Source organism: Panthera onca, chromosome F2 (genome assembly GCF_046562875.1).
Source record: "Panthera onca isolate mPanOnc1 chromosome F2, mPanOnc1 haplotype 2, whole genome shotgun sequence".
NCBI classification, from domain to species: Eukaryota; Metazoa; Chordata; class Mammalia; order Carnivora; family Felidae; genus Panthera; species Panthera onca.
In genome coordinates this window covers 69,818,935-69,963,113 of record NC_138356.1, presented here as the reverse complement: position 1 = coordinate 69,963,113, position 144,179 = coordinate 69,818,935, and the positions used below count along the sequence as shown (strand labels likewise).

The following is a 144,179-nucleotide window of genomic DNA, read 5'->3' as shown; positions in this document are numbered from 1 at the left end:
TCTTGGGTCCCACGCCAGATCTACTAAATCAGTAACTCTGGGGGACGCCTAGAAAATTTTAACAAGTGCTTCAGATTGTTCTGACGCACACCAACATTTGAGAGTTACTAGGGTTCCATTACAAGAGCATGAAGGAGGGCACCTATATATACCTTGGGCTTAGGGTAAAAAGTGAGGACACCAGGAAGACATCCTGGAGGAGGAGACACTGGAAATAGGTATGTAAAAATGATTTAATCCTAAACCCCCGAGGTCAATTTAATAGCAATATAAAAGTAGAGAATTCTTTTTATAAAAAAATTATAAAAGTGACTGTTTAATGGGAATATTGGATTGAGATAATGGGAAGTATAATGGGCATAATGGGAAGCCTTCCCAGCAGACATGACAACTGTGTAGTTTGCCAAGAGAAGAAAGTGAAAAGAGAATTCCTGGCAGAGGGGACTGTGTGAGAGAAAGCCCAGAGGTGAGGGGCCTTTTGTGATTCCATGGACGGGTCAGTAGCTACAGGTTCTAGCAGGCGATGAAGCTGAAAACTTAGGCTGGAACCAAAATGCTCCAAGCTGAGCAGAGGATCTGGTGGGTGGACAGCAAGATGAACACAGAGAGAATTCACTGAATTCTAACATTGTGAGACCAGATGGTGGGATGGCATGTGTCTCTGATATGGAAATGGCAGAGCTTCACCATAACAGGAGGCCATCAAGGTAAGGGGAAGAAAAGGTGACTGTTCTCTTCCTCTTCATTGACTGTCCTGCCTCAGGCACTGGATGCCTCCCTCTGTCTGCCTAGAGGACAGGCTCTTCCAGTCTTCAGGCAGGAACTGCTGGCAGGTTTGATCACAAAGGGCAAGTTGTTTGGGAGACTCAGCAAGACAAAGACATTCCTCTCATTGTGCCCAGGAGGCAAATCTTGCTTGTCACACCAAGCTCCTTTTGCCCTCCTTTCTCTCCTAGGCACATCTTCAACTCCTTCCCCAACAGGAAACTCTACCTGCCCTTTGGTCCCCAGTTGTTGGACTAGAGTGGGATCAAGTGCATTTTCACATAGCCTGCCTTTTGGATTAGAGCATCATTTATGTGGCTTGCTCTTCTGTGGAGTCACAGGGACTGTGTTGTGTCCAGAACAACGAGGTTTGAATAATCAACCATTATATTTGTAGCCTGAGGTACTGGAGATGGCTTACAGCTAGTTTATTCCACAGTGATTTGTCCTTTACACATGGGTTCACAGGGTTGTGTTCCTAGGGAGGTCCGTCCACACTTTGCGTTGCAGGAGCTAAGCCACACACTTTCTCTAAACATTTATTGAAAGAATGACAGACCAAGTGACAATGAATGCTGTGGTAAAAAGAATCTGGACTTTGGAACCAGACAAAACTGTGCTCAATTTCCAGCTCTGTCACTTACTTATGTAGGTCAGATTGGGAAAGTTATTTTGCCTTTCAGAATATCTATTTCCTTATTTGTAAAATGGGGTTCTTATTTGATTTGAAAGATTGAAAGATGTTTCTGAAGACCAAAGGAAATCAGACATATAAATGCACCTAGCATGATGCTTAGGACTTGGTAGCCACCTCCAAAATGGTGAGTTCCCTATAGATCAATAGTTTTCAACCTTGGCTGCCCATTAGAACCATCTGAAAATCTTTTAAATTTACTGACACCTGGATCCCACCCTAGACCAATTGAATCAGAATGTCTGAGAGTGGAACCCTGGCATTTGTATGTTTTATATGCTACCCATGCTGATTTGGATATACAAGAAGACTGAGCATTACTCCTATGGAAAGTGATTGGTAACCCTGGCTGTACATCAGAATCATTTCTGGAGCTTCTAAAAAATTACTAATTCTGTGACCTGCCTCCCAGAGAGCCTGTTTTAGTTACTCTGGAGTAGGGGGTCCAAGCATCGCATTTATTTTAATGCCCTCAAATGATGGGAAGGGAAAAAAAACCAGCTAGGATGGGGAAAAACCCCACCATCTTACCCATTTACCCACTTACGCTGTTGACTCATTTTGTAACTATAAATTAGGAAGAACATTTGCAAATCAGAAGCAATTTCTTCTTCATTTAGGCTCTTACCAGACTATTTTCCCAAATAGTTTATTCACATATATTATACTTAGTTGTTTGTAAATCTAACTTCTATTAAATGTGTGAGCTTCCTGAGAAAAGGGATATGATATTTGTCTCTCAAGGGTCTGGCACAGTGCCTGGATGAGTAGGTGCACATTATTTTTTGTGGAAGATGAGTCTATGCACAGCCTCCTCAAAATAGTATAGTTGGTCTTATCCATATGTATAACTGGGGTTGCAAAAATCTGAGCCTATTAGGGTCCATTTTCTGAAAAGATCAATGAATACATTAGGACCAGTGAATCATTTTTATATGGGTATACACACATTTTTTTCTTCTTCTTAGAGTAAGTGGATCAGATGAATATTTGTTTGTACTTGAAAAAAAGTATAGTCTGGGAGTAGAGCTGACTTAAAATACAGTTTTATTCAATGACTCAAAAAAATCATGACCCAGTCATTCTCTTTCTTACATGTTCTCCAAGTTAAAATCATTCTCAGACAAACATTGCCTCCTCCCCATAGCCAGATGACTGCTGAGCAATCGAATTTAATATTCTTTCAGGTTCAAGTTAAGCCAAATGAGCTAGAGTCTCCCAGAAGTGTAAGCAAAAATCTGGTGATTACTCACTGGCTCTGATTGGGTCAAATATCCAACCCTGAATCTATCTGTAGGACCAGGATAAAGAAACATTGTGATTGGCTCCACTGATGTGGTACCTCACCTAAGGCACAGGGATTGAGACTAATGGGGGCATGGTTTCTTCAAAAACAATCACAGTATGGTTATCTAAAGGACAAATGGATGCTTGGCAACAAACACAAACAAAAATAGATACTCCCTCTAATCAGAATCTGTTCAGTCAATTCACCTAAATATAAATTTTAAATTAAAAATTTAATTTGCCCCAAAGTAAGAAAATGCTTTATCATATTAGTAAATATTCTCATATGTAGTTTGTATACTTATCTCAAAGGGAATTCAATACAAAAATTACTCATTGAACACATGCACATTTTAAAATATTATGCCATTGTGGAATATTGTTGCTGCTGTTTGCGAAGAATAGTATTATTTCCAGATCCTTCCTGATCACTGCCTGGCTTTGAGGGGAGACAGAAACGCTGTGTGATTCTAATTTCAACATAGTAAAGATGCAAGAAATAAATCCACCCACCCATCCATCCACCTATCCATCCATCCACTCATTCATCCATCCTTCCATCCTTCCATCCATCCAACAAATGTTCACATCCACCCATTTAACAAAAACTATGTGTTTTAAATACTCAGCTTTCTGAGATAAATAAGACAAAGTTCCTTCCCCAAAGGAACTCTGAGTCTTGAGGGGAGAGACATTCGTGAATTATCCATAACAGAGCATGATAAATGCTTTGCTTGAGGGATGAGCAAAATGCTGTGAGAGCACAGATCAAATGGAGGACTTGGAAAACAGTGCAATGAAGCAATTTCATTCTCAGGAGAAGAGAAGCTGCATTCACAGGTGTAGATGCTACTTTCTGGAGCTTCTTAAAAATCTTTCCTGTCTGTGGTTGACTTTCACAGCAGGAGCCTTCCCTTATCCCACTTGCATTGACTTGCTTCCTCAATGCCCAGCAACCTATGTGAAGTAGCACAAAAGAAGCGCTTTTAAAAAATAAGAAAGTAACCAGCAATGAGAAATCTGTGCCTCAAACGGATCTCTGGTGAAATCATGTGTTATTATATGTTGTATTCTAGGAGCATACCTGGACCACATGTGCAATAAAACACGTACCAGGGGTAGGGGACCCTTCTTTGGTGGTATAGCACTCATGCTGTGATTTTAGAGTATTAGAAAGGCTAACTCCTCAAATTCCAGTATCAATTCTATACTTTTTCCTTAATGATTTGATGTATTCACGGGTCTGCCTAGAAAAATACAGTGCTTTAAGCTACTCTCAGGCATCAGTCATTTCTACCTTAATGTGGCTAAGAGGACTGGTCAGAGGTGGGATTGGAAAGGGAACAGTATTTGTATTTCATTTAATCTTTATATGGTGGCTTCTAAGTGATGAATCTTTGCTAGTATTTGAAGATGTAAAGATGGATAAGAGGATTCTCAGGAATCCTCATTCTAATAGAGAGATGGCAGTAAATAGTCACAGCAGGATGGTAAATGACAAGCTAGAGGTGACGTAGCATTATCTCACACAGTGTGGGGCTGGCCTTCTGGAAATAACATAGTGACTTGGTGGTCTGCAGGTGTTGGCATCTTTCCAGAATTTTACCAAGGTTGAGCCCATGCTTAGAGCCCAAGATTGTTGCAGTATTTGGTATAGCCTGATATTTGTCTAAAAGAGAGATTTTCAGACTTTTACATGTTTTATTTGGGAAATGTTTTTCTCCGAAATTATCTTAAAAATGACATCATGATGGCAGTAGACACGGCTGAAGATTAGGAAGTTTCTACTAAGGAAGTTAAGAATTAGCAGATATCAGACATCAACACAGAAGAATTTCAAAGAAGATATCCCAGAACCAATTTTCTTGAAAAGCCCCTCTCTTCCCCGTGGAATTTAGAATTACCAGGAGCGGTGCCTCCATTGCTGTCAGCTGAGCATCCAATTCTTGATTTTGGCTCAGGTCATGATCTCAGGGTCATGGGATCAAGCCCTATGTCAGGTTTCACATTGAGTGTGGAACCTGCCTGGGATTCCTTCTCTCTCTCTCTCTCTCTCTCTCTCCCTCTGCTCCTCTCCCCCACTCACAAACTCTCTTTCTCTAAGATAAAAAAAATTGGGGGGCCCTGGGTGACTCAGTCAGTTGAGCTTCCAACTCTTGATTTCAGGTCAGGTCATGATCCCAGGGTTGTGGGATCAAACCCTGCATCGGGCTCCATGCTGAGTGTGGAGCCTACTTGAGATTCTCTCTCTCCCTCTGTCCCCCTCCCCCACTTGCACTCTCCCTCTCTCTCTCTAAAATAAAAAGTAAAATGGAATGACCAGGAGCAAATTAAGAGAGCGGACTCTGTTGAGGGAGAGTTTTCCAGAAAGCCACTGGAAGGCTGGGAGTCCCTCTCCAGGGTAGTAGATGTCTGTTCCTCACTTCAAGCCAAGTATGATGGGGCTTCCCTGAGACCATTCAGGGAACTTGATGTGTGTACCTCAGAGATGTGGATTGATGATGACTGACTCCTTCCATGGGACTTCAGCACAAAGGAGAAGTGACTCCACCCTTCTACACACAGCCAGGGGCAGAGATGCAAAAATGTCTGAGTGTCCTTTGGATCAGATGTGGGCACATGGGAGAGACAGCTGGCCTCAAGTTCTTTCCCACCTACTCATGGGGCTACCTTTGTGTATGTTTGTGGAGTGGGGGCAGGTGTAGAACTCTGTCCATGTGCCTGGATGAACCTAGGTTCTGTAGAACTGACTTTGCCATTGCCAGGTTCAGCTAGGGCATTTAGCCCAATTTAGAGCTGGCCTTCTGAAAAGTGTAGAGTTCACAGGACTTGTCTGTAGGCCCATAGAAAGCAGAGCTATTTTACAACGGTACTAGGTAAGTAAGAACTTTCTGATTTCCCTTACTTTCTCTTTCTTCCCTCTTCCACTCTCATGTAACTCTCATCTGAGTAAGGATCAAAAATAACTGCCAGCCAGTAGAGAAACTGGCAAATGAGAAAATGAGAAGTGACCCTCCTCCAAGGCAGGTTATGGGACTACCACAGGCTCTAGCTTTTGGACAGGACCAAGTAGAAAGGGAGTCTTATCCTTGCCTGTAGATAAGAGTTTTGATTAATGTATTGGGCTGGATACTTTAACTTCTGAATGGAGACTGTCCATTTGAGCTTTATAATAATGATCTGACCGTGGAATGACCTGAATTTTCATTCAGTGGCAGAGGAAGGCTTATTAGCCCCACTGAGTGAGTATAACAGGGCAGTCGGGGCCAAAAAAAAAAACCAAACAAACCTAATTTTATGACTAAACCCTATGAGTTCTGCGTGTTCAGTGTTCTCATTACACATGTGTCCTCATCCATTAAAAGAGGACCCCTAAGAGAGGAACTAAAGCTGCAATGGGAACACCCACCAGAACGCCCATGTGTAATGAACGGTGGGTGGGAATCCATCTGGACTAAATTAGCTGAAGTGTGGGTTTGGGCATTGGAGCAGGAAGTGATTCTGAGAGCTGCCTCATGAGGCAGCTGTCCAGAGGGGGAACTCTTTGGGTTACCCAGTTTATCTCAACTCCATTAAAAGCCAGAGCAGGTCTTTCTTGCCTGAAGGGTTTTCTCTGACAAGAGGAGATTCATAATTCATGCCACTGGCTCTCATCCGGCCTGTCACGCATTGTGTGGGACACTGATTCCCTTTTTCAGAATTTGTGTGTGCAATAACGTGCAGAAAGAGGAGGCTGCTGTCCCTAGGGTAGCCGTTCTCAAATTTGGGGGTCCATCAAAATCATCTGGGGATTTTGTTAAAGAGTCTGACACTTCTGCTTTAGGAAGCCCGGGGTGAGGCCTTGGAATCGGCATTAATGATGAAGCCCAGGTGTTTCTGAACCAGGTGTCCTGATGATCATACTTTGAAAAGCACTGCTCTGGAGTTTATATTCTGAAATTAGGGCACATTGGCCACATCACACCGGATCTGACAGACTCACATGCACACGGGCATCTGTATCACACACTCTGTTCCCTGTCGTGTGATTATTGCCCTCCCTTAATCCTCACAAAACTCTGTGAGATGGGTCTTATCACCCTTCCCATTTTATAGATGAAGAAAATGAGGCACAGCAAGGGTAAGCACTTGCAACCCTTGTCATGCAACTAGTAAGTCACTGAAAAATGGATTGGAACTCAGTAGTCCTCTGCTAGTATTTGAACCCTTAACCACAGTGCAATGTTGCTTCTTGCTTTTTGCAATCCATCTCTTGGTCCTTTTCTGTGGAGGAGTTCCAAGCAAGTCACAGTTGATGATCCTTTCAAATGGCCTCTCTTGTCTCCAACTCTCTGGTGGCCTAGGGTGCAGTGAGGCTCCACCTCCCCAAAAGTCATTGCAGGAAGAGGAAAGGAGATGGAGACAAGCTTTGTTCAGGGCCGTGCACACTCCACAGCCCAGCTGTTGACGTTTCCTCCCCCAAAGAATGAAAAAGTGGCTCTACCAGGCAGAAAGCTTAGTAATGCATCACAGCATACCTGGAATCTGATGAAAAGGGAGGGTCATAACAATGACTTGTAGGCTCTGAAAATACTGAAAGGCTTTCTCAAGACAAAGGGGATCATAGTCAATAATGATGAGTATTGTTATCATTATTGTTTTTATATCTAATTTCTACAGTGAGCAGAAGTCTGCAAGGCTTTTCTTAAAGGGCTAGCTCATAAATATTTTAGGCCTTATGGACTGCATGATCTCTGTTCTAGCCACTCACTTCTGCTGTCGTAATGTGAAAACAACCATAGACTATACATAAAGGAATGCATGTGACTGTAAACTTTATGTACAAAAACAGGTTGTCATAGTTTATTGTCCCTGGTATAGAGCATTAGAGTTTATGGCACATTTTCCAATCACTTACCCTATTGAATCTAGAGGAATAGGATTCCTAGGGAAGTGAATGACCCACTTGAGGTCATCAGCAATGTGGTAACACAAGGATAAACCATGCAGATATGGGATAGCTTTACTGTGGAGAACCTTTAACAAACCAGAATGCCTAATTTTCTTCTTTTGCTAGAAATTTAGAATTTACTGTAGTAAACAGTTATACTACTGTGAATAATTTAAGGCAGGGCCCAGATTTATATATTTTTTCCCGTGTTTGCATCTTCAGAGATTAAACCAGGGATCTCAAACTGGGAATCCAACAGGACCCAGACGGTTAACACTAATGGATGAAATAATGGAATAGTCGGAACAGGGGCAAAGTTAGGGACCCATTTGCAAGAGGCAGCAGCTACCCAAGTTGAGACAAATGTTGCCTTGCGGAAATACTGGCCCAGTGCTGCCAAACACTGGGTTTTTTTCCCAAGAGATGCCAGAAACCTATTTTAATGTGAAATATCCTGATTCTAAATATTGGCCATCTGCTTCCAATTGTTAACAAAAGAATGGTGGAGATCAACTAAGCAAGACCCATAGACCAAGTCTGAGGATAATATTTCTACTTACAAATCATCAGCTTTTGACCTTTGATTTTGCACATAGTAGGTATTCCACAAATGTTGACCAGATGAATCAGATTTCCATTTTACAGATGGGGGTATGAAATTCAGTGATTATAACATGGAGCAGTGCTTTTTCTATTAAAGCAAAATCCAGCTCCTAGGAGCCCCAGCAATCTCTCCTCCTCACCTCTCTCTTTCATTAGAAAGCTATTGACAAATGTTTTCTCAATCAATTACTGTAATCAGTCAGCTGCAACATTTACAGGTCAGGAGAACACATCAACACCTGTCAAGAGGCCAGACAATCATGATTCCCATTTGTCAAATGTGCCGTCTCCCTCATTACATATGCAACTCCATTCGCAAGTGCAGAACTTCACAAATAAAGGGCTGTCACAAGGCCCTTTAAGAAAACAGCCAGGAGAAACGAGTTCATGGTTGAAGTGGACCCAATGAAAACCTCATGGTTATCCCACCACTTAAAACAATGCCCTGTAATGGAATAATTAAAACAGGCATCAGGATATGACAGGAGCGACCAACCTGTCTTTGACACAGAAAGGTAAGAGCCATGATGGGAGGCCTTTATTTTTTCACGATCCTCCTAAATTTGGTGTTCTCCTAACACCTCCCGGGCTGGTGCACACCATTTCCCTGTTTTATGGAGCACTGGTAGAGGAGGAAGGAAGGGGAGAGTGGAGGTCTGCCTGTTCATCTATTTCACATATGAGGAGCCTTCAGTCTGGATTCGTCAATGAGTGACAGAATTTCTGGGGAAACCATATGGTGATTATTAAACATTTATATAATGCCATCTGTATACTCCATGCCTCATGAATCATAAATAAGACAAGAGCCCTTCTCAGCAAGCTGAGGATTTCTGTAAAAACTAAGCAGAGAAAATAGAAGGAGGGCCAGTGAACAACGGCCTGTCAAGTGGTCCTGTTGAAAAGAAGTGATGGGACTCCAGAGGAAACCTCAGAACGCTTGTGGGGGTGGGCAGTGGCTTTGACTTTAGGAGGGCTGGGAAACTGCCCGAAAATCAATAACGGTAACCAAAAGAATAACAGTAGCACTTTTTATTTTATTTTTGCTTATTTTGTATTAATTTATTAATTTTTACTTATTTTGAGAGAGGCAGAGAGAGCACGAGCAGGGGAGGGGCAGAGAGAGGGAGAGAGAGAATCCCAAGCAGGCTCCGTGCTGTCAGTGTAGAGTCCTATGCGGGGCTTGATCCCACGAACCTTGAGATCGTGACCTGAGCCTAAATCAGGAGTCGGGTGCTTCACCAACTGAGCCACCCAGGCGCCCTGCCACTTTTATTTTTTGAACACTTACTATGGGCTGGGTAGGAAGTGGAGTGCTTTACAGCCACAGTTTTAGTTAGTCTTCATGACTATCATATAAGTAGGGATTACCACTTTACCCCGTGGAAGTGAAAACTGAGCTCAAAAAGTTTGCATGATTTACCCAATCCCAAGACCTCATAAGTGGCAGAGGAGGAATCTGGGTCCAGGATAATGAAAATATTGGTAATGATAATTATAAAAATAATATTGATAAGTACTTTTGGTTATGTGCCAGGAATTGTGGTCCTTTGCATATTATTATCTCCTCTAAGCTCCCTGAAAATTCTGTGTAGTAGTGGTCATTCTCTCCATTTGATACCGGGGAAAATTGGGAGGCAGAGGGAATAAGCAACTTGTTGAAGGATGTGAAGTGAACACTTGCTCCAATCTAAGCATTGTGCTCTAATTGTCGGTGAGAAAAGGGGATTTAGGCATGAAATACAACATCCTTTCAGTATAAAAGATCCCAGAGAAGGCAAGAAATTAGCACCAGACCACAAAGTAGGGAGAGATAGGGGCCAAACTGGACCCAGGATCAATGGACTCCTCTCCAAGTGCATTTCCCCCTATTTCTGTGGTTTTCTTACCAGCTTCTATAAGCTGCCTCAAAGCAGAGGCCAAGAGAGTCTGTCATTGAAGCAAATAAACAAAAAAGCACAAGGAACCCAGAATGATGCTTGCATTAAGACTTTGGAAACTGCCTGATTCATAATAGTTGATCTGGGCTTAAAAACCAATAAGGTCTGGGGCGCCTGGGTGGCTCAGTCGGTTAGGCGGCCGACTTCGGCTCAGGTCATGATCTCACGGTCCGTGAGTTCGAGCCCCGCGTCAGGCTCTGTGCTGACAGCTCAGAGCCTGGAGCCTGTTTCGGATTCTGTGTCTCCCTCTCTCTGACCCTCCCCCGTTCATGCTCTGTCTCTCTCTGTCTCAAAAATAAATAAATGTTAAAAAAAAATTAAAAAAAAAAAAAAAAAAAAACCAATAAGGTCACTTTTACAACTGAGCCGATGCAGGTGGCTCTGACAGTCGTCATTGAGATGGTCAAATAACTGGACAGAAAGGAACAATAACTGTTGTTTAAGTAGTAGCAGATACACACAGATCTGGGTCTGGCTCACTCAGTGCATTTTTTTTTTTCTTCCAAGGAAGAAAGCCATCAGTCCTGGAGATTTCCCCACCCAACATGAGGATCTCTAATTTATTACATACATATCTTAGGCTGGATTTTTAGAGCAATATGATTTTTTATTTATAGGGGAATTTAAATACGGCATTTTTCAAAGTGTAAACTTCAGATCTAGCCTATCAGCTAGAGTCATAAATCACAGCCGTTTCATTTCCAAATCATTAGGGAGACTGAAAGCTTAAAGTATTTAATTTATCCAAACCACATGGGGTAGTTTATCATTGTGCATGATGTACCATTTTTTTATTTCAATGCTGACTAGTAAAATTTTGAACAAATCATGCTGAGTTTCGAGGGTGAATGAAGGCAATGCAAATCTTCTAAATCTCCAAGAAGTAGGTAACATGAGAATGCCTAGGAAAATTTGTAGAAATGGAAGTTTATATAATACTTAGGCTATCTCCCTGATGTGACAAGGTAGCTCATATTAGAACCCATTTTGCCTGGAATAAGCTGAAGGTTTTTTTTTTTTTTTTTAAGAAAGAGGAATGTGGTGGTTTGGTAGATATGGATGACAGGACACAAAATGTTCTAGTTCCTTCTTGGTCAGAAAAGACACACTTCCCTCCCAGTTATAAGTCTCTCACTATAAATAACATGGATCCTATAGCACTCACCTTGAAAATTTATCTCGTGTTAAAAAGAAAACGTCTCAGATTCTTTGAGGAGTATTTTTAATTGACTTAGAATTCCATGAAGCTTCCGGTCCAGGACTGGAGCAGTTGGGCTACTTATCTCTTTGTAAGCTTAAGCGGTATGTATTCATTAAGAGAACAAAGATTTAATATGCTCACAATGCCAAAACCTGGGATTTGAGCCCGGATCTATTTGGACTCCAAAGCCCCCAAGGTGAAGCAATCTCAGTGGTACCCAGTGCTTTTCCTTTCAGAGAAAGACAGACCGCTCTAGCGGGAGTAAGCTGATGTGAATGCAATTTGCTTCTTAGCTTAAAATGGGTTAGTGTGTCTCCCAAGTGTAACTCCACATTTCCACATTGTTTTTACTTTTGTATGGAAGCTTTCATTTATATCGGCGCTTCCGTATTCATTGCAGCATTATTCATAATAGCCAAGATATGGAAACAACCCAAGTGTCCCCGACAGAGAGATAGATGAAGAAAACATGGTGTCTACATACAATGGAATATTATTCAGCTTTAAAGTAGAAGCAAAGCCTGTCATCTGGGGTTACACGAATGAACCTGGAAGACATTATGCTATATGAAATAAGCCCGTCGCGAGAGGACAAATACGGCACGATTCCACTTATAGGAGGCATCTATAGCAGTCAAATTCATGGAAGCAGACAATGTAACACTGGTTGCCAGAGACTGGGGAAGATGGAATGGGAAGGTGTCATTCACGGAGTATAAAGTTTCTGTTATGCCAGGTGGACGAGGTCTGGGGTCTGCTGTACAACATAGCGTCTATAGTTACCAATATCATTTTGTGTATGTTAAAATTAGATCTCATGTTAGCATTTTCGCCCCAAGAAGACAAAACACACACACACACACATCAACGACAACAACAAAGGGACGTTAATTGCCTTGATCATGGTGATGGTTATCATGGGTGTCTGCATATATCCTAACTCATCAGATTGTACACACTAAATATGTACAGGTTTTGTATATCAATTATTCCTTAATGCAGGACTGGGGTTACCCATTCCATATTAGTCCAATATGTGTGAAAATGCAAATTTGGTGAGGACTGGATCTGAAGTTATTTCCCAAGTTCATCCTATAGCTTTAGGTGACTCTAGCACCTTTACACGCCCAATTTCTCTACCAATCTCCAACACTTCTTAAATTGTGGAAATTATGAAACATATGAAAAATATGGGCCTCCACTTTCTTATCTGCAAAATGGAGATAGTAATGCCTTCCCGTGTAAATTGATAAGATCAGAGGAGGTGGGGTAATATAAAATATAAGCAATAACAGTAGTACTGATTATTGAGTTTAAAGTTAAGAGCTAACCGTAATCAAGTACTTAGCATGATCTACACGATGTGTATTTTTCATTTTACGTGATCTTCGGTAGAGCCTACACAGAGAGGTAACATTATTCTTATTTTTAAGGCAAGTAAACAGAGACTTAAGGGAGATTGAGAACTTGCCCCACGTCAAGGCATAGTGTACGATAGCATCACATAAAACTTGATGACTTTGCAGGGTAGCCTGAGACAATCTTGAAGAAGAGAAGACTGGAATCTTCACACTCAGGTTTGGGACAGGTTGGGGGATGCTCGTGTGTCTGTGAGATATTTTAAACTTGGCTACATGTTCCCGTACCTCAGATCTGTCACATCTTATTGCAAATGTTTTCAATGGGCCATATACGGCAGCCAACTTTTTTCCCATCTCAAAGAAAGGAGAACACTCATATTTAATAGACATCTTTCATGTGCAAGGCTATGCTAAAAACTTTATCTCATTCCGTCTTCATAACAATGCTACGTAGTAGGTGCTTATATCCACATTTGTAGGTCTAAAGATGGAAGTGCAAAGAAGTTTTTATTTATTTGTACTCTGCTTTGATTTGCAAAGATTCAATAAAACGCATTTACATGCTCATTTCATAAAAAGGGAAATTATAAATATAGCATAAAAAGCCAGAATCATGGAAAATATGGTAGGGGAGAAGATGAAAACCAAAAGGTAAGTCAGGATTAATGTAGATATCATTGCGTGCCCTATTGTTATTTAAATTGAGTTCCAGACAAATCTAGGAGGTTCCTAGAAGCCAGGGCACAAAGGAAACATAATTAGTTACATGATTTGTCTTGTCCTTAAGGAAAAGGAAAAGTACAGTTTAGTATCTCAAGAGCAGCAGAGTTCAAGGTCACAGAGTTAGGAAGAAGTGGAAATACTGGCATTGGAACCAGGGTCTGTCTATCTCCCAGCCCCACACCCTGGCTCCACCAAAGGCTGTCTCCTACTATTTCTGGCTTAGGAAAAGGATGCTTTCAATCTGGTTCCTATCAATACAGCTTTGCCTTCTGCACTCACCTTGCTTCAGTGAAATTAAAGCATTTTGTCATAGGCAAAAGGGAAAGATGTTAAATTTTAATTCCTTGTGTGATGTAAATAATGTGGGCGGGTTTATTAATTTCCCCCTCCAGTTAATTCAGGCATGTGGAAGGATGGGGCTGAAGGGTAGAAAGGGAGAAAGGAGGAGGCACCTCATGGCGGGCAGGTGACTTTATAAACAAAACGGACAGATGTGTAGGGATGATGAGGACAGTGAATGGGACAATGTATGTTAGGGAAGGAAATAAATGAAAATAAGGTGGCAACATCTGCTGTGGCCCAGGCACTACTCCAAGGACAGAGGAAGGCTGCAATTAGAGAAGCCTGGAGAAGTAGATTCCAAATGGGGACTTTGGGGAGGGGCTTGGTACTCTTCCCTCTTGACCTTTGTTAGATTGAGGGCACAGCCCCAACAGAGAATCCTGGCTATCTTATTGCCACTTGATGGCTCAGGACAGGAGGGGCTACATAGCTGGACACATCTGACTCCAGTCCCAGCTTAATCTTCTAGTCTCATGAAAGACCTCCAATCACTCTCCCTCCCGGATCTCAGATTCCTCTCCTGTGGTGTGGACATAGCCATCCTTTGGATTCCCAGAAGGGTCAATCCACTCCTATAAATGAAAAGCTTTGGGAAACTATACATGGTCATGCCAGTATAGTGTAAGGAATTCATAACTGAGTTTTCTCCAGGATTTCTGCTTTCCATGAGAACTCTACACAGCAGAATTCAGCCTTATGACATTCACGCAGAGAGTAATCAAAAAAATAAGACAGAACAAGACAAGCAAGTATTAATTTGAATGAGCTAGCCATTCAATAAATGTGGAGTTGGTGAGCACAGCAGATTGGTTGCTTCTCTCCGGAACCTAGCATTCAAGCGAGGTTGAATTTTGAGCCATTTTACAGACTTCATCCTGCCAGCCATTTTACAGACTTCATCCTTTTATCCCAGTAAATCACCACCGTGAGGTAGGTGTTGGGATTCCCATTCCACAGATTAGCAAAATGAGGCTTGGAGGGTTGACATGACTTTCTGAGGCCAACAAGTGACAGAACCAGGTTCCACCTCAGTCCACACTGTGTCCTTCCAATATCTCTGTACCCTTCAAGACCCAAGAAGTCATTTGGAAATCCAACAAAGCACTGGCCACCAGACTTCCCTACCTAGGGCTTAAGCTCTGGAAGGAGTTAATGTCCAAGTGTACAATGATATAATTATGAGAAAAGAGACTAAATTAGATAGGATTTGAAAAGCCTCCTGTAGGAATGTCCCCCAATATTCTAGGAGGAATAGAGAAGAATATGTAAGACCAAGAATATGAAGTTCACTGGGCCATCTATCTCCCTGGCATGGGGCCACTATTAGGCAGATGGAAGGAAAATACAAATAGCACTTTGACTTTCTAATGGGATTGCTATGTTTCAAACCAGTTTTACATATATTGTCCTATTCACATCCACCTTTCCTCCACACACTCCTCCACTGGCCAATTCCAACCCTTATTGTCTATCACTGGGGCTCCATCCGAGCTCAGTTTTGTAGGTGAGAATGAGTAGGCTTTTGGAAGGCAGATCTGACCATGCCACTCTCCGACCATTCTTTTGATAACTTCTGGTTAACTTCAGGAGAACAAGAGTCCAGATTCTTATGCCGTGCAAAGGCCCCCTTCTCCTTCCTGCCTCAAGCCTGCACTGTCCCATCATGATACACCTGGCCCAGTCCCTACCTTGCTGAGCCACCAGCTTTTGTCATTCTAAGCACTGTTGCTCTTTTGGGCTCTTGCTGTTTCCTTTGCTTCTATCTACCCCCCTCCTTCTCTTTTCCTCATAACATCGTATTCTTCTTTCAAGGAGCAGCCCTGTTGTCGGCCGGTAAGATTCTTCCAGTTAAAATCAGTCCCTGTCCCCTGTGTTTCCATTATGTTTTGTAGACAGTTCTTGCATTTTAACTTATGGTATGGCCAGACTGGCTTACAGGGACTGAGCTTGGCATGTGTCTGTTCAGCTCCTTGCCATCCCTGGGGTCAGGGTCTCTGTGTTTTATCTGTGTGTCTTTAGCGCTTAGCACAGTGTCTGCTCCCTGGAAGAGGCATGGAAGTGTTCATGGAAGTAAATGTGGATTCACTCTCCTGGTAGAAAAATAGAAACCATTCTAGTTATTTTATTTTAAATTAAAAAAAATGTTTAAAGTTTATTTATTTTTGAGAGAAAGAGAGACACACACGGAGTGCGAGCGGGGGAGGAGCAGAGAGCGAGGGAGACACAGAATCTGAAGCAGGCTCCAGGCTCTGAGCTGTCAGCACAGAGTCTGATGCGGGGCTCGAACTCATGAGCTGAGCTGAAGTTAGACTCTCAACCAGCTAAGCCACCAAGGCGCCTCCACTCTGGTTATTTTAACAAACAGAATCTAATATAGCAAATTGTTTAAACAAATGTGAGAGGACCATAAAGGCAAGAAGAAAAAAATAATGGTGAATAACTGCAGGAAGCAGCTTTTAACCCTGAGTATGGAGTAACAAAAAAGGAAAGATTGAGGTAATCAGATTTAGAAAGTTTGGAAGAAGGAGGTAAGGAGAAGGTGCTGCCCAGCTGGTCCAGGTGCTTTGGCGGGGCATGACGAGGCCTCAGTTTCCTTGTCTGAAAATGCGGATGAGTAATCCCTTCCTAATGGGGCTGTCTTGAGGATTAAATGGGAAATCTGTGTAAGAGCGTTTAGCATCATGCCTGGCACGGCCTTCAAGAAAGGAAACTAATATTGCCCAACATTAGGGAGCTGCTAGAGTGGGATGTGTAGGGCTTTGGGACAGGCAAGATCTTATTTCCATCTTTGGTCCTGCCATCTTGCCTGTGGGGTTGGGTTCACATGAAGATTACAGGCAAGTTGTGTAAGAATGAGCAATTAATGGAAAGTTCATTCTTTCAGGTGCTCAGCTGTTCTGCCTTCCTAGCCTCCCCAAAGGCCTGGGATCATCTTGACTTCTTTTTCTTCAGCTCAGTTTTCACAGAGGCCATCAGCAAATCGTGTTGCTCTATCTGTAGAATATGTGCAGGATGGGAGCTCATCGTCTCTGCTGTTGTCTCTGTAATCCCACCTGGATTACTGCAGGTGCCTCCTACCTGGTCCCCTGTCTCCATCCTTGCCCCTTTTTAGCCTAGCCTGCACTCAGCAGACAGAGCTAGCTTGGAGAATGTGAATTTGACCAAGTCACTTCTCTGCATCCTCCCAGGCCTTTGCAATCCCCTCAAAGTAGAAACCTGGGTTCTTCTAGAAGCTTACAAATGCCTATGGGAGCTTCGAACCAGGCCTAGCTGCAGCTTCGCCTGTTACCACCCGCAGCCCTTCTTTACTGCCCTTCTTTGTGTTCACTGAACACCCCCAGAACACCTCAGAACCTTTGCATTTTGTTGTCCTCTCTTCCTGCAAGGCTCATTCCTCTCATACTTGCAAAACTAAGCCCTCCCATCACTTGGGTCTCTGTTCAAGAATTGCCTAGTTGATAAGGCCTTTCCCGACCACCTCATGTGAAATTGCATATGGTTTCCTTCACCACTGCCATGGCCGCTGTGTTGAGCTCTCTGCCCCTGCTTTCTTTTCTCTATGTTGCCTTTACCATGACCTAACCCCTTGAATATATTAAGAATGACTCAGTGGTAGCTTTATTTATTGTCGGAAAAAAAAAAATCCTGGGATCTAATCCTGCATTGTTGTTTTCCTAGCTGTGGGAATGACTAGCTGTGAACACTATGCTTAACCTTTCCCTGGTGGTGGAATGTGGACAGTAATACATGCTTATAATGTTTTGCATATTTTTGTTTTAGTTGCTTGTTTTGTGAGAAGTGAATGGAGTATTGTTTCCAAACAGTCTAAACAGGGTGCCTGTCATACACCACAAGTCAATTAATATTAATTGTCTTCCACTTGATTGAATGAATTCTATTCAATTTGGCTTGACAAGCATTTATTGAGTCATATTTTCAAGTTAAAAATTAACTTAGAGGTTCCCTTTTAAAAAGCGTACATAATAATGAATATGGAATTAGTTGTGTAAATGAGTATTTACTTAGATTAGGAAAAAAATCACAACAGATTTGGCAAATATAATGTTAGAAAAGTCTAAGAGAAATATTTTAGTTAATTTTTAAATACAACCTTACAATAGTTTTTTCTTACTTTTTGGAGGGCTGTCTACCTTTTGATCTCCCTTCTTGATGACAATGATTTCTCCATATCATTTTCATTAAAGGGCATTGGGAACTAACTTAGTCTTTCCTTCAGCAGGGCTGACTGGGATTTGTTGTTTATTTTTGATAGTTGGGATGCATAAAACATATGACCTCACCCACAAGGAGACAAACTATTTGTAGTGCTAAAGATTTGTGCCCTATAAACATTGGAATGCTGATACATCCTATTTTGTGTGATTCCAAGCAGAGAAAAAAAATTGCATAATGCATTTATAATTGTGCCTGCTGCATTATCTGTGTCCTGTCAGGAGACCTGCTCTGCTTTGACTGGGCATCTGGATGATTCTTAGGGATCACCTTGACTCCTGCTGTTGAACCACTCCCACTTTACCAAATAGACGCTGGCCTCTCACTGCCCAGAATGATACTACAAAAGGTTGCCCTGAGGTGTGGCAATGGAGGGATTATTTGAAATATTGTTGTTTGAAAATGTTTAAGATAATCAAAACACCATAATTTGCTCTCTCTAACCTCATCCGTAACACAAAAATCTTTTCAACAAAATTTTAGTTTTAGTGTAGAAATATTTATGAAATGTGTAATACTTTAGCTTTATTGTTTCCTCATGTAATAGTATTAGTAATTCAATACAGAGGAAAAAAATTAAACTCATAAAGCATAGTGATCCCAGGAAGTAGAATACACGCACAGATATACATACCCACCTAGCTATCTATCTAATTTTGTTACAGACATGTATATTGGGGTTATCAATGAAAGACCCTAAAGCATAGAAATATGTTACATTAATATAACATTCCCTGACTCTGGGGGAAGAAAATGGGAGCATGCTTTCAAGGAAAATAGAAATGATTAACAATTTCAACTGTCAGAAAGAAAATTCTACACGTGTTGAAAAAAACTTTAAATGGATGATTGCTATATCATATCACCATAACATTTAAATTCGTTTAAGGACTTTTAAGAATGATATAAATGTTGAGATTTACAAAGTGCAAACATTTACCTCCTTTGCAACTCTGATGAAAAATACAGAATGTGAACCTGAAAATGTCCAAGGGGGAAAATAACTTTTACAATTTTTTTCATTAAGCTATGTTAGTAACTCATTAATAAGATAGTGTGATTGGCAGATTAGTGGCTCCCAAAGATGTCCATGTCCACTCCCCAGAACCTATGAATATGTTCAGTTTAGTGTCAAAGGGGAATTAATGTTGTAAATGGAATTAACATTGCTACTCGGTTGAATGTGCACTGGGAGATTATTTTAGATTATCCAGGTGGGCCCAAAGTAATCACAAGGATGCTCTAAACAGGAAGAGGGAGGCTGAATAAGGAGAAGCATAGAGATGTGATCTGACAAACACTCGACTTGATGTTTCTAGCTTTGAAGATATGGGACCACAAGCCAAGGAATGTGGGTGGCCTCTAGAAGCTGAAAAGGCAAGGAAATAGATTCCCCTTAGAGTCTCCACAGGTGCCACAGCCCTGCTGACACTTTGATGTGAGACTGGTGAGACCCACTTGGTATTCTGACCTCTAGGACTGTAAGAAAATAAATTTGGAAAATCAACAAGGAAGCAGTGGCTTTGAATGACATGTTGGACCACATGGATTTAACAGGTATATTCAGAACATTCCATGCTAATACAGCAGAATGCATATTCTTTTTGAGTGCACACAAGACACTGTCTAGAATAGATGACATATTAGGTCACAAAACAAGTCTCAACAACTTGAAATGCATCTTTTCTAACCATAACACTAAGAAACTGGAAATCAACCACAAGAAAAAAATCTGGAAAGAGCACAAATACATGAAGGCTAAATAATATTATTAAACAAAGAATGGAATGAACGTGTCAACAAAAAAATAAAAAAATTACATGGAAATAAATGAAAACGAAAACACAATGATCCAGAATCTTTGGGATGCAGCAAAAGCTATTCTAAGAGGGAAGTTTATAGCAACAAAGGCCTACTTCAAGAAGCAAGAAAAATCTCAAGTAGATAACCTAAACTTACAGCTAATGGAGCTAGAAAAAGAAGAAGAAGAACAACAACAAAAAACCCAAACCCAGAAAAAGGAAGGGAAGAATAAAGATTAGAGCATAAATCAATAATATAGAAACTAAAAAACACAATAGAATAGATCAATGAAACCAGGAACTGGTTCTTTGAAAAGATCAATAAAATTGATAAATCTCTAGCAAAGCTCATTAAAAACAAAAGAGAGAAGACCCAAATAAAGAAAATTACTAGTGAAAGAGAAATAACAACCCACACTACAGAAATACAAACAATTATAACAGGATATTATGAAAACCAATATGCCAACAAATTGGACAACTTAGAAGAAATGGATAAATTCCTAGAAACAAATAACCTACCAAAACTAAAGCAAGAAGAAATAGAAAATTTGAATAGATCAATCACCAGCAATGAAATTGAAGCAGTAAAACAACAACAACAAAAACAACAACCAACCAACCAACCAAACAAACAAAAAACTCCCAAAACCAAGAAGTCCAGGACTAGATGTCTTCACAGGCAAATTCTACTAAACATTTAAAGAAGAGTTAATACATATTCTTCTCAAACTATTCCAAAAAATACTAGAGGAAGGACAACTTCCAATCTCATTCTATGGAAACAGTATCACCCTGATACCAAAGCCAGATAAAGACACAACAACAAAAGAGAGAATTACAGGCCAATAACTCTCATGAATATAGATGCAAAAATCCTCAACAAAATATTAGCAAACCAAATCCAACAATATGTAAAAAAAAAATCATACACCATGATCAAGTGAGATTTATTCCCAGGATGTAAGGGTGGTTTAGTATTCGCAAAACAATCAAACTGATATGTCACATCAACAAGAGAAAGGATACAAACCACTTGATTTCAATAGATGCAGAAAAAGTGTTTGACAAAGTACAACATCCACTCATGATAAAAACCCTCTGCAAAGTAGGTCTAGAGGGAACATATCTCAACATAAAAAAGGCCTATATGAAAAACCCACACCCAAGATCATACTCAATGGTGAAAAACTGAGAGCTTTTCCCCTAAGGTCAGGAACAAGACAAAGATGTCCACCCTCGCCACTTTTATTCAACAGAGTACTGGAAGTCTGAGCCAGAGAAATTAAATAAAAAGAAATAAAAGGCATCAAAATTGGTAAAGAAGAAGTAAAACTCTTCTTATATGCAGATAACATGATACTATATATGGAATATCCTAAAGATTCTACCAAAAAACTGCTAAGAACTAATAAATAAATTCAGTAAAGTAGTAGCATACAAAAATTGATGTGTAGAAACCTGTTGCATTCCTACACACTAATAATGAAGTACAGAAAGTGAAATTAAGAAAACAATCCCATTTACAATTGCATCAAAAACAATAAAATATCTAGGAATAAACCTAACCAAAGAGGTGAAAAGCCTGTACTCTGAAAACAATAAAGCACTAAGAAACTCAGATGGCACAAAGAAATGGAAAGACATTCCATGCTCATGAGTGGAAAGAACAAATATTGTTAAAATGTCTATACTACCCAAAGAAATCTACAGATTTAATACAATCCCTATCAAAATATCAATAGCACTTTTCACAGAACTAGAACAAACAATCCTAAAATTTGTATGGAACCACAAAAGACCTTGAATAGCCAAAACAACCTTGAAAAAGAAAAACAAAATTGGAGGTATCATAATTCCAGATTTTAATTTATATTACCAAGCAGTAGTAACTAAAACAGTTTGGTACTGGCATAAAAAATAGACACATAGATCAATGGAATAAAACAGAAAACCCAGAAATAAACCCACAATTAGATGATCCATTAATCTTTGACAAAGGAGGAAAGAATATACAATGGGAAAAAGACAGTCTCTTCAACAAATGGTGTTGGGAAAACTGGACAGCCACATGCAAAAGAACAAAACTGGACCACTTTCTTTTACCGTACACAGAAATAAACTCAAAGTAGATTAAAAACCTATGTGTGAGACCTGAAACCATAAAAATCCTAAAAGAGAGCACAGGCAGTAATCTTTCTGACATCAGCTGTAGCAACATCTTTCTAGATATGTCTTCTGAGGCAAGGGAAATAGAAGCAAAAGTAAATAATTAGGACTACATCAGAATAAAAACTTTCTGCACAGTGAAGAAAACAATCAACAAAACTAGAAGGCAACTGCTGAAAGGGAGGAAATATTTGCAAACGATATACCCAATCAAGGGATAGTACCCAAAATATATAAAGAACCGATACAACTCAACACCAAAACAACAAACACTCCAAATAAAAAATGGGTAAGAAGACATGAATAGACATTTGTTCAAAGAAGGCATCCAGATGGCCAAAAGAAACATGAAAAGATGCTCAACACAAGTCATCATTAGGGAAATTCAAATCGAAACTACAATGAGATACCACCATACACCTGTCACAATGACTAAATCAACAACACAAGAAACGAGTGTTGGCAAGTATGTGGAGAAAAAGGAAACTTCTTGCCCAGTTGATGGGAACACAAACTGATGCAGCCACTGTGGAAAACTATATGGAGTTTCCTCAAAAAATTAAAAATAAAACTGCCCTGTGATCTAGGAATTTCACTACTGGGTATGTGCCCCCAAAATACAAAAACACTAATTCAAAGGGATACATGCATCCCTATGTTATTTGCAGCATCATCTACGATAATCAAACTATGGGAGCAGCCCAAGTGTCCACTGAAAGATGAATGGATAAAGATGTGGTATATTTATACAACATAATATAATTCAGACATAAAAAAGAATGAAATCTTGCTATTTGCAATGACATGGATGGAGCTAGAGAATATAATATCATATCATATCATATCATATCATATAATAAATATAATATATAATATAATATAATGAATATAATATAATATAAAGAATATAATATAATGTAAGAATAGGACAGAATAGAATAATATAATGTTAAGTGAATTAAGTCACTCGGAGAAACACAAATACCATATGATGTCAGTCATAATTTAAGAAACAGAACAAATAAGCAAAGGAAAAAAGAAAGAGAGACAAAACCAAGAAACAGACTCTAAACTCCAGAGAATAAACTGATGATTACCAGATTGGGGGTGTATGGAGGGATGGGGGAAATACGGGATGGGGATTAAAGAGTACATTTATGATGAAAAAATAACATTAAATAGAATCAAAGAATTGAAAAAATAAATTTTTGTTATGCCCCTAAATTTACAGTAATTTGCAACTGCAACCCTAGGAAGCCAATATGTATATTAACCAACACAACCTTTGATACCATGTTTTAAAGGAAAAAAATAACACTCTTCAATACTTCTCCAAGTAATTAAAATCCTGAATTTAAAAGGAGCAAAGGAGTACACATTCACGTCAAGTCCATGTATATAGCAGTCAGATTTTTCTAGAATCATGGCCCTCAAACATTAACAGTTACCAGAATCACCCAGAGGACTTGTTAAAACACGGATTGCTAGACTCATCTCCAGAGTTTCTGATTCAGTAGTTATGGGGTGGGGAACAAGACATTGCCTTTCTAACAACCCCCCAGGTGATGCTAGTGCTACTGCTCTGAGGACCACTCTTTGGGAACCGGTGATCCAGAATAAGCCCGAAAGACAGAAGTGAAAGTCATCTTAGGAAGTCAACTGTTAGAAATTTCATACATTAATACTTCTGCCTTGTTCACAAAATGTCTCTTTAACCCTTACTCAGAGCCCTGTCTTAGGAACAGAGCCCTGTTTCCATGTTTCATTTTTAAATGTTTGTTTATTTATTTTGAGAGAATGAGACAGCAGGGGAGGGGGAGAGAGAGAGAGAGAGAGAAAATCCCATGCAGGCTCCACACTGTCAGCACAGAGCCTGACACGGGGCTTGATCCCATGAACCGTGAGATCACGACCCGAGCTGAAATCAAGAGTCAGACACTTAACCAACTGAGCCACCCAGGAACCCTGAACCCCGTTTTTAGACAGGGTTATTTTATTGTAAATTTTAGGAAAATTGGTTATATCAGTTATAAGACTAAATGAATAACAGGGGACATTGGCTTTTGCTAGAGATAGCACATGTATAATAAACATGGAGGAAAACAGGCTCTCTGAGAGTGGGGGAGGGGTGTCAGCAAACAGGACAAGCAGACATATGGAGTTTAAATATTTCAATGCCTGCTTCCATTTAATGAAGGGGCAATTAATCATTAATACTTAATTAGAAGTGCAGCACCAAAGCCACTAGCCACATGCGGCTATTAAGAGTCTGAAATGTGGCTGGTCTGAATTGAGAGGTGCTATACGTATACAACATGCATGGGACTTTGAAGAAATGATAACTTCAGGATATATTAAGATATATTATTAAAATTAACGATACCCGTTTCCCTTTACTTTCTTTAAACGTGGCTTCTAGGCAGTTTAAAATCACCTAAGTGGCTCCTGTTAGATTTCTATGGGGAAAGTGTCATCCATCGTATTACGCGTTTGCAGTATATTTATCCTGTTCTGAGTGATAATGGCAGGACGGGAGGCTGGGGGTTCAAGACTGTTGAGTTCCTTGAGGGCAGAATGACTCATCTGCTTGGTGTACCCCAGAGCCAGGGTCCTTCATGGGGCACGGCCTGAGGGAGATGTTTGTTTTCTATTTGTTGAAAGAAAGAATGAATAAGTGAATGGACAAAAGAGTGAAAGGTTTGCATTCGGTTTAAGAAAGAGGAGAGTGTTTCAGAAACCTTTCTAGCAAAAGTGGATAGGATTTTAGAAGCTGGAGTCTGTAAAGGTTACAATAAGCTTGTTTTCTGAAAAATACATGAAGGAGAGGTGCCTCGTTCTAACAATTCAGGATGGATGATGTGTGACTGTCTTTAGATTTAAAATGCCTCTTTCCCTCCAAACAACACATAAATATTTAAGTAACAATTGTACTGTAACTTAGTAGCTCCTGAATCATTTATTAAATGTACTTGGATTTGACATACTTATCAGCCTTGAATTAAGAAGCCGTAAGATATGAAGCAAAAAGTCGTGGATTAAAACTGAAGATTTGAGGGAGAGTCTCTCGAATCTGCCACTGATTAGTCACAGATGCCCCCACATTATGCATCTCATCTTATACAAAGGGCATCTTAGGCGCAAGCTCCCCAAGGCACATATTGCAATTTTAGGCAGGCAGGATTTTTTTTTGCTCTATGCACGGAAGCCCCAAACGCTCTCGTGTCCAAGTGCACACTGAAAACAAGAATCCAAGGTAGGTAGAGGGAGGGAGAGAAGCTGTGTCCTTTGTTCTGTTCTTGTGAAGAATCCTGCCGCTTCAGCCTGCATTGGTTGTTCAGTGCTCTTTCGGAGTGCGTCTTTCCTTGATACCTCACAGTTAAGACTGGAAGACAACCAGGTGATAGCAAGAATGCATGTGAAATAGTTTAATTTAGTACCGAATGTGTAAACAGAAATGAAATATGAGGAAAGTCGGCACATTTCTTTCATTGGACTTCCAGTGACAAACATCTTGCATGCAATATAAAAAAGGTGAGTTATAGTGTCGGCTGCTGCTGTGTCAATATGGTGGCACGATCCACGTATGGCCATTTAAATTTAAATTAGAATTAACTGAAAAGAAGTAAAACGTAACATTCGGTGGTTTAGTCATAAGCACCGTACTTCAAGCGTCCGTTGGCTACGCGTGGCTAAGGGCTACTGTCCTGAACAACGGGTAGAACGTTTCCATCATCGCAGAAAGTTCCTTTGGACAGTGCTTCCTTGGACAACCATTCTCTTAACTTACCTAAACCTGGTTTTCTTATCTCAGAAGAGGGAAGACTGCTGATCCGTTGGTATTTAGAAGAGATTTCTGTCAGGGTCAAATGTTCATAAAAGTGCAGTGCAGGTGCCATACAAAGGTGGATTATTGTCATTATCTGCATCAGGAGAAGGAGCTCAGAGGAAGGATCGGTTATACTGCACAAATGGCTGGGTATTCTCTCTGTATAAAGCCTAGACCTTTCCGCGGTGCACCTGGTATATTTTGGCTGAACGTAAGTACATGACTGAACTCGACATCTCTTTCGCTCCACCTGACATCCTCTTGGTCCACATTTTCCACTCCACCCACTGCTGCAGTAACCAGCCACCATACAGGTCAACCCTAACAGCATCTGGCCTCAGCTGCACCCTCTAACCCTTGCTTTCTACCTGAATATTTTCTGACATGGCCAATGTGAGGTACCTAAAGGAATCTGCTCAGACATTCTGAGGTATATGCAGCCTGAGAGTATGAGAGAAGCAGCACCTCCTATAACTCTGACCAGTTGGGGATGGGAGCAGGTACCACTCATTTATCCCCGAGGCAGCCAGCATGTAGTGAATTCTCTAAGGTTCCTCAGTGGGACTGAGCCCGGTTGTCCATGTGGGCGATCACCTGGACAGTGCACCCCGGCCAGGCTTTTCTTCAGTCCCTATTTCACCCTTCCCAATCCATCATCTGTTCCTTGGGGTCACTTCTCCAAAATAAACTCCCTAGAAGAGCTTGTCCAGGCTCCGCTTCTCTTGGGGGCACCTAGGTTAAGACCAGGCTTTTGGATGATTTCCTGCTTTTCACCCACAAATTTTCTCCAGGTCATTTGAGATTAGGAATTTGAACAAGTTGCTTTCATATCATCCATGACCTTGAGCCTAAAGACGAAATTAGTCATGTCAATTAGCCTGCCAATTCTTACTACATCTGCAGAGAGAAAATTTGTAGAGATTGGAAAAGGCAGGGATATGCAAGAGTCTTCATGATGACCCAAATCCCTAATGTAATATAAAAGTCAGTATACTTTCAGTAAAGTGATTAATGTGTGCCCAGAACTGTGCCTGGCAATGAGATTTAGTAGGAATAAAGATTTGGGTTTTTTTTACCCCCAAGTTGCTTATAAACAATGTTAAAACTTGGGCTTTGATGTCAGAAGATCTGAGATCCTGGTTGTTCCTTATCTCAAAATCACCTTGGGGGGCGCCTGGGTGGCTCAGTCAGTTAAGCATCCGACTTCAGCTCAGGTCATGATCTCATGGTTTGTGGGTTCGAGCCCTGCTTCGGGCTGTCAGCACAGAGCCTGGAGCCTGCTTCATATTCTGTGGCTCCCTCTCTCTCTGCCCCTTCCCCACTTGTGCTTTGTCTCTGTCCCTCTCTCTCTCAAAAAGCAAAAAACAAAACCAAAAACCCATTAAAAAACATTTAAAAGTTTAAAAAAAACCCCACATTTGTTTCTTTCATATTGCTTCGTAACTACCTATTTAGAAAGTAGACAGTAAGCTCAGTGAGGCTAAGAACTATGTCCTTTTACTCACCCCTTTTCCCTGGCACCCAGGACGGGGCCGGACAGATAAAAGGTACTCAGCAAACATTTGTAGGTTTAACGAATGACTAACAAATAGCATTTATCGATATTTTACTTTGTGTTAGGTCAGGGACTGGCAAACTATAGTCAGTGAGCCAAGTCCATCCTAGGATTTGTTTTTGTAAATCATATTTTATTGGAACACAGCCATATCCATCCATTTCCATGTCTAAGGTTGCTCTCAAGCTATAATGGCAGAGTTGAGTAGCTCTAACAGAGACCAGATAACCCACACAGGCAAACATATTTACGATCTTGCCTTTTTACAGAGAAAGTTGCCAATGCCTGTGTTAGGACATAGGGCGCTAAAAAGCTGCATTTTCCATGTGTGCCATGACATGAAAAAGGTTGGGAAAGTCCATGATAAACTTCTACTGAATAGAAGCCGTTGTTCTAGAATACCACATACCAAGGTAGAGAGAGCTGTCTGTCTCTAGAACTTTAATGTATGCAGCGGGGAGAGCTAAGAGTCTTAAAACAAACAAACAAACAAACTTTTTTTAATGTTTCTTTTTGAGAGAGAGACTGAGACAGAGTTCCAGTGGAGGAGGGGCAGAGAGAGGGAGACACAGAATCGGAAGCAGTTTCCAGGCTCTGAGCCATCAGCACAGAGCCTGAGGTGGGGCTCAGAGAAGAAGGTGGGGCTTGAACCCAGGAACCACAGAATCAGGACCCGAGCTGAAGTTGGAGGACTAACCGACTGAGCCACCCAGGGGCCCCAAGCTAAGAAAGAGCCTTTGGAACAGGTCCTAAATAAAACATGCACCTAAACAAACCTCCTACTTCTCTTGCTGTAGTGTCTTCATAGCCTTAGCTGTGGGTAGGAGAAGTTGCTCTTTATTTCTTCCCCAAATCCCCTGCTTAGAATATCTGAGTTCTAAGATAATACGATGTGATAATCATAGCTAACAATTTACGGAGAGAGGGTGAACTCCGTGTGTCTATTTTGTGTTGCATCTGGACTGAACCCCCAGATCCCAGTACAGTGCTTGGACACGATAAACATCTGCAGAAATTATGGGATTCTCACTATTCTATTCTAATAGGGTTCTCCTAATTCTTTTATGGGATTATAGATGAGGACTGTTTCGGTCAGGAGACATAGTCTTGTTTGCTGCAGATACCGAAGCCACGGTGACTGTCACACAGCCTCCCACTCAGGTTCGCCTGACTCAGCATTGGGTTCCCTGACCTGTCACTAGGTACCTGTGGTCTTCAGCCAGCTTTGTCGCTCACCATTCTGGGGCTTACGTGGCTCAGAGCCGGGAACTAAGCGGATGATTGCTGAACTCGTTTCTTCGTTTTGGAAGGTACTAAAGCTATTGTTTGTAGCCATGAACTGAAGAGACCAGCTTGGTTTGACTGAGGTGGGAAAAAATGCTTTTTTAAAGTAAGAGACGAGCGAAGGCATTTCATGGTGGCTAAGCAGTGCAATCAAATGAGTTTTATTTTATAGAGCTTCAGGCTCCCATGCTACAACTGGGTCAGAAATCACTAGAGTAAGACTCAAAGGTCAAGTTGGCCAGAAAATAAAAAAATCAAATGGACCAAAGGGAAGAGACAAAGCCCCCTCTACTACCCTCTAGTCAGAGCTGGAAAGGGCTTATCTCGGTTGCTTCATCTCACGGCAGCACTTTGCATGGCTTCTCTTTGGTGTTCCCAGTGCAGTAAATCTTAGCTCTCTCTAACCCAATGCTCAGTTTTTTTTTTTTTTCTTTTAAATATTATTATTTTTTTTCTTTTAATTCTAAGACTCTGTTTCTTCCTCTGTTCATTTTGAAGTTCAAAGACATGCTCTTTAAAATCTCCTACAGTCAGGTCACCTTATCTATGACCTGCCGTCTTACCAGTTTTATTATCAAAGCCACGGTGTGGCTTCGGAGCACGTGGTTTATTTTTACTTTTCTGTCCTCATGTGCCCTGGGCTGCACGAGGCATTCGGGAAAAGGTGGCCCCGGGGACATGCAGGGTATTCTCTCTCCTTAATTCCCGCAATTAATTGCTTTTTTATTAATTATTTTATTAATTAATTAATTTATTAATTAATTTTATTAATTAATTGCACTTGGAGCATGATGAGCTGTCGTGGGGATATTGAGCCGAATCTTGATGTTGCTAGGCTTTAGAGGGCTTCATGAATTATGACGGCTTTTCTGACACAACATTACGAGGACTTTTTCTGACACAACTCGTACTCACATTTTGAAAGTGTTTTAACAAAAATTTTTTTGAAGTCTTTTCTTTTCAATGAATATTTTACTTATTTCAAGTGCTAGGGCAGTGCTGATGACAAGGCAGACAGATTATCCTTTTGCCTTCGTGGACATTCTAGAGCAGAGAGAAAGAAAATAGAAAAAACCAAGCAATATGCACATTAATACACAAATAAGCAATTAGTGACACGTGGTATGAAGGGACTAAAGAAGGAGGGTGGGCTGGGGGTTGGGGTAAGATGTTAAAGTTGGGGTCAAGCAAGGTGTCAATGAAGAGGTGACATCTGAGCAGAGACTTGAGTGATAAGAAATAGCCAGGCATGTGAGAAACTGGTTGGTAATGGGGTGAGGGGTGTCCAGGCAGATGTGAGATAGTCAATATGTAAGCTCTGAGGTAGAAAAGAGCTTGGTTCAGTGGAGCCCAGTGTGGTTGGAGTTCAATAAACATGGAGGGTAGTCATTCAAGATGAAGTAAGAGACATTGGTAGGGGCCAGATAATGCTGGACTTTGTCTTCCCTTGTAAAGAATGTAGGCACCAGCTCTATTCTATAAATCACACGAGGTGCCATATAGATCAGTGAAACACATTTGGGGACCAAATCAGTTGCCCTGAAGGTCTGGCCTCCTTGCATATATAAAGTTCCTCCACCACCTAGGATTTCTATCACTCCCAGATGATCTCAGAGTTCCAGGACTTGCCCTTCACATGTCCCATGCTTTCGTCCTTAGGCACAGTCAGGGGCCGAGGCTCCCACCTAATCTTTTATCAATGGACATGACTCTAGGTTTCCCAAATCTGACTCTATCCCTACCTCTCCCTGACCTCCCAAACCTCTGTGTTTTCCTGAAATACATGGTGAGCCATGAACAAATGCCCTAGGTCCCAATTTCTTTCTGAAAGGTCCTGTCACCTCTTTGATCTAAGCAAAGTCTTTTGTCCCCTGGTGAAGCAGCTCCCCCTGCAAGCCTTCCATTGGTGGCGGTTTCATGTCCACACTCCACACAACTTAGGGCCTGAGGGTGGGGGAGTTATTCCCTCTCCCCATGGTGTGTTTTCCTACTTCCAAAATCCCAGTTGCTTTTAAGCATATCAGAAGTACCCAAAAGTACCAGGGTATGGAGTACAGAGGCATGTAAGTACAGAGGAAGTGCCCCCCAAGTGTTGGCTTAATTAAATATTTTATTATTTTATTTTTGGTTTTTAGAGCAGGAGGGGAAATTGGTGGTGAAAGACATAGACTTTGGAATCATAGTGCCCAGGTAGGATTCAAGCTCTGCCATTTTTTACTTGTGAGATGGAGAGCAGGTTAGTTAATGTCCTTGGGACTCCGTTTTTTATTTTTAAAATGGAGATAGGGTAGATGGGAACGCTGAAGTTCTCAGAGTTCAGAGATGGGAACTCTGAATATGCTTGGCATATTATAAGTGCCATATAAATGTCTGTTATTTGTTGTTGTTGTTGTTGTTAATGGATTGATCTGGCTTACATCTTCCTCTCCTCTCTTCTGCCTGATACATCCTTGGCACCCATGAAATTCAGCACCCATGAAATTGGGTCATCTATGACTACAATCATTCAGCCTTTGGTGTCCTTAGCTCTAAGCATTACCTCTTCTACCCCACCTCAGCCACCTACTCACATGTCCATTCCCTAGTCTTCGTTATCTCCAACAATCGCATCTCTCTCAAATCATGATTCATACATCCCACTTGCTTATTATCATCTCCTCTCTTGCTAGCTTATTCACTCCAGCATTTGCCCTCCAGAGACGGACATCATTGACCTTAAATCCAGTTACCTTTCCGCATCTTTGGGCTTTCTGGTACCTGGAAGGGCTTCGATTTGCATTGGTGGACTATTACAAGTCTCCCCAGAGGAATGGGGATTTACTGACAATCCCCCAATCTGATAAGTCCTGGTAGCTTATGTTAAATATATAATCATTACACAAATCAAGTATGTATTAGTCACGCAGGAGACAGCCACCAACCTTACCCTGGGTAAGCAGGGGGAGAGCTTTGTAAAGTGACTCTATGCAAAGGTTGGAGAAATGAACAGGAAAGAATGCAGATCTCAAGGGTTGGCACTAGGAGTGAGCTGTCGTTACTCCCAGGTCTGAAGGTCAAGGGGGAGATCTAAGTAGCGAAGGCTGCTTCCGTTAAGGAACAGAGCCAACGGAGCAGAGAGAAGTGGGTGTGTGTAGGGTGGAGGCTGGGAGTCAACAGCCACAGCTTACTTCCTCTGTCTCTTGACCTCTTGCGACTCACAACCGGAAGCCAGATGGTGGGGAGCTTGCATCCATATTGGCCAGGTTAGCGGGATGAAAAACGTGTGGAGAATAGATCTCAAAGGGAAGGCAGAAAGCACCTTACACATGAACTATACTCTCATTTTTATAAGATGCGTGCTTTAGAAAGTTAGTTTGTGCCAAAGCTCCCACCTGGTGTCTTTATGACTTCTACAGACAGTGAGAGCTCCGGGATGTCATATCTGTCAGCCTGTGACACAGAACTGAATATGTTGGGCTGAGACTGTCCTGGTGTCCTTTTCCCTTGGAGGACGTTCCTGGGAAATGTTGGCAGGCCTGTTTATCATATTCCTGAGAGTTGAAATTGTGTTTCATTTTTCATTTTAGAGAGTTTTGTCTAGTTTATATATATATTCTTTCCTGCCCACTCTTCCTGTCTTTGTCCCATTCCAGGTGTCTATAAAATAAGTTCTTGGGAATTCAAGATTCTAAGGGTTGGGGAGGTGTTGAAGACAAGTTGGTGGGACATAATATATGAATTGCATCACTCATTAAAATGAAATATTAAATCAAGAAATTACAATTCTCATTGACTCTTGTGCTTGGTTCTTACGTGAGTGAATTAAGATCTAGTCAGAATCAACACTTTAAGGGTCCAACTTATTTTCTGTACCTGTAGACTGAGTTAACCCCACCTTAACAATTGAATATTATATTTTTCATGCATGTGTCCCTTTGTTCATTCCTTCCGTGACTATATTTTGATTATCTATTTGTACCAGCTCTCTGCTACATTGGAATGGGGGTAGGGGACAGTGCTAAACCATAAGCAAGGAGAAACATGGTCTCTGTCTTCTGACAGTTGACTAAAAGCCTGGTAAATACTAGATTCTGGATTACTAGTTTGCCTGACAATGCCCAGCTATTGCTGGGACTTACCTCCTGAGAAATATTAACAATAATAATAATAGTTTAATATTTAGTTAGTGTTTTCTCTATGCCCAAAACTCTATGAAGCTATTTTTCATTTTCTTTTAAAAATTCAAAAAATGCATGTATAGAATTTAAAAATTCCTATTATACTATAAGGCTTATAAAACTCAGAGGCCACGATTTTTAAAATCATCTGTTCTACTATTTATCTCATTGCCTAATAACATGTTCATATTATAATTGCTTGATTTTACATTTTGGATATGTGTCTCTGGTTTCCTACTTGGAAGATAAGGAATTAGGTCTCTTCTATACATCTGTACACTAACACAGCCCTTACCCCCCTTGTTCTGCTATATCAATATCCAGTGTTTAAATTTGTATATATGATACATTCCTTCTGGCTGAGCCACATAGTGTGCTATTATATTTTCTCTTTCTCTCTCTTTTCTCCATTTTGGTATGTGTTTCGGGAGATAAAAATTGCCCTACGTTTTCATTTGTTACATGCAACTGTCACAAATGCGTCTACAAACTCTCTTCCAGGTGGTGAAACTCTGCATATTATCGTCAAATGCATGAAGTAATCTGTTGGTTAAGTTTTTTGGGTTTTGTTTTTGTTTTTGTTTTCCCCCTTGTAGGCATCCTCCTGGAGTCCTCTTTCTCCTGCTTCAGTCTCACCTGGATGCTCTCCACACTGGCTGCATCGCAGTGACCTTGGCTTTTGTTTCAGCATCATCTTGGAATTACCTTTTTCTCTGCTAAGTTGGATCTCCCGTTTCCTGGATCCTTTCCCCGTCTGACTCCCCTTACTTTGATGGAGTGTGGCTTCCAACAGCTTTCTGAGTAAAGCTGTCTGGTAGGCAATATTTTGAGACCTTGAATATCTCAAAATATCTTTATCTCCTCGTACACTTGACGGATAATTTAGAGAGCTGTAGTACTGTAGGTTGGAAACCATATTTACTCTGGTGCTGGAGGATATTATTCCACTGCCTTGCAGTCTAGAATGTTGTTCTTTATGCCCCATGTCATTCTAATTCCTCACCCTCTTTAGGTGACCGTTTTATTCTTCCATTGCAGCTAAGTGGACTTTTTCTGTGCTAATATTCTTAAGAGAATTGTCTCACACAGTTTTCATGCCAGCTCGAGGAGGCAGGCACTGTTATTGTCAACGTCTTAAAAGTGAATAAATGAGATACAGCGATGTTAGATAGATTGCTAATATATCTGGAAAATAGGTGAGAGGGCTATGATATAAACCTGGGCCAGTTCTGCCTACATCACCTGCACTCTTCATCATGATGCATGGAGACTCTCCATGAAGTTCAGGTTTAGCACCATGCTTTGTGTAAGGCCATTTCTGTTCAGGCCCACTCTCCTCTGGGTCCAAATCTACTGCTGGGGCAGTGCTTACAGCCCAGTCAATTCCTGGCTCACCCCATTCCCCTCTCCCTACCTCCCTGCTGTTTCAGTCTCTGTTGGGGCCTGGTGTGTGGTGACCATGAAATTCCTAGAAGGTGACTCCATTCAGAATCTGCATTTCCCATCTTTTAGCAACTTCTCTTTTCAAACATCTGATATTTGAAAATTCAGGAGTCTTATATCATTTTCCTTGAGTTGTACTTGTGTTCCATATTTCTGCCACTTTCTGTAGGGGAACCTTATTTATATTCCAGCGATTTGTTGTCTTTTCTTTGGCTATAGATCATACTTTTTCTTAATTTGAAATGCATCTATCTCAAAGTACCTGAGATAAATTTTTAAAAATTCCTGTTCATTTTACTTGTGGCAAATACCCTTTTCTAAGGTCTCCATTTTGTATCTTGAATTAAGAAAGATTCGTATTTAAGTGCATTTGCAAAGGAAGAGTGTCACCATTAGGAAGTGCAAAGATCAGGGGACCTGAAGTCTGTGGGGTCTCATTTTAGTTCTGGATCTACCAGCTACTTGCTGTTGATCTTGGATAATTCATCCAAACTCTCTCAGTCTTTGCTTCCTTATCTCAACAGGGGGTTAATTACTCGTATTCTCCCTGCTGTTCCTGGGTGTCACAAGGACAAATGAAAAAAAATATGTGGGAAAATATCCTGTCATCCTACAGTAATCTTTGTCAAATTTGGGCCATATTCATATTATCATGCGCTATTATTTAGTATTTAGTAAATATTTTTTTTCTTTACATTAACTTACTTTCCAAATTTAAATAAATTTGTTTATAAAGGGAAATTAATGGAAAGGAAATAAAGACAGGGGGAAATTTAGGAAGAATCCTAGAACAGGAACTCTTGTTCATCAGAGAACAAGAGTTGCTCAATGTATATGCTAGAAAAGAACAGATAGGAGTGAGTCTCGGGGTTGGGCATGAGTTTTCCAAGGTGCTGGATCAAAAAATAGGAAGATAGAATTAGTAAAAGAGAGGAAGACGTGAGGTAGTGGGTTGACCCCCTGAGAGATAAATCTAACCTGAAAGGGAGGATTGAGGTAGGGAGAAGTCAAGCCTGAGAAGTGTGGTGTCAGTAGCTTTTGATGAGTGATAGGATAAGACACTGCGATTAGGGAGAGGCTGGGACTGAGCTAGGGGTTTAGAAAAAGGTGTTTTTTGTTTTGTTTTGTTTTGTTTTGTTTTGTTTTGTTTTTGAGGAGGTTGTACAAGGGTCAGGGTTGAGGGATTGGGGGAACTCAAGGAGACATAAGGAAGGTTTGGGAACAGAGGAGTGTTGAGAAAGTTAAGGGAAGGGGTGCTAATGAAAGGTGGTGAGGGCTATTGAGTAGGACTTGAGGGATGGGTGTTGCCATGCTGAGGGTGCAGCTCGGTACTTTACAGTGTTTTGTGTATTTTATATATGTGTGCCTACTATACCCTGGAAAATACTGCTTTGACACCATCTGCAAATATATGGAATTATTTATAACTAGCTCTTTGAACATCTATTGTCTTTACAGTTTTCTTCCATTCTTTCCTGGTAAGTATATCCTGGGATCTAGAACCTCAAAATGGCCCCATGGGCACAGTTGTCCCTGTATTTATATGGTGGCTGGGGAGCAGGTAGAAGGCAGGTCTTGGTAAAATTTTAAACCTGCTAAAGTTCAAACTCGGAACACCTTTTAACATCTGGTAAATGTAAACCCTTCCCCCTTTTTGATTTTCGCTTAGGCCTTTTTCAAAAACTTCAAGTTCTTATTCTTACAACTTTGGCTTATATAGGAAAGGGTCTGGAAAAAAAAATGCAGTGGAAACAGTTACATCACAAACTATTTCAAGACCTGCCCTAAAATGGGGAATCTGGGAGATAGCTCAGTGCTCCATCTTGCTGGATTCCTACACTGAAAAGCCCAGGACAAAAGAGGATTAAGTGTCCTAAGCATTATCTTGGGATTTGGGTTTCATGCCTGGGAGGCCCAAGCCTGCAGGTCTGCCTAAGCACAGAAAGATAGCAACAGCTCTGAGCCTGACCCCTGCATCTTTAGCTAGAGTGGGGTCATTTAAAAGGACATTGGTCATGGGTGATTTTGAGCAGTTGTATCAACAGGGGGAAACAATGAGGAAATGGTTTAAGAAGAGAAAAAATATTCGCTTATGTAACCCTCCCGGTTTTCCTCTTCCTTCCTTCCCTTCCCTTCCTTCTCCCAAGGCTAGGATTTAAATTTCAATTTGTGTTCCTTTGCAGAATCCTGTAAAGGTCTGCTTTTTAATATAAAACTAACCACTGTGCTTTTGCGAATCCATAATTAGTGCTTGGGCCGAGGTGGTAAGATTCTGAAGCTACAGGGGAGGCCAGAAGTCATCTAATTCAGTCCCCTCACTTTGAAAAGAGAAATGTACAGGCCACGGAGGTGAAATGATGTGCCCAGTGTCACCCAAATGGTTAGTAGCGGCATCAGGGCTGGGTTGCAATTCCCTGCCTCCATCTGTTGTAAATCCTCTTGGACAGGCTTTGTGGCAAGCTACCAGAGAAGCTTATTGGAAAGCATTTAAAAACGTTAGACCGTCTGCAGATGTGATTTTAAAGGTTATTTATTTGTTTTACTGCAGATCATGACTTCCCCTCCATCCGTCTTCTTGTTCCAGGGCCAGATTCTGCCCTTTGATGTTCTTTGTGGCATTCAAGTTGCCTTTGGCCTGAATCAGAAGCAGGGTTTGACCCAAAGCTACTGGTGCCTTTGTTTGCTCTCCGAGGACTTCCCCTCCCCCCAGGAGGCTCTGAAAAATCAGTTGTCTTGGAGTTACTTTCTACACAAGATGTGTCCTGCTGTGTCTGTGTCATAGAATCTGTGAGCTGGATGAGACCTGTAAGGTCATCAGTCCAAGCCCCCGACCCAGTTCAGACATGTCTTCCAAAAATTTCCTGGCATATGGTCACGTCATCTTATGGCTGAGAATTAGCTTGGGGACCAAGAAAATATCTTGGTTTCTTTTTGTAGGCAAAGAAGCTGAGATCAGAGAGGTGAAGTGATTCATCTCCACCCGGGTGGAAGAACTGAAATGAATTCTGGCTTCTGACCTGAGTCTGTAGCTTTGTCTACTGTACCATTCTATCCTTGATGAAATGCTTGCAAGAAATGTCCAGTGAATCCTCTGTGCGTTTATTCACTTGTTAATCATCATGAATTTACTAAGCCCTTATTTTACCCAGAACTAGTAGTTCTAGGCAAATTGACAATGGAGTAAGAGGAAAAATCCTCACACTGAAGTCTAATTCCCTAAGACAATCAGTCTTTTGGGAGTTGTGTGAGTTTTCTCATGGTGCTGTAACAAATTATCACAAACTTTGCTGAAGACAGCACGTATTTATTATGTACAGTGCCGGAGATCAGAGATCTCCAACGAGTCTCACTGGGCTAAACTCAAGGTGTTGGCAGAGCTGTGTTCCTCCCGGAGGCTCCGGGGAAGGATGCCTTTCCTTGGCTTTTCTAGCTTTTGGAAGCTGCCTACAGTCATTGGCCCCCGGTGTGATCCCTCCCTCCCTCTTCATTGCCCCATCCTAACTGCCCCCATCATCTCTGACACTCTCTTCCCTTTTTCTTTGCCCGCGTGATGGCATGCAGCCCACGTGGGTAATGCGGGATAACCTCTCCATCTCAAGACCCAACGTTCAATTGCCTCTGCAGCTGCCTTTCGACATGGAAGTTGAGATATTTGGAGGTTCTCGGGTTTAGGACTTAACTACCTTTGGAGGACTGTTACTCTGCCTACCACAGAAGTCGCAGGCAAAGCAGTCCAGAGACGTCACCAACAAATGTGAAGAAAGAAAGATCGCAGAGAACTGATGCTTGAGCCAAGCTGTGAGGGATGTGAGAAGTTCACCAGCCAATGCCGGTAAGTATGGGACATGACGAGTAGAAAGAATAGCATGTTTTAAACCTTCCCGCGTAGGAGAGTGAGCACGTGGCACTGCTGGGGAATGCCGGGTTGCTTAGGATGCCTATTAAAGATTATCGGTCTATTAAAATATCTTTCCTGAACTCTCAACAACTTGCACACATAAGCCAATTAGGATAAAAGATGCAGTGACGTATCCCAACTAACCCCAGGTATATTGTAAAAGCTGTACTTTTTCATAGAGGTTTGAAAGAAGAATATCATGAAAGATAGAGGTTTGCAATTTAAGTCTATTATTGAGGGCCTTGAATAATCAGGGAAGGTCAGGTGGTGGGGACTGGCCAAATAGGTTGTTTGGAGAGAGAGGCCTGAAGGACAAGAAATGGTTACTTTAAAAAGGGGGGAGGGGGTTACAAAAAGCATAATCTTTTTTTTTTTTCAAGGTTTCAACTATGTGATTTCACAGAGGAGACACATTCCCTGTTGCCAACCGAATCCTAGAAACTGCTTGATTTAGATTCATCCAACAGTGATTCTCAAACTCCATCCTGGTAGAACACCTTATCTGAAAAGTCACTTTGAGTGGTCCTTGGCTGTACTTAGTCAATATGGTCTTTTCCCAGTTCACAGAAAAGAGAACAAACAAAAAAAAGATTTTGTTTCCATTTAAAATTTTTCTTCCTTACCTTTTTTTCTTTTAAAGCCTTCCTTGACTTTCCTGTTAGCAGCTACATATCCAAATGAATCGGTGGTAATAAATGGAAAAATGCAGATATGGTGCTAGGTTTTGAGACGTAAAGAACTACAATCTGCATCAAAGAACCCTATTTCTGATTTGCTATGAATAGATGTGCCCACAATTTATCGGGCCCCATAAAGAACATCATGATTCCCGTTAGGCTGTCATCACAATTTGCACGACTGCTACGTTTTTATCAGCAAATAGTTATTGGTACTAATTATGTCCTAGGTTGTTATAAAATCAAGGGATATGGAAATACAGAAACTATTATGAAAGTACAGTTTTAGGCCCTGGATCCAAAGACAAATTAGGCAAGATTAATTCCTTAGGCATCCTTCAATTTACTATCAAGTGATTTATTTGCATCCTTTAGCTCTATAATTTTTAATCCTCAATACTAATTTTGTATAAAGAGAACCAGGAAGAATACATAGCACATGGTATTATTTCGGCCCACGAGAGTGGGAGAAATAATGCAACAAAGTGAAAGGCTTGCGGCTAAGTTGCCTCTGATTACATAGCTACTAACTGGGAGGACTAAACTTGAAGTACCATCAACCTAGGTCCAAAGCCCTTGCTCTTTGCACCCCGCAAAAGCTGCCTCCCTCTAGTCACCGGGAGGTCCAGTGATGGGCTGTGACCGGCAGCTGGGACCTGGGTTATGACTGTCACATATCTTCTGTGGTCCATGCTGGAGCCACTGAGGGTACTAGCAGATGGCCTTTTGTGCAGTTGACTGAGACCCACACAAGCCACACAGTGTATGCTTTTTCCGTGACGCACCCTTGACCCTCTGAGGCAGGCCCTCTTTGCCAGAGCCTGATGCTGGGGCCCCTCCACCCCGCCCCTCCGGTTACCTTGCACTGGGAGGAAGCGAATTTAAGTGGCCCAATCTGGAAAATGTCAACTACAAACTGCTTTTTTTGGAGACAATCATTATGGAACACTGAATACACACTTTTGTGCCAAAGTTATCCCAATAAGGACATTTCGGCATGATAGAATATTTAAGTTTTGTGAAATATTTATCTAGCTAAACTACGGTGTGTGAGGGGGCTGGGGGAAGGGTAGTTCTGGCTCAAGTGCGTGGTTTCAGTGTTTCCGTACTTTCCTCAAGATCGGATATTGTCTACGAAAGAGGTGCTGGATGTTATCCTAATCCCTGCACTTGGCAGCTGTTTAAATGGTCACATTCACCTCAACTACAGGGCGTGAAGGCTGCGAGGTCAGTCGAATTTCTAAACTTAGGGCAAGAGATATACACCGGGACTCCAGTAGGCAAGCTTGGCTGGTAGGAGGGAGGAGAGAGTAGATATGGAGTTTTTCTCACTGAGAACAAAGTCCTTTAAAGTTATACTCGATTGTATTAAAGTTGAGATAACTTTCCATCCTCTCGGCCTGGGTTGCTCCTATAGGCAGTCCTATGTCTGCCCGGTTTGGGTCATCTCAAGTTGATCCGTTCTGTTAATATTTTGATGCAACATCATTTAGGGTATTAAACTGATGTGATTTCCCCTCTGACGGGTTAGGAGACTTCCCTCTTTCATGTTTGCGGATAAGACGCTACTTTTCTGTGACACGAGACAATATTTCCATGTTGTCTATAAAATAATATGTTTTACACAACAGCCAAAACAAACAAACGAACAAAAAGCTGCTGGTGTCTCGAAAAAATAATGGCTAACGTTTATTACGTTTATTATTATTTATAACGTCAGCTATTGTTCTAAATGCTTCACAAATATTTGCTCATTTCTTCATCACTGAAAAAATCTTGGGTGGTAGATGCTATTGGTATCCCCACTTTCCAGTTCAAGGTCGAAGAGTTACGGAAGTTGGTTGGAGATCATAAGCTTTTTAAATTATCCAGAGGAGTCTGGACACAGGCAGACTTCCTCCAGAGCCCGCCCTGACTTATTGAACAAGAACTATGGAAGTTTTAAGAGGCCGGGCATGGCGAATGATAGTTGCCAGTCTGGGCTGGAAAGTGTTTTAGTGGTCACATCCTAGCGAAACCCCCTTATCTGGTAGTTCAAAAGCGTGTATAGTGGAGCCCTAGACGCCTCCTAGTGGTACCGCAGGCCCCCTGTGAATTCTGAGGATACATCACTAGGGTTTTGGCCCATACTGGTTCTCCTTTTATCTGTTACCCATTTTATGCTTCTCCCTATGGCTTAATTTGAATAACGGTTCTCCGGCTTTAAAAGTGGGAAAGCTACTGTCCTACTTATAAAATCTTGGTGTGAGCATCCAGCTGTCTTCTCATACCTTCCCGCAGTGGAGAACTTATTACCTGGTAGGATTGCTTATTCCAATTTCTGATATATCTATATATATTAGAAATACCTTTGCTTTTTAAACCAACCTTTATAGAAGGCTCTATTAAACGTCGATTGGGTTAAATTGGCTGATGGCGCTCACCCCTTCTCTACCTTGACTCGTTTCCCGAGGACTTCTTTTCCCACTTACTGAGAGACGAGTGTCGAACACTCCCACTCTAACTGTGGATTTGTCTATTTCCCTTTTCAGTTCTGTCCTTTTTTATTGCATGTACTTGCGAGCTCTGTGGTTAGGTGCATAAACATTTAGGATTTTTGTGTCTTCTTGGAGAATTGACCCTTTTATCATCGTGTAATGCTTCCTTTTTCCTCTGGTAGTACAGCCCATTCTACAGTCTACTTTTTCTGATATTAATGTAGCTACAGCAACATTTTTAAAATTAGTGTTTGCATGCTATATCTTTTCCATCCTTTCCTTCCATGTCTTTCCATATAAAAGTGTGGAAAACATGAAAGTGGGCCTTGTTTTTGTATCCAGTTTGATAATCTCTGCCTCTTAATTTGCATGTTTAGGTTGTTTATAGGTACTTTAATTATTGGATATGGCATGATTAATATTCACCATCTTGCTAGCCATTTTCTGTTTGTTTCATCTGTCTTTTTTCCTTTTTTCCCCTTACTTTGTTTTTTTTTTTTCTGAAATTACTGAGTATTTTTTTTTTAAATTAATATTTATTTATTTTTGAGACACAGAGCGTGAGTGGGGAAGGGGCAGAGAGAAAGGGAGGCACAGAATCTGAAGCAGACTCCAGGCTTTGAGCTGTCAGCACAGAGCCTGTCCCCGGGCTGGAACTCACAGACCCTGAGATCACGACCTGAGCTCAAGTCAGACACTTACCTGACTGAGCCACCCAGGTGACCCCTGAGTATTTTTTTTTTAATATTTATTTATTTTTGGGAAAGTGCAAGCGAGGCAGGGCAGAGAGAGGGGGACAGAGGATCCAAAGCAGCCTCTGTGCTGACAGGCTGACAGCAGCGAGTGTGATGTGGGGCTTGAACTCCTGAACCACAAGATCATGACCTGAGCTGAAGTCTGACGCTCAACCGACTGAGTCACCCAGATGCCCCACTGAGTACTTTTTTTAATGAGTCTATTTTATCTTTACTGTTGGCTTATTATTTATATATCTTTAAAAAATGTTTGCAGTGGTTACATTAGTGTTTATAACACACATTTAGCGAATCAGCATCTCCCTTCAAATAACATGATGCCGCTTCAAATGTAGTTTAAATACCTGAAACAATAGTCCACTTTCAGATCCTCCCTCCCATCCTTTGTATTTGTGCTATTGTCACGCATTTCACTTTCACACATGCTACACCCACATTGTGCATCACTGCTGTGATGTTCAAACCATCTTTTTGAACATCAAAAATAAGAAAAAGTGAATTTTATATTTATCTTCACTTAAATCATTTCTGGTACTTTTTTTTTTTTCTCTATATAGGCTCAAATTTCTGTCTTGTGTATTTCTTCTGGAAGGAAGAATTGCCCTGAACATTTCTTTAGGTCTGCTAGAAATGAATTATTCCAGTTCTCGTCTGATTAAAAAAAGGTCTTTATTACGCAATAATTTTAAAAAATATTTTCACTGGGGATGGAATTTTAGTGGACATTTTTTTTCTTTCAGTACTTTAAAGATGTTACTCCATTATCTTCTGACTTGCATAGTTTTCTGACAAAAGTCTTGCACTTATTTATAGCATAGGTCTTCTCCTGCTGACGGCCTTCAAGATTTTTTTTCTGTCTTTGGTTTTCATAGTTCGACACGTGTAGGAGTGTATGTATGTATGTTTCGTATTTATTCTGCTTCATGGTCTCTGAGCTTCCTGGATCTATAGTTTTGTACCTTCCCCATCTGTTATCTCTTTAAATATTCTTTATGCTCTAATCTGTCTCTCTTTTCCATCTGAAATCCAATGGCATATGTGTTAAGTCCTTGATATTGTGTTGCAGCTCTTGGACAACCTACTTCTTCCCCTACTCTTTTTTCTTGTTGCCTCTCATATGGTGGAACTTCTATGTATTACCTTCAGGTTCTCTAATTCTTTCTTCAGCCGCGTCAATGTTCATCAAAGGCTTTCTTCGTCTCTGTGCTTTTCATTTCTAGCATTTCCATTGGATTCTTTCTCAAAATCCCCACCCCCTGCTGAAATTATCTGTCTGATCATGCCTCTTATGTATCTTTTCCACTAGAGTCTTCAACATCTTGACCAGCTGTTTTAAATCCCCCAACATTTTCAACATCTGTCTCATTTCTGAGTCTGGCTCCATTAATCACTTTAATTTTATCTGATTTCATGATGGGACATTGTTTTTACCTTGTTTCTTTGTAGGCTTCATAATATTTTTATGTGACAGTAGAGACAGCTATATAATTTTTATGCCTGGAAATGGGTATGCCTTTCACTAAGGCTTTTAGGGAAAGGGGGTATTGGTTTGAGTCAATCAAGTCAGGAATTACACTCTTTTCAACACTTATTTTGCTCTAGTAACCCTCCCTGCATCACAGGCTTCAAGTTCTAGTGTTCTAGTGTGTTGAGTGTAATGGCTGGTTTGCAGGATAGGTTTCCTCAAGATCTGCCCCACTTTCAGCTCTAGGTCTTCTCTCTTCTCTGACACCTTGAGATGATTGTTTCTCATTCTCTTGTTCACTCTTAGCAGTAAACTGCTGCTGGTGGGGAGGAGGCAGAGGGTATTCTCTCTTGTTCTGGTTGAGATTCAGCCTTAGTTATGTACTGTGTCTCTATGAGACTTTTCCATGATCCTGCCCTTTCTTAAGCTGGAAGAGACCTCTTGGTCTGGGCTCAGGATGTATTTTCCAGAGACAGAAGGACTTTTTCTGCTTCTTTTCCCCAGCTCCAGTGAGTCTTCATTAGTGTGCAGGGCCAGCATTGTTTGTTTTTCCTTACCTATAGGTAGGCTTGATATTTTTGTTCTAGGAGAGATAGGGTAGAAGGATCTCATGCCTTTCTCCTGGTGGCTGCAGGCCCACTCTCTGAGACCTATGTCACGAGGGAGAGTCCCTTAGGTTTCACACTCTGCCTCCAATCATTCTTGTAAGCACTCACTGAGGTCTGCTGTCAGGTGTCTGTTGAGAAGAGCCAGTGAGTAGGTGGAAATTCCCATGGTGCCAGAGGCTCTATAATGTCATGTTACCGCAGTGTGGCTTTTAGCAATGTGTTAAAAATTTTAGTTGAATTATTTTTTTATACATGTTTTTTTAATTTATTTTTTTACTTACTTATTTAGAGAGCATGAGTGGGGAAGGAGCAGACAGAGAGGGAGAGACAGAATCCCAAGCAGGCTCCACACTTGGGGCTCAATCTCACAAACCACAAGATCATGACCTGAGCTGAAATCAAGAGTCGGATGTTCAACTGACTGAGCCACCCAGGAGCTCCAGTTAAATTCTTTTTTAACTGCTTTTATGGCTCCTGGTGGCATATGTCCTAGGTAAGTAAGTGCTCATTCCTGGCTCTTCTTGAACACATGTATCTTTTGATTTAGGGTTAGTTGGTGGTCCTGTGACCTCACTACTCCGGTTCAAAAAACTTTGTGAATTTGTAGATTGTTTGGCATTGTCTTTGTAGTACGCATGGCAGTGCCACTCTCTCCCACTGTCTGTCTACTAAGCAGAGACCTAAAGTCTTTGACAACATTCTTTTTGATGGATTCACAGACACTAAATTGGAGTTTTACTTGGGGCTTTCTCTCTGTCATCCACGAAGTCTAATCCAATAAGCACTTTTGGACATCTGGGACTCCCAAATCTTACCTTCAACCAGCTCAAAGTCTACTGGGAGCAATAAATGCACCAACAAGTAATTTTTGAATAGCAAGTAAGTGCTAAGGCAAAAGTAATCTGTGCTAACAAATGAGACGGGCAGATGGGGCACAGCCCAAGTAAGAGACAAAGGAGCTACATTAGTTCTTAAAATAAAAACATTGCCTAGTGCAGAAATATGGGTAGGACCATCTAAGAAGAAGAAGCAGAACAATGTGAGTCATGGAATTAGCATAATTTTTACTTTAACATAATGATATGGAGAGAATCATATTATGTCCTAGTCACAGACTCTCGTGTTAACACTGTTTTAAGGACAATTCAGACTTCTTCTTTTTTTCTGGCATATATATTTTTATATTTGAGTAAAATGAAATAATGTAGTCTATTCTGAAAGATTTGATAACTGATAATGTAATGATGCTGAATAATTCACTTTTCCTATTGTTGAACATTTAGGCTTACTTTCATTTATTTTGCTTTCATAAATGAGACTGTTATAAATACACTTTACATGTAAAGTACCTTTTATATTCTTCTTGGATCATTTCATTGGATATATATTCATATGAGAAGAATTTCTGAATTAAAGATGGCTTTCAACAATTTGATACATGCTACAGGGTTGCTTTTTAAAGTAGTAGTACCAATATTTATTTTCTCATTACCTTATGAAAGTGCCCATCTCATCACATCATCACTTGCATTAAAAAAAAAGTGGCTAATTTGATAGGTACAAAAAATGGCATGCCACTCATTCTTAAAAGTTGGCACTAATTTGAATATGATATTAAAATATTTCTATTAGCCACTTTGCTTCCTCTTTTATGAATTCTGTTTTCATGCCCTTTGTCCATTTATATATTGGAATGTCAGAGTTTTGGCTTCCCCTTTGGAGTTTAGGTTATGGCATCATATTTATTGGCTCTAAATATTGTGAAATCGGCCACTTAGCATTCTATATCAAGAACGATCAGATCTGACTGTTCAAAACTGCCTTTGGAGCTTTTTGAAAAATGCATTCCTGAGCCCTCTCCATGGAAACGTTGATATAGTTGCTCTAGGGCAAGGCTCAAGAATCTGCAGAAAAAATCCAGAGGTTCTGATGTATCAGCCCTGTTCAGGAAGGCCTTCTCTTGTTTTCCATGCGTCAGATGCTCTCCTTGGTTATCCTATTATACCTCCCAGGTTCTGCTCTTCACCTGGTAGTAAGCTGGGTGAAGGCTGCATTCTAGAGGATGAGCCTGGTGAATACTAGAGAATATAGAACATTGGCTTTTCACTTGCATTGGGTTTAAGTCCTCACTTTGGTGCTTTTGCTAAGTTATGGGACCTGGGTCATACTTGGATCATTTTCATTTTATCCTTAAATGGAGAGAATACTATAATCTATGATTACTACTCTACCTCTAAATCAAGGCTACCAGTTAAGGAACTTGGGTCATGTTCTCAGGATAAGGTATTAGGGGTCTAAAAGAGTCGGAGGGAACAGATGGATCTAAGAGACATTAGGAGGAAAGAATTGAAAGGTTACACTTTAATGACACTTATGGAACGCTTAACTGTGGCAGGTACTCCAGGAAGCACGTATGTTATGTTATCCTGTCGGATCTTCACGCTGACTTTGAAATGGGTGCGACACTCACTTTATACACGAGGAAACTGAAATTCAGAAAGGTTAAGTGATTTGCCTAATCTGACATGCCTGGGAGAATGGAGTCATCATTTACTGATATGGGGAAGATTATAGGAAGAGCAGGGTCGGGATGAATGTCAGGAGCTCAGTTTTCCACGTGGGAAGCTTGAGATCTTCATTACACATCAAGTGGAGATATAAAGAAGACACTTGCACGTAGGATTGTGGAGTATGGGGGCTAGAAATATAAAGTCGGAAGGCATCAGCACACAGGTTAAGGCAATGGGAAAGAAGGACTCTAAGCGCGTGGTGAGGACAGATGAGAAAGGGAAGGAGGTCCACGGTCTGAGCCCAGGAACCTAGTGTTAAGAGGTCCGGAAGATGAGGGAGAAACTGGCAAAGGAGATTGTGAAGAAGCGGTGAGTGACAAAGAAGGAAAGTCAGGAGAGGGTGGCATCTTGGTAGGCAAGTGAGAAAAAGAATAAATGGTTGATAAGGATGTGTCAAATGAATGCATGATATGTCTGGGCAGAATTCAAACCCAGATCTCTTTGACCCCAAAGCTTAGGCATTCTTATCCAATAGACCAGGGGTCCACAAACGTTTAAAGGGCCAGATAGTAAATATTTTCGATTTTGTGGCCCAATAGGCAAAATCGAGGCTCTTACATAGGTACTTATATAAACCATTTAAAATGGAGCCATTTAGGGGCGCCTGGGTGGCTCAGTGGTTAAGTGCTGGACTCTTGGTTTCAGCTCAGGTCGTTATCTTATAGTTTGTGAGATCAAGCCCTGTGCCATCAGCTCAGAGCCTGCTTGGGGTTTTCTCTCTCCCCTTTCTCCCCCTGCCCTCAAAATAAATAAATAAAAACTTAAAAAAATTTTAAATAAAATGTAGCCACTTAAAAATATGAAAACCATTCTGAGTTCAAGGGCCTTAAAACAAAACAAAGCAAAAACAGGTTGCTGGCCCACAGCTTGCTGATTTCTGCACTGCACTCTATTATTCCTTTTAATTCCAGAAATATTTATTACTGAAGATAATAATACTCAGGCATCATCACCTTAACCAGCTATCTTGATCTCACATAAAATTCTAAAATAACTCTTCTTGACTCTTCTCAGCAGGTCCATAGTTTACCTTTTATTTTCTTTATGTAAAGGGGGACCTGTACCTAATTCAGCAATTTTACTTCTCCCAAGACACTATTTCTTGTTCCATTTTGCTTAGCTGCATAGTTGGTCAAGAAACAGAGCACGAAAGCAAACACAGAGTTTGCAAGAGTGCATCTGTCATAGACTGTAGCCTCCAAAGTGGGTTTCTGACCTGAGGGCATCATGGAGGGGAAAGGTATTTCCCCCTCTTTTTCTCTCTGAATGTCAAAAGAGAATCTGGAAACCTCAGTGTAGGCACAGATATTTTCCCAAGGGGTGACACAAGGGGCGTCATGGTGAGTCATGACTCCTGCATATGAACTCTGCCCACAGAAGCACTGTTTTTAGGAAGATAAAGTTCAAACTTGGTAACATCGATTTCTGTTTCTCTCAACTTGCTCTCTGCCAAAAATCAGCTCCATGACCTAAAATCATGTACTGTGTTTATCTCCTCTCTCTGTGCTTTCTCTATCTCCCCAACCCCCTAAATCCTACAACCACGCGGACCATTCACAGTGGAGTGTCCTACCTCACGAGCCACTTGTGTTTCCTTAAGGCCACTCTCTACCAAACTGTTCTGTTAGGACAGATTGACTCATTAGGGAGAAAATCACAGCACACATTTCTCATTCACTTCTCAGGACACGCGTATTTACAGATATTTCCAATCAATCAGGAAATGATTGCTACTAGAAATTTTCCTGAAGTCAACCCGCCTTCTTGGCATTACTCCTATATGGAAAAACAGCTTAATTATCATAACCCACCACCTTTGTTGAGCAGCCTCTGAATGCACAGGATGATCAAGGGTGTTAAGGTCCTGGGCTCAGACAGGGCAGCCCCCATCCACTTAGGTCTGGAGTCCATCTGTAGCTATGTTGTATCTATCCTCACCCTGGAATTGGGGATGAGATGCTTCTTCTCCCTGTCTTGTCCTGTTGTTGGCTGGTGGGTATTGCAAGGTCTGGGGGTGATGAATGTCGCACAGAACTTCTTTGCTGGTCAGTCAATACTGTCTTTCAGAACACCCATCTTCTCTTTCTTCCTGGTTCTGGAGTGTTTCATTTGTCCACATTCCCTGCTACCAGTTCAACTGAGATTTGCTATTTGTTCTCAAGCTTTTGTGACTTAACCAAAATGCTTTGTAAACTATTAGTTCTGTAAATTTGTAATTTTCCTTCTTTAGGACCCAGAACAGAGCCTGGCACAAAGGAGTTAGTCAGTGAATGTATCTTCAGTTACACTAAGGAAGGGGCTTATTAATGTTGTCTGGTTGATCGATTGGAAAGGGGCAGGAAGGAGGTGGGAAGACCAATTTAGAGGCCCAAATAGTAGACTGTGAACTCCCGGGGGGCAGGGGATAAATGTTCGCCAACCCAATGAATGATATCAGTGGAGCTTAGCCTGGTGTGGTAGCTGAGGGGGTGAAGCAGGGTAATGTCTCTAAGAAATATGGTGGAGAAGGAAGTGTCAAGCAGGGAGCTGGTCTGACGGAAGATCATCACAGAAGGAGTCAAGATGAAGTCTAGCTTATTTATCTGGATACTGGCAGCTAAACAGTTTGGCAAAGGGAGAGCCATCTGAGAGTCAACAGACATGGGTTCTGGGCTTGTTTCTCTCTCTTCTGTGTTGCTCAGTAAGCTAATTAACCTTCTCGGCCCCAAGTTCCCCACCTGCAAAATAGATCCAACAATACCATAGAGTTGTGAGAATTATTATAATTGTTCTTTTGCATAGTAATGACTCCCCTTGGTGCACAACTTAAGGGCCCACAAATACAGAAATTCCTTGCAAGTAGGCAAACTGAGAGGGAAGGTAATTTTGATGTGAGGGGGGAGGAGCCAGTCCTAGGAAGTTTGAATTCACAAAGTGTGTGCAGGGCTTGCCCCAGTGGGACCTGAGGGCTGGTAACATGTACAAAAGAGTCTTGTCTTCTCGGAACCTGCTTGTAATCTTTGCACAGGCTCATATGTCACTTTAAAGGGTTAACAGGAAACTAGATGTCATCTTGTCAGCCTTCCTGATCTCTTCCAGCTGGAAGTAATCCTGCTCAGCTCTGAGCACCCACAACCCTCCATCTGTACTTTTCTTGTAGCACATTTCTGTCTCTGCCTCCGGCCCTGGATATTAACGCACATGGCTTGTCCCCTCCCTGGACAGTAAGCAACTTGGAGGCAGGAGCCATGGCTTGAGTATTGGTAAATTACACAGAGTTCTGCCAACTTGTCTTGTACTAGTAGAAATTCATTAGTTGCTTATTGATTAGATAGGCAGATGAATGGCCCGATGGATGATGGATGTACCATCAATCTTGTTCAACAATGAATGCTGTGGCCCTCACACAGCACCCGGCCCATGATGAACAATCAACACATTATCTGCTCACAGAATGGACAGAAAGATGCCCTTGATCTTGTTATCACTGATTCTCTAGGGCCAGAAGGCCTGACACTTAGCAGACTCTTAAGAAATAGAGTATCAACTGTGTCCCTGTGTCAGTGTCAACTTGCTTACTTACTGTGTTTCTAAGCTGCAAGAAATCCACTAGCATAGAAAGATATATTAGCAAGTCGGTTTCTCTTAATGCATTCCTCCCCAAAATGGAATAACACTAGGGTTAATCTATGTCATGCTTTTTCCTGAACCTCTAGTCTGTGGTCTGGAGCAGGGGTCAGCAAACTACAGCACCTGGGCCAAACCCCACCCACCTGCTTTTGTGAATAAAGTTTTATTAAAACACAGTCATGATTAGTCACATATTGTCTATGGCTGGTTTTGTGTACAGTGAGAGTTGCAATGGAAATCCCATGGCCTGCAAAGCAGAAAATGTTCACTCTCCTACTCTTTAAAAAAATTTTTTTAACATTTATTCATTTTTGAAAGGCAGAGAGACAGAGCACAAATGGGGGAGGGGCAGAGAGAGAGGGAGACACAGAAACAGAAGCAGGCTCCAGGCTCTGAGCTATCAGCACAGAGCCTGATGCGGGGCTCAAACTCATGGACCGCGAGATCATGACCTGAGCCGAAGTCGGCCACTTAACCGACTGAGCCACCCAGGCGCCGCTCTCCTGCTCTTCATAGAAAAAGCTTTCCAACTACTGTTATAGAAAATTGGCTATTATAACCCAGAAAGTAACACCCTCCATGAATGGCTGTGGGGCCACAAGCTAATAGTAAATGGCTGATATTTTTGAGTCTTAATGGTGAGAGGAAAAGTTCTAATGCACCCTTTTCTTGGGAGCAGTGATAGTTTTCACATGCTCCCCACCCTGTTTTCTTCCCATGGGCACTCTCAATTCTGCCCCACAGATGTTAACCTCTGAACAACTGGCATGTACCTCACATGCAGGTTTTACTTCTAGAAAAAAATTAACTTCAGTCCAAAGCAAATATAATTCTCAGTTGATGCAGAATCCAGAGAAAAGACGTGTGAGATTATAAAATGTGACTTGGCATAAAGTTGGCCTCTTAAAAATAATTAACTTAGAGAAAGCATGGTCCCTGACCCTAAGGAGTTCACGATCTCACGGGAAGACAGGCACGATAGCCCACAATTACAGCCGGAGGTAGACTGACAGTGCAGCTTATAAAGCTTAGGATTCAGGGCCCCTCACACACACAGACCCCTTTTGCAGTCCTAGTGATAGGTTCACATGGTCCATATGTCTTGTAAAATTTGCAATAAGAAGGTATTTGAACCCAAATAAGCTGCGTCCAACTTCGTAATACTAATTTTCTGTTCTTTTCCTGAAAAAGAACCCCCTTGGGGTGCCTGGGTGGCTCAGTCAGTCGGGCGTCCGACTTCGGCTCAGGTCATGGTCTCGCACTTTGTGAGTTCGAGCCCCTTGTCCGGCTCTGTGCTAACAGCTCAGAGCCTGGAGCCTGCTTCGGATTCTTTCTCTCCTCCTCTCTCTGCCCCTCCCATGCTCATGCTCTGTCTCTGTCTCTCAATAATAAATAAACTTAAAAAAAAAGTGTTTGAAAAGAACCCTCTTACACTGCATAAGGCTTCATGTCCCATGACACGTGGATCTTCCCCTGATTCCATTATAGCACAGCACTGTTGTAAGGAAGGTGTGCCCTAAGTACTGGAAGGGGAGCCTCTAAGGGTGACTATGGGAATTCGAGGAAGGTGACATCTGATCTAAGGATGAGGGGGACTTCTCTAGGCAAATAATGACATCAGTGGAGGAAAGGCGTGGGGTGGGCATGGGAATTTGTCCCAGGCCTGGAAAACAGCATGTGCGAGTATTTAGGGGTGACAGAGCTTGCCATGTTTTGGGAAACAAATAATATATCATGGTAAAAGAAGAAATGGTCCAAGAGAAACAGGTGGGAAAGTGAGCTTTTTTCTTAGAAGATGAGATTGGGGAAGTAGTCAGGGGCCAGATCCTGAAAGGCGTGACTGGGGGTTTGGATTGTGGCTCATCAGTGATGAGGGTCTATTACAGAATATTGAGTGGGGAGATGGCTTGATTATTATATCTCATCATTAGAGGACCCCTTCAGACATCCAGGACAATTCCTGGTGACCTTGTCAACAGAAAAGGCCTGAGGATGGTGGTGTGGGGGAGAGAAACGTTTCACAGGAAGATGACTTATTCCTGGTTTTATGACTGTGGACTTTGTAAGGGCCAGGCAACTGGACTCCCTAGATTTTCTCCAAGAGTTTTCCACTTCCTGGGCACCAGGGGGATCTCGCCATTCACAGCTCTTCCTGGGCAAGGCTTCACACGCTGCACTGTTCCTCAGACTGTGGGTTCCCCCTCTCAGCTGCCTTGCAGTCTGACCACAATGCGCAGGGAATAAACACCCTCTCCACCAGTGGGCCCTGCCACCATCCAGAGGGCACACGGGACCCACAGAAAGGAAAAGCGAAGAAGAACTTAGTTAATAATAACAATGCAGATAAAACATGGGCGCAAATAATCTGAAAGAAAAAGAAAGAGTTCCTTTTTTAAAACTAGGCTTTTAAATCTAGAGAAATCTGAAGTGTGATTCATCCATAGCCTCTTCACAGGAGTCTCTGTTTCCAGATTTGCCCCCTGAAGCCGTCAGGAAATGTCAATTCATCCTTGTCTCTCTCCTTGTGAACCCTCCAGTGCACCTTACTCTGTCCACATCTCCAAGCAGCGGTCCCTCGTCTCTGCCCTCACTGCCCCAGCTGCATGCTCCTGCAGGCCCACTTAGTTCACCTCCTTCCCCAGGTTCCTGCCACCTCTCTTGACCTTGCTGATTCTCCCCCTTCAGGGATGAGTTCCATCCTGCCTCCTTTCACGTGGCCCAGGCGTGGCTGCTCCGGGAAGCCTTGGGCCTTGGTGTCCCTGCTCTGTGTTCCCATCACACGCCATGTGGGATTCACTTTGCATTAACCACTGCCATCTCTAGTTTCTGGGTAAGGCATGGTGGTGGCAAGGGCTGGCCTCCTTTTAGGGCATTCACATTGGCCGTTCCCACTGTCTAGAACCCCGCCCTCCTGGCTTCTCCCTCACTAGCCCATTCTTACCCGTGACGTCTCAGTTGCAATAACATATCCTTCGAAGAGCTCTTCCTGAATCTCCAAGCCTAGGCTATGAACCAGACCTAGGCCATCATAGTCCTTCTCAAGGCACTTAATGCAATTTATATTATTTACTCTGTGAGTTTTTATTAACATCTTCCTACCCATTAGACTGACAGCTTCATAAATGCAAGAAAGACATCTGACCTCTTGACCGAGTGACCCCTGGGACGTAGTCACAGTAGGAAATCAGTTTCTGAGGAATGAATGGAGTTCCTTAACTTAAAAAAAAATCAGGGGGCGCCTAGATGGCTCAGTCAGGGAAGCCTCTGACTTGGGCTCAGGTCAGGATCTGGAGGTTCGTGAGTTCGAGCCCCACGCTGGGCTCCACGCTGACAGTGCGGAGCCTGCTTGGGATTCTGTGTCTTCTCTCTCTGCCCCTCCCCTGCTCATGCTCTCTCTCTGTCTCAAAATAAAATAAAATAAAATAAACATTAAAAAAAAATCAGGTTGGGGATGGGTCAGTTTTCTGAGACAAGAAGCAACCTCTCCACCAGTTAGTGATACAGAAGATGTATGTGTGTTATTAAGCTTTTCTCTGAGAATAGGGCTTTGCCCTGTTCAAGAAAAATGATAAACTACCAAGAGACAGTTTTCCAGGTGAAAGTTAATGTATTGGTTTGTGTAATCAAGAGAAAGTCATTTGTCCCCACCTTCCCCCTAGACAACAAACAGAACCCAGCATATTTGTTGAGACCCTGATCGCATCCCTATCACGGCTCTGGAAGCGTGCCATTCTCTAAGCGACAAAATTAGGTTAAAAGATGGGGGTTGGTCACATGGTTGCAGATAATGGCCCTATATTTAGAAGTTTTGTTCCAAATATAATCAGATTCCAAAGGCCTAGGAGGGTTTATTTATTTATGAAAACGAAGACCCAGCCCCTTCTAACATCAGGGCAGTAGCTAGCAGCCCGCGGGCACTGGAGCCGTGTCACTCTGAGAAATGACAACACGGCTTCTTTGACCCAGGAAAGTCGCAGCCTGAGATGCTTATTTTTGAAGCAGCATTTATTCTGCTGGTTTAAAACATGCTCCCCTTAGGAATAACCTTCCGGCTGCCCCAGAAATGCTGATCCGTGGATTGTGTAAAGTCAGCCCTCCTGTGCATCTCTCCTGGGGTCTCCTTCCTCATGGCAGAGGGGCATCCAGTCCCCGCCATCCCCCCCCTTGCTGCTCCCTCTTGCTCTTTTCTGAGAACTAAAAATTCTTCCTGAGAAGACAGGAATGAAATATGCATAGAATGCACTCCCAAGAAGACGGGTCTTTTTCTAAAGCAGAGCCTGATGGAAGCCTAGCGGAGACATTGTAAAAGAAACACAAAGGAAAGAAAAGAAATGTGGCTTTTTGCCCAGCCCCCACTCAAACCTCCTTCCTTCCCAAGTTCATGTTTGCTGAGGCCCCTTTCAGTCCATCCTACTTCCTGGGCTGCTTCAGAAATACAGAGACAGGGGCTTGGCAAGTGTTTCCGTGTTTGCTTTTTAAGCAAGGACAGGTAAGAAGGGACCCATTCACAGGAGCACTGGTTAGCCAGAATTGCAGGTGGTGGCTGAGCGGAAAGAAATGAAACCCTAGAACACTTCAGTCCTCATGATCCTGTTATCTGCCCTTCTAATCAGAACGTGACTCCTGATTGATTTTGAGGAAAGTTCCAATACCTCGGGCTATTTCCATCCTTCCCTTTTCTCACAGAGTCCACTCAAGTGTGTCTGGTCATATGGCTTCTGGTTTACACTGACTCCTAGTTCCTCTTTCTCAGTGAGACCTGTGAGCTTTTGAAGTGATACATGTGTCTGATGAAGAGTTGGAATAGACGGCTTAGCCCTGTTCTGAGAAACTTACATGTGGTAGCCCTGGTGGGGGAGGCGGGGTGGGAGACTCCGTTGAAAGAAAAAGGCATGGCCTTCCTTCATCCTCACTACGTGTATATATCTATTTTCAAAATAGCACAGGGCGAGTCAGAAGGTGTGGGTCCAAGATCTGTACAACTTGGGGATGCTACTTCCCCTATGGCTCAGTTTCCTTATCTGTGAAATGGGATTACCACGTCATTTTACAGGGCTGACACGGGAATCGAGGGAGATGATGGGCTTGGAGGCACTGCGTCTCCTGCAACGCAAGGTATCAGGGTTAAATGCCAAGTGAGTGGTGTCCAACAGGCTCTCACCTTGACCCTTGCTATGTATAGAATTATGTGGAATGCCATGAAAAATGTGAATGCCCAGCATCATCTCCACAGATTGGGGGGCTGTTATGGGGCATTTTTTAAAAAAACCTTCTCAGATGATTTGAATGCGTAGTCAGATCTGAGAACTGCTGGTAAGTAAGAGTTGTAGATGTGGAGAGAAAGGGGAATTTGTGCATTAGGGAGGGTAGAAAGGAAAAGCCTGGAAGCCCATAAATCACAGGGATTTGAGTGGCAGAAAGGTCCTATTCCAGTGGGGAACTGTGAAGGGGAGGGAATGGTCAATTTCTCATGAAGAGTATAGTCCGTGGCTTTGGGAAGGCAACACTTCCTCCAGGCTTTCTGGGGCCCCGAAGTGTCTCTCCGTGGTGGCTTTATAATACCTTATACTTGTCTATGTTACTGCACTGCCATATTGTTTTATAACAATGTATTGTTTTATATCTCTGGATATCTGTCTGTCATACCCAATGGACCATGAGTTCTTTGAGGACACAGATTGTTCTTACTGTCTCTGAATTCTCAGCACTTAGCAAGGTGATGGACACAGACGTGAGCTTAATACATGACAGTTGAGTAAAGGACAGGAATTGGGCATCCGGTAAGGACTCATTTTAGATCTGACTCTGCCAGTAATTTACTGGGATGTCTGTTTTGCCTCTGTGGCTTGCAAGGTCCTCCTGTCCTCTTGTAAGATTCAGCGGCTGTAAGAATTCAAGTATTTGAGTAGCATTGTGTCTAGAATTGAGTTTCTGTGACATACCAACTGCAAATAATTAGAACACTTTAATTCAGGTCAGTGCTTCTCAAACTTTCATGGGCATACTAAGTTACCTGGGGATCATGTTAAAATGCAGATACGAATTCCGTAGATGGGGGGTGGCTGGGATGCTGCATTTCTAACAGCTCCCAGGTGATGTAATGAGGCCAGTCAGTGGACCACTCTTGAATAATACTTACTCCCAGGTAAGGCTGATGCTGCTGGACCATGAACCACACTTGGAGTAGGAAGTCATTAGGCTGGGACGTATGATATCAAAAATGACTTGATGAAAAATTTTCACCCCACACCCTGAAATAATGGATTGAAAATATTTTTTTTTGAGAGGAGTACTCTGTAGGGTAGAAAAATAGGATTTAGGTCAGCCTAACCTGGGTTTTGATCCTATCTCCGTTACTTCCTAAGTTACCCGAAAGCTCCGCCTCAGTGTCTTAACCTGCAAAATGGGATAATAAAATCTGTCTGAAGAAGGAAGAACGATAGGACATGAGGACTTGGTGTCATGATGTAGCTAATGCAATCAGCATTCAGTAGGTTCCGAACACTTGTGGATTCTTTTCTTACTGACTCAGCAACACAAGAGGTAAAGAAGTTTCGGGAATTATAGATTTATTGTTCACTTCACGGCAAGAAAGGAAAGCTGAGCTTTATAGGAAACGCATGACCTTTCACTTCCTTTCTTTTGGGGACACGAAACCCCCAGGTGTGTGTTGGTAGAGAATGAGTGGGATGAAGGAAGGGTGAAAACGAAAAGCATTCAGAGAAGCTGATTCACAACCCCTCAGGGAGAAGTGGCCAGCCTGGGACGCTCTGTGGGGAGCTGCTGAGGTGGTCTGGGGGAAACATGAGGTAACAAAGAGAGAAAAGAGAAAAAGACACAGGGGATCCCCCTACTACTTACCAGCTCCACGACACCGCCTTCTCCCTTCAGCTCTGTTTTCAGTAACGAACCCTCAGCCCTGCGGGACTGATCTTTAGACACATTTTATTTCTATAATTCGGATGAAGGCATCAGGGCAGTGCCACATTCTGGCCTCTTGGGAGATCAGGTGTGAACACAGGTGTTATGTCTGGATGGATCTTGGGCCACAGTCCCTTGTGGCAACCTCCATAATCATTTCTCAGGGTCCTAAATAACGAGCTCCAAAGGTAACCCCGGAGGTGATTTTTCGGGACATTCCATCAGAGTAGAGGTACTTAGCACGATCAATTTTCTACTGTCTTCTCTGTACCCATCTTCTGGCTTCTGGGCACCCGCTGGACTCAGGCTGGCCCTGGACTGTTCAAATGACAGTTTTGGAGGCCTCAATCAACAGGTCCCTGCTCGGGTGTGCACATGCTCCATATTTAGCTGGATTATACTCTACATTAGCTAATCCTACCCAGGAGCTGGGAAAACAATCTGATTGGGAATATAATCCCGTGACCCTCTGCTTGATTTATCACTCCCAGAAGGAATTTTCATTTCAAAAGAAGAGCTTCTGAAATGAAACGAGTCTTTGTTTTTTGTGGGTTACTATGATGACTGCTCATTATACATATCTGGGGAATTGAAAAAAAAAAAAAAACATTTAAATGTATAAGCCTGAGTTTTACGTTCTGAAGATCGATACTGGACCTGAGTACCTCTAGTAAAGAAAGCTTTCTAGGTGATTCTGACGCACGCTTGCAAAGTCCTGGCTCTTGGTGAAGGATTGTGGTTGTGGGATACTGGGAGTTTTCCCTTTGTCTGATCTTGACTTTAAAAATCCAATCGATTATCCATTGCTGTGTAATAAAACACCCCCAAACTGAATAAATTAAACAAAAGCGATGGACTGCTTCTCATGATTCCGTAGATTGCCTGGGATCAGCTGGGTGGTTCTTCCGCTCCACATGCTATCAGCTGGGTCATTTCGTTGGCTGTGTTCAGCTGGCATCCAGGCTGGGCTGGAAGCCTGAGAGGTCTTCATTCATGGGTACAGACCTTGTTCTCTTCCATGCAGCCTCTCTAGACAGCTCGGGTTTTCTCAAGCCATGGTAGTCTCAGGACAATCTAATTTTTTTATATAGTTGCTGGCTTCCAGAAGGAAAGCAGAAACTGCCAATCTTCTCAAAAGCCAGGCCTGGAAGTGGCACAGCACCATTTCTACTGTATGTCACCCACGTTTAAGGGGATAGGACATCGATGCTACATTTTGATGGTTGTGTGACATGTGCATATAGGAAGGCAAGGGATAGATAGTGCAATCTTTGGAGACTACTTACCACATATCTTCCCACCGATTTGCTACAAAATAGGAATTTGAAACCTACCACCCTACCTCTGAGGACTGTCGATCCTTATGCCAAACAAAACAGCACAAAATGTCCATTTGTGCCAGATGAGCATTTGAGACTATTACCCTTAAAGAGAAAACTGCGAGTTATTTTACCAGCAAAAGATGGGTTTATTTGGGAATAGCAGAGAATTTTAGCCCAGGAGAAAAAAGCTAAGGCAGAACCCTACTCGAGTCCCCTGAACAAATCAGAGAAATGCTCTTTCATAGAGGAAAGGGAAGGAATGGAGGGAGGCTGTTCTAAACTAAGAGTCCATTGGAGTCAACTGGGAGCTGGAAGCTTAGTGGCTTCTCTTTGGCTGAATTGTGATGCTCTCTCATTGGCTGGGCTGTTGCCGGCGAGGAGGCAAGGCCTTTTCCTCTGGCTGGGATAGCCCAGTAGTTTCCATATGCAAGGTTTGTGTCTTCCCATTGGGTTTGCAAGTGGTTGCCAGAGGTAGGGCATGAGAGCACCCCCCTGCCAAACCTCCTGAGTCCATTCTGGGGTGGCTTCCCTTCACTGATTTTCACAAGACCATCAGTGGCTTTCCTAAAGGGGTTAGACGACTTAGGGGATCCCCCCACTACTCTAATATTGCTGGAGAAGTGGCTCCTTGATCAACTCTAACTAGAGGAAACTCAGGAGAAACCCTCCACGTTCATTTGGGGCTCCCCCAAAGCACAGGGACGCTTCGTGGGAGGGTGGAACAGTCCAATGGGAAAAATATGGTTTGGAGCCTAACAGAAAGGGGTTAGACTCCTAGATCTGCCAGGTGAGACCTCTGGTGGGTTAACTTTCTGAGCCCCAGTTTTGTCCTCAGAGAGGTACACAATGATCATCTTCTCTCAGGCTTTTTGTGAAAACGCAGGGTGGTGATATACACAGGTACCGACTGAACTGTTTAAAAAATGTGCCTATTGCACCAAGCGAAGTTTTCTTTCTTAAAAGACGTCACTTCGTAAAGGTATGTAAAGTCCCAAGGAAAAGAAAACATTTTGTCAAACACTTATGGGAGAAGGAAAGGAGAGAGAGCAAGCAGCTAAGTGTATATTTAATGAGCAAATCCATATCATTTAAAACGTAGAGGTTCATTTGTTGGGTAAGTCCCTCAAAAGAATTTCTCAGCTATTGATAAGCATTGTGCGTGGTTTTAGTTCATTTTCCAGAACAGTGAGTCTACCTCCCTTGGTGCAGTCAGAGCTGCTGGGAAGTTTAAGGAGGGAGCCTTGGGAAGGCATCCGTGCTCCAAGCCAGGTGGGTTGTAGAGGTGGAATCTGAAGAAACCAGTGGAGAGAAGAAAGGAAGCATGGGTTGCAAAAGATTGGCAAGAGGCCTGGAATTTCACACCTACGTCATCTCTTTTGTGGTAAAGGGGAAATCCCAGGATCCATAGCTACCCCAGATATACCACTGCATCCTTGCTCTATCAGAACAAGACTCTGGAGAACAATGGCTATATTATTTCCCAGAAAACCTTCTGGTCTGGCTCAGAACACCGGTTTTCCAAGCTTCTGTGTAGAATGATGTTATACTCTTCTTTCAAACCTGTAGCCCAGCAGTTACTAGGAAAGAAGAATCCCAATGATCTGGTCTCTAAGGGCTCCTCAACAGAAATCAAGCGACCTTTCTCCATCTCCAAGATTTTATGTTTCCAACTGCGAGACAGAGAACTTACAGAGCAGGAAGGAAGAGAGCTGAAATGGGTTAACGTGTACTGCACGGTGGCCGCTATCCTGGGTACTTCACAGTGTTTCTCTCCTTGTATATTTTCACCACAACTCTGCAGTGTAGGCATCATTGGTCCCATTTTATGGATGAGTAAATTGAGGCTCAGAGAGAGGGTCAATCAGGAAAAGATGAATTCACAGTCCAAAGCATTCAAGCAGAGCCTTCTTATGAAATAGTGAGTTGAGAAATCCAAGATGTCCTAAACCTTTTTGCCTTAAATTAGAAAACCCTCCTAGAAATATAAGCAGGCAAGCTGCCCGTTTCAGAGTGTGACAGAAAAATCTGACAAAAATTCTGGAAATATAGAGACAATTTGAGTGATCCAAATGGGTTTCATTTAATATATGAACGGAGCCTACAAACAGAAGATATTAATCATTTGCTTACATCCAAGGATCAATTGTAAAAACTTAATTGTAGTTAGGTCACAATAAAAAAAAAATCCTTAAAAAATTCCCCCAAAGAGAGGTTTTTAAAATAGAACTGTTTAAATTCCCCCAAATAGAGATTTTTTAAAGTAAATCTGAGAATCAAGGACCAAAAGTTCATATGCATAACAAAGAGAATAACAAAGCAAATAGGTTTGTTTGTTTGTTTGTTAAGTTTAACCAGGAGGAAAGTATAGAATCCTCTCCAAAATAAGCATGGGAGCAAAGAAGAAATAAAAATAGAAATGAAAGCTTATCTAGGAATCATGAAGAGATGATTTCTTGTTATCAAAACCTATTGGATGTAAACCTATAATTAGAGAAATGTGTAATCAAAACTGCTATAATTTTTTTATTATTTAAAAAAAAAAATTTTTTAATGTTTTTATTTATTTTTGAGACAGAGAGAGACAGAGCATGAGCGGGGAAGGGGCAGAGAGAGAGGGAGACACGGAATCTGAAACAAGCTCCAGGCTCTGAGCTGTCAGTACAGAGCCCGACGCGGGGCTCGAACTCACAGACTGTGAGATCGTGACCTGAGCCGAAGTCGGACGCTTAACCAACTGAGCCACCCAGGCGCCCCATTATTTTATTATTGAAAATAAGTGAATGACTCCAATGAAGAATCTAGAAAAAGAGTTGTAAAGGAAATCATGAGAATGTGTGACCTGACACACACAGTCTGTGAAATTCATGATGTAGGAAACAATAGAGTAGAAAAGATAAAAGACCGATTAGCTCTTTTCTTTGAAAAGACCAAAGATTGAGATTAACCGTGGCAAGCCTGCTGAAGGGAAAAAGAAGGTTCGCTTCACTTGCTCCAGGGCACATAGTGGAAAATCTGTAATTAACACCCTGCCTGGGGGAGCCTGGGTGGCTCAGGCGGTTAAGCACTAGACTCCTGATCTCAGCTCAGGTCACAATCTCAAGATTTCATGATTCAAACCTTGCACTGGGCTCTACCCTGGCAGCCAGGAGCTTGCTTGGGGTTCTGTCTCCAACCCTCCTGCGCTCATGAGCATGCACGTGTGTTTGCTCTCTCTCTCTCCCTTTCCCTCTCTCTCTCTCTCAAAATAAATAAACTTCAAAACAAAACAAAACAAAACAAAACAAAACAAACAACAAAAACCCTGCCTGTGTGCATCCAGAGCCCTGTCTAATATATCATCCACGATGAAAAGTTTCAAGAAAAATTGGGCATTAATAAAGTACATTGGAAGATGGTAAATAAAATAAAGGTGTCTTCCAACATTTCCAAGATACACGGGCTATAAGAAGCTCAAAGGATCTTTATTCTTATTCCTTTCCCTTGTATGGTCATGAAGCACTGAGGATTCATGTCTGAACTATGGCTCGTGCTCAGTGCCTTCCCATTTCAGAACATTCTTGTATTCTACCCCTCCAAGTTGAGTATACGAGGTCCAGAGCAAGGTGAGGAAATTGAAGCTACGGGTACGATGACCGGTCCAAGAGAAGAAGCCGGAATTGAACCTCAGGGACTTTCCTGAACTTAATTTATGTATCAGGCACAGGTTCGCATAGATTATATGGGAGGTGGGTTTTTCCACCCCTTTTGCCAGTGACAATTCTAGGGCACAGAGATGTTCAGCAAACTGCCCGAGGCCACACAGCCTGGGCAGTCTGGGGCCAAGTAAGGGGCTCCACACAATAAGGGGCAGGATTTGACCCTGGGCTGCCTGACTCTGGGACTCTGGAGCCCATGCTTGCAATCTCTCCACTGAACCGTTTCCTACTCCCTGCTGAATGACTCCGGCTCTCTTGCTGCTTTCCCCTCCACCTCCCTGCCTCCTGTGATGGGCCCTCGCATTTCCTTGCTGGCCTGGGATCTGTGATAGGGCATTAGGAACTGATTAGGCTGGGAGGGGTGCAGCCGTGTGAAAAGAAAACACACATGTTCCCCTTCCTCAGCCGCATGTTCTTTCCTTCAGCTGATAGGTCTCCTGTTATATAAATGGAATGTTATACAAATGTTTCCGCCATGAGTTTCCTTTCAAAGGATGAATAAAAGAATGAGGCGTTTTGTTTTCCTTTGTTCCCCGGTAGCACCTATGTTAAGAATTTGTGCTTAAAACATGACTCACTAATTCTTGGAGCAAAGCACAAGGAAGTGAACGGATCTAATACTTCAGTGAGATGTAGGCTTGAGGTTGTGTGGGAAAGAACCAACTGGAGTGCTTAGGGGAGGTTTCGTTCAAAAACCCAAAACTCTTCCCTGTCCTACCTCTTCTCCGACGGCTCCCGACATGACTGTCGTGTTCAGGTAGCCCCATTTGCTTTTTTGTATGATTGTTAAATATTCCAGGCAAGTGATATCTAGTTCCTTGGTATGTGGGTGTGTGCTGAATTGTTCGGGTTTGTAATTATTAACTGAATCATTGGTTTGTTGTTCGATAGGCAGTCTGGATTTGGGAATAGTTATTTACAGAACAAAGGCGGGAGGGAGGTGGTTTAAATACAGTGCAGAGTAAATAAGCTTGATGAGTTCCTAATTTTTGTGAACTTAAGTACAATAAGCTTCCAACTAAACCCAATGCATTTTAATCCCCTCAGCCTATGTATATCATGGGCAGAAAATATCCTGTTGGAAGAGCGAGATCTCGTTCTCAGCACACAGACAGACATTCTCAGAACCTGCTTTCTAGAAAGTGACCTATGTGGGCAACCTCCATTCCCACCCCCCACCGGCCCCAGTAATTTGATTGCCTGGAATGTCCTTATTATAATTCATTGTCTCCAGGGAGCTGCACAAATGTCCGTGAGTCAGCTTGCTGGCTACTGGGGATCTAGGAGCAGGCTGCCTGGGTGCCAGGATGTTTTCTTTGGAAGGAGCCCTCTTCCTTGAGTTTCTTTTCTTTGCATGAGACAATGAGGAGCTGGAAGTCACTTTGGGCGTGACTGTTTATCTCTCTTTTATATTGGTTGCTCAATGCCTTGAAAAACCTAAGTCCTGGGGCAAAGAGGCATTTGGGGGAATCAGCTGGAAGGACACTCCAGAGGCCATCTTTTCTGGGGCTGACAAAATTTCTTCTAATAGCCTCTGCTAATCCACCCACCCTATACTGTTTCCTGCCCCAAACTGTGGCATAGACTGAAAATCAGGGTCATGAAGCTTTCCCTTGTTATCAAAATGGTATCACTCCCGGATAATATGAACACCACTTCCTCCAGTCCAGGCTCAACAGTACTACCACCTGTTATTATCAGAATTGCCAGTGCTGCTATGGCCATTGTCACCAAACCTGTACACCGACCCCCCCCCCCCACCCCACTGACAGGACTGCCACCCCACCATCAGCAACACCACCACCGAAATCTATCATCAGAGCTGCACCGGGACCCTATCTACCACCACCAAGGTCCACCCCACTACCACCGTCACTTAATCCGGTTATTTACTGAGCACTTACTGACCGAGTTGTAACAGCCCGAGGAGGCTCCTACGGGGCCCTGGAGATATCAAGAATACCAGGCCATGATTCCTGCCCTGGAGGACGGTAGCTTACGGGAGGAACTTAGAAACTTATGTAAATGGCAATATACAATATGGAGAAGTACATGCCGTAGGAGAGATGTGAATAAGACGCTGGGTTTGCTTAAAGCATAGGGTAGATATTTTAGTAATTCAGGAAGCTCAGTTTAAGATCATTGTTTTTCTGAGAAGCCGGAAACTAGTGATGATTTCACCTCCAAGCAACACAAGAGCCAATCTAGAATAATTAAGACATAATTATTGCACACGGCAAGACGTCTATTGCTGGCTCAGTGGCTCAAGAATATCGGGGCTTTAGGCCACCACTGATGGAATCCTCCTTCCTTTCCATTCATGGCTGCAAAATGGTGATCTGTGGCAACTGAATTCAAAATCAGCAAATAAGGGGAGGCCAGAGTAGAGTGAGACCTCCCCTCTTACACCTATCTAACTCAACAAAGTAGAGAAAATATTTCCCATAGGACTCTAGCAAAGGTCTCTTAATGTCTTTTTGGCTAGAACTGAGTCATATGGCTATCCCTAGCCGCGTGGGAGGCCTGGACTGAAAGTCTAGCCCTTGTAGCCTCTCTAGTTAAGACAGAAGGGAAAACGGAAGAAATGAATTGAAATTGCTGGCTGTTATGAAGCCAAAGTCCAGAGATTTCTCTACAGAGAAATCTGTACTTCTGCCCGAGAAAGCCTTCTTTGATTGTCTAGTTCTCGTGCTCTTCTTATAGTATGCTATTGGTTAACAGATTTTTTTGATTAATCACACCCAAACGATGACAAAAATTATGACCAAAATTTGCCTAATTATTTGTTTCATTTCTGTCTACCCATGAGATTTTAAGATCTAGAATTGGGTCAATGTCTGTCTTGCTCATCATGGTTTTCTCAGCATCGAGCATAGAGTGTGGCATGTCGGAGACAATCCACATTTGTTAAATGAATGTTTATAAGAGCAAATGAGTGAATGAACACAGTCTTTGAGATCTGTGGAGATCAACTGAAGAAAAGATTTCAACAATGATACCTGTTGAGATGGATGTATATATGTATGTATGTATGTATGTATGTGTGTGCATTGTATATTTTAGATTCTGGTATCTTAGTTCTACAATAGTATTCAAAGCATGTTTAGAGTTTTTTGTTTAGTACTCAATCTTTATGCTAACAATTGCTTTTGGGCCTCTCATGGTTTACTTCTGTAGTATGGCACTGAAAATGGGGAGGGGCGGGAATGGAAAAGCCAGTGGTTCAAGGTTTATTTTCTAAACAAGGATTTGAAAAACTACAGAGAATCACACAATATTATTTGTAAGCAAGTATTTCCACCTTGGATGACTTTCCTCTTCCTCTTCTTCTTCCTCCTCCTTCTCTTTCTTCTTTTGGTTGATTGTTTATAATGGTAAGGGCAATAGATAATGCAACCTTGGTCCCTTTTCAAATATGACAACATTATCCTCTATTTTATTTTATTTTTTGAGAGACAGAGACAGAGCATGAGTGGCGGAGGAGCAGAGAGAGACAGGGAGACACAGAATCTGAAGCAGGCTCCAGGCTCTGAGCTGTCAGCACAGAGTCTGACGTGGGCAGGGCTCCAACTCATGAGCCATGAGATCATGACCTGAGCCCAAGTCAAACGCTTAACCTACCGAGCCACCCAGGTGCCCCTATCCTCTATTTCAGAGTGTAAAACTCTGAAATCAATTGCAAATTATAAGCAGCAGGCAGTGTTTGGTTAAAGAGAGAAACTTAGAATAACAGATAGTAATCTTTTCTTTCTTTTTTAGGGGAATTTGAGAGAGAAAAATCATCTTTATTATAAATAGTAATTTTTAAATGTTTATCATGAAGAATAAACAATTCTGATTCTCTTTTACATTTTGTGAAGCAGGCTGTTAGGTGTGGGGTCATTTGGAGGCAGATGGTTTCTCTGTTCAGGGCATGATCAGTTCATAGTCATTCCTGGGCTTCTAACACAATAACCTTGTTTCCTCATTTTACCACCTTTCCAATAATGTTCTATGCCATAATGTTCTATTGCCAGCTCTATACATTCATCAATCACAAGATACATAAGGAGATTACATGCTTGAAATATTTGTTAAACCTGTCTAGCACCACTTACTTTCAATGAAAACTTCTTGTCCATAAACTTTTTAAACTCTCAGGAGGGATTTACTTCTCTGAACTTAGCCTTAATCTGGCCCTTTTGCTCTGTTCAAATTACCTCCAAAACTCACTGTCTTAAAAAGTAGCCATTTGATGGCATCTTAATTTGGTGCATCTGGAATTTAAGAGAGCTCAGCTGTGCACTTCTGCTCTAAGGAGCACCGACTGAGGTCACTCAGTGGTACCAGCTTGTGAATGGGCTGGTCTAGTAGGTCCAATATAGCTTCACTCATACATCTGGTATCTTGGCAGGGATGGCCGGCACAGCTAGAGGCTGGTTGGGCATTTCTTTCTAACTGAATCTTCTCTGCAAGGCTGGCTTAGCCTTTCTGACAGAATGGTGGCTAGGATTTGAAAGACAGTGTTCTAAGAAAAAGCACCCTAAAGAGCATACATCTAATAATAAGCCTAGGCACAAGCTGCAAGGCTCTTTATTACCTTGCCGTGGAAATACCAAACATTCCTTTCCCAGAAGGGCACTTCTGCTGCATCTTATTGGCCAATCAAGTCACTAAGTCCAGCCCATGTTCAAGGCAGACTTTCTCTCTTAATGGAAGACATATCAAAGAATTGGTGGCCATCTTTAATCTACTGTAGAAAGGAATGGCAAGAGCAAAGTCAAGAAATGAGGAAAGAGAGGAGCATTGTTTCTCTTTTCAGAGAATGAGTCATAGAGTCTGGATGAATTATAAGGTACGTGGGAATTAAAGCTGGGAAGGTAGAATGGAAGGCCCAGAAGGCGAGAGTAAGAACTGTATACTTAACAGAGTGGGAAATAGGGAATTAATGAAAGGGTGGAAGAACAAGAGGGACAAGGTCAGAAAAGATGTGAGTGTTGGTTAGGGGAGGTGCTGAGTGAGGGGGATGAGAAATGAACTGGATGTAGGAGTTACTGGGCTAAGCTCACTAAAAGGGAGGCCACTGGAGGAGCCTGCGGGAGAAGTCGCCCAGATCTGAATCAGGTGTTACTGGAGTACCTGGAAAGGAGGGGCTGTATAGGAAAGAGAATTTCCAAGATAGTATTTATATATCATTATCATCTGTAGTGTTCATTATGAGACCCCATTTAAATGACATAAAAAGTATAAGAAGACATACTTCAGATATGTGAGGTGGCAAATGAATTATGGTCCAACTCAGTGTCTTGTAAATAACAGGGAATTTACTGGGACATGCAAAGTCAAAGTCCAAGGGTGGAAACAGCTTCAGGGACGGTTTGATTCCGTTGAATAATACCACTAGGATCATCTTTGTCTCTGATTCCATTGTGTGCTGGCTTTATTTCTTGGTTATTTATTCTAATGATGATAAAATATCTGAAGCCGCTGTGAGCCTCACATCCTTACATTATCAAGTCCCACTGGAGAGAGAGTTCTTCTCTGTCCTAGACACCCTAGCAAAGGTTTCCTTGTATTTCTTTGGCTCTGACTGGGTTATAGGAGTCGTCACCTCCTTCCTCTCTGGCCAGTCCCTCTATCTCACACGTTTTATAGGGGCGAGAATCTGTGGTAGATTGACCAGAACGTCTTCCACTTCTTTCTTATTCTCTTGGAATACTGTCTTTTGGAACCCAGTCCTAGGTTGTAAGGAAGTTCAATCAGCCCATAGGGAGGCCCGTAGGGAGAGGACCCAGGACTCCTAGCCGACAGCCTCAGCCGAGCTCTCAGTCAATACGTAGGGCCAACCTGCATTTTGTGTGAGTGAGCCATCGTGAAAATGGACCCTCTAACCCTAGTAGAGCCACCTCTGCTGATGCCACATGGAACAGAGACAAGTTGACCCCACTAAGCCCTGCCCAAGTTGGAGGTTCATGAGTATAGTAAATGTTGTTCTTTTAAATCATCAGTTTTGGGGTGGTTGTTATGCAGCAGTAGATGATTGGAACAAAGCCCATTGCCATGATATATCTAAGTCACATCCTTCAATCCAGCTTTTTTAGTAATAATGTTGATGTTTTGATTTTCAGATCCAGCTTTGACTCTTTTGTCTTAATCAATTGTTTCTGAACTCAAGGTGGGAAATTCAGCTTGTACGTGTACCACAGATTATTGAAGTAGTGATTGAAGAGACAATTGTGTATTGCCTTTGTAAAAACAGAGTTGGTGTCCTAGGATAATGGCAATTTTCTTTTTAGAGGAGAGATCTCCATAGAGAAAACAAAGGAACTTTAACAAACATTCAGCTGGTAAAAATGGCCATAAAACCTTGAAAGCGTTTTCAGATTCAGTATTCATTTATATATCTGTCTGTCGCATCTGTCCATTCGTCCGTCCATCCATCCATCCATCCACCCATTTCTAGTTCCTCTCTTAATGGGAAATATAACAATCCTGACTAATGAGAGTTCAATGGCACAGGTAAAGAGGAGAAAATTCTCTCATTTGTAGAGTTCTGGGAATTAGTGAATGGTGGCTTCACATTGGTGAAGATCGATAAGAAAGACCAAAGACTTTTCCACAATTCAGAGACAGACGTGAAGAAAATGTTGGGAACAAGAGAATAAAGCCAGATGATCCAATAGCCAGAAAATAAACAAGAGGACAATTAGGTTAGACTGGTACTTGGAAGGGTGTTCTAGGCTAATTCCTTTGTTCATCCAACAATCATTGATTATGTGCCACTGTGTCCCAGCAGCATATTATGAACTGAGGGTTCAATAGTGAATAAGAGACACTAGCTACCTTAATGGAGCTTACATTCAAGGGGAAAAGCAGATAACATACATGTAAATCAACAAAGATCTGTAAGAACATTCAGAGTACTAAGAGCTGGGTGACTGATAAAACAGGACTGAGCAGGCAATATTAATGGGTAATCAGGAAAGATCCGTCTGAGAATACACTTGAACTGGGGTCCAAATGGCAAGTAGAAGCGAGGAAGGTAAAGAATTGGGAGATGAGCATAACAGGCAGTAGCTATAGCAAGTGCCAAGGCCTGGGAAATTACCATCTATGGGCTGGTACCCACAACTAGCTTCACGTGATGGGAGGTTTGTACAAATTCACTGAAAGAGCCGCAGTGGCAGAGGATGCCAGTTCAATCAGTCATTTACTTGTCTGTCCATCCACCCACCCATGCAACCATCCATCAGCATACATTTCGGGTGCCCCCCACATACCAGGAACTGGGCAAGGCCTGGGGACTGCAGAGACGTAAAGATGAGGGGTCTCTGTACTTGAGGGATGCATCATCAGTCCCCACAATCACTCTCTGAGATGAACTGGCATGTGACTGAACACTTACATTATTGCTAAGGAAACTGAAATACAGAATCTAATGACCTGACTTGACATCACCCAAGTGGCTATTGGCAGGGCTTAAGCATTTTGTCTTCCTTTCTTAATCAGGGAAAGTATTGTATCTGACCTATCTTTTTAAAACTCTCTTCCTCAGTGGGGTAACAATTAGAGCTTATCTATTGCTAATGCTTACTTACCATTTCAGGTTTCTTGAATTAGAGTATTTCAAATTAGTGTTATTTTAATTGTACTTATCTCTTGAGACATTCTAGAGGATGAATAGCAAAAGAAATAATGCACATGAAAGCACTCTGTAACCTATAAACTATAATACAGATGTGAGTTGTATATAGTTTTATACTCGAGGATACTGCTTCATGCATTAGTAAGTACTACTTCCTGCTTAGGGATCCCTTCAGAGAAATTCAGAGCAAAATAGACTTCTGGATGGATCCTTTAAGGACATTTTCTATTTTCTTTAAAAAATAAGACTGCGAATTCTGAAAATGCCCAAAATAGGTGCCGAAAAAACATTTGTTGAATGAATTGGTCAGATAAAATACGCAAGAAACACGGATACCGTGTTATGCGTCTCATTCAGTGTGGCTACTTACTGTGGAAGAAGGGCCAATTTGATACAACATTGCCACCCTAAGGAAACTGTATGATTAATTTACACATCTAGAGAGGGTTGCTCTCAGCCACCTTGGGAATGAGAAGCATATGGCTCAGGGAAAGAAGATCGTTCTTTTGAGAGAAGGAAATAAAATGATCTGGGGGCAGATTACCCACGGCTTTCAAAGTATAATTAATTATTTCATTCTATTTTTTTTTTTTTTAACAGTTGATTTTAAAGCCTTATGTTGACATCATGTTTACTTTTGTTCCTCCAGCTGAGCAGTGGATTCTTTAAACTGAAAGCCACAATCACCTGCCTTAACCTAGCAAGTACTCAGTGGTTAGTTAACAGCTTAGGCTTTGGAGCCAGGCTGAATGGGTTCAAAACCAGGCTTTATATCTTAGACTTGGAATAGTTTCTTAACTGTCTGTGCCTAAATTTCTTTTTTAAAATTTATTTATTTATTTATTTTAAGTTTATTTATTGATATTTGAGAGAGAGAGAGAGAGAGAGAGAACCCCAAGCGGGTTCCAGTGCTGTCAGCGCAGAGCCCCAACTCACAGAACTTTGAAATCATGACCTGAGCCCAGATCAAGAGCCGGATGCTTAACCGACTGAGCACTGGGGTGCCTGCCACCCCCCATCCGCCGCTTTTTTAATGGGAATGATACCTAGTGTCGACCTTATAGGCTTGTTGGAAGGACTAGATGAATTTATACATGTAAAGGAATTAGAACAGTTAATAAATGCTTGAGAAGTGTTAGTATGTATCTACTTTTTTGAGTTTCCTGTTGGATTATAAAAGCTGAAAAAGAAGGACTCCATCCTGTTTCATTTATGTATCCCTTAGTGTTAGGATTCCGGGTAAACTTAGTGAGGCACTTGCTTGAGTGCAAAATTTGGTAGAAGGAGGGGAAAAAATCAATATAAAAAACGAAGATAAATAATATTTTAATAAAATGTCCCATGGTAAACATAATATCAAAACTGTAAATAAAGACAACCAGTAACTTGAAGCTAATTAAAAATTATTTAAGATCATCACTTGGCTAAGGGAAATTGTCAAACATGGAAATTCCTCCAATTGAAATGGGATGAATGGGGGCCTGGGCTGCTCAGTCGGTTAAGCATCCACTCTTGATTTCAGCTCAGGTCATGATCTCATGGTTCCTGAGTTCGAGCCCAGCATCGGGCTCCACCCTCACAACACGGAGCCTACTTGGGATTCTTTCTCTCCCCCTCCCACTACCCCTCCTCCACTCAAGCTCAAGCTCTCTCCGTCAAAATAAACAAATCAACTTAAAAAATGAGATAAGAAAGAATTTGATTTTGAAATGTTATTGAAGAGTTTGCTTCCAATAAAATGAGGGAAGAAAAAAAATAAAATGAGGGAAGTAAAATTATAATAAAGTCCATTTGAGATATAAGTAAAATACTTTTAAAATAATTTCATGAGTTTTAATACTCCTGTGTTTTGATTTTTCAACCATTCTAGTGTCCTAGAAAAAATTAGCTATTAAAAACTTATATTCAAATTCATTTGGCCTTAGGCTCCAACATAGCTTGGCCCGGCTCTGATCTTCCTAGCTCTTGGCTCAAGTCCTAGTACATGGAAGGTGTTCAGTTCACAGTCGTGGAGGGATCTGTGTGCTCTACAAGGGACAGACAATAGTGTATCTGCTTTTGGAACCCTCCCCCTGTTTCAGTACCTAATACAGAGACTGGTACCCAGAGGGGTTCAAATCATGTTAGTTAAAGGTTGAATGAAAATAATTAGATTAATCCCAGCTTGATTCAAAATTCAATTCATTTCATGCTATTTCGTATACTGAGATGTTAAGAGTGGATTGCAGAAGTCTGATCTATGGAGTCTTAGTCCTTACCTTGGTAGGAGCCATTCTGACCCCTCCCTTTTTGGAAATACCACAAAGGGCACCACCAAGTCCCCAAGAGACTCACGGGAAGAGCTAGCAAGCAGGAAATCGTATCACACAAATCTCTGTGTCTACTGTTTGCATGCTCACTAGATTGATGGCCTTCAAATGCTTGTGACGATGGTCTTTCTGAGACATAGTTTGTACATCACGATCCGGTATACACTTCCATGTTTTTATACATGATTACAACAGTATCGTTAAACACTTGGTTGAATTATAAAAAATGCATTCTTGATTTAAATTTTATTCTGTATCATTAAAAAAGCATTTGTGATGACCTCAAAAGTGGTTTCATGAACCACTGAAGGCCTAGACTCATAGTTTGAAAAACACTTCAGTGGAGGTTTTGAGAAGGGGATTTTTCCCGTCTTTCTGCTATTGCACCTAGGATGGCCCCTGGCGCAGGGAAGGTGTCCAAGAAGCCATACCGGCTGCAGGCCTTGGTGCCAAGTGCATATGCTTTGGAGGTAGCCGATTGGGTTTTTTGTCACTAACAACCATGTGACAATGGCACCAAGTGACTTCACTTTCACGAGCCTCATTCTCGTTATTTTTAATAAGAATAACAATGACGAAAGCAATAATAGCCAACATTTGTTGAAAGCTTACAATGCGCTAGGTTGTGTATAATGGAGTAATGATTGGAACTTGACATAGACACGTGTTGTGGGGACCAAGTAGGGTCAAGGTATAAAGTACTTGACACATAAGAAGGAAATTAATTATTCTGAGCCCTTTTCCTTCTCTGTGGACCCTCTGTGCCAGGACTTCCTACTGGGAGTTAGAAGTGTGTTGCTTGCTCCTTGGGGTGTTTGGCAACCGTGGAGCTGGAATGAGTCCAGCACTTTGAAGGGCACTGTGAGAGCACACGGCCAGTCACATTCTCAACAACCCATCTTCCAGCCTTCTTCCTGGCCCATTTGCAACCCTTTGGTCTGCTCTGTGGAAGTTGGGTCCAGCTGGCCCTTGTCCACTTTCCAGCCTTTCTGGGAAGGACAGCGGCAACGTTGTGGAGATCTGAGTCCCACAGAACACAGAGCTCATGTCCTCAGGCTACCTGTGGCATTTCTCCCAGGACATTTCATGTTCTCCCCATTGGTGTCACCGACACATGGGACTGGAGAAGAGAGAGGGCTGGGCAAAGTGCCACTACAAATGCAAACCACTGGGGTTGAGTGCATTGTGTGAATCAGTCTGTTCTGATCAGGTTTTCTACAGGAAGAAGCATTTATGCTTGGTTGCAGTAAGGTTCTCAGTTTTCCCAGGTGTGCTGGCCCACCTTGCTCACAACTCAAGAGTGTCTCAGTCTTAGCATCTGGGAAATCACCTCTTGCTCAGGAAAGAACTTGACGGTAATAGCAATGCTTTCTAGATATGCCTATCACCCTATATGTGCACATAATAATTACCATGCACAGAAAATGTACTCTATTCCATTCGTTCAATACAAGCTATTTCAAATCTTCCTAAGAGTATTTTCAACAGTGAATTATCATGCCCAGTGTGCAAATTTTAAAAATCAATATTTAAGAGGAGTTAAGTGATTTCCTTCAAATCATCCAGCTCATAGTGGAGTTTGAATTAGAGCTTATGTCTGTCTGATGCTGAAGCCAACATCGACGGTTCGCAAACCATGTTTTTGTTAATAATCAAAGTTCACTTTACATTTACTGTTTACTACGTGCCTGGCTTTGTTGTAAATACTTCACACGTGTTGCTGGTAATACTGCAACTCTGAGAGAAAGGCATCTTTTTATCCCATTTTCCAGATGAGGACTCTGAGCATAACTACTTGCTGAGATGGTACTCTGCCATCAGTGGTGGATCTGGGATTTGAATCCAGGTCTGTACCCTTGACCACTAATCTATGATGCTTCCTATTGATTTCTTTTGGGTCTGACATGACCTATGAGAGAGAGAGCAAACATCACCCCTTGACAAGTGAAATGTATTCGCCCAATATTATAGATCTGTAAAGTAGAGGAGGGGCTGGATGCTGGGTGTCCCGGCTCCTGGCTCAGTGCTTGTTCCACCAGATCAGGACATCGCTGTCCAGGTCACTGAGGCATGCATGGTGCTCCTTACCTATCCTGTTCTTGGCACCTGGGTGTGGCGAGCAGGTAGCCAGTAGCATCTGGGAGCTGCAGGGTCCTGGAGCTTGGGCTCAGATGGAGGATGCCTCTCTTTGTATACTTTTCTGATTCCTCTCCCCTGTTCCAGCCTTACTCCAGCATGTGCTTAGTCCTTCCTCCTGTTCCCCTGCTGCCCATCATTGTTCTGCAGGGGTTTCCTGCATTCAGGGAACCTCTCCAGTGTAGCAGTGACCTGGATTCTGAATTTTCTGGCTCATTCAATATCTTGTCTCTAATTCTGGCTGGTCACAGTCTAGCAGCATAAACCTTGGGGAGACCTCAACCAGTGCTTTTCAAGATTCTTACCCTCTACTTTGTATACAAAAGCATGAAGCACGTAAGTGAATGTTTGGCTATACCTTCTCTCCTTCAGAAAGAAGAAATATTCTATTTATTAATAGTCGATTAACAGTTATTGTCTATTATTAATAATAATCTATGTATTAACAATTTGGTTCCCCAACAAAATTGCCCTTGAGAGCAGGTATGATTTTGTCTGTTTCTTATGGCTCCTCCAAAAAGAATAGCATAAGGCTAGCTCACGATAAGTAGGAATGGAGGCAAGAAAAAAGACAGGGTAAATAACTTTTATTATATGTCCCCCATTAACTAGACATTTTCAAATATGCCCTATCATTTAATTCTGAAATCTCCTTGACATAGGAACAGTTATGATTATCCCTATATTTAAAGAAAAAACCCCTGAGGCTCAGAGAGAGAAATAAACGTAGGCAGAAATAAATTCATCATGAAACCACTGGTTTTAAGAGTTCAACACACATGTATGTATGTGTGTGTGCATACATGGGTGTGTGTCACTTACACATTTCTTAAGTTTTTGCTGGTGTAATGTTTTTGATCACATGAGTCTGCATAAAACTTGGACACTTGTTTTTCCTGATTATATTGTACATATTTGTTTACAGAATGAGCATATTTCCCATCTCAGCAACAGCCCAAATTTCAGATAATTTCTTTTCAGATACATGTACCTAAATGTGACAAACTTCTATTGTACTATTAGACATTAGAGAAATTCATAAATTAATAAAATCCCCTCTTGAACTGTTGATCTTAGTATTGGACTTGAAAAACACGGTCTGCATATCTATACAGACATATGCATGTATTAACTGCTCTGACTCTGTCACATGTTTACATGCAATTCATCAATACTTGCCAAGTCTTTTTCAGTGCCATCAAATAAATGCATTAATTGAGTGCATATTAATCGTTGAGAAGTGACAAGATGTGAAATGTGCTTTGTGTTTCCAAAGTAGGTAGAGGTTTGCTTAAATAACCCGTTAGCTTCGTGTATGGTTCATTCACCTCTTCTTCCTCTAACCTGTGATAACAACAAGGAGAAAACCTAACATAGGAAGATGTGCCCCGCCCCCACTCCCCCGACACTTTCCCTTTCCCGAATTCTATATTCTATGTCAGTTCTTCTTACTCTATCCAGGACCTCCCTCTATAAATATTTCTTCAGTTGGGGCTCTGATAACCTCATTGCTGACTCAGATTTTTAGATACATACACTATATATTGAAAATGAACCTCTTGTTCCAAGAATTCTAAACCTATATGAAAAAGAATAAGTAAGGGGCCCCTGGGTGGCTCAGTCGGTTAAGTATCCGACTTCAGCTGATGTCATGATCTCACGGTTTGTGGGTTTGAGCCCCGCCTCGGGCTCTGTGCTGACAGCTCAGAGCTCAGAGCCTGGAGCCTGCTTCAGATTCTGTGTCTCCCTCTCTCTGTGCCCCTCCCCTGCTCGCCCTCTGTCTCTCTGTCTCTCTCAAAAATAAATAAACATTAAAAAAATTAAAAAAAAGAATAAGTAAATTAGTAGCTATTTATAACCAAAGAATGTTAAAAAAATTAAATTCTCATTGATTTTCTAGTTTTGATTATCTAAATTGAAAGAGGCATCCATCATATTATCCAGAATATTGTGAAAATTCTATCTACAAAAGCAAATACTCGTAAGAGTATTTATGTGCCAGATACTGTGTCCTAAGTGGTGCAGTTAAAATTTATCTACCAAGGCAACAATGATTACATGTTTTCCAAATGTGTTATATCTTATTAGATGCTGTGGGTTATTGGAAAAGTGTAGGAAAAATACTCCTTAGTCTCAAGAAAAGTTTCAGTTAACAATTCGGGAGACACAAGATCCAATACAAACCAAGAAGTAAGCATGATCATCACCAATTAAAACCGACCCTGGAAAATTCTTTGGTAAAAGGACCTTAAGCTGGCTCTCCATAGACGGAAGGCTGGAGAGGAGGCACAAAGAGGAGGTGACTGTCGCTGTTGTAATATAGAATTCGTGACACCACCATGTTACGCCAGGATGGGGAGGTGGAAATTGTACAGGCTACGGAAACAAACCAATTTAAATCCTGGCTCTGCTACTCCATACTTAATAACTGAGCTTTGGGAAATTATTTAAGCCTGTCAAATCTCAAATGCCTAATCCGTAAAATGGAGACAATAATATCTATAGCACAATATTACTGGAAAAGCTTAAATGAGACAATCTGTTGCAAATTGACACGTCAGGTTCTTTTGGGAAACCATGGTTTACGACAATTAAAGGTTGGTGGGGGTCCTGCATCTGTTCCCGGACAATCTTACTTCTGGAAGGAATATTTTGATAAAAGCCAGTCTCTGCCACCTGTATAAATATCCGTTATCAAGTAAGCCCCAAACAGCCATACAAGCCCGTTCCTGGATAGGTCCCTTCACATATGAAAGAATTACCTCCTGGTGTGGTTTCCTATTCTCTGTTTTCCCCACTAGAATGTCAATTCCGCAGAGACAGATGTTTTTGTGTATTTTATTTACTACTGTATCCCCAGTACTGAGAACAATGCCAGACACATAATAACTGCTCAATAAATATTTGGTAAAATGAATGAACCAATTAGTGAATGAGTGAACTTATCGCCGTCAGGTACAGAATAGAGTTAATATAATACATTTATATGCATGCGTACACTGATATTTGTTAAAGTAAATTACAGATAGAACAGCATGTAAAAAGCACCTGGTGTATTTGTGTGCTTGTCTTCTCCATTCTTCTAATGCAAACTCATTGGGTGTCTCATTTTCTACAACTTCTAGCACAGAGCTTGAACAAATTAGATGCCAGTTATATTAAATTAGGTTGAATAGACATTCTGATGTACTTCTCTTCCTCATCTGTAAACTGGAGATAATAATTCCCATCCTATTTACTTTCTTGAGCTGTTGTGACATTCAAACCGCAATGAATGTGACAAAATATATGAAGTAGTATAACCTAAGACTGTATTTGCAAAATGTGAGCCATGGGATGCCTGTATCAGAAACCTCTAGATTGTTTTGAAAACGTTGAGTCCGGGAACCCATTTCAAGATTTTCTAATTCATAGCAGGGCAAATGTACCTGAAAATCTTTGGCATTTTAATAAAATCACCGGGTGATTATTTTCCATTCTTTTATTTTTTTAAGTCTTTATTTTTGATTTTATGCTCATTTTTGTTTATCCCTACATGCTTTATAAATTCCATTTCTAGCATTGCTGTAAGAGATGAGGAGAGAGGTGATAGTGACGATGATGGTGACAAGTCAGACCACAACAGTGACCAGGAGCTCTGTGGGGGAATGGAAGGGCACTGATTTCTTGTTCATCTGTTGTAATCCTGGCACATAGTGTAGTGACTGTCCTACCATCAGTGTTCCACAAATGGCTGTTGCATGACGGCTGTTGATGCGGCAATGCTGGCTTGTGAACTCTCTCTGGGACACCCAATACAGAGGTGGCCACACTTGCTCCTTGAGACGAAAGATGTAGGTCAAGCATGTGAAGTTCTGTCTTGCCAAACGGAAGAGGATTTCCTTCTTGCGCTTTCCTCCCCTCCCATTTAAACAATGTCCACAAGCTGGGAAAAGGTATATAAACATATAGACAATGTTTGCACACCAAGCTCTGGGTTGATAATGACCACATTTCCTGCCTTATGAAAACTGTCAGACCCTCTGTTGTTAAAGTTCTCTTTGTCCCCAGAATGCAATTCATTACCTTTCCCCTGAGCTGAGGGGGCTCGCTTTACATCGCTGGTCTTAGCCGATCTTTTTCCAAACCTTTCCTGCAGCAGTTCAGAAGAGGCAAGGAGGAATTCCTTGAAAACTGTGCATAGAGCTGATTGCTTGAAGAGGTAGCTTACTGCCTAAAGGTAGGCTTGATTTCTTTTCATCAGCCCATAAAGGAATCAAGTGATCCAACAAACTGTTATGGTTTACCAAGAGGTGGGGGGTAGGAAACAGCTATGACTGTGTTTCTGTGTTTACTATGAAGGCATTCTGGCCTCCATCTACACACACACACACACACACACACACACACACACACACGTTGCTCTCTGTCAACTTCCAGCGTGTAGCAGCTGGAAGCGTCCTTGGGCTTGCCTTTCGGTAAAGATTCGAACTCATTACCTAAATGAGAAGCCTGTGAAGCCATCTGCTCTTTTGCACTAAGTCTTATCCAGCAGACAGCCCTGGCCCAGAGGGCAGAGAGGAGACTGAGAAGAAAGGGGATCAGTCCCCAGCCTGGAGGTGGAATGGATCTCTTGATAGCTACCACCACCTGCCTACCCCACTGTTTCCTGTGTTTTATGTGGACAAATGGGGACTCAATCATTTCAAATGGGAGGAGAAATTGTACAGAACACCCCCCAACGTTGAAGTCCTCATTGTTTGTGTGTCTGTAACTTGCCAGGCACTCCTATCATGTGCTCTTGAAGAGCTGGGTAAGCTTGACTCAGCTCTCAACCTCACAGTCCATGGATGTCCAAAGTCCTCCCTTGACCTTTTGCTAATTCCCAGGGGCTCCTCTCTTGTGATCACCCTCCACCTGAAACTTCTTTCTGTTTCAGTCAAACGAGGAATTAGCTTTTATGAGTTTCCATAAAAAATATATACTAGAACTCTTTACTGAGATTTGGAAGTTCTAGGGGAGGTCCTAATACTGAACCTGCTATATTCTGCCATCCACTGCCCTTTTCTGTCCCATCCAGCCTTTTCTCTTCCTTTATTCTTCCATGATTGGACCTGATGGCCCTAAGTCTTCTCCTTCTGTGATGTGAAGCAGGAACTTAGCTATCTATACCTCCTGGCGTCACGTGGTCCCATGGATGTCCAAAGCAGAAAAACTCTAGGGTGAGCACTTCAACCATGTCCTTGGAAGGCAACCTTGATTGCCACCAATAACATTGTTTTCTTTGTTATGATTTCTTTGTTTGCTGTCTAACCCTTGTAACAAGGCTGAGAATGAGATGAAGAAACGGAATCAGAGGCATGGAGTTTCTTGTCCTAATGCATACTGCTGAGAAGTAATGGGACTAGGACCGAACTCATGTGTCTCTGCTTCTGTAGCCCATGTTGTTTCTACTCAGCCATATCATATTCAGCACCAAGTTGAGGAGGAAGACACCGAGATGATAGGGAAAGCTTTCCCAGAGATAAAAAAAATCATGGTTCCTATTCTTGGCAGGACCTACCATCATTGATTGATAGACAGCAATGAAAGCAGATTTTTATAAAAAGGAGATACACATCTAAGATCATTCTCTCCCTTATGCATTCATTTCTTTGTTTCTTTCTTCTGCTGTAAGAAATCACCACCAATTTTGTGGCTTAAAACAATAAAAAATTTATCATCTTATAGTTACGGGCGTCGGACTTGCAAAATGGGCTTCATGGGTTAACGTCAAGGTTAGAAGAATCTGCTTCCTTGCCTTTTCCGGCTTTTAGCAGCTGCCTGAAATCCTTGGATCCAGGAATCTGCCCTTTTCAACCTCTTATTCTGTTGCCACATTCCTTCTGTAGCTCCTAGCTCCCTATGATACGGGTGTTTGTTGTGATTGCAATGGGTACATCTGGATAATCCAGGATGATATCTTCACCCCAAAATCCTTAATCACATTAGCAGAGGTTTTTTTTCTCATAGGTCCTGGGATTTAAGATGTGGACATCTCTGGGGGAGGGCATCGTTCTGCCTACAGCACCTTCTATCATGATTTGTTTATTTTTTAGTTCAAACTACGTTTCGTAAGTAGTTTTGGCCATGTAGCAGGCAGTGTGATAGGAATTGTGTACACAGAAATAAAACACTCTTTCAAGGAACTAACTCAAGGAGAGACAGACATAAAAACTAGTCATTAGGACCCGTGTGCTAAGTACTATAAAAGAGGCAAGTGTAGGGGGCTCCTGGAGCCCAGAGGAAGAGACTATCACTCCATCTTCAGGGCTGTAGTTCATCACAGTTCCCCTGGAAAATGAGATGCCTGGAAAGTCTTTAAGAAAAACTTGTTGGGATGAGCACTGGGTGTTGTATGGAAGCCAATTTGACAATAAATTATATTTAAAGGGAAAAAAAAGGAAAATAGGTGAAGAGTAGGAAAGACTCAAGCCTGGTGGGTCGTGAGTATTATATGCAGATTTGTCTACATGCAGAGGGACAGTGAGTTTACCTAAAGGAGAAGTTCAGTATTGAGGACAGGAGTAGGGAAGGACAGCCGTGGCTGGGTGTAGACATCTCTGGGGACATCAGCAAACAGGATGGGATGGCTGCAGGGCGTACTCTGTGGTCAGACTTTACCTGTTGTAAAGTCATACATTATGGGTCGGCTGAAGCTGTTGAAATGCTGTGTTCTGTCATTGGAGCTGGTCTGTACTCTTGGACTGTCTGAGCTTCAGATGGAAAGATCACTTCATCATGTTTGGGGGGAACTTGTGAATGTGGAGTTAATGTGGATAAAGGAGGTGAAGACTGGATGAAGACTCTTGTAAAGGTTTTAGGAATAAGGAACGAAGTAGAAAATTGCTATATCTCATAAAATAAAAAAGAATTACACTTAGTCAAACCAGCATCTATATATCTATATCTACATTTTTGTTGCCATATTGAGGATAATTTGATTTTCATAGCTTACTTTTCAATGCCATGATATTCTACAAACATTTATTAAACATCTACCATGCACTGGCCACTGTATTTAGCGCAAAGGACACAAAGATAAGAACACATGGCCTCTGTCCTCCAGGATCTCATAAAACAGCATCAAAAATTCCAGAACAAGAATATGAACAAAGGGCTATGAAAATCTTTTAATAAAGTTGTGCGTGAACGCCCGGATATGAATGTGTGACCGTGTTTTGTGTTCGCTTTTGCAGTGCTGGCTGCGTTTTTCTAGTATACTTTCACGTAGCAAATCTCCCTTAGGTGCCGGCCACTTGTCCAGCCTCTGGAGGTTTTAATGGTGAGCAAGACAGAGAAGGTCCTGTTTTCGTGTTGCTTACTTTCCAATCGGTATGCCAGGGAGAGGGCAAACAAGATAATCATAGACATATGTTATAAAGCAAGTAAGTGATGATGTCAGGGGCATCTCCTGGGGGGCCAAAGTTAGATTGAGTGGTTAGGAGAATTACCTTTACATTCCTACATTACATTTACATTTCTACACTAAGTAGAAGCATAAAGGAGATGATGTCGCAGAGTTAAGAGTCTTCTGGGGACGGTACCGAGGGAACTAGAGGCATTGGGGTGGGGGAGGACAGCAACCCACCTGCGGGAGCCCTCCTCTGGTGCCTCAGGCTACCCTGAGCTGTGCTTCTCTCCCAGGGGCAGGCGAGCATCAAGGGGGACTACATACCTTTGCTGTCTAGCCTCCTAGCCTTATGTGAGCCAAGCAGATGAGGTACAACTTGACATAATTTGCAGTGTGTTAGTTTGCTATTGCTGCGAAACAAATGGCCACAAAGGTAGTAGCTTAAAGTGACAGCAATTTATTTTGTCACGGTTCTGTAGTTAAGAATTCAGGCCAGAGCTCAAACGCAGGGTCTACTCAGTGTATCACTAAAACAATCACTAGCTATGACAAGCTAGTACTATTTCCATCCCATCACACAGATGGATAAAAAGTGTTTTCTACTGAGTTGAGTTCCCAGCTCTTAATCCAACACCATTTCTACAAAATGGTTCTCAAACTTCAGAAAGGGGTCATGTAATGATTGGTCCTTAGATAAGAGACAGAAGGAAATGATGTTCTTTCAAGTTGTGGTCTAGTATCTGTTTATCTAACCACTAGATTACTTTTTTTTACTCACTGAAAAGGGAGAGGCAGTGTGGCTGGTGGCATTAACCCCTCTAAGTAGGTTAACTTTATGTAAATGAAAAGCAGTGAGTCATTAATTATAAATTCATGGCCAGATTCTCCTTTCTTTGATTTGTGAACTTTGCCACGTCTTCTGACCTTTATAGATTGTGATGTTTCACCAGTCTACTTATTGCACAATGGTCTACCATGTGCATTTCATATTGTGCTACCAAATTTTGATCTATAGTTTGCATTTCTTTTATCTTGTCATAAGGATATATCTTGCAACAGTGTTCTTCAAGAGAAAGTTGTGAAGCTGTGTATAACCTGCTGAAGTGAGAGGAAAGACGAATGGCATAACATAAAGCCAGCTCCCAAAGGAAAAGCTCATTTTTATCAGAACATACCAGAAATTTCTCTGGCAAGCTTATAAAAAGCATGGTCAGGGTAGCAGACATGCTTTCTATGGACTTTGTGAAACATGCTTATACCAAAGGAGTTATTGTGGTTTAATTTTTTTTTTTTGAGAGAGAGAGAGAGAGAGAGCAAGTGGGGGAGAGGGGCAGAGGGAGATAGAGAGAGAAAGAGAGAGAGAATCTTAAGCAGGCTATACACTCAGCACAGAGCCTGACACAGGATTCGATCCCACAACCTGGGGACCATGACCTGAGTCCAAATCAAGAGTTGGACTACCCAGACACCCTTGTGGTGTAATTATTGATGGCTTATTTTGTGTTATTTTGTATAGTATATTCTTGTGATTTCCTTAAATACAAATTTTTTCTGGTATTTAAGTAGTACTTACTCATTCTAATTTTCCAAAACTTGTTTTTCTTTAAAAAAGAAAAAAAAAAGCTTATAGGGACACCTGGGTGGCTCAGTCAGTTAAGCATTGGGCTTCAGCTCAGGTCATGATCTCATGGTCTGAGTTCAAGCCCTGCATTGGACTCTGTGCTGACAGCTCAGAGCCTGGAGCCTGGTTTGGATTCTGTGTCTCCCTCTCTCTCTGCCCCTTCCCTGCTCATGATCTGTCACTCTCTGTCTCTCTCAAAAATAAATAAACATTAAAAAGAAGTCTTATACTCATGTTTTAATTCCTCCAAGTGTGCTGTCAGTATTTTTAGTTTTCTTCTTTGAACTTGGTTTGTCCATCTGTAAAAAAAGATGGGACTAGAGAGTAAAGTCCATCTCCAGAGGTTTCTGGAATTGGGGGAGTACATAGTGAGTGGGGCCTCAGGTTTCCTACCCTTACTTCTACCAGAGATTCCGGCTTTATCTTCTTTATATTGTTCAGTCTTGGACTCTTTTACCTCGTTTTCACTTCCAAGTAACAGAAAATCCTACTCAAACTGGTTTAAGCGTAAAAGATAATCTATTTATTTACATAACTAAGAAGTCCAGGGACAACTGGCTTCAGGTACACCTTGTTCTACAGGTTAATTATATTTACTTTAGGGGCTCATTTCTTTATATTTCTCAGAGATCTGCTTCCCGTGCCAGCATTGGCCTCAGGTCGGAAATGCTAATAATGGCAGCAGCAAGGGAACTGGGTTGGGATCAATCCCCCACAATATAAATGGAGTGAGGCTATTTTTTCAAAGAAAATTTAGGTATATTTTATCAAGAAAGAGCCAAAATAGGAGCAATGGGCACCTACCTCAGGGTCCATTTAAGGTGCTGTCTTAAAAAGAGTTTCCATTGTTAAAAACAAGTTTGAAAACTCTAAAGAAGGCCATTCCTAAGATCTTTTCAGCTCTACAATCTCTCTTATTCTACTTTTCTCTCATTTGCCTGTGTCATACTCCCCAGAATGTTCTAGATCCACAGCTGATCTAGTTAAAACTCAGAATGAATTAATAGCTTGAAGCATAAAACATTGAGTATTACAAATAATGTCTCATATATTCTCGGCATAAGTCCTGGTAGTGCATCCCACAATTTGCATTAACCCAGAGGCCAACGTGTAATTATTCAAATGAGATTTTTCTTTTTAAAAGATGAGCGATTCCCTGAGGGTTGATACTCATACCCAATTGCCATTTGGTGAGCGGAACCAGTTATTGCCTTTAGTCAACGTTTATTACAGGCATCAGTGAAGGAAAAGAAAAATCTTCCACTTAGGATGGGATCTTGAAGGTCTGAGAATTCTGTCTACGCAAGCCTGGCTCTTGAAGTAAGCTCCCTCCCTGCCAGCTCGGGGATTCTCTGATGCCACACCTGTCACTATGACTTTAAGTGGGGTTTAAGAGTAAATCCCATACTTGAAAGCTTGGAGACCCATGTCCTTGGTCAAGTACTGTGAAGTCAAACAACTGAATCACAAATAAGGCAATCAATAAATATATACCACGCCTAAGGATTTGGTGAGGGGAGCCTAGTCATGGCATCAGGGATACTAGCTTCATGGAGTTTGTTTTGTCCGGAATGCCTTCCTCTTCTTTCATTCTCATGGCCCATCTCAGAAGTCTTCCAATAGGCCACCCTCCATCAGATGCTAGAATTTCTATTTCAAGAGATGCCTAAAGTAACTCCTTGTGCAGCACTTAACCGCTAATGGCTCTTTTGGTCTTCTGCTTCCCTTACTGGCAAAAATTCTCAACCTCAACTTTCTCATCTATAAAATGGGGATAATAATCCTTCATCAGAGTCACTGGAGGGATAAATGCTTTGCAAGTGCTTTGTAAGTGTTTGTCATTCAATAAATAGTCAATACATTAGTTGTAAATGTAAATCCTATAAAAAGGTTAAAACTGAAGGCAAAAGTATAACATGAGGAAGAGTGAAGATTGACTCAGCTTTTGAAGCAGCCACCTACAACTGTTACTGAAGTACTTAGTACTTCAATAAACCATCAGTTTCACCTTGTCACTGACCATTAATCACCTGGGATTAACATGGCCTTGTAGATTGATTCCAGCGTTCTCCAGGCCTGCTCAATGCCTGCTGACATCTGCATTGCTCATGTGGAATCTTTTCTTTGAAAAACAGGATCCCACTGAGAGGAAATACATCATCTCTTCCTTGGATGTGTTGAAGTGGGATTTGGATCACCCAGGGATATGCTAGAGACCATCCCTGTGTTGGTGGCAATATTATGGTAGCATTAGTTGTAACATCCAATAAGGTCTCTTTGAGATTTATGATTCTAGGCCCCTGAATGAGTCTTTCCTCCTTCCTTCCTTCCTTCCTTCCTTCCTTCCTTCCTCTTTCTTTCTTTCTTTCTTTCTCTCTCTCTCTCTCTCTCTTTCTCTCTCTTTCTTTCTTTCTTTCTTTCTTTCTTTCTTTCTTCCTAATGCATTTTATTTTTCTAGATTTAGATGAGTTACTTAATCCTAGTTCTTCAGATTTCCCCCTTATATAGGTGGGAAAATAAATTCTAGTCTCCAGTTTATCTCCCCATTAAGAGATGATAACACATGAGGCAATAATGGAAGATTTGTGTTACAAAATCCTTGGAAGCAACATTGAAAATAAATCTGAGATTTTCCTCTAGGATATAAATGATTCATATGCCTAAGCAGTGCATATATTCCAAATACGTCTGCAGTTTTCTCTGGAAAATACCAAACTCTTATAGGGACCACATTGAATCATTTCAGCCTTTTCTGAGTAGGATCACAGTTTTACACAGTCAAAAATGAAAACTAAGAAAAGAATTCTGTTTCTTTTCTCCCCCCAACCCCCCACCCCGCTCTTTTGACAACCAGGATGGAAGCTGGTGATGGGAAGGAAATTGATATAACATTTGGAATACTGTCCCAGATATTCAGCTGTGGTATAACATTTGGAAGACTGTCCTAGATATTTGGTTGTGCTGCATTCCCCTCAACTACAGAACATTCAAAGCATCTGCTCCCTGATGATGCAAGTTTCCACTTGTAGAGGGGCGGGCTTACTTCTCTACCTGTTTCAACATCTTTGCTCCTTCCCATCTCCAATCATGGTACGTAAGCAGAAACAAAGGCTAATGACTGTGCTTGTTTTTTTGGCAATTTTATGGATGGGATTTAAAGTGAATGTACTATCCTTTCCTGCCTAGTGTCAGAAGCCAGAATCCTAAGTTCACAATACTTTGCTCCTTGGAAGTAAAGCCCATTTGGGCTCTGCTTAAACTAGGAAGAAAGAATTAGAACAGGGAGGCAAAGAGGTCAGAGTTTAAGTCATTGCTGTGTGTTTCTTGGCTGTTTGATTATGCATGACTGTGTCTTAGTTTTCTCATCTGTAGGAAGGGGATAATAATACAGACCTCCTGGGGTGTCTGTAATATTCAAATACAATCATTATTTAAAAGGCTTTGTTGTATGGTAGGCTCTTACTAATCATCAGCTTCCTTTCTTGTTTGCTTCCTCATTCCAAATTTAATCTGCTGATAGAAGGGGAGATAACCAGCCACAGTTGGTGAATGGGAGCCTGACTCTAATATAATTTCATAGGTACAGAACCAACCGAGGACAAAATGGGGGAGCCGTTGACATTTGTCTTTAGCTTTCTTTCTTTCTTCCCAATGCATTTTATTTTTCTAGATTTAGATGAGTTACTTAATCCTAGTTCTTCAGATTCCCTTTGTTGTACCTTCTGATTGTTGTACCTTCTGATTCCCTCATGGTATTTGCTCCGCTCTTTCTCTAGGGCACCTGGATTTCTCATGTGTTTTTTTTTTTTTTTCCTTCTTCTCATCAATCCTTGTCTCTAGAAACTGTCTGATAAACTCATTCCAAACTAAGGTGAAAAGGACTGGTAAGATTCAATATATTTTTGGGGATAGAGATTTAATCCAAACTAATGAACCACTTGCTGTGGAATACTGGGTAACAGCCAAGTCAATAGTTGATTTCCACATCTGCATTTCTTATTTATTCAGCAAATATGCACAGAACTCCTTCTCAGTGCCTCGCTATGGAGGCTTAACATGGTCACTGTCCTCAAGTGTCTCCCAGTCTTATCTGACCCAGCTATGTAAATATAAATAATAATGACAGACATTCATAGAATAATTACTATGTGCCAGGCAATGTTCTGTGTGCTTTACACACATTAACTCATTAATTCTTTGCAACAACCCTATTAGTTGGTGACTGTGATCAGCTGCAGTTGGAGATAAGGAAGCTGAGGCTCAGAGGAGTCAAATATCCTACCCAAGGTCACACAGCTAGTCAGTGTGGTCCAGCTCCCGAGCTTTTGTTCTTTATTATTTACTGCCTCACTCTGCACAAGACGGTGTGATGACCACTTCTAGGTTTTGGTTGTTAGGAAATAGTCATAAAAAGACTATGGATGATATATTTGGAAGTGTAACAAGAACAGGAAAAATTATAAATATCTATCAATAGAAGAATGATTGGGTTCATTATAGGACGTCTACATGAAGAAGTGCTTACAGGGGCGCCTGGGTGGCTCAGTTGGTTAAACGTCCTACTCTTGGCTTCGGCTCAGGTCATGATCTTATGGTTCATGACATCGATCCCCGCATCAGGCTCTGTGTTGAAAGTGCTGAGCCTGCTTGGGATTTTCTCTCCTCTCTCCCTCTCTCTCTCCCCTTCCCAACTTGCACACTCTATCTCTCAAAATAAATAAATAAACTTGAAAAACAACGAAGTACTTACAACCACTAAAAAGATAAGGAAACAACTCTAAACTTCAAGAGAAGAAAAAAAAAAAGGAGGGTGCCAAACAGTTTCTATAGTATGATTCTAATTTTTCAAAGAAGGTGTGCTCATGTATATAAATATCTCTGTATGTCAGGCAGTGTGTAAGGCACTTACCAACACAAATACAACACAGTCCTAGCACTGGGGGAGTTGCCAGTTCAGGAAGAGAGAGACATTTCAATATTGGATTTTTAGGCAACAATAAAAGGTCATGTGTGGCGCAGCGGTGCCTAAGGCATGTGGGCTTTGCTGAGATCATGAGAGAGACCAGGGAAACAGTCCCAGGGAATACCAGCCTTGCCTCTTTCCCTCTGCAACTCCATCTTCCAAGGACAGACTGGTTTGCTATGTTTTCATTTGCCTAAGAAGGAATGATGGAAAGTCAAAGCATATCTCTCTTCTTCCAAATTTCCAGCAGCCTCCCCGTGAGTTAATGTGTGGCTTCAGCTCCTACGTTCCCAGCCGAGAGCTCCTGTCTCTCTCAATCCCCTCCCAGTGTCCCCTGTAATGTGTTATTTTAATACAGGACATACTCTGGTTTCTGGGTGGTCAGTGAGTTGAAGCTCAAACCCTGGTTTTTGACCTCACCTTTCTCTGTTTGGAACTCTCCCTAGACTTGCAGCTGGGTGTTTGGCCCTCAGATGAATGGCCCCCCTTCTCTGGGGCACCTGGCAACCAGTCCTTCCCAAAGAGTGAAAAACATCATTTCTACTGACTGCATGCTGACTATGAGCCTGACATAGTCTTTGCTCCTTATAGCAATTATATGGGGTTGAATTTATCACCCTCACTTTCAAGGAGAAGGTGTAACTCCGAGCAGGTGAGACCTCTGCTGAGGTCTTCTAGACACTTCAGGACTGTAGTGCCTAATATAGTTCTTAGCACATGGACTTCATTAGCCGTTGTGTTTTTGACTCTCACAGCTACTAAGTGCCAGGTCTGAGACCCCAATCTGTGTCTATATCATCAGAAGCCTTTTCTCAATCTGCCATGCTAAGCCTCCTCCATCTGGGTTCTTGCTTGCCACGATGTTCTTTTCTGGAATATTCTTCCTCTCTGGTTGCTATTACTTTTTGAGCAGAGGTAAGTGCATTTGCCCGGAAAATCCCTGTAACTATCAGTAACTTGTGGTGGCTTCCAGATCAAAGGTCTAGGGAGCATGCCCAGGTGGAGGGTGGGAGCCCTCTGGATATTTGCAGGAACATGATTTCACATTATGTACCTGGTAGGGTAAGCTTTCATCCTTTTGCTGCCTCCCTCAGAAGCCTATCAAACAACTCTGTGCCTTTTCCTTCTCCTTTTTATCACTCTCTGGAACAGAGTTGGGACTTGTGTAACTGCAGTTCTTTTCTGTGGGAAAAATAATCTCATTTCAATATGTGTGGGTGGGTAGATTATAAGTAATAGGCTTGGAGCTCAGTTGTAGGACTAGGGAGGGACTGGGTTAAATAGTTGTATGACTAACAAGCTGCCGCGTTTTTATGGTCTAGAAAGAAAAGGTTGCTGTGAGGATTATCGGTTCAGATTGGAAATGATTCACCCAAAAGTATTCAATACTTTGGGTGGTAGGAATGGGGAGAGGAAAAGAATGTATCCCTCTACCTCCTGGAAAAGAACAGTATAAAGTGTACTCAGAGGAGTTTAATCCTTTTTTCTTTTAAGACTTCCTCCTCCTTGTGGGGAAGGTCTCTGAAATTATGGAGAGAAGAAGGTGCCCTGTAGGAGATACTGCTTGACATTCTGTTTGTGTTTGGTATTAGCAGCTTGTTAGATGAAGTGAGATTTGCAGGTCAGCTCTCAGGATAGGTGATTCTGAGTAGTCACCTCACCTCTCTGGGTTTCGGCTAAGGGCCGGTTGGTCTAGATAACCTTCTTGGTATCCTCCAAGTTCATTCGTTCATTGAGTGTTTATCGAATACCAATTAGGACTGTGCGCTGTAGGATCCACCAAGACCCCTCTCACTCCCTGCCTGAGTTCAGAACCAATTGAGAGGAAGACACTGAAGTTAGACGGGTGGAGATTCACATGTCAGCACTATTACAGACAAACACTACCGAGCATAGCAGGCTAAAGGGAACAGAGACATTGGTGGCTTTTCTACCACCAAACGTCACAAGAAAACTAACTTGTTCACCTGTTCTCAAGCACTCTGGACTATCACAGGGTTCCCCCTTTCTGTCTGCCTTGGTGGGTATCCTTCTTCAGCAAAAATTTGCAGCATGGAGGAGCAGGGCAGAATGCATGCTGTCTTTCAGATACACCCCCAAAGAATGAGAGAAAGGGAGGGACTGTTCCAACAAGCTTAGCTCCTTCTCCTGAATGCATCGCATCCATAGCAAAGTCACTTCCTTTCCCAGTGGAGGGTAAGACAGAGAGTGGAGAGAGGCCTAAGGGCTTAGGGTAAACTCCTCCGCATGGAAACCAGCAAAGTTGGAGATAATTGTGGTCAAGCCAGAAGACACTCTCCACACATCTGCTGTCACCAACATTTTCCAGCCTCTCTTACTATTACAAATTGGGGCCATGTATCTTCGTCTGGCCAATGGATATGAGTGGAAGCAATTGTCACTTGTGAGTTTAATCAGTGAAAACGTTCGTCTGTCCCTCTTATTCTCTGCCTTGGTGACCCTGGAGGCCATATGTTCTAAATAGCATGGCTACAAGACCAAGAAAATCTGTCCAAACTGAAACGGATTTTACATGAATTAGAAATAACCTTTATTTTTCTAAGCCACTGAGATTTGGAGGTTTATCTGTTACCACGGCAGAGACCGTCCTATCTTGACTAAAATAATGCTGCCCCCTGAACCTCAGGGACCAGAGATACCGTGAAAACAAAACAGACGTGATCTTTGTACTCATGGAACATTTAGGCCAGTGAAGCAGATCAACAACAAACAGGTGAAAAAATAAATAGGTATACCCCGTGGTAAAGGCTGTGAAGGAATAATTGTGAAGAGTAGTTGGCAGGGTATAAACTTAAATTTGGTGGTCAGAGGAGGCATCACTGAAAAGGTGACATTTTAGCCAATCTAAAATGTTACATGTCAATAAAAAGTGAGAGTTCTTTTACATAGTAATCTCTTGCCTTTGAAATTCCAGTATATTCCTCTCATGGCATATATGCACTGGCCAATATATCATCAAGAGGAGCTCCTGTTGTTGGTGATATTCTGGCTAGTGCATATATGCCAAGTATTTCTTTAGCCCATTGCCACTGGCTAAGATAATGTTATCTTCCTTTCCCTGGGTGGTTTCTATTATAACAATAAAGCTTTGATTTTTATTTGATAGGTATGTACTTATAATATTAAGTATGCTTTATCAAACTACTTCAGATCCCTTGTCAACAACATTCAGTTGCCTTCTCCTTATCCCCACCCTGTGTAATGCATCCTTCCTCGTTGAAAATCATTAATCCAGGAGTATGACTTTGAAATCTCAGCATTCTAACCGCAGCGACCAGTGTGTGGTTAGAGAACTAATAAGCATATACTTCCATAGGAGCAACATGTACATTGTTTTAATGGAAAGACCTACACTTTTCAACTGACGGCCCAAACATAGTCTGGAGTTGACTACAGTGGACAATTGCTTTTATCAGGCTGTCCAGGATTCCTTCTCTCTTACCGTGGTAACAATTTCCTGATTTTCCACCAGGGCATTACCCTCTCCTCACTCTCCATTCGCATGATCTGGGTGAATTTGTGACTCAGGTCGTGACTATCAAAACATGGCATTGTCCTAGTTCCAGTGACTCGTCCAAATATGGCTGTGTGACATGTGATTCAGTCTACTGAAAGTCAGGCCTGAGTTTTTTGTGGGAATTTTGATGGAAAAGAAGCTTGACCTTCTCTGTGGGACATAAACCTGGGAGAGCATAGGGCTCTAGCCACTAGTTTCTACCTCATCTTAGAATGCAACTAACACTAAAGGCAGTAGGCAACTTTAAGCAATAGATGATTCCATCACTCATGCCAACTTCCTCCTGGTCCTCAAGTCGAGTTGGGTTTTCTAAGCCTTGCAATGAAAACAAATTTAACTAATACAGAGGATAAAATTTACAGAAGGAAAAGAAAGACGGAACAAGTGTCAATTATACTGTTCATCTAAATTCTCTTAACTTTTTTCTCAGAAATTCTAGGTACAGGGGTTCCTGGGTAGCTCAGTCGGTTGAGCGTCTGACTTCAGCTCAGGTCATGATCTCATGGTTCGTGAGTTTGGGCCCCACATCAGGCTCTATGACGATGGTGCGGTGCCTGCTTGGGATTCTCTCTTTCTTCCTCTCTGCCTCTTCCCTCACGCTCTCTCAAAATAAATAAATAAACTTAAAAAAAAAAATTCTAGGTACTTCGGAGTGGTAATGATAATTGCCCCAGGAAGTTCATGTTCTGATAGCTTTACCTTCCTTAGTGGGAAACATATTTATTGAGAATAAAGAAAAATAGATTCTACCTAATTACAAGGTATTATTCAAGATATGAAATGGAAAAAAACCCCAAAAAACTATGAACATAGCAACTCCCCTCCACCCCCCAAAACAACAAAAAAAGGCACATGAAACACATTTAAAAGCCAGGCAATAAAAACAAAAAATAAAAAGGGAAAACAACAAAAATCTTTCTGAAAGTTCTTTGCCCACTGGGAGCTTAAAAGAATGTTAACTGCCTAACTCCTTAAAGCAGACTTAAAGTAATCAACTCGAACAGTGATTTAATTCCCTCTCATTCTCTGTCTCTCCCTGGGTAATGCATTACTTTTGGGGGTGTGGTTTTAATTCTAGATGGCCCAAAGGAGAGGAAGCAGTTCAAAATTGATAATAGGTCAATTATCAGTAAGTGGATAACTGCCTTCAGGGGTCGTCAGGTTATGGTCAAAAGCCAATTCTTCCTTTCTCCATTCAGGAAGGAAGGAAGGAAAGAAGGAGAGAAGGGAGGGAAGGGGGAGGCAGGAAGAAAGGAAAGAGGGAAGGGAAGCAGTGAACAAGCCTAGAGTTATCAAATGCATCATTAAAAGCCTAACTGTTGGGGCACTTGGGTGGCTCAGCTGGTTAAGCATCCAACTCTTGGTTTCATTTCAGGTCATGATCTCATGGCTCGGGCTTGGGCTCTGATAGCACACGAAGCCTGCTTGGGATTTTCTTTCTACTCTCTGCTCCTCCCCGGTACACGTGCTCTAACTCTCAAAATAAATAAATAAGCTTAAAAAAGCCTAATTGTTATATGTTGCTTCAATTTTATAAAAGAGAAAATGGGGGCTCAGAGAGGGTGATAATTATAATTAAGCCTTATTAGTGTTTCATATGTCACAGGTGCTTTTGTAAGTGCCTGCTATGAATTAGCCTGTTGAATTCTCAGAACAGCCCCAAGAGGAAGGCAACATTACTCTCGGTCCACGGAAGAGGAAACAGAAACACAAGCAGGTGAAGTAACTTTTCCGAGCTCATATAACTTGAGTCAGAGCCGGGAGTCGAAGCAAGGTGGTTTTGTTCCAGAGCCTGTGCTGTTAACCATTAGGCTGTTTGGCCCCTGTAGGCCAAGGGATCTGTGCAGGCTGATTTGCTCAAAGTTTCCAAGTGAATTAGAAGTTGTACTGGTCCTGATTCTTTACTCCAGATAACATAGAGTTTGCTTTTTTAAAAAAGAGATCCGTTAAAAAGTAATAGCTAGCTCCCACAACTGACGAAGAGGCTGGAGAAACAGACGGTGGGCTAAAAGTCCAGGGAAGAATCTCAGAGCCACACCATGAGACCAAGCCACCCAGAGAGAGGCTGCCCCTGTCATGACTGGGGCACTGTAAGCCAGGATAAGGACTCCAGAATGGGGCCGCATCTGTATCAGTCTGTGCCAGCAGAATGGACTCCCTGAATCCTGCCTCCTTCTCCATGAATCTATCTCAGTGCCCCCTAAATGTCCTCCGGGGCCCATTCTATTACCAGAATCTATACTGTATGTTGACCCACCAACAAGAAACATGAATTCCATGCTGGAAAGGAGACATTCAGGGGCACCTAGGTGGCTCAGTTGATTGAGCGTCTGACTTCGGCTAAGGTGATGATCTTGTGGTTCGTGAGTTCGAGCCCCGCGTCGGGCTCTCTGCTGTCAGTGCAGAGCTTGCTTGGGATCCTCTGTCCCCTTCCCTCTCTGCTCCTCCCCCACTCATGTGCACTCTCAAAAATAAATAAGCATTAAAAAAATAATAATAAAAGGAAAGGAGACACTTACACTTAGAGAACTACCAAAATGCCGAGAGGGTGTTCACACGGGCTAAATGACAGATGCCCACCAAAAATCATAAAACTGAGATTTGAGACCAGGTTCAGCCAGCTCCAGAGTCCATGTTCTTAACCATGTTATTCCACACCGCCTGCTAACGCCCTTGTCCCAGAGGACCCAGGGATCACCAGATCCAGGGGCCCCGGATCTGTGATGCCTCACATGCTCTGCTCAAAGCCCCTAAAGAAACAGCTGCTGCCAGACTCACATTCATTATCCAGGAGAGTATGTCTGTCCTGAATGCCACACCTCACTTCATTCTGAAGAACTAAAGTGGAAACTTGAGGTAGAAACCTGGTGGCACAATTAATACTCTCCATTGAGTCTAGAGCTCATGCAAAAACCCAGTGACCTGCTTTCTCTGCTGAAGCCTCTCATTATTTGCTTTCAGACTGAGTGCTCCATGAGGGAAGAACCTGTGTCTTCTTCCTACTGTTTGTCCTGCTCCTGGGACCGGGCCAGGCGCATGGTAGGTGCTCCAATAATATTGATGAGTAAGAGGAGGAACGGAGGGGTGGATGGGTGGTGGAAAAGTTCTCTTGATTCTAAGTCGTCTCCCAAGGGAGAACCTATCGAGTCAGGTTGGGGAGAGAGTCGGTGGAGAGACAGAGAGCAAAGGAGCAGGCCAGAGATAACACAGAAGATCACACGACACTCCAGAGTAAGCCATCATCTTGCCGCTGACAAATCACTTCCCATCTCCCTGTGAGCTCCCCAGCCCCTCCCGTTCACACCGCAGGGCAGATGGCAACCCTCCCCGCCACAACAGACTCACACTCCACAGTAAGTGAAACTTGTCCCTCCCTCCTTATGTGTCCCCCCTTATGTGTCCCTCCCTCCTTCAGACTCTTCAGCAAACCACAATTTTACCTTCCCCCGACCACTCCACATTCCACGGGGAGCCTCAATCCTTCCTTCCCACAACCACTTCTCATCCACACCAAGCACCAAATCTCTGCCATGGCCACTTCACACTTTATAGTCATCTCCAATCATCCTTCTCACACCCCTTGATATGCCAACAAAAGGCAGTTCTCCTTCCAACTGCCTTTTCCAACTGCTCATACATGGCGGTGAATCCCAATGCTCCCTCCCCATAAGTCCCTGACGTCCCAGAGTCAACCCAATGTGCCCACCATGAAAACACTTACTGCTCCATGGCGAACCCCTTCCCATCTCAAACACTCGACACTTCCCAGTGGAAGTGGGTGGGCTCACCCACCACAACCTCTTCACACTCCACAGTAAACACCCTCAAGTCCTTCACCAAACCCTCCTCTCCACAGCCTTTTGACGCCCACATGAACCTCCAAGCTTTCTTCCATCTGCACCCCGCACACTCTCGAGTGAGCTCCCACCCCCTCAATATAGCTTCTTTACCCCCCAAGGGAGACTGCAACTCACTGACCCTTTGAGCCCCTCCATTCTTCACAATGAGCCTCAACCCTTCATTCATCCACTCTTTGCTCACACTACGCGGTGCAGAACCAGCAAAGGTAACACCGAGCTAGCAAGGGGGGGCCATGTGCACTTCTCAATATTTAAAAAAGCCTAAAAGATATTCCACATTAATTTGCAGTAATACATTATAAACTGACTAAAATATTAAATAACCCGTGCTTCAAGCTGGAATTACTGCCTGATTCCTGTTGATCAGTTTTGTTTAGTAATTTATGTATCTCCACTCAATAAAAATTGGGAAATGAATTAAGTACTAATGGAAAATTATGATTATTTGTTTTTGGATCAAATCCTTTTGAAATACTGGATTCCCGGGCAAAAGCAACAAAAGACATAATCTTTGTGAAGAAAAGGTGCATGGACACCAGCACTGCAGCCCAACTCTGTGTTTTAGAAGTCAGTCTAGAGTGGAGAGGGAGTCTCCAAAGTTCATGGCTGGGCAGGTCCAATGCTCTGCCAGCCTGTATGCACAGGGAGGGCAGGCATCTTGCACCTTCACTGGTTTAATTCCCCATGCACCTATTTATCAGTGAATTATCATCTTCTGATTTAATCTATTGTCCCAGATATTTTTTTTTCAACTAAATAATCACTGATGCTTCTATTTTTCTTTTCCTTCCTTCCATCCTTCCTTCCTTCCTTCATCTCTCTCCCTCCCACCCTTCTTCTTTCCTCCCTCCCTTCTTTCTTTCTTTCTCTTTTTCTTTCTTTCTTTCTTTCTCTTCCTTCCTTCCTCCCTCTCTCCCTCCCTCCCTTGTTCCTTCCTCCCTCCCTCCCTTCTTTCTTTCTCTTTCTTTCTTTCTTTCTTTCTTTCTTTCTTTCTTTCTTTTTCTTTCCCCTGATGTTTAACTAACACTGGCCACTGTATTAGAATTAGTCATTTGCTGACTATGCCAGCCAGCAGCCTCATAATCACAGCCTTGTCACAGAGCATGGCTGCCACAGTGACTGGAATGGAGATGGAAATAAATGAAGTGTTATTTTCCCCATCCTGAAACTAGAGAACTGCATCAAGCTCACAAATGTGAACTTGGGGAAGGAGTTTTCAAGTCCAGCAAAGGTTTTATAGTTAGTGAGCCTGGCTGGAAGCTGGGTAGATCCTGTTTGATGGGTTGTATGGTGTGACTTTCTTGGAGCACCTCAGAAGCAATGCCTACTAGGGGTGGTGGGGCACACCGGGGAGGAATGAGCTAAGGCACATCTTGGTGATGTTCCAAAGGATGATTTGAAGGGTACGGCGATGTCTGGAAGTGATAAGCCTCAGTGTTTGTTTATACCTTACTGGAAAGCCATGTAAATTAATGGAAACTTCCTGGCAAAATACTTTGACTTGTAGCAACTTCACTGCCATTCCTGGATGATAATGTAGAAGTCATGTTTGCCTACACCCTGTTCATCTCAACCCTGGAGACAGTTGTCTTTCTGGCCATAGGAGAGCTCAAGTTTATGAACGGAAACAAGAAAACATTGAATGTGGCTTTTAGCTGGACACCACAGGGAACCAGGGCCTTCCATAAACTGCCTCAAAACACCTTCACACAGCTCAGTTTGAGCCAAGTCCTTACCATCAGGAGGTTCACCAAGAGATCCAAAAGTACGGTACTTATATAATTAAGACCAAGTCAGCAAGCAGTGTCAGGGTAGCCTGTGTCCCCACTGCTGTGTTAGGCATCCTTGTGGTAATTCATAAAGACATTCACTCATTCAGTAAGTACTTAACTGAAAACATGGTGCCTGTCAGGGATTGTGTAGATCCTTGCAGATACAATAGTGAGAGAAGCCCAAATCATGTCCTCAAGGGGTTCCCACTCAGGTGCAAAGACACAGATGTATGTAAACAGAATATTACACTATCGTGTGACAACCCAACCCGTAAGCCCCTCACCCAGCTTCAGTGGATAGAGAGGGAAGACTTCTGGAGGATGTGGCCCTTTTGAACTTAGTTGTGGAAGTGTAAAACATTGCCCAGTTAAGAAGCAGGGAGGAAGGAGACAGAAAGACGTGAACAGAATTACCTAGAGAGAAAACATCTGCCATGTTAAAAAGAAAGCCACAGGCCTGGGATGGAGCCACTTGTGCTAGGCCAAGTCACCAAAGCAGGGCTTAATACCTAACCTAATTGCAGTTTCAACTTCCCCCAGAAATGCAATCTTAATGGATCAGTCAGGAATTTTCTGATTGGTACCAATCAGATAATCAGGCCCATGTCACATGGGCCCTCTCCAAATCCCAAAGGAAGATGAGGTCATCTGCACGATAAGACCCCTTGCCCTTCTCCCTCAGGGAAGGTGACCTTGCCTGAAACAGTCCTTTCTTTTCTTTTGCTAATTATGCCTTGCATAATCCCATAAAAACCTTCCATTTTGTACAATTCCTCAGAGCATCTTTTTACTTGCTAGAAGGGATGTTGACTGATTCATGAATCACTTAACCAATTAGATCTTCAAATTTACTCTGTTGGGGCGCCTGGGTGGCGCAGTCGGTTAAGCGTCCGACTTCAGCCAGGTCACGATCTCACGGTCCGTGGGTTCGAGCCCCGCGTCAGGCTCTGGGCTGATGGCTCAGAGCCTGGAGCCTGCTTCCGATTCTGTGTCTCCCTCTCTCTCTGTCCCTCCCCCGTTCATGCTCTGTCTCTCTCTGTCCCCAAAAATAAAATAAACGTTGAAAAAAAAAAAAAAATTTACTCTGTTGAATTTTACTTTTTTAGTAGCCATGAGGCAGGGTTTGTTAGGTGTCACTGGCAGGGAGAGAAGAAAGGGGCCAGGGTATTTGAGCTTTTTATGCCAGGATGAAGGGTTTGGGTTCTGATGAGAACCAAAAGCTACCGAGAAAGTTGCAGTCTCATTAGGGAAGTAAGTAGTCTAATACATATAATAATCTGATATATATATATATATATATATATATATATATCTCAAATTGATCATATATATCTGATATAATCTGATATATATATGAGAGATTGTGAGTGCCTATCATAGTATAACTCCAACTGAGTTGGGGGAAGAAATCCAAGTATCAGAGTATCAGTCTAGTGAAATGGAATAGATGTAGATTTTAGGGTTCCTTCCAACTCTTGAGATACTATGATTCTATGTAAACTTACTGAGCCTTAGTTTTCTCTCTTGTAAATGGGAATTCTAGTACTATAATAGGTTATATATACTATATATAATATATATATAATAGCATATATATACTATATATATAATAGTAATATAATAGGGTATAACAGGGTAGTGGTGTTTATTGCAGTGTCTGGAAAAAAATTTTTTTAATGTTTATGTATTTTTGAGAGAAAGAGTGCACGTGCATGCAAGCTGGCAGGGGGGCGGGGGTGGGAGGGGGGTTGCGGGGAAGGGCAGAGAGAGAGAGAGAGAGACACAGAATCCGAAGCACGCTCCAGGCTCTGAGCTGTCAGCACAGAGCCTGATGAGGGGCTCGAACTCACAAACTGTGAGATCATGACCTGAGCCGAAGTGGGACGGTTAACCAACGGAGCCACCTAGGTGCCCCTGTCTGTAAATTTTAAGGGCCCAAACCGGTGGCTGTTATTTTGGCTGAATGATGAATGAGGGTCTTTGTAGAGCTACATGCCGTGTGAAAGAGGTACAGAGGCCGGGGATTGCCGTTAGGAGTATACTCGCCACGCGGCGCACCGAGACTCCAAGAGAATGAAAACTATAATGGAGCCTATGGCATGACTCATCCGAGTGTTTTCACGTGAGGAGAAAGGGAGGTGAGAATATAAGAACACTTGGGCAGAAAGGAGTAACCTGAGTGCTCTAAGAAGAGGCGGTATAGTGATGCACACGAAAGAGTGGTAGGCAATGACCGAGGCACTACCAGATGCGTCGATTTTCCATTGAATTCTCACAGCAGCCCTGCAAGTTGCTATTACCGTGTCCCTTTTTTCAGTGAAAGAAACGATGGCTCAGAGGAGTCAGCGACTCATCCAAAGTTACAAGGTAAATGAAGAAGGGGGAAGTCGTATCTGGAGTCGTCTGGCCCCAAAGCTGGCGTTCTGAACCAATCTGATGCAACTCACCTGTGTGAGGGCATGGGCCATCGGTGAGCCTGAGAGGTGTGGGAGGTGATCAGAAACTTCTTTGCCTGGAATAGCTGCCCTTGCCTGCACACACACACACAGACGACACAAACGTGTGGGAGGAGTTGATTGAGCACCTTGGGTGTCAGGGTCAGGAATGTAGCAAGAATCTGATAGAAAACGAAAAGCTGTTGAGGGTGGTGAGCAAGACAGTGTGTGAAAGGGTCTGAGCACAGCTTCTGGACACAGACTGCACAGGTGTGAGCCCCAGCTTTGCCACTTGCCAGGTGTGAGATGCTGAACAGAGGGAGCCTGAGAGAGAAGAAAGGTTGAAGCAACATGCACAGAACACACCTCACATCATGTTTACCTGCCCTGGTTCCTCAGAAGGAACAACAGGCAGGGACCAATGAACTTTAGAGAATTGGCGTTAGGAAATGTGCCTTAGCAGGTACAAAACTTGCTGTTTGGATAAACAGCGAGAACAAAGAACAAAGCACTCTGATGAACTAGACTGATAAGCCCTTGATTAGAGTAAGAGGAAGAGAATAAGGGGAAACCACCACCTTGATGACGTAGCCAGTGGCAAAAATGCAATGCAAAACAGACCTGTTGGTTGCCTGGATTTGTAGTGATTTTCCATAAGCGCTGCCCAGATCTTCATCAAAATTCAGGTTCTACAGCCGTAACAGCGCCGAGTAGCTGAAACTGCGCTGACTCCAGAATGGAAAGGTTGGAATTTACAACACAGGGTCTTCTGCCCCCTGGTCATGATGTCCTTCCAGGTACGGCACACCTCTGAATGTGAGCTACCCTCAGTAAAGTGAGGCAACATCTGACTTAACGCTGGTGCAAAAGTTGCATTACATGGAGGATGGGAAGGCACTTTGCAACTTGCAGTAGGATACGAAGAATGATTGCCAGCGTTATGGTAACAACCTCAGCATAAGCCACGTCATTCCTGCGTCGGTTAGGTTCTTTTGTGTGCCTTAACTACACATAGGAAACAGAGAAATAACTAACTGATGTGACCCTATATACTTTTCCCTAGGAATAGAGTTGGAGAAAGCAGATCTCTTAGAACCTAGAGCAGTGATTCTCAAAGTGCGGCCCGGAACTAGCACCATTACCTGGCAACTTGTTAAGAATGCACATTTGGGGCCGTGCCTTTGAATGACAGAATCAGAAACTCTGGCGGCTAGAACCAGTATCTATTTTATTTTCATAACCACTGACTTAGAAGAGACATGTGATCTTCTGGCATGACCAAACAACTGGCTACGTGATGAGAAACATTGCCAATAAGGAAGAAATTGGGACTTTGGTGATGAGCTCAAATTAAGGGATTACAAAGCTAGAAGTGATCAAAAAAGCTAGATCCAGAAAGTGTTAAATCTAAAAGGCTAGATCCTTGGGGCGCCTGGGTGGCTCGGTCGGTTGAGCGTCCGACTTCGGCTCAGGTCATGATCTCACGGTCTGTGAGTTCGAGCCCCGCGTCGGGCTCTGTGCTGACAGCTCAGAGCCTGGAGCCTGTTTCAGATTCTGTGTCTCCCTCTCTCTCTGCCCCTCCCCTGTTCATCCTCTGTCTCTCTCTGTCTCAAAAATAAATAAATGTTAAAAAAAAAAAATTAAAAAATAAATAAATAAAAGGCTAGATCCAAAAGGCTAGATCTAAAAAGCATGGAATCGAGGTGGAATTAAAAAAAAATGGTTTTGTTAGAATGTCATCTTTCCAGGGGCACCTGGGTGGCTCAGTCGGTTAAGCGTCCGACTTGAGCTCAGGTCATGATCTCACGGTCCGTGAGTTCGAGCCCCGCATCAGGCTCTGGGCTGATGGCCCAGAGCCTGGAGCCTGCTTCCGGTTCTGTGTCTCCCTCTCTCTCTGCCCCTCCCCCATTCATGCTCTGTCTCTCTCTGTCTCAAAAATAAATAAAATAAACTTTAAAAAAAAAATTAAAAAAAAAAAAAGAATGTCATCTTTCCTCCGTGCAGCGGGTTGAATAGTGTCCCCCCAAAATGCATGTCTACCCAGAATCTATGAATGTGAACTTACTTGGAAATAGGTTCTTTGCAGATGTAATTAAATTGAGGTCTTACTGGAATAGGGCAGGCCCTAGAGCCAATTAATGGTGTCCTTACAAGGAGACGGAGATGTGGAAACAAAGAGACAGCCATGGAGGCAAATGTCATATTAAGATAGAGGCAGAGATTGGAGTAATAAACCTACAAGCCAACGAACACTGAGGACTGCTGGCAGCCACCAGAAGCTGGGAGGCGGGCGTGGAACAGATTCTCCCTCAGAGCCTCCAGGAGGAACCAGCCCAGCTGACGCCTTGCTTGCAGACTTCTGGCCTCCTGAATGGTGACAAAATACATTCCTGTTGTTTTAAGCCACCCGGTTTGTGGTACTTCGTGATGGCAGCCCAAGAAAAGGATCCCCTTTAGGGGCATCTGGGTGGCTCAGTTGGTTAAGCGTCTGACTCCGGCTCAGGTCATGATCTCATGGTTCATGAGTTCGAGCCCCGAGTCAGGCTCTGCGCTGACAGCTTGGGGTCTGGAGCCTGCCTGAGATTGTGTGTCTCCCTCTCTCTCTGCCCCTCCCTTGCTTGTGCTCTGTCTGTCTGTCTCTCTCTCTCTCAAAAAACAAACATTTAAAAAAAAAAAAGAAAAGAAACAATCCCCTCTAAAAGCAAGTGTTTCTCAACCATTTAACATTCTGGAATGACTCCACGTTTCCCCAGTTTCTCACACTCTTGATAATTCTTCTCTTCTAAGTGTGTAGACTTTTTTTCCTTAGGTCATGTTGTCTCTGACTACGGCCCACGCTTTAATTTCCAGGCAGACCCTATCTGTGAAGTGTCAGATATTCCGATTCAGATGTTTAAGCATCCCCTGGAGATATGGTATAGAAGAGTGGGTAAGGCATGGGCTTTAGGATGATTGACAGTTAGTGTGACCTTGGGAAGGGGGAGTTATTTAATCACCTGGAGTTTCTTCTTCTGTGAAACGGGGAGGAATTAGTACCAGCCTTGTTATAATGTTCTGGGACTCAAGGGTTAATAACTCAAATGGTTAATAAGCACATAGGAGATGAGCCTGACATAGTAGAATATATAACAAATATTAGGTCCTAATATTTTATGGTAAGTACTTAACTCCATTTGAATATCTCACATTAACTCGTTATTCTCATCCCCAAAACTGGTCATCCCTGGCGTTTCCAATCTCAGTGTATGACATCACTGTTCACCTGGTTGCTTCGGTCAAATACGTAGAAATTGCCTTTGATGCCATTTCCCTCACCCACCCCCTGCCTCATCAGGTAGTCCTGTGGTTTATGTATCTCGCAAATATAATTAAGATCTGTGTACTGCTCTCTGCCCCCGTAGCTTCCCTCCCAGTTCTCTTGCTTCTCATTTGGACTGTAACACTAACACCTTGCCTGGTATCTCTGTCTCACCCTCGTCCTAAATGAGTCCATTTCCTACCGTGCGGCAGATGAATCGTAAAGAGAAAAACCCAAGTCTGATCGGGTCATCCTACAAATAGCGAATGGCATTTCCCCCAACACTCTGAAGGTTCCATGAGAGGAGAAACTGACTCATCTCACTGTTGTATTCTGCCATCTACTATTCGGGTTCAGTGGCCCCCAAATAGATGCTTGTTTAACGAACTGATGAAGGAACGAAGCAAAAACATCAGCAAGAATGGAAAGGGGGCTCAGGTTTCTTCTCAACGAACACCATTTCTCCCTGGCTTTCCATACCACCATGAGTAAGAGAGAGACAGGAATGCCCTAGGGTTCTGGTGCTCCAGGGAAGACCCTGCGCCCTGCCTCCCCCTACATCCACAGCCTTACCACCAATGTTTTGGAGGCCATCATGCCTTGATCTTCATCTCCATCAGACACGACATGAAGAAGCTCAAGACACCCAGGTCCTCCTTTCTCCCCCCGCCATTCCCCCAACACAGCTCTTTATACAATCTGATCTGGCTGCCTCTTCACCTCTCCCCAGTTCTCAGACCCTCCCACTGTGCTTTCTGCAATTCTATGTCAGTCATCAGCAATACCCCCTAAATCTTTAACCTCTTCTTTATAAATTCTGTTACACCCTTTTGCTCTAACAGAAATACAGATATTCCTGGGAATCCTGTCTGCTGATAAAGCACTTTTAATTTTTTTTTTTTTTTTTTTTTTTTTTTTTTTTTTTTTTGCCTCCCTGTACCCTTAACCTGAAGGCAGGATGGATATCCTCCTGTTACCTCATTATGGCATCCAGACTCTTCTCCCTCCTTCCTCTCTGGAAAACCACCTTAAAGTTTATGTCATCTATTACCCTCCATTGCCCCTCCATATACCATCCATTACCTCTCCTTGGTATAGGCACCTTTGGACCTGTGAGCCATGCCCGTCCCCTGCCCCCCTCATTCTTTACTTTTTGTAACTCATTCTTACAATCTCAATTTCTATTCACATCATACACTGGTTGTTCCAATGTCAGTGAGGATAATCCTTCCAGTAATCTGGTCTCTTATTTCTTTTACAGTCCCTCCATCCTCCCCAGATGTTGACATCTGTTATCTCAGGTTCAAGCATCCCACTCTGCCCCTGCCATGCTCTGTCTTTCCAATTTTCCCATTCCAGTTCCTCAACTCCATAAAGCTTTGCACAGTGACCAACGATCTCTTGATCTCGTTGCCTATGTAACTGGGAATGTAGAAGAAAACAGAAGACAATTTTCTCCCCCCCCCAACCCCCCGCCCACCACTTCTACCTTGTATGTATCTACACTATATACTTTCTCCCAGTTAGCGTGAATGTCTGTGTTTATGTCCCGGGCTGGTTGGTATACTTTTGCACCAGAACCTGTCCCCTCTTGCTCCAGTCAAGGATACTGCCCCAGCAAACATTCTTTATCTCTCCTCCATAAATGTTTTTATTAGCAAATGAAGGTGGTGTATAATTCCTCCTGTCTTCAAAACTCCTCTGGATACCACATTTCCTCCCAGCTACCATCACATTTCCCTGCTTCCCTTTTTAGCAAAGCTCTTCCAAAGAGTTGCTCGTTCTCATTATCTTTACATCTGTCTCCTGTTCTCTCTCGAACCACCCCATTCAGGCTCCTATTCTTACCACTTCATAAAAATGTCTCTTACTAATGTCACCAAAGATCTGGCGGAGCAAATATCACTCCTAATTACTTAACCTTAATAGCATTTGACCAACTGACCTCTCCCTCTGCATTGAAAAGATTTTCTCATTTCTTCCAGGATACCTTCCTCATATTCTTCACTGGTTCCATCTCAATGCCCTCTGCTCTTGGCTTCTCACTCCCCGACCACAAAACCTCAGTGTGCTCCAGGATTCAGTCTTTGAATATCACCTTTCTCCAGATAGACATTGCCATGCAGTCCTATGGCCTTAAAACCGTGTACATGCCGATGACTCCCAAATTATTACCAAGTCTGGGTCCCCTCTGCATTTGCCACAAAATCATATTCAACTACCAACTTGACAACTCTACACAAGCATGTTTTTATCAAAACAAACTCTCAACTTCTTGCATCCCAAACCTACCCTTCTGCATCCTTCTTCACCTCAATAGATGGTAACCTGATCCCTCCTTTAGAACAAAAGCTCCTAGCTCCTCTCTTTTGCTCACACCCCACATCTAATCCACTAGCAAATCCTGTTGGTCCTGTCTTCAAGATATGTCTAGAACCCACCTACTTTTCACCATCTCTAGAACCACCACCCTTGTCCAAGCCACCATCATCTCTTATTTGGGTTATTTCAATAGCCTGATACCCGATTCCCTTGCTTCGGCCTTTGGCTCACTTATATCTGTCCTAACATATCAGTCAAATGGTTCTTTTAAAATATAAACCTCACAATGCGGTGCCTGGGTGGCTCAGTCAGTTGAGCGTCCAACTCTTGATTTCAGCTCAGATCTTAATCCCAGGGTCATGATCCCAGGGTCATGGCATCAAGCCCTGCATCGGGTTGTGGGCTGAGCATGGAGCCTGCTTAAGATTCTCTCTCTGTCTCTCTCTCTCTCCTTCTGCTCCTCTCCCCTGCTCACACACACCCTCTCTCTAAAATAAAATTAAAAAAAAATAAAAAATATATAAGTCCCACAACGTTACACCTAGCTTAAACCCCAGTGGCTTTTCCTTCTTGATTAAAGTAAATTCCTACAATGGCCTATGAGTCTCTATAAGATGTAGCTCCTACTATTTCTCTGGCTTTATCTCTTCACTCTCTTCCCCATTGCTCCCCAGTCATTTTGGCCACCATGGCTGTCTCTGAGACACGTCAGGCAAGCTCCTGCCTCAAGACCTTTGTGCTTGCTGTTCTTCTGCTCAGAGTGTGCCTCTCCCAGATGTCCCTCACTTCCTTCAGGTCACTTAAAATGTCACTGACTCAGAGACACCTTCCTTAACCTTATTTTAAATAGCACACTCCTTCCAGGAAGGTCCCTTGCCTGTTTTTACCTGTTTTATTTATTTCCTTAGCAGGTTTCACCATTTAATACACTATATTTGGATCTACTTATTTCATTTGATGGCATGTTCTTCCATTTGCAAGTAAACTCCATAAGGGCAGGAATTTTTGCCTATTTTGGTCTCAGCTGTATTCCTCATGTTTTTTTAAAGTGTAGGACACATACTATTTCCTGAGTGAATGAATCAATGAATCTATATGTTATTTCCCCACGTATTGGACTGGAATATATATAGTAAGAAAAAAATATATATATAAGAATATATATATAAGAATATATATGTATATATATATATACATAAGAAAGAATATATATGAATATATATATAAGAATATATAAGAATATATATAAGAATATATATAAGAATATATATATAAGAATATATATAAGAATATATATATAAGAATATATATATAAATATATATATTCAAATATAAGATGCTTTATTACTATCTCTGCTACTCTCACATTGGCTCTGGGTTAGCCACGTAACAGCTCTTCCTTTCCAGTGGAACGGTGAACTTCTGAGGAATTAAGTAGTTCATGGTGCTGTCTCCATATTCCTCTGTGTCTCAAGTACCCTGTACTCTGCTTTGGGGACAGGAGGAGTTTGTGTCATTCTTTTTCCCTCAGAACATTCAATCTTTTTAAGACTTCGTTTTGTCTTCTAGACACTGGTCACCAGTCCAGTTTTGGTTTTCTTTCTCTTTTTTTCTTTCCCTCCCCCCAGCCAATTCTCTCCCTCTTCTCCCTGACTGGATTGTGCTTGATAAACCATCCTTGCTTTGTTAGAATTTAGATGAAACAGAGAGAGAGAGCAAAGAAGAAATCTCATTAAGCCTTTTGGAAACCTTCACGTAAGTCATGTCACTGTCACCACTCTGCTTCCCGGATTCTTTGTTTATTCCTAGGCATCTTGGCATATCAAACCTCCTCATGAGTTTAATGGTAATTAAGCTTTTAAAAGTTTTTTTTTTTAATTATGGACAAATACCATTTTACTTCACTCATATGTGGAATTTAAGAAACAAAACAAAGAAACAAAGAAAAATAAGACAAAAAAACCAGAATCTTAAAAATATCAAGAACAGGGGCGCCTGGGTGGCTCAGTCGGTTGAGTGTCTGGCTTTGGCTTAGGTCATGATCTCACAGCTCCTGAGTTCAAGTCCTGCGTCAGGCTCTGTGCTGACAGCTCAGAGCCTGGAGCCTGCTTTGGATTCTGTGTCTCCCTCTCTCTCTGCCCCAACCCACTCTCATTCTGTCTCTGTCTCTCTCAAAAATAAATAAACATTAAAAAAAATTTAAAAAAATATCAAGAACAAACTGATGGTTGCCAGAAGGGAGGTGGGGGGGGGGGGATGAGTGAAATTGGTCAAGGGGATTAAGAGTACACTTGTGATGAACAGTGAATAATGAATAGAACTATTGAATCATTATACTGTATACCTGAAACTAATATAACATTGTATGTTAATTATACTTGAATAAAAACGTTTTCTTATGAAAATTTCACACAGGTATAACATGGAGAGAATAATATCACGAACTCCCATGTACCCTGCACATCTAACTCCTGAGATCCTTTTCCCTTTGCTGCTCTACAATCAATGACATTTTTTTTTTTTTCCTTCATGTGAGAACAGAACCAATTTGAACATCAGGACTTTGCTGCTTTGAGTTCCGGAACACTGTTTTGAAGAATATAGCGAGACAATGGTATGAAAGCAAATGCTTTGGTCTTCAGAGAACTGACTGTGTTAACAGAAAACAAAATAAAAACGGTCTATGATATCCATGGAGGCAGAAGTTGAAGGCTGCTCTTGAAACCAATTATAGAGAATCTTGAGAAAACGGATCAGATGCAGGGAAACCCTCACAAGTGGGAAGAAGATGGCCCCTCTGGTGGTAGATGGGCTTAGGCACAGAAGAAAGGGAAACAAAATGGGCAAAGCATGACTCTCTGAGTTTCAGCCTTGCCATGGTGTGAATGTCATGTTGGAGGGTGTTGAAACCTAGTATCATTTAGGAGAATTTGCCATCAAAACTCAGTTACCTGCATCCTTCTGCAAAGCCTTGGGAGTTTGCAAGCCCTTCAGAGAAGCCCCATAATCAGCATGAAGCTACCACCTGCTGTGGTACAGGAGTAGTGGGGAAGCAGAGGGGCAGAGGCCATCTCTCACACACTACGTGTGCCCCATCTAGAGAGAGCCACAGTGCATTATTGCCACCAGCCCCCAGAGGGCCAGGAGATCCTGAGCTTGGAAGAGGGCTGGAGTCCATAGGAGGGCCCTGCAGAATGTGGACGTCAAGGCTGAAGGCCACAGCAGCATTTGCCATTGGCAGAGGATGCCAGCATGATGGCTGGGGCTGAATGAGAGCACCGTGCTGCCAAGGCAGTCTGCAGAAGAAAGCAGGGTGGGAACCAGACAGCCCCCCATGATGCCACAAGGCTACCCAGTCTTCTGTCTTTACACCAGTGTCCTCTTGGGACATAGGAAACGAATACTGAAGAAACCCCAAAAGACACACATGCACCTAAAGAGCCTGAGGTTATCTGAAAGGGACTGAAACCACAGCCTCCCCAGGAGCCTATAAGCTCTCTAAGGACCAGTGCAAAGTTTTATCCATTTTTGTGTCCCAAGCAGCTGGTACAAAACCTTGCATTGAAAAGTATCTCTAGGGGCACCTGGGTGGCTCAGTTGGTTAAGCGTCCGGCTTCGGCTCAGGTCATGATCTCACGGTCCGTGGGTTCGAGCCCCGCGTCGGGCTCTGTGCTGACAGCTCAGAGCCTGGAGCCTGTTTCAGATTCTGTGTCTCCCTATTTCTCTGACCCTCCCCTGTTCATGTTCTCCCTCTGTATCAAAAATAAATAAATTTAAAAAAGAAATTAAGAAAAAAAAGAAAAGTATCTCTATATAGGACCACTGAATGATGAATGGACAAACCAGACAAAATCATCAATGTCCACAGCCTTGCAAATGACTGGAAAGATAGGCCTGAACTCATAGAGAAAATGACCAAGGGAGAAAGGCAGATGCCTGCCCTTTGGTTTAATTGTAAGAATATAGGAATGAGAGCCTCTTTCAGGTCCTTTATTATGGGTGAGAGACCATATTCAATTTAATGCAATAATATGACAAAATTTTGTAGACATAAGCAATGTTTAATATAAAAAAGAAAAAGGTGTAATTTTATTTTATTTCTTTTAATTTTTTAATATTAATTTTTGAGATAAAGAGAGAAAAAGACAGAGTGTGAGCAGGGGAGGGGCAGAGAGAGAGAGAGGGAGACACAGAATCCCAAGCAGGCTCCAGGCTCTGAGCGGTCAGCACAGAGCCCAGTGCGGGGCTCAAACCCACGAACTGTGGGATCATGACCTGAGCTGAAGCTGGATGCTTAACCGACTGAGCCACACAGGTGCCCCAAGAAGGTATACTTTTTAAAAGGAAGAGAAGAGGAAACAAAGGAGGAAAACACAAACCAAAGCCAATCTTGGGTTGTGTTACTGAAAGCAGAGTACATAGGTTGAGGGAGCTGAGAGGCCCGCTAGACCTCCCACTTGTAAGTCAGCATTCAGAGTATGGGGCTGGCTCTGAGTACCCCATAGTGGAGGAACATTTAGAACCTGTGTGCATATAGAAGCAAACCTGTTCTGTCTTCTGGGAGAAGACCAGCTGGAGGACAGCCCCGTTGTCTCTGCTGTGGAAATCCTGAAGTAGCCAATTGACCTTGCCCATGTGAATGAGTCCAAACAAGATGAGCAGAGCTGTGTACCCAACCCATGGCTGACCACAGATACATGGGTGAGCCCAGCTAAGCCCAGAAAAATGGCCCAGCTTACCTGTAGACTTGTGAGCAATATGAATACTTATTATTTTAAACATTGCCTTTTGAAATGGTTTGTTATACAGTAATGACTAATATTCCACTGGAGTCAGGGAGACATTATCTCCTGTTGTGTGAACTTAAATTGTTGACGCTATACATTCTTATATACAAATTGGGCGGACCCTGTGTAATAATTTATATTAAGTAGCTTTCAGAGTGCCCAGCACATAGTTAACATTCAACAAATTTTGTCTATTATTAGTATTTTCACAAGTAAGCTGGAGAAAAATACCAGTGGGGAAATAAAGACATTGCTTGAGAATAAATTCCATGACATGCATTCTTTCACACCACAAAAGGCGAAATAGTTATTTTCTTCATCTTTTTTTTGATATATTTACTTTGAGAGAAATCACTTCTTTTACACTTGTGTGTACCGGGCACACGTCCAAACAGATACAAAGAGCTATAGATGATGACACTTATCTCCTTCTTTATGACAAATGTGCACGTTCCGTGTTTTATGGGTTCTCCCATGAAGGCTCTTTCTCTGCCTGGATGATGGTGGGTATCAAACTTCAGAACTATTCAGGGCCAAGGAAATAATGCGTTCTTGTAACCTTGAGCCCTTCTTAAGCGGAGAAAGAACAGAATGAACAAAGAAGGTCATTTTATGAGAACATAGTACAACAAAAGAAGAAGCTAAACATCATACTTTCTAACCACCTCTAGAAAAAAAAAATTCTCCCCAGAGAACTTTATATATTATCTCATTCATAAATTCCAGAATCCAAAGCATGAACGTAATGTCTCTTTTTCTGTAAAGGTGAAGGTGTCACAAATCAAATAAGTAATGCTTCAACTTAGCACTGCAAGGGACAATCAGGTCTAAATGTTGGCCCTTCAGTCCAATCACCCATTTTATTCCTGGATCTCCCCAAAGGCTTTCTTACATTCATGACCAAAGACTTCTGCTCCTGGGAATTTTGCTACTTCCTAAAACAGCCTATTTCATTAGTTGTGACCTAATGAGACAAGAATTCAAGCGCAATTAGTTCATTTGGGAGGTTATCCCAGTATATACAGTAGAGGCACGGAGAACTGACATTTGGGACTTACAGGGAAATGAGGATAGAGTATGTTTTTAATTAAATGATAGCTTTAGATTATTGGGGTTTAATCCTGCTCAGAAACCCTAGGAACCTCAGAATTACCTAACATGAGGGATGAGGTAGCTGGGGTATTTATCCACCAGGTTGCGCAATTATTGCTTGTATCTGCCATCGAGAGGAATTAATTGCCAGGCCAGGGACAGGCTGGAATTTCAGAACAATCTTCAGCCTTGTAGCAAAAGAGCATTGCACTGGCAGCTGGTTGAGTTGGTGCGCACAGACATCTTAAGAGTTGAGGAGACGTGAGTAGGGCTCCAACAAAGTGTGCCTCAAGGTGTAAAAGTCTACTCCTCATTGCGAAAGTTGTCTGCTGCTTTTGCCTTCCTAGGATGTCCCACCCGGCCCCTTTTGGTAACCCCTCCTGGAGAAAATATCCCCTTCCCTTGTCTCAGTCCACTTAATTTGGAAGGAGCTGATGCTAGCTTCCCCCAGCTTACCACCCAGCTCCAGAGTCAACACATTAACCAGTCCTGGATGATAACTTTAAAGCATCTCATACTCATAGTGATTGGTTTAGAGGTGGCCACATAATGGAAGCCAGCCTATTCAGAGCAGTTCTTGGAATTTTTTTGTACAGCCATTAACAAAGGGCAGATATTATTTCTGCTGGTTGCTAAACTGATAGGTTTTAAGCCTAGATGTTCTTGTAGTCATCTCTGTCCAACCCTGAGAAAGAAGCCAACAGAAGTAAAACATATTTCTGCTCACATTTTGTGAGTATCTGTAACCGGCTAGGTCTGATTGTCCCTGGACTTTGGACGTGATCAGTTTGAATTGGGCCATGCCTGACACACTTATTTTAAGTCTCTGTTTGCAGTGTCATTTCTTCTCATTTGTCCTAGGCTTACTCAACAGGGACATACGAATCAATCCCTCTCGCTTCCAAATGCCATCCCGTAAGAGAGATCAAGAAAGTTATGTTATGTAAGCAGCATGTGCACATGTAGTGATTAAAAGCAAGGGTTTTGGATTCTGACAGACCCAGATTTGAAACTTGGCTCAGGCATTTGCCAGTTGTGTGGCCTAGAGGAAGATATAAACATTGTAAGCCTTATTTTTATCATCTGTAAACTGGAAAGAAGGAGGCAGTGCCGATTCTGTAGAGCTCTTGAGAGATAAAGCTTGGGATTTGCTCAGCAATATTATTTCTGAATAGCAAATGGCCAAGGCGTTTGGTGGCTTTTGAAGAAAAAAGTTGCAGAATTGAAAACAATAGTTGTATTTTATGGTTAACAACCTAATGACATAAGTATTTGCCTGGCAGAGAGCAAGAACTCCATAAAGGTAGCCACAATCATCATGTCTTTTTCCTGAGCTTTCTCTTCTTCTCTAGGGTGAAACTCTCTGCCATTTCTAGGCATACACTCTTCATATTTTTTTCCTATATAACCTCACTCAAGCCAGGACAATGAGGTAAAACATTTGAAATGATGAGTGTCAGTCAGGACTAGTAAGGGTTGTATGATGGGTAAATGGCAATATGGATATGGCATGATTTCGGGTTCCCAGTCCTATCATTGACTGCTTTTATCTGAGCATAGCCCAGGTTAAAAATATATCTACTTGAAACCTTGCCTGGCAGGCATAGCAGTGGCTTACTCCATGGAGAAAGTTGTCTCCATTTTTCTTAAAGCAGAGATTGTTACTAGGTATGCAATCTCAGTGAGCGGACCCATTTGACTTTGCAGAGGTGCTGATACTCATGACTCCTCTCTAACCGTAGGGCACACCTGAAAAGCTAGCTGCATACTGTGATGGATGAGATCCCTGAAAAACAGAGGCTTCGGAAAGTTACATGGCCTGGACCAAATCACAGTGACCCCATGGAGTGATGATGCTTAGGGGCTGGAATTTCACCCCAAAATGGTAGAAAGCAATTACATGATCTATGGCACTTCCTGGGCCAGAGAGTATGCTCAGAGACCCTAGCATCCACTCTTTTTGTTTTTTTATATGAGATTTATTGTCAAATTGGTTTCCATACAACACCCAGTGCTCATCCCAACAGGTGCCCTCCTCAATGCCCATCATCCACTTTCCGGTCCCTCCCACCCCCCTGCCCCCATCAACCCTCAGTTTATTCTCCATTTTTAAGAGTCTCCTATGGTTTGGCTCCCTCCCTCTCTAACTTTTTTTTTTCCTTCCCCTCCCCCATGGTCTTCTGTTAAGTTTCTCAGGATCCACATAAGAGTGAAAACATATGGTATCTGTCTTTCTCTGTATGACTTATTTCCCTTAGCATAACAGTCTCCAGTTCCATCCACGTTAGCATCCACTCTTAACCGTGCCTCTCATTCTTAAATCACTGTGAAAAGGTTGCTTGCAAATTCTTCCAAGATTAGACACTTGTATTCAGGGACTTCCTATTGTCCTATCTGTGCTTGAGTTTCCTGAGAAACACTCTGAGATGGAGATTTGCGTGCAGGAAGCTTACTGGGTAGTGTCCTCAGGAATATTTGTAGGAGATTTTGGGAAGCAGGACAGCAGAGGGAGAAACTGAACAGCAATTTGCATTCAGTGGAAGTCTCAGCCCACCCCACAGAGCCTTGGAACTGGGATGCCTCTGCAGATCTTTCCTGAAAGCAAGGAGGCTTTGTCTTTGTACCTTTGCATCAACCAGGTATGGAAGAGGATGACTCAAGAGAGAGGGTATAAAAATATCCATCAAAAGGGCCAAGTAGCTTCCTTCAAAGACGGCAATTCCTATCAGCAGCTAACATCCTCTGCACCTGGGAAAATGAGTGCCTCGGTCCTGGGTGACCTACCATAGCACCCACAGCAACTTGTTCATTTGGCTTGATGTGAACCAAAAAATAAATCTGAAAACACAAAACCAGTGCTCTGCCTAGGAAGTAAGGGAGAGGGAAACGGCATGATGATATAGAACTGGCTTGGGATTCGGATTTCGTTCTGAATACCTTACTCTTGATGTGGTCTTGGCACAATCCCTTTATACTGCATAGCCTCTCAGAGCATCAGCTTCTTTGTTATTTATAAAACGATGATATTGGTAATATATCAGTCATGGCATATCTGGAATGACATGATAAGTCACTTGAAGTACCAAGAAGTGACGGGCATACTGAAAGCACTTCATAACTAGCAGTTTTCTTCCACCTTGAAGACACTGAATGGTTTGTCTGCATGTCACTCTTTATCCAAACCTTGTTGAGAAGAATGTCCCAGAAAGTTTGAAGCGTTCACGGCTGGTTGAATGCAGGAAAGTACAGACAAGAAGTGGGGAGAAAACGCTGAGACGCAAGCAAACACAGAATGCGTTGGGAGTCCCGGAAACAGTCTGAGGAATCAGGGGGAGCTTCTTGGAGGAGGAAGAATCTGACCTGTATTCTGAATCATAAAGAGGGTGAAAGTGATGACGGGACAGTGAGGATGACACTTCAGGGAGGGGGCTCTCAGGTCCAAAAGCACAGAGACAACTGAGACCATGGCACATTTGATCACCTGTAGGTGTTACAGTACATGTGGAGCATAATCTGGGAGAGAGGTGGGCAACAGAAAGGGAAAGCTTCATTTCAATACACTTGGTAATGGCAGCTCTTCCTTCACCACTGTGGCCTGGGGCTCGCTTGGTTCAAATTCACAAAGAAGTATTAAAGGAAGAAGGTAGCTAAAAGAGTTCATGGCTGTGTTTAAATAAAGCCTACCTAGAACTGAAAACCACTGGGATGGGCCCACGGGTTCCATCTTGTTAACAGCTCTGGGTTTCAGGCTTTTTGGTCCAGCTGGTTAGACCAATTTTGATAAGCAGCCATGTTTCCTTTGGATGATTGGCGAAGTTATCCTCTCAAACTATGTAGTCAAATGTGACGAGGCTTCAAACAGTGCTGTAAGTTCACTGCAAGCCCAGTATGTTCACAACACCCTTACTAGGAGTAGCTGGGTACAGTGAAGTGGGTCTACCCAAAAAGGGGAGTCTCTGAGGCCAGACTCCACCCTGCACTCACCCAGTTCTGGAGGACTGGCTGGGGAGCAAAGAGCCCCATGGCTTGTCTATGACATGATTTCCACTGTAAACTTTGTTTTCATTCTCCGTGAAAGAGTACTTTATGCTCTGAACTTTATGAAAGTCGAAAAAAAAAAATCCACTTGCAGATGAAATTTTTCAAGTTTGGACTCAGCCCAAGTAGGGTTAAAAAAAATTGGCAAACGAAAGTAGAATATTCCAAGAGGCTTTTAGCAATGTAGAGCGTTAACCAGAAAATAATTAAAACTTACAGAGTGCCTGGTTCGTAGACTTCAATGGGGGTGGTAGGCTTACTTATACACATGCCTTGTCCAGATTCACTAGCACACTTCCTGAAATATCATGATGTGCATACACAGGACTTTATGCCTTCAAAGCTCCTTTACATTAGTAACTCAGATTTTATCATATTATCACTGTGAGGTAAACAAGGCCAACCGATGAAGAAACTGAGGCACGGGCAGGTAAAGTTACTTGCCTAATACTGATTACGGCTAATATTAGAGTACAGTCTACAGAGACAAGACACAGCGGGGGTCCACAGATGGTGCTGCTTTTAGACTAGTAGGGATTGAAGCCTCAATTACTTATAAACTCAACTTTGACTTACGTGTCTGGAAAATGGGAGAGTAATATTACACAGAGTGATTTAAGGATCAAGTGAGATGGCGGTGGAAATATTCCTTGCAAATTATAGTGTCACTTAAGTGATTTAACGCAATTAAACATCTAGTTAGGGATGTAAATGGGAATTCAATCCATGTCCCCTAAATCCTGGGTCAGCATTTCTACTTCCAATCGACAGTCATGATTCATTTCCAATTACCGTCACCGGTTTATCTCGGAACTGTTCGGTTTAAGACTACTTACGAGTTTTAAATAGACTGCAGAATCCAGTTTAGATTTCTCTCTTAACGCCCCAGTCACTTTTGCCCCTCATCAAGTGGGGTTGAACATGATTCATGTGGAGTGTGCTGTTTTTCACTCACACCGATTCACTCTGCTTCCTGAAGAATGGCCTGTTACGTAATTTGGAGTGACACTGTTAAGCGCTCACGAACTGCATTTCTATTAGAAAATACAACCTAGAGAAAGACATCACCCAAGTGCTCAAGCACTCTGTGTTCTCAAAGACATCAAAAGCAAGGCGTACCTGCTACTCTAAACATCTGCCAAATCATGTCTGCTTTTTAAAGCTATAACAAGATGAAGCCAACCAACCACCCCCAAACCCCAAATCAAAACAGTGACCAACGATGCACAGAAGTTCCCCAAATGTACCCTATCAAGGAACCGAGAACATAAACATGAGGAACTTCCTATAAATAGATGCTAGCTCTTTATCATTGCCTGTCTCTGATACACAGACTTTAAACATAATAGTGATATGTATGTCTCTGTTTCCATTTCCTATCTTCTCAAGTAGACTGTGAAGCCTGAGACAGTTATCTCATTAATTCTTATACCCCCACGGCATTTGGGTGGGGTTGAAGAACAACATGTACTAAGCCTGTATTCAGTGTCAGGGGCTGTACAGACTCATCACATTGATCATCTCATTCATTCTTTGAAATAATTCTTAAGTGGTAGGTATTAGCCCCATCTGACAGGTAGAGAAGCAGGCTGGATTGGGTAAAATAACTTTCTCAGGATCACATGTTTAGTAAATGCTAGAGCAACAATTCATACTTGAATCTGCTTCCTATGACACCTCTTTGCCTTTCGTCTACTTAGTGGCTGATAAATGGTAAGCGCTTATGGACACAGCCTAAGTTGTCATATTACCGTGCCTGAAATTATGCTTCTATAAGATGCAGCATCATGGGTAGAAATAGACCTTAAGATAAAATTCTATAAGGGCTAATTCTTAGATATCATATTTTAGATCTTAATTAAATCACCATATACCATCCACCCATGCAGGGACAAAAGGCATGCACTATCATTGTAAATTATACCTGTCATAAGGGCTTTAAATAAATTAGTTTAAGCCTCAAAACAACCCTTAGAGGTAGGCATCACTGTTACCTCTATTATGTTTATTTTACACCTCAGTAAAATGAGGCATGGAAAGTTTGCCAAAGCAGAACTGAGATTCAACCTTGGCAACTCTGGTTCCTTTATGCCTGTGGTTCTCAAACTTGATTGTACTTAGAATAACCTGGAAGTGTTCTGTACTCTGGGAAGCCCACACCTCACCCCTACAGATTCAACTAATGGGAGGTGAGGTCCTGGCACTCTTATCTTTATCAGTGGTCCAGGTGATTCTATTGTACAGACAGGGCTGGAAGGCCTGACTAGACTAGACCACCTCTGAATCTTACTGTGCAGAAACCTTGCTCTCTAAGAAGCTGGAACTGAGCACATGTATATAAATACACCCACCCTTCTAAGTGACTTCTGCCAACCAGGCTGTCTGAATTTTTTTAAATGTTTATTTATTTATATTGACAGAGAGGGAGACAGCACAAGCGGGGGAGGAGCAGAGAGCGAGGAGAAAGAGAATCTCGAGCACTCCCCTCACTGTCTGCACAAAGCCGGAAGTGGGGCTCCAGCTCACGAACCGTGAGCTCATGATCTGAAATCAAGAGTCTGACGCTTAACAGACTGAGCCACCCAGGCGCCCCAGGCTGTCTGAAATTTTAATACGAATTGCATTAATAAGACAATTGGTTAAGAGTAACTGAACCCACCACTTGAAATGAGAACTGTATGTGGTTTCGGTGCTGGGCACCAGGCTCGGGACTTTGTAGAGCTCTTTTCAGTGAATCCACAGAACGGCCCAGCCAGGTAGGTATTACCGCTATGAGTCAGGTATGGCCAACAGATTTCATCTTGCTTCCTTGTAATCTGGTTGATTGCCAGAGCTTGAAATCTTTACAAGCTTATTTTCAGCCTTTTTTTAGTATATTAAAAACTACACTAATGTGTAGTTCATTTAAAAAAAAGAATACCCCCTATTCTAGAAAAGTGAATCCATACTTCTTCCCAGCATCATTAAGTGGCCCTCTGTTGTCACACTTCCCTCAGCTGCTAGAGCACAAGGAATATTTGTTAATTCCTTTGTGCCAAATGTTACCTGCTTGAGGACTGCTTGTATAAGAACCTAATAGTCCCCATTTGGGTGGCCTCTGTGTTTCTAATCTCTTTGTAATCAATATTAATTAGGATTAATGACCTATTTTTAGCTGTATCCCAGAGTCGCCCAGTCTTCAAGTCTAAGTGGTAGGATTTATGACACCAGAGATTTATTTATCTTTGTACATTATTTAATTTCCTTTGATTCTTTACTGTGGAGGTATAAGGTTACCTTTCTGGCATCTTTCTTTGTAACTTCCTGATCTTCGTAAGAGGAAGTGGCAGATTAGAATTTCAACCACAAAGGAGAAAGAATCTGTACAACAAGGCCTAAAGTTTCCTTAACATCAAATGTTTTCTACTGTAGCATATTTTAGACGATCGCACTGGATATTTCCATCTTAATCCATACAGTTTATTGGATATTTAGTTTAATAGATTCTATGGAAAATAACAGGACAGATTCTGAAAACGTATATCTGACTTTTGCTGTGGCTGGGAGAAATTGACACTGGCCAATTATAGGTGTATTAATTTGCTGACTTAATTATATTGAATTATATGGAGTGTGGTTCAGTAACGTCCAAGATAGGAAACAAATGTGTTTTCTGCCCTTTCCTCCACACTGAGGTACCATTAAGATGACTCTCTAATAGCCTGGGTGTGTGTGTGTCAGAAAACACTTCATTCTATTAATAACTGATGCTACTAATACTGGGTGTTTATCATACTGATGCCCACAGTGGCTTTGAGAAGAGTGAATGATAACTTGTACAGTCAAACCAGAGTTGCTTTTTTTTTTTTTTTAAAGTCATATTATACAGGGAGTTGACGGAGGTGTGAGTTCAGCTTCTAGAAACTGTGCCTAAGGTGCTAGTATGTTCAAACTGCAAGGGACTCAGATGCTTTGGACCAACTTCTCTTAGTTTACAGATGAGGGAACTGACACGCACCAAGCTGAAATGACTTGCCCAGGCTCACACAAGTTTAGGAGGTGACAGAACAGCCTGACTAATTCAGCGGGTTCTCCCTGCTCACCATTTGCATTGAGCTGCGATGCCTCCCTCTTTCCCCACATCAGCTTCTTACAGTGATCTCTCACCTCAAGTGACAGCAAAGATTCAAGCGAGCATGAGACCCAGAGCCATGCCTTAATGCTATTTTTTTACACCTGAAAGGAGGCTTAACTGATGCTTGATTATTCCTTCGTCAATAAGGGAAGCAAGAGACAAGGACCTCTCTGGTGATCTGCCATCGTTTTATAAGTTCCTCATGTATAAACTTTCCTTTTTTGTTTATCACAAATGATCATGTAATGATATGCTAGTATTGTGTAACCCTAATGTTCCCACTGTCAGCCATCCAACATTACCCAATCTTCTTTTCTTAATTTTAAGTAAATTTGTGAACTATCTTACAGTGTCTCAAGCTGATGTTAGTACACTTAGTGCCAGCTCATTGTGGGCGATCCATTCTAGTTTTTAGGTCTCCACACTTTAGTAAAGAAATAGTTTATCTCCCCAGTTACAAAGGATTTTAACCACTAATAGTATGATAGCTATCACACACAACATCAAAGCATGGGGCTGGCATCTTTGGAATGTACTGATTTTAACATTTGATAAGCCTACGGCTTCTATGGTCTGAATCGTTATTTCCATTGATGCCTTGATTTTTTGATAAATACACCACAACAGAAAGAAGTCAAAATTATCTCTAGGTAAAATAAATTTGTTTATTGGGAATTGTACAGTAGTCAGTGCAGTGGGGAAATCTGTACTTTGATGGCATAAAATATCATGGATATTTTTAACAATGGCTCTAAATATAATGCTGGACATATGGTAGGCAAATAAATAGTTGTCCACTGACTAAATACAGCATATTGTTGATTTTCCTTCAACACAATTTTAGTGCTAAGTATATTATATTCTATTACATGTAATAATATATCATTCTAAGTAAAACCAACCTTGCTAGATATTAGGTGTTGGGGAGGGAGCCCTTTTTCTGTGCCCTTGGTGTTTCCTTCTATGGCAAAGAAGTTCCACCATGCTAACACTGCTGACCTCTGTCCCCCCACCTCTCATTTCTCTCTGGAGCAGGAGCCCTTAATGTGACTTGTGAGTCTGCAAGGAAAACCCAGGCCCCTGTAACCTGGATCCTTCAGTACCTTCCCTCCCTTGTCCAGATTTGGCTTGCTCACAGAGCACACACATTTGCCACCATTCTTGGACATGCAGGGACATTTATGCAATCATTCTGGCTGAAGCCTGGGATATTATAGCACTGTCTATGCCTGATGGATACCCCTGTCTGCTTCTGGGCTTTAGATGAGGAGGCCCACGTGCCTGATATAAGCCCATTTCCCAGAGTGGTGCTTTCTATGTAAAGGTAATATTTTCATCTTTCATTCCTCCAGAGGCAGAAAGACATTATGGATGAGAATGTAGGCAACAGCCTCAAACAGTCGAGGTTCAAATCCCTACTCTGTACTTGCCAAACTAGAACTGGAAGGATTTAATGAGTTAATATGCGTAAAGTATTCAGAACAGTGCCTTCACAAGGTAAGTGAGCTATAAAAGTGTTTGGTATTAATGGTACTTTTTTTGTTTGGTTGCTCCATTGGTTCAGAGCACAAACCTGGAAAAAGGGGTCATGTGCCGGCTTCCCCCACATGCCTGCATAACAGAGTTTCAGAGTAACTTGTAAACTCAGTGACGAGGCTCATCTTACCCCTAAATAGATCTCACCCCCAAAATGATCATTCCTATTTTAGAATGAATACTATCACTCTGAAATTCTGCAGGAGTGCAGACCTTCCGTAAGGCTTCAGACCCGCCTGAATCTGACCTCGGCTTACACTTCCAACCTTGTCTGCCTAACACTGTGCTTTGGCCCCAGTCTTCCTCAGTTAGACTGAGCTGCTCAAGGTTCCTGAGTCGCAGCACGTGCCTTCACACCATAACTGGCTCTACTCTTGCTCCTCTGAATGATTTCTCTCCCTTGTCTGCTTGTTAAACCAGACCCTGCTTCCATGGCCCAGCTCACAGCCCTACTCCTTTGGCACACCTCTTTTTATTCCTCCTCGGTCGTGGATGCCTCTCTCCTTCTGTGTTGTGAAAGCAAAAGGACGTATCATCGCTATCATAACTTGCTCACCCACACTCGCTGACAATAATGTGAACTGTAACTTCCTAAGGGTCTGGACCTGGGACCAGGTCATCTTTGCTTTGGTACACTCATCCTACCCCTCCCGACTCAGTGGTGCCCCTCATAAGTGATTAGCCAAATACTAATCCATCAAGAGGTCGCTCAACGCCTTCTCCAAAATATTAGTATCAGCCGTCTACGTCTCGCTACCTCATCCCTACCACCATTACCTTTTACCAGGTCTATTCCCATGGCCTCCTTCTGCGCCGGCCCCAGTCAGGTTGTCCCCCAAACAGCCATCAGAAAAATGGAACATCAAATTGTGTTACCTTTCTGCCTAATTAATGATCACCCTTAGAGTGATACTGAAACCTAGATTTGGACCTTTCATGCTTCCTCTCTTTTTCACCTCATCGTGTACACCCCCTCCTGTCTCCTCACTCACTGTGTTCTGGGCACACCTGTCCCCTTTCAGGTTTTCAAACTGACCAACCTCTTCTCCACCTCAGCCTCTTAGACGTTCTGTTCCCCCTGCCTGGAAGGCTCAAGCCTTATTACGATTTTTTTAATTGATGGCTTTAAGTCTCAGCTTCGAAGCCCCCTCCTAAGGAAGATGCTCCTGATCCTGGGTCTAAACTGAGGACCCTCCCCCGGCCCCTGTTGTGTAATTCCCTCTCACATGTAATCCAATACCTCATTATTTCCTTCACTACACTCACAATAACCTTTAACCTATGTTTTCTGGTGCTCCCTACGAGACTGGAAGCTCTGTGATGACAGGAATGAAGTCCTTGTTATGATTCACTTCTCAACGCCAGTCACAGAGCAAGAGAGAAATGACAATTCCTGAATGGCCTTGGAAGCCTTAAAGATTCTTGGCATAGGAATGGGAACCAGAGCTCACCTGGTCAAAACCTTTTGTTTTACAAGTGAGAAAGTCAAGATCCAGGACGTGTAATGAGCTCTCCTGAGGCCCCCCAGTCAATGCCTGCCTGGCGTCTGTCTCCTGGTGTTTGGGGGCATTCTTCATTATCAAGTTCTCTTGCCCTAGGCTTCTGGAAATTATGCAATAACTACAGATCGTTAATGAAATAATCTGACAGGAAAACCAACGCTTCATGCATTTCAACCTTTCACTGAGAAATGAAAGCAAAGCCTAAGGAAATGCCATCTGACTAATTTCTAACCAAGGCAAATCTTCTCTCTTAGTCACCCCTAACAAAAATGTCAATGTTCTACAAGCACGGTGAAAGCTGCCAAGGTCTATGGCAGCTTCCCAGATCGGTTCTGGCCTACAAGGGGATCTGGAGTGCACTGCAGAGCAGAGTGGTTTAGTGTTTCCGGGGCAAACAGAGAAAAACTAGCACCTTAAACAGACATTACCTTTCCTTGACCTCATCTGTGGTCTATTTGCCAATTTACTGTATTCATGTTCCTGTTTCTTTCCCTCTCAGGGTCTCAATTTTCTTGTTTCTACAATAGAATGGTTGATATTGGGGTCCTTTGGCCTTGATATTCTATAGTTTTGATTTATGGAGTTCATTCTCCTTGATCTTTAGTGAGGACATATGATTTGCAGAGCACTTTTCTTAGATCTACCGTGCACAGGAAGCCAGGTGATCACTTCAGCTCATAATAGCATACCATTAACGTCCTCTACTGTCCTGAGCACATGTAAGGTGCCAGTGAATCCTGGAGCTAACACCTCCTGTTTTATGCGCCCTACGTTCTCACTGTCTCTGCCAGACCAGTATATTCACAGGGAGAGAAGGACATTCTCAAAGCTGATGATGGGGCTTCTAATAGACAATGCAGGGTAGCCTGACTACCTGATCACAAAGGATCCTTTCCAAGACTGCCAACATTGCCTACCAAATGCCAAATGACTGTGGCACTTATTTAATCTACAAATATGTACTAAGCAACTCTTAGGTGATACACATTGTGCTAGGTACTGAGGAATCAGAAATAATTAGAAAATGATCCCTGCCTTCTAGAAATACATACTCTCATGGTGAGGTAGGCAGGCGAGCTATTATCATGCAGTCAGATATGTGCACGAGTAAAGCAGCTTTCTCTTGGTTTGCTCACAGGAAAGGGTATCACTAACTTCATCTGGGGCCTTTAGAATGGGCTTCATAGAGCAGCATATTTGAACTAGCTCATGGAGGGGAAGAAAGAATTTACCTGGTAGATATAGAGGAAATCCACCCCTCGTGGAGAAGTAGCCGCACACAAAAGTATTGAGCGTGGGCTTGGGATCTTTTAGAATCGGTGAGGAATGTGGGATGATTTTGTGGTGACATCAGGGAAGGGAGAAGATGAAGAAGGGGAGAGTGGAAATGATGCTGGCGAACAGGTCAGAGTTGGATTGAGAAGGGTTTTATATACCACGTTAACGGGTTTGGACTCCATTCTACACAGAAGAATGGAGATCTGTGCCAATGTGTGTGTGTGTGTGTGTGTGTGTGTGTGTGTGTGCATGACACAATCAGGTTTGGGTGTTTAGGAAGAAAATGGCAGCATGGGAAGGATGGAGAATGTAAATTAGGCACAAGAGAATACAGCTTCTGGGGAGCAATGGACATTCTGGTGGCTACACTGATGAGTAAGTGGGGAGGCAAGCTTTGGAAAAGTGTTTTGGAGCTGATCGGTGAGTGCAAGGTTACGTATTTATACTAAGGAGTTTATGTCAAAAGATACGGCTAGGACTGCTACTCCAAGCTTTTTTTCCTGTGGTTTGTACGACAGTTGTTAACGGAACACATACTGGGAGCCCTGCATGGTACTGAGTTGTGTGGATTGAAATAATCTATGCTGAAGACAGGACTTTTCTACAGGAGGCAAAAGTTTCCCACCTCCTGTATATGCTTATGGCTAAAGTCACGTCACGCCTCAAGGAGTGCGTGGTTGACACTCTCTCATGCAGCTTTGACAAACTTCTGGCATCTCAGATCCTCCATTAGCCACCACACAGGAAAGCTAACCTCGAGTCTGGCTCCATCACGGTTGGAGAAAAGCTCACCTGCATTCTCAAGAAGCAGGCCAAATACGACTGTGCTCCTGAATGTAACAGGGACAAGAGGACCAGTGTGAAATCCGGATCTTTGGAGGAAAGAATGCATACATTTAAAATGAATAAACAGAATTCTTCTCTCTTCTTCCCATTGGCAATGCATCTGAAGGCCTTGACTCAGCATTAGTGGACCTTTAATGCTCATGCTTGCTTGCCCATCCCTCTCGAAGGTGATTGATTCCATTGTTGGCTGTTTTCGCTACATGAATGTGGAATCTTTGGAGTGCCTAATTCTTTGCAAGTTCCATTGGAGGGTGGAAAAGCTAGAACAAGCTGTAACCAGTCGACCAGCCCAGTGACTCAGGAGCTTAAGCATTTAACTAATTAGCAGAGAAGAATGTGGCAAAGATTGCAGTTAATAAGAATGAAAGAAGGATCACTGGGGCCTGAGTTATGCAAGCTTCTATTTCCTTTTGGGACCATATCAGAACTTCAGGAGAAGAAAGGCTACCTTTTACCTTTGAGGAATTTTCAGAGTTTTTTTTTTTTTTTTTTAATTGGTGACTGACGAAGAGAAAAATTTCAACACCTCAGAAAAATGCCTCATCATTTCCTCTTGTGAAATCTGGGTGCTTTTGTATGAATTCATGTTAGGAATGTGGATCCCCATCCATGAGGGTCATTTTTAACCGAGAGCTGCTATCGAGTGGTAGTGCTGGTTAGAAAGGGCAGAGTACTTGTCTTCCCCGAGCAGTCTATGACCTATATTTATCCTTCGAAGGCAAGAAAATGTCATACGTGAGAGCACAGTCTTTTGTCAAATATGTGAAAATCCCAGCTCAACCTCTTCCTAGTTACAGGACTGTCCTCTCTGAGCCTCAGTTTTCTCATCTCTGAAATGGGATGAATTATATCTGCTTCCCAGGGGGTTCTGAGGATTAAATAACAACCTGTGAAAAATATTAACCTGGTGTCAGGCACACAATATTCATTTAACCTTATGGTTGTTATTATTAACAAAAAATAAAAGAAAGAGAAAATGCACACTTACATTGTCTGTTCACATTCATAGTGGTATTTACTCAGGTTGTAAGTGGGATTTTTCCAAGTAAAGGGAAAAGTCTGGCTTCTACTTTTATTAGATAAAAACGGTGAGTTAAAAAAGTTACCTTTATGAATGATAATTCCTAGTGGTAAAGAAAGATAGAATGTTAATACTTTATTTTTTGACCTTTTTATTTAGTTTTTGTTTATTTTTTCCTGCCTCATTTCAAAAAAGAATTTCAAAGTAGGTTATAAACCTATAAACAAAGATAAACTAAATTAGGATTAACTTTTTTCACCCATAATTTGTTTTCCCCTATAATCTTCTCAACATTTAAAAAAGTTGTATAATTCCCCAATTGACAAATAGAGGTTGCTGAATATGTATTTATTGAATTTAATTGAAATGAGCAGAAAAAAAATTCAATAAATGTTTTTCTTCGGGAACTTTTTTTGTCAACATGTTTCTTAAGTTTGACCATAATATGGATTTCAACTTAGAAATAACGAGATCTCTTTGTATTACTTAAAAGCTCATGCTAATCCACTTTAAAATTAATTTTGATACTTTAATTATTTTGAAAAGGCATTAAATTCACACAGTCCAAAATCGGAAAGGTACATAAAGCATCCGTGGAAATTTCTCTCCTATTCTTGTTCTTCAGTCACTCACTTCTACCTGGAGGCATCCTATGTTCTCAATTTCTGGTTTCGATCCACTGTTGAAGTTTGTGAAAGAACACCAGGCCAAGGTCAGCATGTGGAACAATGACCACTGCTTGCCTTTGAGATTAGAGACGTGTGGGTTCTATCATGGATTCTTCTCCTTAGTAGCTTCACGTCTTTGGGCAAGGGGCTTGCCATCTCCAAGATCCAGTCTCTAACTCTATAAGTGAATAAATTCTTTCCTGGGAGGTTATGAGGTTTAAAAAAGAGGACACATGCAAGTAAAGACTACATTCTTTCATCTTCTGTGTATTTCAGTCTTTGGACCTAAAGCTCCTTTGACTGTTATGTGCTTTAGTGACTCGAATGCATATTTAAAACTTTCAGACTGGTCATTTGAAAGATGAGGGAAATACTGAGGCATTTCTTCATCTTCCCATTTCTGGGGTTGCTGCATGAATGTTGATGCATTTATGCATGTAAGATCCATGGACCTTCCATGTATTCCTCACTGCTATGGGCTTCCTTTCCCCTCCAGCTGTATCCTTCTTATTCTTACTCACCCGATTCCAATGCCATTGACTTCAGAAAACCCTTTCCTTGCCAAATGGAGCAGGAATTAGATTTCCTTTAGTTCAAGTCCACCTTTCTTCTACAAATGTAACAGACTCTACAGTGTGGTGGTTATGTGTGTTAGTTTTGGAGGCACACAGACCTTGGTTGGAATCTGGACTTTGTCACTTTCTAGCTAACTAACTTCAGGCATCGAACTTACTGTGCCTAAACCTCAGTTTTCTCACTGGAAAATTAAGCTAGAAATACCTCCACCCCTGGGATATTTGAGGATAAAAGGAAAAATATAATAAAAGCACCTGATATGTAGCAAGTGACCAGTAAGTGGTGGCTTTTGTAATTATTATTCCGAGACACAGGAGAGGCCTAGATACCTTCCAAATGCTCTTCCCCGTCTGGCCAGCAAAAATGGGGGCTTATGGATATGCAAAGAAGCTAGTGTTTTATAATGGTGGTGAATGATGCGTGGTCATACGTGTCATATGTGAGAACAACTTCTAGTTGCCATTTGCATTTTGTTTCACATCACGGTCTTCAGTGCATCACTGAGTAAGTGTTGACTGCGTTCACGAGAATAGGCTAGAACGAAGCATCGTGGAAGAGTATCGAGAGTACATCAAATCTGCTTGCAAATTTAGCTTCTTGCTTGTATTATGGTTGCTTTTCTACCTTCCTCCCTCCCTCCCTCCCTCCCTTCCTTCCTTCCTTTCTTTCATTTCCCTGACTCACTCCTTCCCTTTGTTCCTTGTCTATTGTGGAAAATAAATAATAGACTGGTTCTGCTTTCAAGGAAGACACAAGGGAAGAAAAATCGTAATTTATTAGATGGCATTCACACCCCAGTCCTGGTGCTAGACATACTTTCTACATGTTCTCATTTAGTCTTCACAGCAGCCCTGAGGTATTAATTGCCCAGAAAGGGTAACCAAGTTGTTACCAAAGTCACACAACTAACAAGCAAATCTGGGATTTGAAAATAAGACTCTCTGATTCCATATGTAGTTGGTAAATGTGGGCACAATGTGTGTGTGTGTGTGTGTGTGTGTGTGTGTGTTGAAAATATCAAATAGCACAAGTTCCCTGAAGACACTAGATTCACTCTTTGGGAGACTGATGGTGTCTCTTGTCCCAAACTCCATCTTGCTCTCCGTTCTTGCACTTGGAGAAAGTGAATAAGTTTTGGGGTCCGCGAGCCTTCAATGTTCTTTCACTTTTTCTGAGGTTGGAAAATAATCTTCATATCTTTCCCCTGGAGCTTCCACTCTTGTTATCTGCTCACTCCTGATGTATGCTTGCCTCATCACCAAAACATGGTGCCTGACAGCATCCTTGGTGCCCAGCAAATGTTTGTTTAATGGATGAATTAATAAATAAATGGGAGAGTGAAGGAGAGTTGCTGATATTAAGTCATTTATATGTTGGCCTTTGTCTTGTCCTTCTGGATTTCTGATATTGGTTTCTAGCAGAAGCTCAAAACCCCTCTTCGTTCTTCTGCTCCTCTAAGTTACCCTTCCATACACATGCACAAAGATGGGGAGGAAGGCTAATTTGGGCAGTCAGTTTCGGGATGCTAACTGAGTGGTTTTAAAGAAGTGGAGACATAGGGATTGGATAAGAATCTTTCTGGGGAAATGTGGATATGGCCTTTAAAAATGGAAAAGTCCAAAATCTATGAAAAGTAGAGGATTAGGGTTTTGGTCCACTTTAATTTGAGGTTAGTTGGCAATACTTTGTCCAGGAACAAAAGGAATTTTCCGTGTAGTCTTGTCGGATTTATTGGAGTTTCACATTGGGGTTTGGGGCTAACAACTCAGCTAATACTTACTACTTTTCCTTTCTCTCAGAGATATAAAGGGAAAGGGTGGTCATGGACATTGGTGAGATTCAGATATTTACAAGTTCCTGGCCAAATACCGTATCTTTCGACACCAGTCTCACCCCTACCCTCAAAAGTGACTTCTTATTTCAATGCCCTTTCTCAGTGTTCTATCTGATTGTTTGAAAGCCATGAGGCAATCATATTCTCCATGCTGACACGTTCATCTCATTTCTGATGGGTTAAGTGCTAAATATACATAACTCCGAGATAGTGTTAAGATTTAATCTGTGGGATTCTGGGGAAGAGAAGTTAAGGTGTTAATCTCATTTACTGGACGATTTGGGTCTCAAACTGATTTATCAATAAGTGTTTCTCATTTTGACCACTTTCTTGGGGGAAACTTCTTGGACTTTGCTCCTTTTTCAATGCACCTTTTCCCCTCAGCAGATATCAAGGTTTGAGGAAACATACTAATAGAGAAATCAATTAGTGCTCTTAGGGCTCTCACAATGTGATTCCTGGGAATTGCTGATTCACCAAATTCATCTTGGTCAGGTGTATATTTACCACTTAACCCATCAATTCTCTCAAGCTCCTTTGGGTTTCAGATCCCCTTGGCAATTAATACACTAAGATAAAAGCATGGTGTGTTTGCAGAGAATGCTGTGGATCTGCTCTCTCTGGGGTACATGGAAAAGTCCTTAACTGCAGTCCTGATCTACCATTTACATAGGAGATTCTCTATAATCATTTGCCTTGTTCAGGTTGGTGATTTTAGTCTCTCATCTCTGAATGACTGAACATGTCTAATTCCCATTTTAATCATATTACCTGGATGAGCAAAAGTAGCTCTACACTGATTTATGCATTTTAGCTGCCAAGGAAAAAAAAAACCCAGTCCCACGTGATGCTTAACCTATATTGAGGGCAGCGACAGGCCATAGGCATTGGTGTTCTTGCAGACTATGAGATATTTTATGTTCTGATAAGGGATAAAAATTCCTGTCTCCAATGGCTCCCCATCATACTGAGATCTTGCAACAATAACATTACTGATTCAGACATTAATCTTAAGTATCTAGGGAGCCCTAAAACATTGTAACCCACTAGCAAGGACCATGGTAATTGCCACGTAAATCCCCTCCATAATCTGGCTCTTATTATGAAGCCAGCCAAGGTTTGGCCTTAAATCATCCTGGTTGAACAGAGCCTTGTAGAAACACTATCACCTACACCTATCTCTGCTTCTTTTCATTAACCTGTTATCCTCTTTACAAATGGGGTTTTTCACCCACTCCCTTCCTCCAGATTAGTAATGCCCTGTTAAGTAAACAAACATGAAATTTCAAAGGGAAACTGGAAAAATAATCATTACCAGCTGCCATGTTAAGCATTGCGGAAATGCTCATGATTTCCAGAGAAAAATCCATGCTGCCCTTTGAAGGCACTCAGGCCTTTAGAGCTGGATAAATGTATAACTTCCAGGCCAGGCTCCATTCTGTTTCAACAATAAGTTTTGAACCTTGGGAAAGGTGCTGAGAAATGAACTTTGGTTTTCGCCACAATCCATCTGGAGCATTCTGTGACGACATTGACTTTGAAGTTAGGCTGACCTGGCCAATCCTACTGCTCACCAGCTTGGGTGAGTTATTCATTTCTTTGTCCATTCATTCAGTCCACAAATACTTTGTGTTGTATACTTGCTAGGCACTGCCTGCACCAACCCCCTCCCGCCACCAAAAAATCCCCCCAAACGCCCAGAAAGACAATGGGAACAATGGGAACTCAAAAAAATTTAACCAGACTCAGAAGGTCAAGGAGGGCTTCTTAGAGGAAACACTGTCTAAGATAAGACATGGAGGATGAAGAAGATCCACCTCAGTTTTCTCATCTGTGAAATGGGCATGATGTACCTACCTTGAAAGTAGTTATAACGCTAAATGAGATGATGGTCCTTAAATGAACATCTGCAATAGACTCAGATTTGGCACCTGATAAATCTTACCAGCGCTTTTATCTGGTTATAAATGTTATATTTTTCATTATATACAGTTTGGAAATGGCATAGATATACTAAAAAAGGAAGAAAATAGGGGCACCTGGGTGGCTCAGGAGGTTAAACGTCTGACTCTTGATCTCAGGTCAGGTCTTAATCTCAGGGTCCTGAGTTCAAGCCCCATGTTGGGCTCTGCAATGGACGTGAAGCCTAGTTTAAAAAAAAAAAAAAAGAAGAAGAAAAAAAGAAAGAAAAGCCACTTGTATCCCACATTCTAAAATTTTTGTACCTTTTGTTGACATTTTAACATATTTCCTTTCAAACATTTTTATTCCTTGGTATACTCATATTTGGGAGTTATCCTCTTAATGTATTTTGGATCCTTATTATTTTAAAGTTAGCTGTGTATCCTAAGTATTTTCCCATATTGTCGCACAGTCACTGTAAACATTATTTTCAGTGGCTATGTACTACATCAAATGGATTTATTATAATTTAGTTAATAATTCACCTATTTCTATTCATTTAGGCTGTTTTCAATTTGTAGCTATTATAAATTGAATTTTAGACTATTATAAATCATGCTTAAATGAACATCTTTGTGCATAAATCTTTGTGCCTATTTTTGATTATTTCCTTAGGCTAGCTTCCCAGAAATAGAATGGCTGGGTCATAGGCTATGAATATTTTTAAGGCTCTATAGTAATATTGCCAAATTGTCTTCCAAAGGGGTTATAACAATTTACATTCTGACTGGGAGCAAATAAGCTGGCCTATCTCCACATGCGCTCGCCAGCTAAATCGAACTTGCCGTTACCGTTATTATTACCATGCGCCATTTAGGTCCTCAGGGGCATAACAGGTTTTCAAAATTCAACAAGATTTTTTTTTTTTTTTTGCCTCTAAATTTAAAAGCACTACTTATATTTTATAACTACTGGGAAAATAGAGAAAAATAATCAAACAAACCAAAGAAAACCAGAGTATGAATAATCCCGCTAATCAGAGATAACCACTCTCAAACCAGTATTTTAAAATCGTATTTTCAATGTAGATATGCATTTTCATACTTGTTCCTCTGCATTGTCATTAGTATTCTTTTTAACATGTCATTTCAAACAATTGCCTCTACAATCATTTTTCTGATAGATACATTTTATTTTTTCTCCCACCCATGGAGATGTTAGGAACTAAGCATCATTATCAAATTCTGTAGACTAGGGTTTCTTGACCTTGGCATACTTTGGACCAGATAATTCTTTGCCAGTGGAGGGCTGTCCTGGGCACTACAGGATGTTTATCGAATCCCTGGCTTCTACCTACCAGATGCCAGTGGTACCAACCCACTCACACCCAGACTTGTGGCAACGAGATATCTCCAGGCATTGCCAAGTGTCCCCTGGATGGCAAACCTCCCCCGGGCTGATGCCACTGGGCTATACGACTATCCCCACCGTCCTGTGCTGCTGGAATGGCCGTGATTATCCTGGATTTAAACTACCCAGTGAGGGCACTTTCACAACCAGCTGACATGGCACATTCAAATTTTGGACAGCTCTGCCCCAAAGTGTTTCCTTACATGAATCTGAGTCTTCCTGAACTTTCTAGTCATGATCTTAATTTTTCATTATATATATATGTATATGTATAAATATATATATACATATACATATATATATGCAGAAATATTTTGTCTTTTGTACAACTTTGCCAACACTAGAAGGCTACTAACATATCCAAATGAAACAACTCCTTTATTTTTCCCCATTCCCTCAGACGCCCTTTCAATTCCCTCCCAACACTTTCTCCGTCTTCTGAGTGTGTTTCTCTTTTCGTTCTTTTACCCTCTTTTTGGTGTGACATCAACTGTGAGCTGAGCAGAATAGAGGAAATCAGATTTTCCTGCCTCTATCTCAGTCCATAGACTATGAACCTTATGAAGTTGCCTTTATTCAACCATGCCTGATCCACCCAAATGGAAATTTCATATTCTAAAATTGAATATATTTCAATGTATTCAAACATCAAATTTACCTTTCTGGAGACTCTATCACATCAGTGACTCATATTTCATTTATTATTGACCAGAGACTCTAAAATCATTCACAAATTCCCCAGCTTGGCTTGTCTGATTAAGCTGAGAGTCAGCTGCCCCATTACTAATGACCACGTGCCTTATAGTAACTAGATAGAAAATTATAGAAATATAGACAGATATAATAGGAAGGGACCAAAGAAACTATGTGATTTCACATCCTCCTTTTATAGACCGAAACCAAGGCTCAGAGGTAAAATATTTGCCCACATTTCACAGCTACTAACTCATAGTAAGATTTCATCTGGAAGCTTGGTTCCCAGACTGCTGATCGATCCTAGGACACCAAGGGAAACAATGGGATGGGTTAAGGGAAAAAAAAAAAAAAAAAAAAAATATATATATATATATATATATATATATATATATATATTCTGTTACTGTAGGTAGATAGATAGGGCAAGAAAATAAAGATGGACTTCCAGGTACAACCTACAAGAGTGAGGTCTGCAAAGACAGAGAATTGACAAGAAGCTCAGGAAATTAGCTAATATGTTTTGATATCAGTGGCCAAAGACAACAAAATATGTTTGACTGGGCGGATCTGAACGGGAAAAGGAATGGATCAATCGAATACTGCGACTTCTAAGCATTTGGGTCCTCCCTTTCGATAGAGCCTCTTCAAAATAATCTCATTAATTGACCACAGGAATTTTGGACAGACAGCAGCAGTTGCTACTCTGGATCTGTGAGTAAATTAATCCTGGTCACATGAGTCCCCTGTATTTCGCCATCTCTCCTATGCCTTTCCTCGTCTTTCTCTAGCTGGTCAAAGCTCTATTCCATTAGAAAGAGAAAACAATTTCTAGAAGGAGCCTTCGATGAATTTAACCAAAAAGTTACCACCGGTATCATGTTTAAAAACAATAATAATAATAATTAGAAAAAACAATCCTCACTATTTTGTTTCTAACTGGCTTCGGTTTCCCAAGCACCTATCAAGTTCAATAAATGGACAATATAAATAAACAATGTGGCTATTTCGCAAGCCACTTGCACACTTATCTCCCCTCCCTGCAGCCTTTTCCCTGTCAACTCATAAACTTTGTATGTGCTCTGTGACTCAGCATACCTGCGACAATAACTATATGGCCCTTTATAGATATCAACAGGATGTTTGATTTAGGTTAGCCGTGAATAAATACTGATATCACTAACCCTAAACATCACAAGTAAGATAAAAATAAATATTCTGACCTTGCGGTGAGTGAGTAATTGGACATGAATTACATTTGTCTTTTTGATAATGATGCAAAGCAGAATGGCGGAGCGAAGGCACGTCCTGTATTTATGTGCCTTCCACCACAATAGGTAATTAAGTGGAGCTGAATAGTTTAAGGTCAAACTGAGGTTCTGCCCTTGATTCTCTGCTTTCAGGAACACGGCAGAGATGGAAAAGGTAAACAGTGATGCCCTCCAATGGCGAGGACATTTAGGAACCCGGGTTTTAGAATCAGGGAGAAAAACTGTTGTCAAAGTCCTGCTCTGTCTAGCCTAGTGGTTTCTCTGGGCACAGATGAGATGAAATATGAACATGTTGTACAGTAGGAGACACGCACATGGTAGAAATTAATAGTATTGCTTCCCTATGGGGAAGTGAAATTTCTGGTTCCATTTCTTTAAGTAAATGGTTCCTAACCCTTTAGAAGTGGTCACGCACCATTTTGGAAAATATGATACTGTGCGCACACTTCCCAGTGGAAACACAAACACAAGCACCCGCCCCCCATATCTACCACATACGCACACGCATGCACAAGCAATCTCTCACACACACTCCGTACATATCACACACCCCGTATACACCACACATGCACTCCCATCCAGGATTCCCCGAAGCCTAGAAAAACAGCTCGGTACAAGGTGCTTGGGGGCAAACAGCCTTAGATCCAATACCCTTCATCCAATGTGCCAATATTTCCCAGTCTCTTCCCATTTAAAAATCAAAGCAGAGAAAAGCCTGCAAGCTTGCCCAAAGTCAGGGCTGGTTCATGGGTGTGTGACCTGTGCAGATGCACAGGACCCTGCACTGCCCGCAGTCACTCATCCTGTGGCTTGTCAAGCAGAGACTGAGTCTCTCCCCGCTTCCGACTCCCCCACCCAGCCTTCTCCAGCACACCCTCTCCTCTTAACGCTGTGTTTCCCTCCATCACACTCATCCTCATTTCACATAGAAATGTTATACGTTTACTGTTTGATTCCCTAATCAGCTCCATGAGAGGAGGGCTTTGATTTCTGCCACAAGCCACACCTAGTACAGTGCCTGGCGCACAGCCAGCCCTTTGGAAATCTGTGTTGAATGAATTAGTGACTTCAGCCCAGCCACCTTGAGAACAGAGCATACCTAACACTTAACCAGTGAACACAATTCGATGCCATTCTATTGTCCCTTATTACAGCACCACCCTGCACACTGAGAAAATTCAGAATTCTCTGGGGGTCAGCAGATACTCATGACGCTCTTGGAATAAGAATCTGTGCATTTGACTGGAGGAAAAATAGGAGGCACTTTTAATGAAAACAAGCTTCAATTTTGCTGTCACACAGATTACTAGGATAGTAGAGAGAAAAAGAAAACCCTAACACTTCTTGAATACCTACTCTGTGCCAGGGGATAGGTACTTAAACGCAGTTTGCCTCATTTACTTCAATGATCCCTCAGCACACTTGTGTATGCTTGATTATCTCCATCTTCCAGAAGAGGAAACTGAGGCTCAGTATCCCCCACCTCAGCTCCCTCAGCCAACAAGAGGTGAATATGTCAATTAGCCATCACGAAGTGATAACTATGGTTATTATTACTGTTAGAACGTATCAAACTTTGTAACTTGGGAAGCTCGCATCTTCCTGGAAACGATAGTGTACCCTGTATGGGGATATTCAGGTTTGGGAGCCAGTTTTCTTCCTTGCCTTTTTGTTGGGTTTTGTTTTCTTTGGTGAGAGTTAAGGAAAGGGGGTCAGGGGGCAATCTGGTGTCAGTTATTCATTTCCTCCTGTATTCATTTACTCAGGATTTACGGTGCCAGGCTCTGTGCTGGCTGCTTGTGGGGGGGATACAGAGGTGAATCAGACACTGTCCTATTCCGAAGAAGGTCACTGCTTCCTGTCGGCAACAAAACATACAGTTATTCCATAAACATCCCCTAAGCATCCACACTGTGTGCCCAGCCCAGGGCTAACTGACAAATGGAATATCACCCTTTTCCTCATGGAGCTCCCAGTCTGGAAGGAAGGCCCCCGACTTCCAATTGACGTAATGGTCAAAATGCAGAAGCTATTGTAAGTGGCTGTGAGAAGAACAAGGGTCTGTCTTGCTCCTGGATGTATTCCCAATGCTTAGTGAAGTTCCTGGCACATACTAGCTGCTCAATAAATATCTGTTAGGACACTGAAGTGCTTCAGTGCCATCATATATGGGTCTAGTGTGGTGGGAGATAGTATCTGAGAGACAGGTGGTATCAGAGAGGTGATATTTGAGCTTTTCTTAATTTAAAATGTTTGCAAGGAAACGACACAGGAGGAGATAAAAGATCATGATGACTCAAAGACTAGCTGTGCTAAAATGTGTGTGGGGACAGTGGGGTTTGACTGGGGTCTGAGAACAGCTGGGGCGGGGGAGGGGACAAGAAGCTGTGAGGTAGACCCAGGATTGCAAGTGTGAGACCCTATGGGCTTGATCTAGTCAATACACTGGAGAACCTCTTGGGCTGGCGCATTGTCAGAAGAGTTTGAATTCACATACCTACACCACAGACACCACTATTCTCTATTGCCCACAGAGCGTCTTCACATATTCATGTGGGCTTTCTGCCCAGGGAAGACAACTAGCCAAGATGGCTGGATGGGGAGTCTTAAAAAGGCAGAGCTCATTAAAACTCCCCTTGAGACAATAAGAAAATGTCAGTAAAGGGTTGGGGGTTGAACTGAGATACAGAGGCAAAGAGCAAAAAAAGAGTTAATTTGGAATTGACATTCGGAATCTTTCGTGGGGAGAGAAACAGGAAACCAGGGGATTTGTATTCAGTCCAGATGTGAGATGGGCAGGAAGAGGGAAGGACCATTCAGAAAGATAATAGGTTTCATTCTCTGCCCTCTGCCTGGAGCAGAAGAGGGGGGGTTGATTGCGAGGGTACAGGAAAGGAGAAAGAGCTAGGCCCCTGATCTCTTAGCATTCCCTTCTGGTAGAGTCATCTGTGTGAGTGAAGGGTGAGGAGGTCTAGTGACCTAAGTCCCATGTTTTCACAGTTCCTCACTTACCTAAAATGTTCTGGCTCTTATAAAAGCAGCAATGATTTACACAGTGGTAATATTCAGTGTTGGTGTGGTTATGGAGAAATGAGCAACTTCATACACAGTTCTGGGAGGAAACTGGTAAAGCCTTTTGAGACAAAAAAAAAAGGTTGGCAATATTTTCTAAGAGTATTTAAAAAAAAACAACACTTCCAGAAATCTGTCCTACAGAAATAACCTGAAATGGAGATAAATGTACACACAGATGTTCATCACGGTATGTAAAATAGTAAGAAAACTATAAAACATCTAAATATCTGATGTCATAGCAAATTTTGGTATCTTCATAAAATGAATAATATGCAACAGTTGCGTGCAGAATATTGTGTAAGAGCATTCAATAACCCGAGACAGCATTTGTGTTATAACATCAAGTGAAAAGAGCAGGATACAGAGTTGTATACATGATGTGATACGCATAGAAAGAAATTCCAAATTCTACATGCCAAGGGTTAGAAAACTATGGCCCACGGGCCAAATCTATTCCACTGCCTGTTTTTGTAAATAATTGAAACGCCGCCACACTCATTCTTCATGTGTTGTCTATAGCTGCCTCTGTGCTACAATGGCAGAATTGAGCTGTTGCGTGAAGGACTCCATCACTCCTCAAAGCCTAAATATTTATCATCTGGTTCTTAGAGAAAAAGTTTGCTGACTCTTGCTGTACGCTAAAATGTTAATCGTGATTTTTGTAATTGCAGAACGGTGTTTTTGAGAAAGCTTTGTTATATTTATCTTTTATTTTCACAATAGACGTGTATTATTTTTATAATGGGTCAAAAAAGGAGTATCTAAAAATATCTGGCTACAAAAGAGAACAGAACATCCAGTATGATTTTGCTCAGTTCTGAATTCGGCTATGCAAAGTGAGGCAGTTTTGCTTACGTTGCTCTGGGTATTAGGAAGTCCCAAAGCTAACCCCCAGGGGTGATGACCGTAGTACATCCTTCATAGGTGTGTGTGCAAAGGGAAAATCTCATGTGTTCCATAGCTACAGATATGGCTACTATGCTGATTCGATGTCCCTTGCTGACTAGTTGGGGAAGTATGTGTGATGATGGAAAGAGAATCATTTCCCCCTGGAGCTGACCTTGGACCAGAAGAGGATGCCTAAACACTTCTGGTCCCCAGTTGCCTGGTCTTCAAAACCAGCATAATAACCCATCAACCTGCTACTAGTCAGAGGGCTGACTCAGATATCTTCTTGACTTTCTGTCTGGCTCTCAACTCTGCATTTCCACGATTTATCACTAATATTTGTTCAGCTTTCAGCATCAGCGATCTTGATCACTTGACTTCCTGAATTAGTGGGATGCAGGGATGGCAGTCAATATGCAGGAGAGAAAAGCCTCTCACTTTTCCAGGAAACTGTCACACATCACCTGATGCTACCTGGCGGCCTCTGGGAAAGAGGGCCCCAGGTGGGATGGTACCCCTGCTTCTTCCCTCTCCCCAGCCCATGCTTTCTCCAGTGGCTTTGATGTTGTGTGTCAAGGGTCCTGAGATGACTGTCGTTCCAGGGATTGTTCGAAGAAATATGATGTCTGTGGGAAAGAAACGCAATTCTGTTCGCTATGCATCAGCCACCAAGAAAATGTACTAAAATAGCTAAGAAGGCAGTTCACCGGAAGAAAAATTCAAATAGATATTTTTCTTTTAGCTCGTAGTTCTGGTTTCTGTTTTTAATGGGGTTTTCATGGGGGAAAATATTCAACCCGAGAGCTGGACATTTTGAGACAGCAGAGGTGAGGACACCCACGTATCTTTCATTGTTTCCACAATTTCCCAGCCAAGTTCAGGCGCCATCCCTCGCAGGCAGACTCTTTTCAAAGTGTCATGTGGGCGATGTAAGACAAAGAGCATGCGTTTTCAGTTCTAGGAAGAATACATTCTGAGGATCTACTTACAGCATGGTGACTGTAGTTAATAATGTGTATGTTGGAAAGTTGGTGAGAGTCAGTCTTAAGCATTCTCACCGCAGAAAAAAAGAAAGGTGCCTCTATTAACTATGTGAAATGATGGGTGTGTTAATCACCTTCATCTTGGTAATCATTTTACAATGGCTATGTATATCAAATCATCAGGTTGTATACTTTAAAAACCAAAACCAAAACCAAACAAACAAAACCCCCCAAGGTGTCCTGTGCCGATTATTCCTTTGTAAGAATGTAGCCAATGAGAAAGTTGACGGATAGCTCACTTACATGGAAAAAAGGAAAAAGAAAGATATCTTGGATATCCCTTCTACTGAATCACTTAAATTATCCTCCTGCAAATAAATATGTTCCAATGGGTGACTTTCCTGTCCACGGCTCTGTATGCCTAGGATTTGTTTCCTAAAAACCAGAGGCAATGGGAATAGATAGACCGTATCTTCCATTCCATTTCACAGGGCAGGACAAGCTGGTGACATCACATTTCTGGTTAAATGCAGAGGGTTGGAAAAGGCTACCTATCTTCCCCCCAACCCCTAATTCCTGCCTAGGAACTTACACATTCTTACCCATCATTTCCATCTTGAGCACTGCAATTCTGACACTCTTGCTGAAACCACATTGGACTGACTTTAGGCACCAGTTTCTAAGGTCATACGTGAGCCACACAACAAACTTGCCTTTAGACCTTGGAAGTACTGATCTAATACGACTAATCACGACACTCACCCAACTTACTCATGTATTCAACTCTAAATAACCTGGTTCTCTCAAATATAACACACACACAAAGATTGAAATTCTCTTTGGTGTTAAGAAGATGGCCGTTCAAGTTTTAATTGAGAAAGTTTAGAGTCCTTTAGCTTCATTCCACCCATGTCCCTTCACCACCACCCAACCCCACTGGCAGGAGAAAGATGTTTACCGATGACCCTGGCATTACAATATAAGAGGAACTTTTATAATTCTGAGATGTTTTGTAAATGCTCTCTTCCTCCGAGAATGCCTTCACTTCTCTCCTTTAACTACGTGCTTCCATTTAGTTTCAAGACCCAACTAGAATTATCCTGCACCAGGGAATTCTCCCTTAACTTCTATAGCCATGAAATGGATCTATGCCATTTCATTCCTTTCCCTTCTAGTACAGAAGTGACTTGCCATTCAAGAGTCAGACTGTTTGAATTTCAATTTTGAATCTCTCCTCAGTAATTTGACCATTCTAGGCATGCTATGGACCCATTTAACCCTCAGTTCTCATCCTGAAAATGGCTCTAGTGAGAGTACCTACCACACAGAGCTGTGGTGGGAAATAACTGAGATAAAGGGCAGTAAAGCCTCGGCATGGTGTTTACAGCAGAGGAAGAAAGCGGTACAGCTAATCCTTACAATAAAGCGGTCACTGTATTGGTGAGCTTCCGAAGCGAAAGAATTCTTCCCCTTTTATCCCTGAGTCTTGAGCTCCCAACCAAGCCTGATAACTGCTTACTGGGGAAGGAAGGTGTGAGGCTTAACTGAAATGAGGTCACTTGAGGAAATCGTAAACTGGCCCCTTAGCAAGGAGATAACTACAGTTATCTGTAGTAACGATGGCAAATAGTTCAAGCAGGATGTGGATGACTTCTTGGGATCCCAACAGTGCTGGGCCTGAGGGGTGGGGGGGAGAGGACATGTGTGCAGTTTACTCTCCAGAATTTAGCTAAATCGTCTGGAAGAGGGCTGAGTATTTTGGGCACTTACCTGGGCAGCCACTCACCCTTCCGTCCTGCGGGAAAGCCCACTGGAGCACTGTGACTTCCAGTCATTAGTTCTATGTTCCGTTGCGTATTTTATTTCAGTGAAATGTTAAGTGTCTCGTATTGTGGGGTTTTTTTTTTCTTGTATAAATAAAATCCTATTAATACCAGGCCTGACTCTGTATATACTGAACCTGATTTGCAAAGGTCTCTATTTTCCCTACCTTGCTGGTCAGATCACAGGATCAAGGTCAGGGCCAAGCTCATAAGAGGAGCACCCCCTGTTGGTTGATTGAGGCATTTGTGTTCGCCGGAAATGTGAGGGTGCAGACTGACCAAGGACTTGGAGCCCAGGAGGGGAGGCAATAAACAAAGTGATCTGTCTCCTTAAGCATGAGCTGACTCAGTCTGGCTTGACATCTCCAGCCTCTGGCTCCCACACAGACTATCTCCTTCCTGCTTTCCCCCTTCTTTTGAAATCCCTGTAGAGTACAAATTAGAGAAATCCCTCCCTATTACTTCTCCTTCACCACTACCACCAAATGACTTTATAATAGCACTTAAGGATGTATTTAAAACATTGCCTCCTTTTGACATCTTCAATCATGCAACAAATACTTTGAGGGACCTAAGCACTGTACTGAATACACGATAGACAAAGATGAACAAACCAGGAGTGTTCCCTATTTCCATAGAGCTTACAGACTGGAAGCTATAAGCTATGCTTGTGTGATACACAGCAACCACTTCCAAGATAATCATTACACCCACTCGACAGATGAGGAAACTGAGATAATTTAGTGAAAAGAAGAGGAGCTAGAATGAAGGGTTATGGGTTTTTCCTGTACTACGCATTGAGCCCCATTAGAAGATAGGACACGACAGAAAAAAAAAAAAAAAAAAGGTAAGGGAGAAGATATTAAGTATAAATCCATTAGTTTTCTCTTAAAATTATTTGTGAAAGATAGGGAAGGGGGTAGTGGATGGAAAGGAAGGTGAGTTCAAGCGCTCAACGCCAGGTCTCCCCAATCCATCCCCTTGTTGAAATGCCTCATCATTTTTTGGACACCTTTCAAACCCTAGGAAACACTCTAAAATTCCAAGCTAGGAGGAGTTTCCTTTGCAAGTCTGGCCATTGTAACTTTACCAGAAGCTGGTCAATACTTCCTCTTACCAGTTACAAAGCACAGTTTTTTCTGAATGAATTTTGTATTCAGTAAACAGTTAACCCTTCACCTTTCTGACTCACACTATTTATGTTATTGCTTAGCTTTGAGAATAGGATGAAGTCAGGGTGCCTGGGCGGCTCAGTCGGTTGAGCGTCCAGCTTCAGCTCAGGTCATGACCTCATGGTTCGTGGGGTCAAGTCCCTCATTGGGCTCGGGCTCTGTGCTGACAGCTCGGAGCCTGGGGCCTGCTCCAGATTTTGTGTCTTCCTCTCTTTCTGACGCTTCCTGTTCATGCTCTGTTTCTCTCCCTCCACCCCCCCGCCCCGCTCTGTCTCTCAAAAATAAGTAAACATTAAAAAAAAAGAATAGGATAAAGCCTAGGGCAGCTTTTTTGTGCATCCCCCCCAATGCTCCTACACACATACACAAACACACATCACACATATTTGCATCCTTACATGCAACCACTGAGAAACATGCATATGTTGGGGCGCCTGGGTGGCTCGGTCGGTTAAGCGTCCGACTTCGGCTCAGGTCATGATCTCACAGTCCGTGGGTTCGAGCCCCGCGTTGGGCTCTGTGCTGTCAGCTCGGAGCCTGGAGCCTGTTTCAGATTCTGTGTCTCCCTCTCTCTGTGACCCTCCCCCGTTCATGCTCTGTCTCTCTCTGTCTCAAAAATAAATAAAAAACAAAAAAAAAAAAGAAACATGCATATGTGAACACACATGTACACAAAATCAAGTACATACCTATGCAGATTCACTACATATGTAAAAACCCTTACACACATGTGTGTACATACAGATGTGTGTGTATGCACACACACAGACACACACAGGCATGGTGTTGGCTTTGTACTCTCTGTGAGAGGAAGTAGAAAGACCCAAAACGCTCAGACTCCCAGCTGAACATGTAAGAAACCTGTCAGTCCAATGCCTTTGGGGCTGTTTTCTCCTCTAAAAGAAGAAGGATATCACTGCTACTGTTGCCTGTTGAGCTCTCCGTTCCCATCCTTCCCTATTGCTAGGGTGTGGGGAGTTCATCCTTGCATCCGATGACTAATATTGTTTTCTTGTTTTTCTTCTACAAAAGTAAAATCGTAAGGATTACTGGATAAAGTAGAATGAACTTGAATCCCACGTATAACACACCTTGTTTATAGCAGACACAGAGAATCATGGAAGAATAGAGACTCTTTGTATCTCATTAGAACAAAACAAGACATCCAAGAACACTCAGTCCAGCCCCTTCATGTTTCAAGCAAAGGTTAGGGAAGGTTCAGAGACCCGGAGGGCTACGTGATCAGCCTGGAGTCCACACTGCTCACTGTGAGTAGACTGGACAGAAGCCATAATCTTTTTGGTATCCAGTGAACGTGGTGAGTAAAGGCCACTATTACTGGGAAGCTATTCTCCTCTTCTGCTGCAAATCCTCCTTAGTATTCAAACCAGAAACCAGTAAAGTACACAACATAAAGTAAAGTGGGATTTGGGGCAATTATCCAGTGAGTCTTTGTTACAGATAACCAAAGCAGGCAATTCAAGTCTCAATTCAATTTTGCTGTCTTCATTTTGATGGTTAAAATAACCTACTTAAACCCAAATTTGTCTGTGTGGAGTCCTTTACTTCTCTGAGGTTGGACTCACTTTCCAAGCAGGGAAGGTGGGAGAGAGAAAGATTGAAAGAGAGAGATTGAAAGAGAGAGAGAGAGAGAAGGGGGGAGGCAGTTCTAGGCAACGTGACATAAAATAATTTAGAAAATTTTTTAGAAGTTTATTTATTTTGGCGGGGGGAGGGAGCAGGGGAGAGGCAGAGAGAAAGAGAAAGAGAGAAGAGAGAGAATCCCAAGCAGGCTCTGTGCTAACAAGCCTGAAGTAGGGCTTGAACCCATGAAACTGTGAGATCGTGACCTGAGTCAAAATCAAGAGTCAGACATTTAACTGACTGAGCCACCCAGGAGCCCCAATAATTTACAATTTTTTTTTTAATTTAAATTGAAGTGAAGTGCACAAAGGGCTCAAATCTTTTTTTCTTTTTAAAATTTTTTTTATTTTTTTTTTATTTTATTTTTTTTTTTTTAGAAGTAGTGTGTGGGTGGGGCTTTTGAAATGCCCCATTGCAGGTCTTGAATTATGGCCCACCGTTTTTGTTTTTTTTTTAATTTTTTT

At 42.1% G+C, this 144,179-nt stretch overlaps 2 long non-coding RNA genes across 2 annotated transcripts; both read left to right on the top strand.

Annotated features, from left to right (window-relative positions):
- Positions 1–37,290: 37,290 nt before the first annotated feature.
- On the top strand, positions 37,291–109,297 carry LOC132664525 (uncharacterized). Its single transcript, XR_009603745.3, has 4 exons — positions 37,291–38,147; positions 93,482–93,592; positions 94,837–94,914; positions 107,978–109,297. It is a non-coding gene; the product is annotated as an uncharacterized LOC132664525 (long non-coding RNA).
- Positions 109,298–113,189: 3,892 nt separating this feature from the next.
- LOC132664527 (uncharacterized) lies at positions 113,190–125,847 on the top strand. Its single transcript, XR_009603749.3, has 3 exons — positions 113,190–113,326; positions 120,946–121,090; positions 124,428–125,847. It is a non-coding gene; the product is annotated as an uncharacterized LOC132664527 (long non-coding RNA).
- Positions 125,848–144,179: the final 18,332 nt, after the last annotated feature.